Raw genomic sequence first — 144,179 nt, 5'->3', positions numbered from 1 at the left:
TCAGACGATAGGTAATAACAAACTTCTCTGAGCCAAAGGAGGATGGTCGAACCCATCGCAAAGGAGCTAAAAACCTTGAAAAAAGACTAGATAAATGGCTGACCAGAATAAACAGTGTAGAGAAGACCTTAAACGACCTGATGGGACTGAAAATCATGGCAAGAGAAATATGTTACGCATGCACAAGCTTCAGTAACCAATCAATCAAGTGGAAGAAAGGGTATCAGTGATTGAAGATCAAATGAATGAAATGAAGCAAGAAGAGAAGTTTAGAGAAAAAAGAGTAAAAAGAAATGAATAAAGTCTTCAAGAAATATGGGACTATGTGAAAAGACCAAATCTACATCTCATTGGTGTACCTGAAAGTGACGGAGAGAATGGAACCAAGTTGGAAAACACTCTTCAGGATATTAACCAGGAGAACTTCCCCAATCTAGCAAGGCAGGCCAACATTCAAATTCAGGAAATACAGAGAACGCCACAAAGATACTCCTCAAGAAGAACAACTCCAAGACACATGGTTGTCAGATTCACCAAAGTTGAAATGAAGGGGAAAATGTTAAGGGCAGCCAGAGAGAAAGGTCAGGTAAGCCACAACGGGAAGTCCATCAGACTAACAGTGGCTCTCTTGGCAGAAACTCTACAAGCCAGAACAGAGTGGGGGCCAATATTCAACATTCATAAAGAAAAGAATTCTCAACCCAGAATTTCAGATTCAGCCAAACTAAGCTTTATAAGTGAAGGAGAAATAAAAGCCTTTACAGACAAGCAAATGCTGAGAGATTTTGTCACCACCAGGCCTGCCTTACAAGAGCTCCCAAAGGAAGCATTCAACATGGAAAGGAACAACTGGTTCCAGCCACTGCAAAACCATGCCAAATTGTAAAGACCATCGAGGCTAGGAAGAAACTGCATCAACTAATGAGCAAAATAACCAGCTAACATCATAATGACAGGATCAAATTCACACATAACAATATCAACCTTAAATGTAAATGGGCTAAATGCGCCAATTAAAAGACACAGACTGGCAAATTGGATAAAGACTCAAGACCCATCAGTGTGCTGTGTTCAGGAGACCCAGCCCACATGCAGAGACACACATAGGCTCAAAATAAAGGGATGGAGGAAGATCTACCAAGCAAATGGAAAACAAAAAAAAAGCAGGGGTTGCAATCCTAGTCTCTGATAAAACAGACTTTAAACCAACAAAGATCAAAAGAGACAAAGAAGGCCATTACATAATAGTAAAGGGATCAATTCAACAAGAAGAGCTAACTATCCTAAATATATATGCACCCAATACAGGAGCACCCAGATTCATAAAGCCAGTCCTTAGACACCTACAAAGAGACTTAGACTCCCACACAGTAATCATGGGAGACTTTAACACCCCATTGTCAACATCAGGCAGATCAACAAGACAGAAAATTAACAAGGCTATCCAGGAATGGAACTCAGCTCTGCACCAAGCGGAGCTAAGAGACATCTACAGAACTCTCCACCCCAAATCAACAGAATTTACATTCTTCTCAGCACCACATTGCACTTATTCCAAAATTGACCACATATTTGGAAGTAAAGCACTCCTCAGCAAATGTAAAAGAACAGAAATTATAACAAACTGTCTCTCAGACCACAGTGCAATCAAACTAGAACTCAGGATTAAGAAACTCACTCAAAACTGCTCAACTACATGGAAACTGAACAACCTGCTCCAGAATGACTATTGGGTACATAACGAAATGAAGGCAGAAATAAAGATGTTCTTTGAAACCAATGAGAACAAAGACACAACATACCAGAATCCCTGGGACACATTTAAAGCATTGTGTAGAGGGAAAATTATAGCACTAAATGCCCACAAGAGAGAGCAGGAAAGATCTAAATGGACACCCTAACATCACAATTAAAAGAACTAGAGAAGCAAGAGCAAACACAAAAGCTAGCAGAAGGCAAGAAATAACTAAGATCAGAGGAGAACTGAAGAAGACAGAGACACAAAAAAACCCTTCAAAAAAATCAATGAATCCAGGAGCTGGTTTTTTGAAAAGATCTACAAAATTGATAGACCACTAGCAGACTAATAAAGAAGAAAAGAGAGAACAATCAAATAGATGCAATAAAAAATGATAAAGGGGATATCACCACCAATCCCATAGAAATACAAACTACCATCAGAGAATGTTATAAACACCTCTATGCAAATAAACTAGAAAATCTAGAAGAAATGGATAAATTCCTCGACACATACACCCTCCCAAGACTAAACCAGGAAGAAGTTGAATCCCTGAATAGATCAATAACAGGCTCTGAAATTGAAGCAATAATTAATAGCCTGCCAATCAAAAAAAGTCCAGGACCAGACGGATTCACAGCAGAGTTCCACCAGAGGTACAAGGAGGAGCTGGTACCATTCCTTCTGAAACTATTCCAATCAATAGAAAAAGAGGGAATCCTCCCTAATTCATTTTATGAGGCCAGCATCATCCTGATACCAAAGCCTGGCAGAGACACAACAAAAAAAGAGAATTTTAGACCAATATCCTTGATGAACATTGATGCAAAAATCCTCAATAAAATACTGGCAACCTGAATCCAGCAGCACATGAAAAAGCTTATCCACCATGATCAAGTAGGCTTCATCCCTGGGATGCAAGGCTGGTTCAACATATGCAAATCAATAAACGTAATTCATCATATGAACAGAACCAAAGACAAAAACCACATGATTATCTCAATAGATGCAGAAAAGGCCTTTGACACAGTTCAACAGCGCTTCACGCTAAAAACTCTCAATAAATTAGGTATTGATGGGACGTATCTCAAAATAATAAGAGCTATTTATGACAAACCCACAGCCAATATCATACTGAATGGGCAAAAACTGGAAGCATTCTCTTTGAAAACTGGCACAGGACAGGGATGCCCTCTCTCACCACTCCTATTCAACATAGTGTTGGAAGTTCTGGCCAGGGCAATCAGGCAAGAGAAAGAAATAAAGGATATTCAATTAGGAAAAGAGGAAGTCAAATTGTCCCTGTTTGCAGATGACATGATTGTATATTTAGAAAACCCCATCGTCTCAGCCCAAAATCTCCTTAAGCTGAGAAGCAACTTCAGCAAAGTCTCAGCATACAAAATCAATGTGCAAAAATCACAAGCATTCCTATACACCAATAACAAACAGAGAGTCAAATCATGAATGAACTCCCATTCACAGTTGCTTCAAAGAGAATAAAATACCTAGGAATCCAACTTACAAGAGATGTGAAGGACCTCTTCAAGGAGAACTACAAACCACTGCTTAACGAAATAAAGGAGGACATAAACAAATGGAAGAACATTCCATGCTCATGGATAGGAAGAATCAATATTGTGAAATGGCCATACTGCCCAAGGTAATTTATAGATACAATGCCATCCGCATTAAGCTACCAATGACTTTTTTCACAGAATTGGAAAAAACTACTTTAAAGTTTATATGGAACCAAAAAAAGCCTGCATTGCCAAGACAATCCTAAGCCAAAAGAACAAAGCTAGAGGCATCACTCCCTGATGTCAAACTATACCTCAAGGCTACAGTATCAAAACAGCATGGTACTGGTACCAAAACAGAGATATAGATCAATGGAACAGAACAGAGCCCTCAGAAATAACACCACACATCTACAACCATCTGATCTTTGACAAACCCAACAAAAATAAGAAATGGGGAAAGGATTCCCTATTTAATAAATGGTGCTGAGAAAACTGGCTAGCCATATGTAGAAAGCTGAAACTGGATCCCTTCCTTACACCTTATACAAAAATTAATTAAAGATGGATTAAAGACTTACAGTTAGACCTAAAACAATAAAAACCCTAGAAGAAAACCTAGGCATTACCATTCAGGACATAGGCATGGGAAAGGACTTCATGACTAAAACACCAAAAGCAATGGCAACAAAAGCCAAAATTGACAAATGGGATCTAATTAAACTCAAGAGCTTCTGCATGGCAAAAGAAACTACCATCAGAGTGAACAGGCAACCTACAGAATGGGAGAAAATTTTTGCAACCCACCCATCTGACAAAGGGCTAATATACAGAATCTATAAAGAACTTAGACAAATTTACAAGAAAAAATCAAACAACCCCATCAAAAAGTGGACAAAGGATATGAACAGACACTTCTCAAAAGAAGACATTTATCCAGCCAACAGACACATGAAAAAATGCTCATCATCACTGGCCATCAGAGAAATGCAAATCAAAACCACAATGAGATACCACCTCACACCAGTTAGAATGGCGATCATTAAAAAGTCAGGAAACAACAGGTGCTGGAGAGGACACGGAGAAACAGGAACACTTTCACACTGTTGGTGGGACTGTAAACTAGTTCAACCATTGTGGAAGACAGTGTGTTGATTCCTTAACAATCTAGAACTAGAAATACCATTTGACCCAGCCATCCCATTACTGGGTATATACCCAAAGGATTATAAATCATGCTGCTATAAAGACACATGCACACGTATGTTTATTGCGGCACTATTCACAATAGCAAAGACTTGGAACCAACCCAAATGTCCATCAATGATAGACTGGATTAAGAAAATGTGGCATGTATACACCATGGAATACTATGCAGCCATAAAAAATGATGAGTTCATGTCCTTTGTAGGGACATGGATGAAGCTGGAAACCATCATTCTGAGCAAACTATTGCAAGGACAGAAAACCAAACACTGCATGTTCTCACTCATAGGTGGGAATTGAACAATGAGAACAGTGGGACACAGGGCGGGAAACATCATACACCAGGGCTTGTCTTGGGGTGGGGGGAGGGGGGAGGGATAGCATTAGGAGATATACCTAATGTAAATGACGAGTTAACAGGTGCAGCACACCAACATGGCACATGTATACATATGTAACAAACCTGCACGCTGTGCACATGTACCCTAGAACTTAAAGTATAATTATAAAAAATAAATAATTAATTAATTTAAAAAATTTTTAAAAAGCACCTAAGAAAAACTTTTAAAAATGAACACAGCCTCAATGACCTGTAGTACAATATAAATGTTGAATATACATATAATTACCATCCCAGAAAAGGAAATGGAGGAAGTAGAAAAAATATTTGAAGAAATAATGGCCAAAACTATTTAACTTTGATAAAAACTACAAACCAACAAATTCAAGAAGCTCAATAAACTCCAAACAGTATAAACCAATGGAAACCATGCTAAAGTATGTCATAATCACATGCTTAAAATCAATGATAAAGAGGATATCTTAAAGGTAGAGAATTAGTGACACATTGCATATGAAAATAAAGACAACAGCAAGACTGAAGACAAAGGAGCAGTATCTTAAAGTACTAAAAGAAACATAATATGCTCTAATCCATGAACAATCGTTTTCCATTCCTGTGGCAGAGATAGCTAAATGTCACCAAATACGTGTGATTCCCATCAATGTAGATTCATTGCTGAGAAACAACTGTCCAGCCAGGTTCTTGTATGTTTCTCCTTTTTTCCCTGTCTCTTAATCTTTAAGTCAAACCCTGACACCTTGAAATATCCAGCAGAGGCAAATATAAAACTTAACTAATCAGTAAACCCAGACAAAAATGTATGCTGACAATTTTGAAGACTTTCTATTTTTATTTCACCAGTAATTTTAAAGCCAGCTTATTTATTAGAGATTACTGAATTCACATGAACTTTGTGAAAAGTATTTGGACTGAATTTATGAGTACTCATTTACTTATAAGCCAGTTTGGTAGCATGTTAGATACAACACATAACATAATACATGTACAGGCACAAACATATTTAAACATGTATACACACACAAACAAAAATCCAAGAGGCTTTACCTCAGAACTCTAGCTATGAGACAGCGTTACAAACTCATTGTTTTACAAAAGACAGCTGTGTCCAAATTATTTCTGATACAATTGGGACCTGCTCACATGGTTATACTTTGTTTGCACTGTTAGGTAATCCAATGAAATCTGTAGACCAAAATTTTGGGTAAAGCGGCTTCTATAGAAATTCTGTCTTAAAAAACATCCTTACCCTTCTTTCCCCTTCAGTTTCGTTTAGTTTTTAATGTTTACATTTTGGCAAGAACTGGCTGAACTGTATAAAAAAATAAAGTTTCCAAGTGGCCTTAAACTGGCAATACCATAAACTGTGAGTTTTAAGTAAATACCATGGCATAATAATAAGAGATTCAAAGCAGGTACAAAGGAAATAGAGAAATAGATGACAGTTTTAGAAGACTTTACATAACTCTATAGTTACAGGTCAACCATTTGAGCTCTAAGTTTTTCTTGTTATAATTTGTCCATCAATTTTAAAATGTGCACAGGAATGGGCCAAAATATGTAACCGTCTGGAGTCATAGAAAACCTGGGATGCTTTCGAACTTCTGCAGGAGTTTCTACCCTTTTTCTTGATCTAATTATTTATCAGTAGCTAGCCTTATTGCAACAACAGTGTGTTTGCTACCCTCATGGTACTCTAATATCTTAACTTCTTCCAATATGTGCTCAGTCCCTGCCAGGTTTTTCTGAGCATCCCTATAGTCATGTAGCGTTCCGCAAAGGCTGAGCAGTCAGGCAACTCCACCCTACGTGCATGTTGCCAACAACCCTGGGATTCCTCCCACAGATACCTCTTCCTGACTCCTTATTTGGTCTCTTGGATCCTGTTCATAATGCCAATTGTTACGAGAAAAGCTTGGGACTGTAACATCCCCCCACAAACTGGGAAAAAACTGAGAGACCAAAGAATCATTTGGGCAAATCCAGCATGATGAATAGATGCGTTTATTAGAACTTAACATATAGGACATTCCTGGTTGGTGGCAGGACAGCCCTAGAGACCTGTGCCACCTCCCTTCTCTAAACTGCTTCTAAGCTAGTTTTCTGGCTCTCTGCCTATGGTGTTTGAGTGATGAGACTGTTTTTCTTGGTAGATTTTCAGATACTCTCCAGGATGTTTGGGTTCTCAGGGACTTCTGCTCCTTGGCTGGGCACCATGGCCTTGGCTCACTGCCCAGGCTTCAAGATTTAGGCGGTGGAAATACGACCTTAAGTAACCTGGTGGAGGACCTATCACAGAACAATGTTTCTTTAAAGAAAGATATGGTTTGGACATATGTGAAAGCATAAGAAGGGAGATCATCTTTACTCTTTTATCCCATCTGTATACACTGCTGACACAACTAATATGATTAAGTACATAGTATGTAATTCTAAAACAGAACCGGACATGAAGGCATCATTTCTGAAGTCCATACATTACACATTGGAGAATAACTTAAGTTTATAAAAATCCAACATTCTATTTTTTTAATACTAAAACTCCTCCAAATGTTCAATTTATTTATTTTAAAGGTGTTGGCTTAATGTGGTGACACAACTCTACTGTCAGAGGTGATACAATGTCATTGCATTACAGAGTCAAGAGACAACTTCTGTATGCAGATGTGTGTATGCATGCATGTGCATGTGTGTGTAATATATATATGAGGAAGATAAGTAGCTCATGTGTTGCTTATTGTGATTAGAGGCTTATTGTGTTTACTCTAAGAAATCAATAAAGAGCTTCCAGATTTATAATGAATTGTGCAATTGTGGTACTGACGTGCATTTCAAGGAAAATTTGCTATGTGTTTCTGATTTGCTTAAACTTAATTCATGAAAACATTGTTTCATAAGAGCTATTTCAACTCTCAAGCTACTTTTAAGGTCTGTTTGGGGCTTTTCTCTCAAATATTAAATCATGTTTTTGTAAAAGCAAAGAAAATTCAGAGTATTCAAATTAAAGTATGAAATGTGGTAGCTGTGAAGCTCTTGGCAGTTCTTAATTTCAAACTAATTCCTTTACCTCCCCATGAAATATGAGTTTTTTAAGCATTCCATTTAATTGTAAAAGGCCTCTTTTTTCTTACTTAGGAGCTGTGTGCTTGGCTACCACAAGAGTTTGATTAGATAGTTGTGTTGCACTATTGATAAGAATACCGAGCACTCCACTATACCAAAAAAGAGAGGTATCAGATGGATAACCCAATTACTCAGATTTGATCATTAAGTATCCTGGGTTAGCTATGACTTGAAATTGACCTCTAATTCAAAAGAAAGCCCATTAAAGAAAGAAATTTCTGACTGAGATAAATATTTGCCTCAAGACCAATTTTCCTTGGTTAAAACCTCAAATCTGTTTTCTTTCTTCCCTTGCTTTGATTCTTTTGTTTCTGTGGTGCTCTTAGCTTCTGATTCTGAACTTTTGAACACTTATTTTCCTGGCTTTCAGTAACTCTGAATGTCCTTATGTTTCACTACTGGATCACTAGTTACATTGACTTTCAAATTCTGTGAGTCTGTGCACCAGGGACTTGAACAACCTTACCCCAGGAGGTCAGTTGCTCCTTGTCCATTTGCATGACACAATACTTCCTTCATCTACCGACACATAGGCCGATAGAAAGAAATGGCTTTGGCCATTCCATCCTCATAGGATAATCTAAATAAGTTAGAAGAAGTAAAGAGAATTTAAAAATGAGGTGTTTCACAGTTTTCATAACTCCCTCTCTGTCATGGGAAATTCAGCATGCTTGCTTACCTCTGTCAGGGAAGAAAAGAAGCTGACCTCTCAGTGCCCTGAATGAGAAAGGGTACATTGCCAGTGGAGTAATCACTATCAATTATTTTGCATGTTGCACATACTGGATTTTTGAAAGGAGAGACAGAATGGCCAAATGGCTAGAATGTGCCTACAGAGCTTGATCGTGAATGAACATCTTTTTGGCCTAAGGTAAGAAGGAGAGATTTGCTTTCTAGTTCTGCCCTGACTACTAAACAGTTAAAAGAAAAACACCTCATCAGTGGAAGGCATAAAAACAATGCAGCTATTATAAGGTTATTCCTGATATTATATTAAATAAAACATAAAGAGACTTTGTTGAGCTTTCTGACTAATGCCCATCTCTTAGAATTCTACATCTTTTATTCATTGTCCTTTAAAAATAACTGATGAATTTTATCACTGTTAGAGAAAAAGATGTCTCATCTTCTCTCTGGCCAGCGAATCTTGTTAAATATTGACAACTTCTGCATTATAAAAGTAAATTTTCTCATTGGTTTCTAACCTAGAGTATTCCCAGATTACCCAAGCTTGGCTACATTGCTAATTATGAACCAACACTGACTTGTCCTCTCAAAATGGTATTTAATGAATACAGAAATCAAGAATAGAAGGATGCCTAAGGAATGTAGAATATAAAATTTGATATTATAATTTAAATAGCATTTAAGTGCCATTTCCACATAGGATGTAAAGAACCACAAGATAATGTTGCTCCCACTCTAACAATGAGAAAAAGCTGAGTAATATTTTTCCATAGAGTCCATCAGAGAGCTGAGTCCACAAAGCAACTAGGTAAGCTAAAGTCGAAGGCATGAAAAGCCCTATGAAGAGAGAAGGTGACCCATATACAGTTTCACTTATGGTAGAGCAGGAAAGGATAAGGTGGTTGTTCTAAGAGACACCTTAAAGCAAGGAATAAGAAAGCAATTGAAATTTTTAAAAACTCTTAAAGGCTGAGTGTAGGCAAATGTGATCATTTACAGTTACTAGGAGCTCCAGAAGTAACCAGCTCACAAGTTCTTTTGCACAGGCCTCAAATGGATGATTATAGTAAATTGTGGGGGCAAAAGAGAAGGTGGAGGAGAGTACTTCTTGTTGATGTCCTGTGGGAAGTGCAGGAAACCCTCCCTTTTCCCCCATAACCCAGAGAAAGGTCTACTGATTCTGAAGGAAGCAAAAGCTTTTGCCCTGCAAGGGAGCAGGAAATCCCTGAGGCTCAGGACCTTGCAGTTACAAAGTGAAAACCTATTAATGCTGACAGAAATAGTGAGAAGAAGGAGGTTGTGAAACTCTGTACTGCTCACAACCTTTCACAGAAACATAGCAGAGTTGGGTACTGTAACAAGGAAGTGGTAGGAATACTGAGAAACCTCCACCCTCAAAGTTCAAGAGTACAGGGCTAGCTTATGACTGAGGCTGAATCAGGGCAACTGATAATTCATTCCCTTCACCATAATCCCACAAAAAACAGCAGCCAATTGCTGGAGGAGGGGCAAGTGCATGGATAAAGGTTATCTCTGTGTACTGGCAGGCAGGGACTGCAAGTCACACTCTCTGGGGTTCCTGGCTATGCCACTGTTGCTTGCATCAGGAGCTAGCAAAAGCCCAAGATACAGTGAAATCCTGGAAAAAATGGCACTCAGCAGGCAACCCTCACAAGAGAAATTGCATTAGCTGAGAAGTGCAGAAAAGATGAGCTCTCCAGGAACTCGCCATTTCCTCCTGCCCTCTATTGACAAAAATCTTAATGTTATAACATTTGGCAAAAATATGTATATTAATGGCCCAGATCTATTTTCATAAATAATGCAATAAAATATAAATTTAGAGTGGAGAGACAATAGCTTAATAAATGACAGTATAGTATGTCTTTTTTCATTTTAAAATATTTTTCTTGTCTTCTTATTTTTATTTAAGGCAGGTTTCTTACAGACAGCAAATAGTTGGGTTTTAATTTTTTGTGTATAATCTGACAATCTCTGCCTTTTAATTGGGATATTTAGGCCACTTACAGTTAATACAATATTGATAGGGTTAGATTTAACCCTACTATTTTTCTAGTTGTTTTCCAGCAAATTGTTTCTTATTAACTAGTTATTTTATTTTTTGTTCCTTTTTTTTTTTTTTTACTTTTTTTGGGTCGATTAAACATTTTATATGATTTAGTTGTGTCCATTTAGACATAAGAACTGGGTGACTGCTGAGGTATTCTGCACCAATTTAATCAATAAAATGGTTGCAATATTCTCACACTTAACTCTCCTAAGAGTGAAAAGTCATGGAGCTGGAGACATGTTTCTATCCTGCACTAAAAATCACCATTCCAAACAAATGATCAGACAAAGGTTTGGGGAGTTAATTATCTATCAGTTTGACCCATCTAGATATATTTCTTATGAACAAGATTTGGAGCTGACTAATAACCAGTGTTGGGAGAAACCTTGGTACTTTTCTCCAGAGAATGAAGATTGTATTTCTGGTGTTCTACAAGGCATGTGCCTTGTTCTACGAGGAAACTCTTTTCCCTTTATTAGGGAAGGACATGGTCCGCAGGAGCCTGGTCAGAGCTAGAATTCCAAGAGGGGTACCTTACATGATATGTGGCCATAGAAGCACACAGGCACTTCCAGAACTATGGAGAAACATGGAATGATAAATGTTCTGACCACTATGCCCCCACCCATGTGTCCTTTATTCTCCTGCTGGTACCTCCCATTGGCTGACACAAATTGGAAACCAGAGAGCAAGGGAGTCCAGGTGTTGCAGTCTGTAACAGTCTCCCATGGCACATAGAAGGGAAGAAAAAGGCAGGGAATAAATTGGGGAGTGCAAGGCTGACTCAATATTATTTCCAGGAAAGATCACTGATGATTATAAGAGCATAATAAGATGTACGAAGAAGTGTTATTTTTTAATTTTATTGAAGCATAATTAAAATGCACTTATGCAAAGTAAATAATTTTATAAGTTTTGGCATATGTATATATCCATAAACTATCACCACAATCAAGATAATGAACATATCTATCACTGAAAAAGTTTCCTAATGTCCCTTTTTAACTTCCCTCACATAATTTCCAACTCTCATCCCCAGAAAAGCACTGATCTACCTGTTTTCTATGACCAAAGGCTAGTTTACATTTTTTAGAATTTTATTTAAGTAGAATCAACAGTACAGTACATTTTCCTTTTTGTCTGCCTTCTTATACTCAGCATAATTATTCTGAGATTCATCCAGGTTCTTGTGTGTAGAGATAGTTCATTTTATTTTGTTGCTGAGAAATATTTCATTATAAGGAATGGAAGTTATTTATTCACTCACCTGATGATAAACAGTTGGGTTTTACCTGGTTTTGGCTATTGCAGATAAAGTTGCTATGAATATTTTTGTGAAAGTTTTTGTAGGAACGTAGGTATAGTGGGGTGAATGAATATTGTTCCCCAAAAAGATATATCTAAGTATTAGCCTCCAAACAAATGTGAATGTGACCTTATTTGGAAATTGGATTTTTGCAGATGTAATTAAGTTAGGGATCTTGAGAAGAGATCATCCTGGATTTAGGGTGGGCCAGAAATCCAAAGACTGATATTCTTACAAGAGAGAAGAGAGGAAGATTTGAAAGACACAGTCTGAGTGAGCAGAAGGCCATGTGAAGATAAGAGTCAGAGTTTGGAGTGAGGCATCTATAAGCCAAGAAATGCTGCAGCCACCAAAAGCTAGGAGAGATGCACAGAACAGTGCGTCACAGCCCTCAGAAGAAGCTCATCCTGTTGACACCTTTAACTTGATTTTCTAGTCTCTGAACTGTGAAAGAATAAATGTTTGTCGCTTTAAGCCACCAGGTTTGTGGTGATTTGATATGGAAGCTATAGGAGACTAATACAATATGCTTTCATTATTTTGGGGTAAATATCTAAGAGTAAAATGATTGAATAATATGCCAGATATATGTTTGACTATTTAAGAAACAGCCCAACTCTTTTTTACAAAGTTGTACCATTTTATATTCTCATCAGCACTCTGTAACAGTTCTAGTTATTCTACATCCTTGCCAACTCTTGGGATGTCAGACTTTTCAAATTTAGGCAGTAGATTAGGAACGTCGAGAGATAACTAACTCTGGTTTTACTTTGAATTTTCAAGCAATTAACAGTGTTGAGCATCTTTACATGTGCTTACTTTGCGTTCGATATACTTTCTCCATTGAAGTGTCCATTCACATCTTTTGTCCATGTTTAATTTTTTTGTTTTGTTGTTTTGTTATTGACTTCAGGGGGTTCTTTATACATTCTGAATACAAGTCCGTTTCAGCTATGTGATTTGCAATGTGTTCTTTCGATTGGTAGCTAGCCTTTTCTTTCTCTTAAAAGTTGATTTCGAAATTCAGATGTTTTTAATTTTGATTAAGGCCAATTTATCAACTTCTTTTTTTATGGTGTATTAGAAAAACTTTGCCTACATGAAGGACACAAAATTTTGCTGTTATGTTCTCTTCAAAAAATTTTGCATTTTTAGATTACATTTAGGTCTATGGTCAATTTTGAGTAATTTTTGTTAGTGCAAATAGATTAAAGCTATTTTTGTTATGTATAAATACCAAATTGTTTTAGCATAATTAGTTTTAAAAAATGACCTTTTTTCTACTTAAAACTTGCGCCTGGCACCTTGCAACTTGCACCTTTGTAAAAATCTATGGGTCTATTTCTGGACTCTTCTGTCCCATTGGTTGAATTGTCTATCTTCACAAGAATATCACACATTTTTATGTTCGCATTTTTAAAAACTAAGTCTTGAAATGAGGTGGTGTTAGTCCCCTACTTTGTTTTATCTTTTTGAAGTGTTTTTTTTTATTGGCTTTTCTAGAACTTTTGTATATTCACGTTAATGTTAGAATCAGCTTATCTATATATATGAAGAAGTGTGCTAGGATTTTTTTTTCAGATTGCATTGAATCTACATGTCAATTTCAGGAGAATTAATATATTGAGAAGGATTGGTATATCTAGCCATTTATTTAGGTCCCCTATAATTTCTTTCGGCAGTGCTTTATAATTATCAGTACAAGTTTTTTTATTGATACAAAATATTTTACATAGTTATGGGGTACATGTGATATTTTGTTGAATGCCTAAAATGTGTAATGATCCATTCAGGGTATTTGGGGTATCCATCACCTTAAGTATTTACCATTTCTATGTTGGGAACATTTCAAGTTCTCTCTTCAAGCTACTTTGAAATATAAAATACATTGTTGATAACTACAGTCACCCTACTTTGCTATTGAACATTAGAGCTTATACCTTCTATCTAACTACATATTTGTACCCACTGTTCAACCTCTCTTTATCCCTGCTCCCACCAACACACCCTTCACAGCCTTTGGTATTTGGTATTTATTGTTTTGCTCTCTAGCTCCGTAAGGTCAACTTTTTAAACTCCCATGTCTGAGTGAGAACATGTAATATTTGTCTTTCTGTGCCTGGCTTATTTCATTTAACAAAATGACTTTAAGTGCCATTTATGTTGCTGTAAATGACAAGATTTCATTCTTTTCATGGTTGAATAGCATTCCATTGTGTATCTATACCACATTTTATCTGTTCATTCATTGACGGGTACTTAGGGTGATTCCATACCATGGCTATTGTGAATAGTGCTGCAATAAACATGAAGGTTCAGGTATTCCTTTGATATACTGATTTATTTTCCTTTGAATAAATTCCCAGTAGTGGGATTACTCGATTGTATGGTAGTTCTACTTTTAGTTTTTTTAGACATCTCTGTACTGTTTTATATAGTGCCTGTATTAATTTATGTACCACTAACAGTGTATAAGAGTTCCCTTTTCTGTACATCCTGGCCAGTGTCTTTATTTTTTTTTTGTCTTTTTAATAATAGTCATTCTAACTTGGATAAGATGATATCTCATTGTGGTTTTGATTTGCATTTCCCTGATGATTAGTGAAATTTAGCATTTTTTCATAAACCTGTTGGATATTTGTATGTCTTCTTTTGAAAACTGTCTATCCATGTCCTTTGCCCACTTTTTAATGGGATTATTTGTTATTTTTAATGTTGAGTTGTTTGAGTTCCTTGTGTATTCTGGATATCCATCCTTTGGTGGATGAATAGTTTGCAAATATTTTCTCCAACTCAACAGGTTGTCTCTTCATTCTGTTGATTGATTCATTTGCAGAAACTTTTCAGTTTAATATAGTCGTATTTATCAATTTTTTTGTTGTTGCTTTTGAGGTTTTAGCCATAATATCTTTGCCAAGGCCAACATCCTGAAGTGTTTTCCCTATGTTTTCTGTCAGTAATTTTATAGTTTCAGGTCTTATGTTTAAGTCTTTAATCCATGATAAGTTTATTTTTATATATGGTGAGAATTAGGGGTCTAGGTTTATGCAGATATCCAATTTTCCCAGCACCTTTTATTGAAGAGGTTGACTTTTCCCCCTCAATGTATATTCTTAGTGCCTTTGTCAAAAATCAGTTGTCTATAAATATATGGGTTTATTTCTGGATTCTCTATTCTCTATCCATTGGTCAATGTGTCTGTTTTTATACCAATACCATGCTTTTTTGGTTTCTATAGCCTTGTAATATATTTTTAAGTCAGGTGGTGTGATGCTTCCAGCTTTGCCCTCCTTTTAATTTTTTTCTTTTTGAGACAGAGTCTTGTTCTGTCACCCAGGCTGGAGTGTAGTGGCGCCATCTCAGCTCACTGCAACCTCCGGCCTCTGGGTTTAAGCAATTCTGCCTCACCCTCCGGAGTAGCTGGGATTATGGGCACATGCTACGATGCCTGGCTAATTTTTGTGTTTCTACTAGAGACAGGGTTTCACCATGTTAGTCAGGCTGGTCTCAAACTGCTGACCTCGTGATCTGCCTGCCTCGGACTCCAAAAGTGCTGGGATTACAAGCGTGAGCCACCGCACCTGGCCCTGCCCTCTTTACTTAAGATTACTTAAATAAAGCTATTTGAGTTCTATTTTGGTTTTATACAATATTTAGGATAGTTTTTTTCTATTTTTGTGAAAAATGTCATTGGTATTTTGATAGGGATTGCACTGAATTTGTAGATTGCTTAAGGCAGTATGGTGATTTTAATGATATTAATTCTTGTAATCCATGCACGTAGAATGTATTTCCATTTGTTTGTGCCCTTTTAAATTTCATTCATCAGTGTCTTGTAGTTTTCTTTGCTGAAATCTTTCATCTTCTTGGTTAAATTTATTCCTAGGTATGTTTTTTTGTTTTGTGTTTTTTTGTTGTTGTTTTGTTTTTTTTTGGTTTTGGTAGCACTTGTAAATGGGATCGTTCTCTGGATTCCTTTTTCAGCTAGTTTGTTACTAGTATATACAAACATTACTGATATTCTTACATTGATTTTGTATCCTGCAACTATACTGAATTTATTTATTTATTTAATTTTTTGAGACACTGTTTTTACTCTTGTTGCCCAGGCTGGAGTGCAAAGGCGTGATCTCAGCTCACTCCAACCCCCACCTCCTGGGTTCAAGTGATTCTCCTGCCTCAGCCTCCTGAGTAGTTGGGATTACAGGAGCCTACCACCATGCCTGGCTAATTTTTTGTATTCTTAGTAGAAATGGGGTTCACCGTGTTAGCCAGCCTGGTCTTGAACTCCTGACTTTGTGATCTGCCCGCCCTGGGCAGATCCCAAAGTGCTGGGATTACAGGCTTGAGCCACCACGCCCGGCCTATACTGAATTTATTTATGAGATCAAAGTATTTTGGTTTAGTTTTTAGGTTTTTCTGGATATAATATGGTATCATCAACAAAGAGGGACAATTTGACTTTCTCTTTTCCAATTTGGATGCCTTTTATTTCTTTCTCTTGCCTGATTGGTCTGGCTAAGACATCCAGTACAATGTTAAATAAGAGCGGTAAAAGTGGACACCCTTGCCTTGTTATATGTCTTACAGGAAAGGCTTTCATCTTTTCCCCATTCAGTATAATATTGGCTGTGGGTTTGTCATATATGGCATTTATTACATTGAGATATATTCCTTCTATGCCTAGTCTGTTGAGGGTTTTTATTATGAATAGATGTTGAATTTTATACAACATCTGATGCTTTTTCAGCATCGGTGGAGATGATCATATGGTTTTTGTCCTTCATTCTGTTGATGTGATATATTATATTTATTAAATTGCATATGTTGAACCACCCTTCTATTCTTGGGATATATTGGATTCAATTTGCTACTATTTTGTTGAGGATTTTTGCATCTATGTTCATCAGGGATATTGGTCTGTGGGTTCCTTTTTTTTGTCTGGTTTTGGTATCAGAGTAATGCTGGCTTCATAGAATGACTTAGGGAGAAGTCACATTTCTTCAATTTTTGGAATAGAAAAGAACTGGTGTTAGCTCTTCTTTGGATGTTTGATAGAATTTGGCAGTAAAGCCATTCATTCATGGACTTTCATTTTTGGGAGAGTTTTTATTATTGATTCTATTTCATTACTCATTATTGATCTGTTCAGGTTTTCTAATTATTCCTGATTCAATCTTGGTAGGTTGTATGTGTCCAGGAATTTATCCCTTCTCCCTAAATTTTCATATATGTTAATGTATACTTGTTCATAATGATATTCAATAAAATTTTTTATTTTTGTGGGATCAATTTTAATGTCTCCCTTTTCACTTTAATTTTGTTTATTTGGATATTTTCTCTTTTTTCTTGGTTAATCTATCAAGTAGTTTATCAATTTTATTTCTCTTTTAAAACATCAACTTCTCATTTTGCTGATCTCTTCTATTATTTTTTAGTCTCTTTCATTTAATTCTTCTTCTCTTTATTATTTATTTTCTCCTACTAATTTTCGGTTTCATTTGTTCTTGCTTTTCTAGTTCCTTGAGGTGCATTGTTAGATTGTTTATTTGAAATATTTCTAGTTTTTTTATGTAGGTGTTTATTGCTATAGAGTTCCCTCTTAGCACTGCTTTTGCTGTATGCCACAGGTTTTAGTATGTTGTGTTTCCATTTTCATTCGTCTCATAAAATTTTTGCTTTTATTCTTAACTTCTTCCTTGACCCAGTGGTTATCCAGGAGTACGTTGTTTAATTTGTATGTATTTGTACAGTTTCCCTAGTTCCTCTTGTTATTGATTTCTAGTTTTATTTTACTGTGGTCTGAGAAGAAACAATATGATTTCAATTTTTTAAATTTATTGAGACTTGCTTTGTGTCCTAACATATGCTCTCTTCTGGAGAATGTTTCATGTGCTGATGAGAAGAATGTTTATTCTATAACTGTCAGATGAAATGTTCTGTAAATATCTGTTAGGTCCATTTGGTCCTATGTGCAGTTTAAATACAGTGTTCCTCTGTTAATATTCTAGATCAACTGTCTAATGCTTAGAGTATTGAATTTCCCACCAATTATTGTATTGGAATCTGTCTCTCCCATTAAATCTAATAATATTTGCTTTATACATCTGGGTGCTCTAGTGTTAGGTGCATATATGATTAGAATTATTATTTTCTCTTGCGGAATTAATTTCTTTATCATTATATAATGACCTTTGTCTGTTTTTACTGTTTTTAACTTAAAGCCTTTCTTTTATTCTGACATAAGTATAGCTACTCCTGCTCACTTTTGATTTCTATTTTCATGGAATGTCTTTTTTCATCCCTTTTCGTTCAGTCTATGTGTCTTTATAGGTGAGATTAGTTTATTCTATGTTGAGCCTTTTTTTCCTTATCCACTCACAGTCTATATCTTTTAAGTGGTAAATTTAATCCATTTATATTCAATGTTATTGTTGATATGTGAGGACTTATTCTTATCATTTTATTAATTGATTTCTGATTGTTTTGTATATCCTTTGCTCCTTTCTTTCTCTCTTACTCCTTATCATTGCAGTTTGGTGGTTTTCTGTAGTGGTAACATTTGAGTCTTTTCCTTATTTAAGTATTTGCTGAATCAGTGGTTTTTATATTCTTGTGTTTTCATGAGAGTAGATATCACTTTTTGGTTCCCAGCATAGGAATCCCTTAAACATTTCTTGTAAGACTGGTCTAGTGGTGATGAATTCTTTCAGTTTTTGCTTGTGTGGAAAATATTTTTTTCTTCTTTATTTATGAAACATAACTTTGCTAGATATAATATCCTTGGCTGACTTTTTTTTTTCCTTCAGCTCTCTGAATATATTATCCCATTCTTTCCTGGCCTGTGAGGTTTCTGCTGACAAAATCTCTGTTAGTCTGATTCGTGTTCGTTTATAAATGACTAGATACTTTTCTCTTGTTGGTTTTAGAATTCTTTCTTTGTCTTTGACTTTTCACAGTTGGACTATAATATGCCATGGAGAAGATCTTTTTTAAATTAAATCTATTTGGGGATCTCTGAAGTTCCTGTATCTGGATGTCTGAACCTGTTGCTGGACTTGGGAAGTTTTCATTTGTTATTTTGTTAAACAGGTTTTCCAACCCTTTGTCTCCTCTTCACCTTCTGGGAGGGACACTGAAAATTCAAAAACGTGGTCACTTTACGGTGTCCCATATGTCATATAGGCTTGCCCATTCTTTTCACTTTATTTTTGTCTCACTGGGTTATTTCAAAAGACCTTCAAGTTCGAAGATTCTTCCTTCAGCTGCATCTAGTCTATTGCTGAATATTTCAAATATATTTTGTATTTCATTCAGTAAATTCTTCAGTTCTAGTTCCAGAATTTCTATTTGGTTCTTTTTAATGGTTACTTTCTCATTCATATCCATAATTGTGTTTCTGATTTTTTTGGTATCTCTTTTCAGTATTCTCTTCTATCTCACTGGAGCTTCTTTAATATCAATATTTTGAGTCATTTTACCAGGATTTCAAAAATTTTTTTTGATTGGGATCTGTTGCTGAAGAATTAATGTGTTCCTTTGGAGGTGTCATATTTGCTTTTTTTCATGTTTCATAGTCCTTATGTTAATATCTATGCCTCTGGTGGTAACAGTTGCTTCTTCTATTTCTTTCTTTTTTTTTTTTTTTTTGAGATGGAGTCTCACTCTGTTGCCCAGGCTGGAGTACTGGGACTACAGGCACCCGCCACCACGCCCAGCTAATTTTTTTGTGTTTTTAGTAGAGACAGGGTTTCACTGTGTTAGCCAGGATGGTCTTGATCTCCTGACCTCGTGATCCGCCTGCCTGGGCCTCCCAAAGTGCTGGGATTATAGGCGTGAGCCACCATGCCCGGCCTGAATTTGCTTTTATAGGGGAGAATTTTTTCCTAAAAGTGTACCTATGGTATCAGATGGGTAGGGCACTTTGGCTTTTATATTCTTGGTGTGTGCAGTATTGCAATCTCTGCATGATTTCTTTGGCTATAAATAGTGTCAGTGGTGTCTGTGATTTCCTTGGTGGCTCAGGGTGGTGTTGTTAATGGAGGCTGTGGCAAAGTTTTGGGATGCCACGTAGTCTAGTCTTCAGGCACCAGTGGCAGCATCAGTGAGCTGAGTATGCCTGTCCTTCTGTCCCAGGTTGGCATACACTGACACTGGTTTTAGCAGATCTAGGCAGGTCAATTTCTGGGCCTCCAGATAGCCTGTGTGAGTTCCAGAAATGGCAGCAATGGGGTGGGCAGGTGGATAGATTCTTAAGCCCTCAGTAGTAGGCATGGTGTGAGTGATGGCAGTTGTGGTAGCGGAACAATGCTCTGGGATCCAAGCTGTCAGTGCTGGTGTTGTCAGTGGCTGCAATAGGCTGGGCAGGTCAATTCCCAGGCCTGCAGGTGACACACGTGGGTGGGTGCAAGCTGTGGTTGTAGTGGTAGTTTGGGTGGGCCTGACCTCAGACCCTGGAAAAATGTTCAGTTGCCAACAGTGTTGGACTGGGCTGAGCAATTCTCAGAGGCCTAAATGGCATGCCTTTGTACTGTGTGTAGGGGAGGGGCAGAGCTGGGCTGAGTGGGCCCATTCTTAGACCCCCTGGTGATGTGTGCATGCACTGGCTGTGGTAGGCAGAGAGGGTGTGATTCCCTGGCCTTCAGAAGAATGCTCTGGTGGGAGCAGCAATGGGTGTGCTGCAGCCTTGCTACTGAGGAGAGGTGCATTGTTTTCAGTGGGAGCAGCTATAGGCAGGCATACTCAGGGCACATGAAAATGCATGGCTGCCCTTTGGCTGGGGAGTCAGGATAACAGCCAGTCGCTCCCGCCTAAGCCCTGGTGGCAGCAGTTCCAGGAAGGGAATGTCACTGTGGCTCCAGGGATATGAAGATGCAGGGGTTTGGGGCCCTAGGTTAGAACATAGCTTGATGAGAGCTGGGCTCTCAAAAAGGCACCATGCTGCAGCTGCTCAGGACTCAGGGATTTGTGGGACTCAGCCTGGGCTCTCTCTTTGAATTGTCATTTGCAGCCTCCAGGAAGCTCCCTATGTTAATCTCAGGGCCTGCAAGGGTAGAGGGACTCTCCAGTGGCAAGGATTGTAGGAGTCTGTGAAAGGAATGTGGACCACTGAGGGCTCTCTCTTACCCTTTCCCCATTTTAGGGAGCTAGCCAGGATCCCAGCCAATCCCAGCTAAGCAGGCTACCTGGCTGACCTCTCCTTCCATGCTTTCAGTGCTTCCCAGCACTTCTCTGTAGAATGCCAGTGTTCTCTCTTAGATAATCTATTTGAGTTATGATTATCTATTTGCTATTTCGTTTCTCCTCCATAGAAGAGACAAGTACCAGATGTATCTATTCAGCCATCTTGAAGCCCCTCTACCAACACAAGTTTTTCCTATCTTTTCTCTAATACCAGTACATTCTAGTAGCTTTACTCACCTATACATTCTAGTAGCTTTTTAATAGATTCCTTTAGGTTTTCTATATAAGTGATTGTGCTTTTCTAAACAAAGAAAATTTTATTTCTTTCTCTTCATTCTGGGAGCCTTTTGTATGTTTTCCTTGCATTCTTATACTGAGTAAAACTACCAGTGCAATGTTTGAGTAGAAGTGGTGAGGAAAGACAATCGTTTTGTTCCTGACCTTTGGAAGACAGCAGTTAATCTTTTACCATTAATATGATAACAGCTGGGTTTTCATAGATGTCCTTTATCTAGTTAAGGGTATTTCCTCATATTCATAGTTTACTGAGGGTTTATATCAGGAAAAGATACTGGATTTTTAATGAATTTTTTTTTTTTTTTTTTTTGCGACAGGTTTTTTGCTCTTTCACCCAGGCTGGAGTACAGTGGCACAGCTCACTGCACCCGCAACTTTATGGACTCAAGCAATCCTCCTGCCTCAGCCTCTTGAGAAGCTGGGACTACAAGCATGCACCACCATGGCCAGCTAATTTTTTTTACTTTTTGTGGAGGCAGAATTTCACTAAGTTGCCTAGGGTGGTCTTGAACTCCTGGGATCAAGCAATCGTCCTGCCTCAGCTTCCCAAAGTGCTGGGATTAAAGGCATGAGCCACTGCTCCTGGCCCATACTGGATTTTTTTCAAATTCTTTTTATGTGTCATAAACAATGACTTTAATTTTTAATTTCTTAATGTGGTGTATTACATTGATTTATTTTTAAATTAAGCCAATCTTGCATTCTTGGGATATACCTCACTTGGTCATGGATATATTATTCTTTTTGTGTGTGTTAGATTCATTTTGCTAATATTTTGCTAAGCATTTATGTGTCTACTTTCATGAATAATATTGGTTTTTAATTTATTTATAATGTCTCTTTATGATCTTCACATCAGAGTAATACTGACCACCGAGGATGACTTAGAAATTCTTCCCTATTCTTAAGTTTTATGGAAGAGTTTCATAGAAGGAATACAATGTTTTCCTTTAAATATTAGTAGACTTCACCAGTGAAGTCTTCTATGCCTGCAGTTTTCTTTTGGGATGGTTTTAAACTACAAATTCTTTTTTAGAAATAGAGCTATTTAGGTTATTTGTTTCTTTTTGAATTTTTGTAGTGTATATCTTTCAAGGAATTTCGCCATTTCATCTAAGTTGTCCAATGTATTGGCATAAATTTGTTCATAACATTTAATGGTTTTCTTTAATATTTGTATAATCAGTAGTGATGTCAACACCCTTATTCCTGAGATTGGTCATTTGTACCCTCTCTCTTTTTTCCTAATCAGGCTGGCTAGAAGTCTATCAATTTAATTGATCTCAAAGAACCAGGTTTTTGGATTTTTTTTCTTGTTTTCTATTTCACTGGTTTCAACTTAGATTTTTGTCATTTTCTTTCTTCTGCTTCCTTTGGGTTTACTTGGCTCTTGTTTTTCTGTTCTCTAAAGGTTTCCCCAGGGGGAATTTATTTTAGAATTTTCTTCTTTTCGGAGATGAGTTCAATGCTAAATATTTCTTCTAAGTTTTACTTTAGTAGCATCTCATACATTTTTGATACCTATCCATTTTTGTATTGTTTCAAAACACTTTCAAACACTTTACACTTCCCTATAATCTATACATTATTTGAACTATGTTATGCAATTTATAAGTATCTGAGGATATTCCAGATATTTTTCCAATATAGTTGCATTGTGGTCAGGTACCATAATTTATATGTCTTGAATCCTTTTACATTTATTTAGACTTGTCTTATGGCTCAAAATAGGATCTATCTTGGAAATTGTTCCGTGAGCACGTGAAAAGAATATGCGTTCTGTTGTTGGGTGAAATGTTCTATAAACGTCAAAAGTAACATGTAGTATTATTTGCGTTGTTTTCTCTTCTATATCTTCACTAATTTTTTATCTATTTGTTCAATTAATTATTGTGAGAGGGATATTGAAACATCTGACTATAATTGTGGATTTGTCTTTTTCTCCTTGCAGTTCTACTATTTTTTTCCTGTATTTTTAAGTTTTTAGTTATCAAAGGGACAAATGTTTAAGATTGTTATCTTTTCTGAAAGACATGGTTTCTTTGTCATTATAAAATGACCTTTTTTATCTCTGATAATATTTTTTGCTTTGACATTTATTTTCTTTGATATTAAGATATCTATTCAGGCTTCCTTTGATATGTGTTAGAATGGCTCATTTTGTTTTATTCTTTTACTTTTAATTCATTTGTGACTTCATATTTAAAGGTTTCCCTTTTTTAATTTTTTTTTAATTTTTTTTTTTTTTTTTGAGATGGAGTTTCACTGTTGTCATCCAGGCTGGAGTGCAATGGCATAATCTCGGCTTACTGCAACCTCTGCCTCTCAGGTTCAAGTGATTCTCCTGCCTCAGCCTCCCAAGTAGCTGGGATTACAGGCATGCACCACCACGCCCAGCTAATGTTTGTATTATTAGTAGAGACAGGGTTTCGCCATGTTGGCCAGGCTGGTCTTGAACTCCTGACCTCAGGTGATCCATCCACCTCAGCCTCCCAAAGTGCAAAGTGCTGGGATTACAGGTGTGAGCCACTGTGCCTGGCTAGGTTCTCTTTTAGGTAGTTGATGTATTTTGGATATTCGTCCCCTTCAAATCTCATGTTGAAATGTGATTCCCCAATCTTTGAGGTGGGGCCTAGTGGGAGATGTTTGGGTCATAGGGACAGATCCCACATGAATGGCTTGTTGTTGTTTTCTCCATAATGAGTGAATTCACAAGATCTGATTGTTAAAAAGAGCCTGGCACCTCCTTCGCTCTCTGTTGCTCCCTCTCTCACCATGTGTCACATCTGCTTCCCCTTTGCCTTGTGCCATGAATAAAAGCTTCCTGAGGCCTCACCAGAAACTGAACAGATGCTGGTGCCATACTTGTACAGCCTGCAGAATCATGAGCCAAATAAAACTTTTTTCTTTATAAATTACCCAGTCTCAGGTATTCCTTTATAGCAATGCAAAATGAACGAATACAGCAGTATATACTTACATCTTGCCTTTTCATCCAGTCTGCAAAACTTTGCCTTTTAATTGTAGTGTTGACACGATTTAAATTTAGTGTAATTATTGATATGGATGGGTTTACATCTATCATTCTGCTCATTGTTTTCTTTGCTGCTCGTGTTCTTTGTTCTGAGTTTCCTCTTTTTTGTCTTCTTTTGGATTATTTTTATTATTCCATTTTGTTAACTTGACGGTTTAGAAAAATGAAGACCTCTCTAATAAGGTGATACTTGAACAGAGACCTGCAAGAAGTGAAGCAGCAAGCCCTTTGGTTGTCTCAAGGAAAAGCTTTATAGATAGAAGGAAGAGCAAGTGCAAGGTCCCGAAGCAGAAGTATATTTGACGTTATGGAATAATAACAGGTGACTGGTGTGCCCGGAATGGAGTAGAGAGGTAGGAATAAACATAGGGAGGAGACAGTAGAGAGGGATTGGGAGTTTGTGGGTGGGCTAGAAGCTCATTTCTGGGCACATAGAAGTCTTTGGAGGAACAGAGTTTTCTGAACTTCCACTGCTTCAAGCAAAGGTGCCTGCCACCATCCCCCTACTCCCACAAAGTAAAATGAAGCTTTTTTGGAATCACCACCACGATCTGCCTAATATAACCTCTGGACTAATCTGTTTATGCCTATTTGCCCATTTTATAATGGTCTGCACAAAAGTCCAGTACCCAGGTAGTCACTCACTCATCATTCTCTTTCCTTCCCCAAAACATGAGCTTTCCAATGTGCCCTTTGAAACTCATGATTCATTTTCACAAAAATCCCCTTTATCCTCATACTCTTTTTCTGAATGTTCCGGGTACAGAGTGGAAGCCGGCACTTCCCTGTGGACGCTAATTCTTTACTTCTCTCTCAAATGTTTTCTTTCCCATGAGCTTTATAACATTGTCCTGGAAGACAGATAGCACACTGGCCTTTCACTGTTACTTCCAGATCATTGTATTTCCCGCCTGTCCCAAATCCACACCTTTTGGTGACTGCGTTATCAGACTAGAAATGTATATTCGTATGTTTAGGTGTGATAGACGAGATCCAGCACACCTTCTAGTCTTCTTCCACTTTGCCAACGTCTGCCTTTAAATATTGACAGTTCTGTGGCAGAAAGTTTTCCCTATTTTTGTTCCCAACCTCAAGCCTGTGGTTTTAAAGGCTCTTATGCAAAGTATATCATTAGAGTCACACCCAAAATAGGCTGGGGGTGGTGGCTCATGCCTGTAATCCTAGCACTTTGGGAGGCCGAGGTGGGTGGATCACTTGAGGTCAGGAGTTCAAGACCAGCCTGGCCAATATGGTGAAATCCCATCTCTACTAAAAATACAAAAGTTAGCCAGGCATGGTGGCAGGCACCTGTAATCCCAGCTACTCGGGAGGCTGAGGCAGGAGAATTTCTTGAACCCAGGGGACAGAGGTTGTAGTGAGCCGAGATCATACCACTGCACTCCAGCCTGGGCAACAGAGTGAGACGCTGTCTCAAAATAATAATAATAATAATAATAATAATAATAATAATAATAATAATGGGTATATCTAAATATAGAGTGGGTTAGAAGATAACAATAATAGCAGCAACAACAAACACTGGGCAAATTACTGATCCTCCTTGCGGCTCAGTTTCTTTATCTTTACTTGATGACTAGATATCTTCTTCATTTACTCAAAGATGTTACTCCAATAATTATCTTCTGCCTCTCTTGAATGGTCAGATTTTTGCTACCTACTGATTGCTTTTCATCAACATGTAGTTATTTTTTTTTTAAACATCTTTACAAAACATTCTCTTGGCCTTACTTCCCTAGCTTGCTACTGTCTGTTTCTCAGCTCTTCTTTATAGCAAAACCCCACCAATTATGCTTTTTCTCCCACTTCTGCACTAGAACTGCCCTTACTTCCACTGCACTATTTTTCTTCAGGTCACTAAATCCAACGTCAGTTCTTAGTTCTTATCTTACTTGTCCTGTGATCTCAGAGGACCCCATGCTCCCTTGGTTTTCCTCTCATCTGGCCGAAACTCCTTTCTAGTTTCCTTCACCGGAACTCCTCCCCAGTCTCTTCATATTGGATAGTCAATGGCTCCATTCTGATTTCTATTTTTGTCTCATTCTACACTCGCCTCCTTATGATTTTATGCAGTCTCATGGCTCTAACAGCCATCTATATACTACTCATTCCCAAAGTTTTATTTCAGTAAAAATAAGAGAATTTTTAGCTTAGTTCTCTTTCTGAAACTTCTAGGTCCTTTATACAACAGCTTATTCAACATCTTACTTGAATATCTAATACAACGCTACTTTAAGTGTGGTTACTACTTTTAGTATAACCACACTTAAAGTAAATGCTACTTTAAGTGTGCTACTTAAGTGATAATAAATGCTACTTTAAGTGTGGCCACTTAAGTGTGGTTCATGAACTGATGCCCATCCACAAACTGTGAATAGTCTTCAATGAAATAAGCACAAAAATAAGAGTAAGAGGTTGGAAACTTTTTTTTTTTTTTTTTTTTTCTGAGATGGTCTCTCTCCTTGTCACCCAGGCTGGAGTGCAGTGCTGCAATCCCAGCTCGCTGCAACCTCCATCTCCCAGGCTCAAGCGATTCTCCTGCCCCAGCCTCCTGAGTACTTGGGATTATAGGAGTGTGCCACCATGCCTGGCTGATTTTTGTATTTTTAGTAGAGACAAGGTTTCACCATGTGGCCAGGCTGGTCTCGAACTCCTGACCTCAGGTGATCGGCACACTTCGGCATCCCAAGTGCTGGGATTATAGGTGTGAGCCACAGTGCCTGCCCGAGCTTTATATATATAAAGGGGAGTTTACCCGTCACAGAACTAATGGAATATACATATATATATATATTCCACATATATAATATATATTTATAAATACATATATTATAAAACATATATATATTCCATTAGTTCTGTCCCTCTAGAGAGTTCTGACTAATACACCCCATAAATTGGAAATTGAACTAGTTCTTACCTGAGATAGTTTGACAAGGACTGGTCGAGTAGACATCACAAATTCAATATAGTCACTAAAAAAGGTAATATTATTTAAATAACATTTTATTTACTTTAGATTGCCTAAGTATTAAAATAACATAAACTTTAAAAAGCTGTCATGGACAACCTTGAATGTATCTACTCTATTTATTTACACATTCATACATACATACAGGTAGTACATGAAAGAAAACTCACTGTAAACAATTAAACAATATGAAAGACCATAGGGGTAAAAGGTTTTATCCGTTCACCACTGCTACCTTCTCCTCACCGATTCTAATGATCTGTCTATAGGTCATGTTTCTTCGTAGTTTAATATGTATTTTTTATATAGAAATATAAGTGGATATACACATGATTTTAGTTTTTCCATTATTTAAATAAATGAGATTGTACTCATAATGTATTATTCTGTAATCCGATTATTTTCCCCACTAAATCATATACTTGGAGATCATTTCTGGTCAGTTCACATGAATTTGCCCCCAAAATAGTAATAGCTTCCAACATAATTTTAAAAATTATTCCCTTATTGTTGAACATTCTGATTCTATGTTTTTGCTATTATAACACTGCTACCATGAATATGCACTTACTTCTTCGCATGTGCCTTTTCCAATTGAGCAAAGTGTGTGTAGGATATATTCTTAGAAGAAAAGTGCTGGGTCTAGGGTATTTACATTTAACATGCTGATATTCTTGAGGTGCCCTACAGAAACTCTGTACCCATTCACAATTTAATCAGCAATGCATGCGTATGATCATTTCACACTCTCACTGTCCCTGAATTTTACCAAACCTCTCTTAAGTTTTGCTAATCTCATGAGTAAAAATACATTTTTTCTGTTTTATTCATTTATTTATATATTTATTTCTTTATTTATTTTGAGATGGAGTCTTGTTCTGTCGTCCCAGCTGGAGTGCAGTGGTGCGATCTCGGCTCACTACAACCTCCGCCTCCCAGATTCAAGCGATTCTCCTGACTCAGCCTCCCCAGTAGCTGAGACTACAGGCACGCACCACCACGCCTGGCTAATTTTTGTATTTTTAGTAGAGACAGGGTTTCACCATATTGGCCAGGCTGTTCTCGAACCCCTAACTTCGTGATCCGCCCACCTCGGCCTCCCAAAGTGCTGGGATTACAGGCGTGAGCCACTACACCCAGCTTTCTGTTGTTTTAATAAGCATTTTAGTGTTTTTATCAATTGGCTGTTGATATTCTTTCTATATTTTTCATTACTTGTTTCTCAATTTATTTGTAGAATAATATATACATATATGATCAGATATTATACATTTTCAATCATTTGATATATATTGCAATATCTTTTCTCATTCTGCTATTTGTTTTTGTTAATGGTGTTCCAGTTTATTCTTAAAAATTAAGTCACACCCTAACTTTAAGTTTTATGAGCAAGAAATGCCTCAGATATCTCTATATTGTTCTGGACATATCAAGAAGTCATGACCATTTGTCATAAAATACTGAGAACTTTTCCTTCTCTTGAAGAGATAGATGTTCTCCTAATATTTAAGTACAGTATAATAAAATGAACACGGTTTCATTTATTTCAGGAAAAATAAGAAGCCTTTCACAAATATATATATTTTTTAATTTATAAGGCCTTATTCTAACTCCAAGTTGCCTCTTGGATTCAAAAGCTGTTAGCAAGTATTCTTTCATTTTCTTCCACGGTTTGGACCTAAGGAAAATTAAATGGCCCTTTTACCACTTAAATTTCCGCTGCAAATTTTAAAGCAAAGTTTCAGATCCTGATAGAACCAGATATTATGTGTTAGGGCAAAGGCAGTTAACATTGTTTAAAGCAAGCTTGTCCAACCTGCAGCGCCATGGGTCGCATGCAGCCCAGGAAAGCTTTGAAAGTGGCCCCACACAAATGCATAAACTTTCTTTCTTTCTTTCTTTTTTTTCAGCTCATCAGTTATCGTTAGTGTTAGTATATTTTATGTGTGGCCAAAGACAATTCATCTTCCAATGTGGCCCAGGAAAGACAAAAGATTGGACACCCTAGTTTAGATTCCTAGTCGCTGCTGCTTTAATCTGAACTGTTACTCATCTTCCCTGTCTAAAGCGAAGATAATGACGTACAATGCAGTGGTAAGGATGGTGAACAGTGGCCTTGAATTCAAGCTGCTTGCCTTGAAATTCCTGCCATCCCACTTGCTACCTATGTAATTTTGAGCAAGTTTTCTGATCATTTTCATTCTCAATTTCCTTTTTTAAAAATAATTATAACATTAGTTGTGAAGAAGAAAAATGACAAAATATCTAAACCACCGGGTATATGATAAACACAAATTAGCTATTATTAATCTTATCATCAACTGGGATAAATACTTATCTGACATCCATATGTACTATTAACATCTTTCAAGTCGAATCTAGATAGAGCATATCACAACATTGGTATGCTTGCCAGAGGCTATTTTTTATTTTTTGGTAAAAATTATGACAATGAGAATAAAAACTTAACATCAGATACATTATCAGTTTGACTTATTATGGTACAACTATGACAAAACAATTCATGTTAAGAATTTAGTACCACAAACTAATGACCTCTGAAACATAACGCACTATCTTTGTTAGTCTTTGTTAGCAGGGCATCAGGTATTATAGTATTCCGATTTAAAAAATATTTTATAGCCACTAAGGTTTTGGGTTTGAATAGATACCGTTTAAAGCAAAAACAAATAAATAAACAAGCGCATAAAATTGTGTGTTTTCTGCGTGTGTCTAACATTAGTTGAGTGCTTACTATATTCCAGAAATAGGTTGCTGGGCATTACACAGTCTAGGGGTTTTTGTCCTTTGGTTTCCTTCCTGCTTAACAAACAAAACAAAAAACAAAACAAAAAAACTGCTTCGGAGATTGGGGATTAAATTGAAGAGGGTAAAGTAAGCAGTTTTCTGGGGTAAACGCTATAAGGTTTTAAAATCTCCAAATGTTCCCTGCATTTGCACTGTCTACATTTAGGCATCAACTTTTACTACCTCTAGGATTAGTTTTTCCTTTCCCAATCCATGTTGACAAAGTGGGTCATAAAGATACGTACATAGTTTGCCCAGATCTGCCCTCAATCTGCGAATCAGTTTCTTCGTTTTAGAAAATCTGAAATGTAAAAGGGAAAGGGGCTGGGATCGCGTGGGGAGGAGGAAAGAAATGGAATCCCGCGTGGGCAGGCGGCTGGCCAGGAGCACATTCCCCTAGCCTCCCTTTGCGCCAGCCCCGCGGGGCTGGGAAGCTCCTCCCTGGCCTTTCCTTCCTCCTTCTCCTCCTTCTAGGCGGCACTGGCGGGCGAAGCGTGAGCGCTGCGGTATTTTGTCCCGAACGGTGACCCCTCCTCCCAGGCAGGCTGCGGCGGCCTCGGTGGCAGCGGAGCACGGAGAAGAGGCCCGGGCGGCCCGGCGGCCTGGAGGCCGCGAAAGGTGGAGGCCGGGCCGCCCTTGTGCACCGCAGGATTGACCCGGGAAGGGGCAGAAGCTAGCGAGCCCCGCCCGGCCGCCGGGAAGGTGGGGGAAGCTCCGTGCACCCCTCGCCCTCCGGCCGCCGCCGCCCCGCTGGCCCTGCAGCCGTCGCCGCTGCCTCGGGCCACAGCCCCGGGCTCGGCGGTCCCGGCTGGGGAAGGAGGGCGGCGAGCGCGTCCGGAGCCGCCGGAGATGGCGGGAGGGCACTGCGGCAGCTTCCCCGCGGCGGCGGCCGGCAGCGGCGAGATCGTCCAACTGAACGTGGGGGGGACCAGGTGAGTCGGCGGGTAGCGGGCTTGCCCCGGGGATGCCCTGGCGGCCTCCTCCTCCTTCTGGTGTCGACGGGGACCGAGAGTCGCAGGAACGAGGGCGATCGTGGGAGCCAAGCCTGGAGGGGAACGTGGGGGCTTCCAGGCGGGAAGAACGTCGGGCGGATTTTGGAGCTGGTGAAGCATCTGCTCTGGGAAGGGAGAGGCAGAAGGGACGCTTGGAATTACCGAGGACCGGGCCCATGTGGCAGAGTAGCTGCTGTCCTGGAATGCCAACCTTTGCCCCTCCCAACAGGCAAGGAGAACCATTACACAGCCTTCCTTACCTCATCTCAGATTAGAGTGTATTTGAGGACTTTATTTAGTAGAAGCCTGGCTTTGTGGTTTGGATGTTGGAGATGAACCTGCCTTCCTTTCTCTTTGGTCAACGAGGTGTCGGTTTTCTTAGGGAAGAGTGCGGTGTTCTTTTCCGCGCCTAATTAGGGGATTTGTAATTTGAAAGATTTCTGTGATGGGACTGCAGTAGGTTTGCAGTACCTAGTTATTTATTTTCAGAATTTCTTGGTGCATGGGCTTGAAGGATCTGTTCAACTTTTAGGACAGTGTGTCCAGAAACTGCAGTTTGAACATTTGCTTTTAGGAAGCTCTGGATATTGGCACGGTGTGGCGCCCTTGGAGTAAACAGACTGAATGCTCCTCTCTGTCTGTTCCCTTTCTGGCCTTCCGCTCCCCCCGCCCCCCCTTCTGTGCCTGTTATTAAGTTTGTTGGGGGAAAAAATCATAGTTTTTGTGGATTTCCTATAACTTATGAGTCACTCCTCTCAGAAAAGGGAGTTTGCCAGCTGTTTGAAAGAAGGATTAGTTGAGTTTTAGGCTTGGTAGGAGATAAACAAGGAAATGCTCTGGAATACAGTTAATTTTTCTGTGCTTGAGAATATGATTTTCAACCAGCATTTTAAAAGTATTTTAATGTCTTAGAACCGTAGTGATAAAAAATGTCTACTGTAGTGCTTTAATCCTAAACATTTGATAGTTTTCTAGAATTTAACACAGAAAACCATGGTACTTCGTTCTTAGGGTTTTTCCTCTTCCCCCAAATCAAAACTTAGATAATTTACAACGTTATTGCAGTTGTGTAGAAACCAGTCTTACGGAGATTTATGTCTCCTAATGTAAGAAATGGAGTTTTTCCTAAAATCACGTTAAAATATTGGAAGTTTGGTCACTTGTGGAATAGCCCGAAAGAGGAGGCCTGCAATGTGTGTTGATTATACTGAAGAGTAGCAGTATAATCAATCATTTACAATCCTACACTGCTTTCTACTTGCTATTGATAGTTAATGTATTTCTTTTCTTTAATTTTCTGTTTTTTTTTTTTTTTTTTTTGAGACGGAGTCTTGCTCTGTCGCCTGGCTGGAGTGCAGTGGCGCGGTCTTGGCTCACTGCAGCCTCTGCCTCCCGATTTCAAGCGATTCTCCTGCCTCAGCATCCCGAGTAGCTGGGTTACAGGCGCGCGCCACCACGCCCGGGTAATTTTTGCATTTTTAGTAGAGACGAGGTTTAACTACCTTGGCCAGGATGGTCTCGATCTCCTGACGTCGTGATGCTCCCGCCTCGGCCTCCCAAAGTGCTGGAATTACAGGCGTGAGCCACCGCACCTGGCCGATAGTTAATATATTTCTATTCAGACATTCACAAGGGCATACAGTATTATTGTAAAAATTAAGCAGTATTGTTATTTACTGTGTGAATGGCTTAATACCGAGTGAACTCTTATTAGAGACTGCAGAATTCATTTAAAAGTTTTAACTCATAAGGCGGTTATCTTGGCACTGTAACTTTTTTTTTTTTTTTGAGGCAGAGTCTTGCTCTGTCATCCAGGCTGGAGTGCAGTGGTGCGATCTCGGCTCACTGCAAGCTCCGCCTCCCAGGTTCGCGCCATTCTCCTGTCTCAGCCTGGCACTGTAACATTTTATCTTGTGTTTACATTATTTATGGAACTTGAGCTTATCAGGTTCTAATTTTTTCTAAGTGATATTAGCAGAGATACAAAATAATACATTTATTACTGGTTTGAACAGTTTAGAAGACATGAAATTGTTAGTGGGAATGGAAACATTAAAAAAAACTTCAGAAAATTGTTAAGATAAAATGGCTTATAAAATAAGTAGTAATGGTATGGCCCGTAGGAAACAACATCCGACTCCATATTCTAAGAATATTTTCTAGATTTGCTTTGAATCATACACTCGTGCAGCATTTTACAGCTAGATGAGATCTAGAAGTCACTTGTATCTTGTACAAAACACAGTGTAACATAGTCACTTAAGCCACTGTAAGAGAAAAATCCTGATATGATTGCCACTGAAGTTCAGGAACTGCTGTGGCATAGAATTGAAGTTCTGAAGTGATAGAGTAAAACTCAAAAGGAGAGTTTGTTGGGAGCAGAGAAGCATATGCTATCGGTAAGGTCTTTTTTTTTTTTCTCAGGAGAATAGACATGAAAATGGATATACTCAAAGGAATTATAGAAATGACTAATTTTTATGGTTAAATACTTTGTGGGTGATTCAGAAAGTAGAGTAGATGAAGTTTCATTTATAATTGTTAGTATTCGTTATTTACAAAAAGTAATGAAGTGAATTCACTATGACTGAATTTATGATTAATTCTGTTATGGGTAAGTGTGATTTTGGGCCTCATGCAAGAGGGCTGGGACTAGCCATTGAAGACTCCCGGACAAAGAGCTTTTGAGTCAGGTATATGTTTTCAGTTCCCAGGCTTTATCTCTAACTAGCCTAGCAACCTTGGACAAATATTTTGATGCTTAGTCTGTTAAAACGTAAAGTGACAGACAGTAGTACCAACCTTATCAGATTGTTATAGGAATTTGAAGTAATAAATGTGAATTGCAAGGGTTAGTGGCATTATCAGTACTTACAGTGCAGAATAAATAACTAATTAGATTGCTTCTAAGTTAATTTAGTAGGAGGCAAGTTGCATGAAGTATAACTGTGGATATGCAAATTTCTTTAGTAATTCCTTTGCTGAAACCAGATTGTACATGACTCTATTCTTGGGACACTATGGGTATGGGATAAAAAACAAATCAAAACAGAAAAGGCTTTCAAATGATTATGCTCATCATGTGTAATTTTAAGTGTGTTAGTTTTCATGAAGTTATATTTGAGACTAGTTTTGGGGCCAGAAATTTAAAAAAAAATTGGTGGGGACGAGGGTCTAATTCCTTTGCCCAGAAATTCCAGATTACTAACCTTTCCCCAAAATGCTGATTAAAATTGAAACTGATAATATGATTTTAAGCAGACCTCTGTGATTTTCTAAGTAGCACATAATTTTAATTATTTGGAATACAATTGGTGAATAAGTGGCGAATATAAAAGATTCCAAGTTATAAGCTGTCCTCATTTGGAATGAATTTGACGGCCTCCAAAACAGTGAATCTGCGATGTATGAATCCTTGGATCCTTCAATTTACCATTGACTGGATTTGCTTTGATTTTGGACCAAGTCAGTTTTCTGTGACTGGGGTAATCTGTGTATTTTTTATTTTTTCTTAAGAGTCTACTAAGAAATGCATTTAGGAGTATTTGCAGTGTTTTCTTAGATAAAGTGACACATTTGTTAATCAGATAAATGGGCATAGGAACTGCTTATAAACACCTAGACTGTCCATAACCTATGAAATTAGTTAGTAGTCAACTTCTAGGTGTTCCCTAAAGTACCCCTTACTGTAGTTTACATTTAAATGTCTTTAATAAATGAATTGTTTTACTGTCTTTCCTTCAGTTAGCCAATGAAAGAATACTTTTCCTTACAAATTGTAAAGTTGTAAGTGGGAAGAAGTGGAGATAAACTTTTTTTTATTTCGAGACAGAGTCTCGCTTTGTTGCCCATGCTGGAGTGCAGTGGCGCAATCTCGGCTCACTGCCAGCTCCACCTCCTGAGTTCACGCCATTGTCCTGCCTCAGCCTCCTGAGTAAGCTGGGACTACAGGCGCCCGCCACCACGCCTGGCTAATTTTTCCTATTTTTAGTAGAGACGGGGTTTCTCCGTGTTAGCCAGGATGGTCTCAATCTCCTGATCTCGTGATCTGCCCGCCTCGGCCTCCCAAAGTGCTGGGATTACGGACGTGAGCCACGCGCCCAGCCGAGATAAACTTTTAATTGTGATTGGAAAGCATGTTTTGATAATGATAGAAAATTTATTTTGGAGACTAAGGCACTTTTTATGGAACAGTGCATACACGGCTTCTGCTGTTACTGACACTGAGACTGATACTACTAAATGGTTTAAGTGGGCAGTTTAGTGACATCTGTGTGTCAACACCAGTGTACTGTGAAAATACTCTGTTGTAACCATAAAATGCCTGCAGATCGTACAGAAGAATCAAGTCTCCGTTTTGTACAGAACATTTAACTGAGTTTTAGAGTGTGATTCTGTTTATCACACATAAGTTTCAATAAACATTTACTGAGTGTGTGCTAGGTGCTAAGAACAGTGCTTTTAGGTCGTCCTCTCTGGCTTTAAGAAAAAACAACATCTACTTTTTAAATACAAAATCCATTTCTGAAACTGAGTTTGAAAGGTGAATGTACAGATAATCCATTTATCAAGATATGTAAAATATTATGAGCCATTGTTGCCTCAGGTGCCTGGATGGACTTGCAAAGTTGAGAGATCCGTGAGACTTCTGACACTACCCTGTATAAGCCTTGGTAGTCACAGTCACCCTGGCCTGCAATCCAGTGCTATTTAATATCCCACTTAGAAGATGGGAATGGGAAGTAGGATGCATTTTGAGGTTTGTTATGCTGCAGTGAGCATAACAAAAAAAAGTAAGCAACTTCCACGTTTTTGATAATTCCAGGCTGCTAATTTAGGTAATGGCAGACAATAGATGGGTGATACAGTATATACATGCACAGCCTGGGAAACATCCCTTAGCCATTTTGGCTGGGGTTTGGCCTGTGTTTCCTGGTGATAGTGCATGGTAACTAGTGCCACTATTCAGTCACCTTGTTTAGTTTGTGTATGAAAGGTAAAAATAAATTTAGGGATTTCGTGTAATGCCAGAAAATAAATGTGGAGTGTAAGTAGAGGTTTGCTAGGCTGGGTGAGATAACATTGTAGTTCAAGGTGATATCTTAAAATGAAAATACTCAGAGAAGGGCTGGACTGAGCAAGTACTATATTGCTTTGTTTGCCATATCAGTTTACATAAATTATTGGTTTGTTGTCCCAGTCTACTATACTGTACTTTGGTAAAGATCCTCCCTTGGTAATATACAGGCTTGATCAAATGACAACCTCAGAACAGTGATGTATTTGGCTGAATGATTTTTGAATGAATGAAGTCAGCAGTTGCAAATAGCCCAAGACTGCATATAAAGAAGGGGTTAAATGAGTAATTTACAGTGAAATTACTATGAGCTTAAAAAGAGATAATACAGGATAGGATATTTAGAAAAGCTATTACAGGGAAGGTAAAACCTGAGTGGTATCAAGAAAGATGGATGGATCTTGAATTATTGGACATGAAGAGGGTGATCTAGCTGAATAAAGATACCAAAATGGTAGTAAGCATGAATTTTTTGATGAATTTTTTGGGGATATGAAGAAGTTTTGTCCTATTAGAGGGGAAAACCAGCATTTGTACTGGAGAGATGAGATGGAACCTGAAGGTAATTTTGAATGTTATACTGAGAAGTTGAGACTTGGTGTGATGGGCTAATTGTTGATTCTTCAGCAGAGATTAGCTTATTGGAAAGTAGTATTTTAAGATGCATTATATGGCAGATAACTAGTTGTTTATTGTTATTGAGAGCTACTTGTATAATCTTAACTCTGAATTGAAAGTAGCAACATTTAAAAATATTAACTGTAATAAATATATTGGTACAGCTATAACTATAAAACATCTTGTAAATCATTAGCCAGCATATTAAAACAACTAATACTGAAATTTCAAATCATGTTCTCACTTATAATACCAGATGATTTTTAATTGCAGATTTAGTACCTCAAGACAAACTCTTATGTGGATTCCAGATTCTTTTTTTTCCAGGTATGTCTTATAATTCTTTAGTATATATTTTAATACATTTATTTACCAAAATATAATAATGTTTGTCAGTTAAATTTTTTTTTAATAAAAAAGGTTAACTCTTAAAATATATATATTTTTTAACTTGGAAGATAGATAACTTACTTTTAGTGGTCTTTAACATTTGGTAAAGAATTAGCACATTTGTTTATACTCAGATTTTAAAAACTAACTTTAGATTATTAATGACTTCCAGTTTGCTGAGTGGGAGAATTTCAACACTTCGAGATGAAACTGGTGCTGTGAGTATAATAATAATTGATACATATTCCTAAATTAATGCTTATAGTGCTTGGTTCTAACGTATAGTTACTCTAAGAATATAGGAAAACTGATATTTTAATAATCACTGAATGAAAGTGGCATAATTTTATTTCTTCTCATATGTAGTTTTTTATAATCAGAGAAGATCCCTAAGTAGGGAATACTATATATGGCAATTTAAGTATTCATGATTAGAGAGATTGTAGGATATGAGCTTACATTGGCATTAGAAGAAATTTTTTTAGATCAGTAATTGAAACTTTAACAGTAAGTGGATAAATGTAAATATTCTAATATTTTTATATTAGAATATAAGGGGTTAAATTAGTAAAGTCCTACAGTTTTTTTATTTTATTTTGGAGAATAACCTTGCGAATTTGTTTGTACAGCATTCGTACAGTGAGGGAGGGAAAGAATTGTAAAGTTTCAGTGCAAAAAAATTGGTTTATCCATTTGGAGGCAACAAAGTGACCAATGGTATTTATTTGCTGTGGTGAGATTTGCAGATGAAATAAGGCAACAAAGGCAGATATGTCCATGTGAAATTATAAAAAGTTATCAGTAATAAGATCTCCACAAATCTGTGATGTTTCTTTAATTTTTGATCTGCTCTAATGAAAACAAAAGAAAATTTATAAAGCTTAGAACAATCTCATTGATTGTATATACATAGTTGATCATAGTAGAAAGAGTTTTATTACTGGCTACTATTTCCCTTTCTAATTGATTTACGTAAGCTTTAAAAGATGTTCAGTTTTTATGGCCAGATCTTTTGTAAATGATTCAGAATAGGTGTTGGTATAAATTTCCATAAAAAGTTATCAATTATGGGCTGGGTGTGGTGGCTTATGCCTGTAATCCCAGCACTTTAGGAGGTCGAGGCAAGTGGATTACTGAGGTCAGAAGTTCAAGACCAGCATGGCCAACATGGTGAAACCCCCTCTCTACTAAAAACAGAAAAATTAGCCAGGCGTAGTGGCAGGTGCCTCTAATCCCGGCTACTCAGGAGGCTGAGGCGGGAGAATTGCTTGAACTTAGGAGGTGGAGGTTGCAGTGAGCCCAGATCGTGCCACTGCACTCCAGCCTAGATGACAGAGCAGGACGCTGTCTCAAAACAAACAAACAAACAAACAAAAGTTACCAGTTATGTATTTTACATTTTTAAGCAATTTGTTTTCCTCTTATGTATTCTGTGGTGCTTTAGTTTAAAAAAAAAAATTGTCATTACCTTTCCCCAGCTCTGAAGGAAATTGAGATTAGTAAAAGTGTTATGAGAATAGTATTCTTTTCCACTTTTGACAGCAGTGTGCAGTATTTACTTTTCTCAATTACCCCTGTGTGCATTATTAAAGTACATTGTAGTTTTAATGATTGAACAGTATAAGAAAGTATTATTTATTCATGTTTTCAAAGTATTAATTGAATTCTAGACTGTTTCAGATAAAAATGTTTCCTCAGGTGTCACTTTTACCAAAGGTATCAATACAAGTGATTTTATTAGACAAGATTTTTTCTGTGTATTAAAATATCAGTTTAATAATAACTATTCAGAGGAAGAAAAAGACACCATCTCAAGAAAAAGTCACCATCTCATGAAATGCACACAGACTACATTCCAATTTTAGAAACATTAAAGTTTAAGAGTGGAAACAAGGAAATGTAGTGTTTAAATAATTCAGACTTCGTTCCCTGTTAGTGTTACAGATACTAAAGTTAAAAGATTAATTTGTAATTTGAAAATAAAACTGTTCTCTTTTTTACAGATATTTATTGATAGAGATCCAGCAGCATTTGCACCCATTTTAAATTTTCTTCGGACAAAAGAACTAGACTTAAGGTAAGAAATGCACTCTTTTTAAAGTAAATTCTTACTGATAAATATGTGTTTTTAGTATATTTTATGAAAGAAAAGGTTTTTTTTTTTTTTTCCCCTTGAGTTGGAGTCTTGCTCTGTCGCCCAGGCTGGAGTGCAGGAGTGCAGTGGCATGATCTCTGCTCACTGCAACCTCCGCCTCGCAGGTTCAAACAATTCTCCTGCCTCAGCCTCCCGAGTAGCTGGGACTATAGGCACTTGCCACCATGCCCGGCTGATTTTTTGTATTTCAGTAGAGAAGGGGTTTCACTGTGTTGCCCAGGCTGGTCTCAAATGCCTGAGCTCAGGCAATCTCCCCGCCTTAGCCTCCCAAAGTGCAGGGATTACAGGAATGAGCCACTATGCCCAGCCGGAAAAGGTTTGTTTTTTTTTTTTAACTAAGACTTTGATTAAAAGTTTCCTCACACTGAAACTGGATGTGGTGGTACATGCCTATAATCCCAGCTACTCTAGAGAAGAAGCTGAGGCAGAAGGATCCCTTGAGGCCAGGAGTTTGAGGCTGCAGTGAGTTATGATCATGCCTCTGGCCAGTACTGCTGTACTGTTAACACAAATAGTTTCGAAATAGAATAAGAAAGTTTTAAGCTTTTTTTTTTTTTGAGACTGAGTGTCACTCTGTCACCGAGACTCACTGCAATCTCCACCTCCCGGGTTCACACCATTCTCCTGCCTCAGCCTCCTGAGTAGCTGGGACTACAGGCACCTGCCACCACACCCGGCTAATTTTTTTGTATTTTTAGTAGGGATGGGGTTTCACCATTTTAGTCATGATGGTCTCCATCTCCTCACCTTGTAATCCACCCGCCTCGGCCTCCCAAAGTGCTGGGATTACAGGTGTGAGCCACTGCCCCCAGACACAAAGTTGTAAGCATTTTTAATGTTAAACTAGTCATAACCAGTTTCACAAATAAAAACAATGTAACATAGTAATTGTATATATTTATCAAGGCTGGGGAATATTTTTAAAATAAGGACAAATTACAACTGAAACCTAAAATGAATTATTAGTATTAGAAATTCTGAATCTTCCATTTTTTAAAAATTTTATTTCAAGTTACTTTACTACTATGAAGTAGCATCATTTCATCTGGATAACATAGCCCTTCCCAAGGCTAGTCTTTTTTTTTTTTTCTATTTTATTTGTTCAACAAATATTTATTACATAACTATTTTATACAAGCACTATGCTAGACACTGTGAGGTATACAAACATAGATCAGAAATAGATCATGCTCACAGGGAATTTATAGTGTAATTGGGGAGATTAAGATAGATATGTATAGAAATAATTGCGATAAAAAGTTAAAAGCAACTAATGCCATAAAAGAATGGTTTCCATTCTATCGTTTGCCTTCTAGAGAATTTATTTGTACTAGCCTGATAGAGCCCTAATCTCTCCTTTAGTGACCCAATTCATATATATGTATATATATGAATGGTTTTTAAGTAGATAACAGAATATTTTAGTTCACATGCAGTTTTTATTTAGACTTTTTAATGATTAAGGATAATAGAAATAAAGAGTATTAGGAGGAAAATAATTTTTAAAGCCTTATGACTATATACATGAAGAACCTAGAATTTTTTCCTTTCACCTCAGATGATAATACAGGTTTCCAGTGTTAGAGAATTTACATCATTTGTTTCTTTGTAGGGGAGTGAGTATTAATGTTCTCAGGCATGAAGCAGAATTTTACGGGATCACTCCATTAGGTATGTGCTCTTTTAATGTTTGGTGTTTATGATTTGACTCATGTATGAAAGTTGCCCTAAATGAAATGTGTTTATAACAGGTCCTAATTTTTGATGGACTTGTTCAGTGCTTAGTTTTTGTGGATTTTCATAGTAAAAAGATGTTGTCAACTCTGACTTAATTAAAATTTTCCTTTTCTTTCCTTATCCTCTTGAACTAGAGAAAATAAAAATGGAGTACTGTTTTTCTGTTTGCATGTACTCTTGACAAGTTTGCTTTGAAATGTTTTTAGTAAGAAGGCTTCTCTTATGTGAAGAATTGGAGCGTTCCTCTTGTGGCAGTGTCCTTTTTCATGGTTACTTGCCCCCACCAGGTATTTTCACTTTATTTAATCTTTTAAAAAATTCCTTGTATCATTAAGCAAGTACAAGCATATGAATAGGAAAAACTGTTCCTTGATTATTGAGTTTTTTGTCTATAAATCTATTAGAAATGGTAAGAACTTTTGATTTTTATAGAAATTAAGTCACATTATATATTGGAGCAGGGGTTTGGCAAACTTTTTCTGTAAAGAGCCAGATAGATTTTGTGAGCCAGAGGATCTCTGTGACAGCCACTTAACTCTGCTGTGTATACTGCATGAAGACTAGGTTTAACTGTAACCACTACAACTTTATTTGCATAAATAGCATTGATTGGGCTGGATTTTCCATGCCCATAGTTTGCTGACCCATATGTTAGAGCACTGGCTGTCAAACTGCTTTTTCGCAAAATTAAGGAATTCTGCAGAGATAAGTCAGTGTCACCTTAGCCCCACTTTAGTTAGAAGAGCCTGCTTTTACTTGTGTTATAATGGACTTCTGAGCAAGATTTCATTTTAAAAAATGCTCCCCTGTCAAATAAAAAAATGTTTGAAAGTATGGGGAAATTCAGTTCTAAAGCAGTTAAATTATTACATAGTACCTAACACGTAATACCTGTACCATAATTGTAAAGAGTGGCTGACAGACTGAATTAATTACCCATTAATTCAGTAACCTAAAGCTTATTTATTGTAAACAGTATGACAATACCAGAAATCTGTTGACAGAATTTTGTCTTTGTCTTTGTTTTTTTCATTTTCATTTTATTTTTACTTGTAATTTGCAATAATTTGCTATATTGGAAGATGTATTTCGGCTTTAATGAAATTCACATTTTTGTTTCTTTGTTACAATGTGATATTTTTAATTTTTGAAAGGTGAACTTAGGAATGTATTTGTTTTCTTCTTCTCTTTATAGGTATTCCTAGTCGTAAAATAAACAACACAGTCAGATCTGCTGATTCTAGGAATGGTCTAAATTCTACAGAAGTTGAAGCCCGGGGAAATGGTACGCAGCCTGTTCTCTCTGGAACGGGAGAAGAAACTGTTAGGCTAGGTAAGCAAAGATTACAGAAATAGAAAAAGAAAAATACCTATGTTTTTAGTTCTGGGTGATATTGAGTAATTACTTTTAAAGATTTTTGCCTCATCTCCTTTTTTATCCAGATTTATCATTTATATCTCAGAAAGGTCTCATTTAACACTTAATTTTTATTTAAAATGTTGTGTAATCTGTCTTCTCTGAATCTTTAGAACAGGGTTGACAAAATTTATCTGGTAAGAGCTGGAGATCAAATATTTTAGGCTTTGTGGGCCACATGTTCTCTGTCAGACCTACTCAACTTTGCCATTGTAGCGTGAACACATAATGGACAATATGTAAACAAGTAAGCATGGCTGGGTTCTAACAAAACTTTTTTTTTTTTTTTTTTGAGACGGGGTCTTGCTCTGTTGCTCAGGCTGGAGTGCAGTGGTGCCATCTTGGCTCACTGCAAGCTCCGCCTCCTGGGTTTATGCCATTCTCCTGCCTCAGCCTCCGGAGTAGCTGGGACTACAGGTGGCAGCCACCACGCCCGACTAATTTTTTGTATTTTTAGTAGAGACGAGGTTTCACCGTGTTAGCCAGGATGGTCTCGATCTCCTGACCTCGTGATCTGCCCTCCTCAGCCTCCCAAAGTGCTGGGATTACAGGCGTGAGCCACTGCGCCCGGCTCTTAACAAAACTATTAACCAAAACAGGCAGAAGGCTGAAATTGGCCTGGGGGCTATAATTTGCCAACCCCCGGTTTAGAATGTAAAATATTTCTTTTTCCAAAATCAACAGGATTTCCTGTGGATCCACGAAAGGTGCTAATAGTAGCTGGCCATCACAACTGGATTGTAGCTGCATATGCCCATTTTGCTGTGTGCTACAGGTAGTGTATAATTAATAATGCTTTGCTTTTACAGGTGGTAGTTTTAAAATTAATTGTGATTTTATATTTTTAGATTGAAAAGCTATTTTTTTTTAGTCATCAAATTTTTTCCCTGCATATTTTACCCATGTCTGTATCATCTGATTAAGATTTAGTGTACTTTTATTTTCGCAGCTAATTTGGTAAATATTTCTGATAGGCTTTATGTGTTGTAAACATTTCGCAGACAAGTGTGAATTGTCATGTAACTGAGATATCTTGAGGTATTATTTATTGCTTATACCTAGCTTCTGAGACTGTAGTATATAATGATGTTAGACAGGATTATTAATGTGAGCTCCCTGATGGTCTGTCTCTAATGATTCAGTGTTTTGTATTCTATAGCAAGGGAGAGTACATTGGTCATAAATACCACATTTTGGGAAGTGAGGTAGTAAAGCAGGGCAGTTGTTGCACAAGTGATATAGTTTAATATCTAATATGTGAAACTTACAAAGAAGTAGTTTGGTTTTACTAATGCTTACATTCTCAGAGCCTGAGAAGCAATGAAGAATAGTGTAGACCGGTGATTTTTTTTTTTTTAATTGGGAAAGTGATAGGACTTTTAGTTCAAAATCACTGTACTCATTGAGAAATGTTGATGACAGAGAATGGTGTAGAAGCACAAAAGTGGTTGGAATATACTAGCTTAGATTATTATTTCATTTAATTGCAGAAAAATCAAAGATATATAAACTATTTGTTTATCACTGTTGAGTTCGGTTAAGAAAAAATAGTCACCATAAGTTGAAAAATATCTAAAATGTCTTCTAAAGTTTACAGATATAGTTTAAAGAATCCCAGATGTATTTTTTTTTTTTAAATCTGAATTTATGAAAGGTTTGGCATGTCTGGTAAGTGCTGTTTATATCAGTAATCTCAGGTTTATGTTTTCCTTGTAGTAAGATTAAGTGCAGACTTTATGTTTTAAGAGTGTTTTGGCTGGGCGCGGTGGGTCACGCCTGTAATCCCAGCACTTTGGGAGGCCGAGATGGGTGGAGTTCAAGATCAGCCCGACCAACATGGTGAAACCCCATCTCTACTGAAAATACAAAAATTAGCCAGGTGTGGTGATGCATGCCTGTAATCCCAGCTACTCGGGAGGCTGAGGCAGGAGAATCACTTGAACCCGGGAGGTGGGGGTTGCAGTGAGCTGAGATCTCACCATTGTACTCCAACCTGTGCAACAGAGCAAGACTCTGTCTCAATAAATAAATAAATAAATAAATAAATAAATTTTTTAAAAAAGTGTTTTGTGGATTTGTAATTTTAATTATGAAATACCATGGAAATTATTTTTTGCATAATTTCTTTGGGGATGGTTTTGTATGAGGCAAGACTAATTTGGTAAAGGAATTTTTTTTTTAGGAAGCATTGTTTTGAATTTATCATATGTATTTGAATTGAAATGACTTGTAGACTCTTGTTTACATATTATGTACATATTTTTGTCAATAAGGAATTCCAGAAGAATTGTGAAATGATGAGTGATCGAAGTGTAACAGCGTAACTTTCTTTTTGTCACTGTACACAATACTAAAGATTGCTCTTTTCCAGAAACATGACATTATTACGCAAAATTTAACTCACTGGGTAATAATTGTAAGGAGGATGATGCTATTACATTTTCCAGTCTTTGCGTTTGCATTGATCACGATCTTTCTGTGCTTTCACCAAGTGTCTGACATTTCAGAGCAATATACTCATGTAAAGTGATGAAGGAAGACAATAGAGGACATATTTGGATTTCCTCACATATAGTTAAACCATTCAACACAATGGCAATAAAAAGATTTCAAAAGAAAGAAAAATATTTAAACTGTTTAAAAGTGTAATCTTTTTTACAGGTTGTTTTTCCTCAAGTTTTTGTATCAATAAGTTACAAAAACTTTAGAAAAAGAGTAGTACAGCGAAGACCTGTATGATGTTCTCCTAGCTTCACTAATTTTCTACATGGTTAGGTTTTATGTTTATGTCCCTTTTTCTTGCTGAGTTTATGACAGTGTTACTTCTATTAATGAAGAGTAGTTGTGTGAATTGCTGCCCCCTTGGGGCTTATATTCCACTTCAGATCTTTAATCCTTGTGGAGTTTACTTTTTTGTATGTGGTATGAGATTTAAGGATTTATTTTATTTTCTTCTCAGTGGGTAGGTAATTATGTTCTGACAATTTGTTACGTAAATCATTCTTTGTCAGTGAATCTGATAGCCCATTTTATCTTGCTTCGTGTGTGTATATACTTGGATCTCTTTTTCAGTTCTCTCATGTCCTTAAGACATATGTCTATTCTCATACAATTTAAGGTGAAGTATGTTCATAATAAGTTTCAGAATTTCACAGGGCACGTCCTCTCTACTGTATTTTATTGAGGTCTTCACGTAGGAAATAACTAGACGTAACTATATTCTTCGCATAGCTGTCTTAACCAGTGGGTTGGTTCACTAGGCAGCAGTAAGATGATGGAGAGGTGAAATAATAGAGCATATTCTTGTTTTATACTTTGTTTTATTTATTATTATATATTTTTTGTTTTGTTTTGTTTTTGAGATCTTGAGACAGAGTCTCGCACTGTCACCCAGGCTAGAGTGCAGTGGTGTGATCTTGGGTCACTGCAACACCTGCCTCCTGGGTTCAAGCAATTCTCCCACCTCAGCCTCCTGAGTAGCTGGGACTACAGGTGTGCACCACCACACCTGGCCAATTTTTGTGTTTTTAGTAGAGATGGGGTTTCACCATGTTGGCCAGACTGTTTTCAAACTCCTGGTCTCAGGTGATTCACCCGCCTCAGCCTTCCAAAGTGCTGGGATTCCAGGCGTGAGCCACTGTCCCTGGCATTGTTCTGCGTATTTTAAATGTATTACTTGTATGGAAAGTTATAGAGCAAATATGTACCTTCTTTGTAATTTTTTAAAAAACAGGTAAATTCACACATCTTATTAAGAGTTAAATTCTGTAGTTGTTATAGTCATTTTTAAATATGCTGTCCTGATTCTTTTACCCTTTTTTGACATCTCTTTATTGTGTAATACCCTAATTACTATAGAGAAATCTCATCTCTGTAAAAGATGAGATTATGTAGTTTTTTTTTTTAAGTGAATCCAAGTTTATTAAGAAAGTAAAGGAATAAAAGAATGGCTACTCCATAGGCAGAGCAGCCCTGAGGGCTGCTTGACTGAGTATACTTACAGTTATTTCTTGATTATATACTAAATAAGGGGTGGATTATTCATGAGTGTTTCAGAAAGGAGCAGGCAATTCCCAGAACTGAATGTTCCTCCCCTTTTTAGACCATATAGAGTAACTTCCAGACATTAGATGTCATTTGTAAACTATCATGGGGCTGGTGGGAGTGTCTTTTAGCATGATAATGCATTATAATTAGCGTATAATGAGCAGTGAGGACGACCAGAGGTCACTTTTGTTGCCATCTTGGTTTCAGTTTTGGCTGGCTTCTTTACTGCGTCCTGTTTTGTCAGTGGGATCTTTGTGACCTTTACCTTGTGCTGACCTCCCTTGTTATGCTGTGACTAAGAATGCCTAACCTCCTGGGAATGCAGCCCAGCAGGTCTCAGCCTTATTTTACTCAGTCCCCATTCAACTCTGGTTTGAACGCCTCTGACATATTTTCCCCTTCCCTTTTACAAGGGTACTCTTAATCCTAAGGGTTTCAGAGGGAGGAAGATTCATCTTCTGTAACTTCTGCAGTCTGAATAGGGATGATGATATTTCTGCCTATTAGGGTCTTCTGCATTCAGAGTAGAGGAGAGCTCAGTTAGAAACTGTCAGTATGGTGAGAACTCTGATTTCTGACAAAAAGTGATGACTGAAAAATTAATAAGCGTTCGATTTAAGAAAGCACTGAGTAAGCTTATCTTGCATTCCTACACAAAGAGAACAACAGCAGTATATTCTACAATAACAAGGCAAAATAAGTAAAATTATCCCAAGTAAACTAAATAAGAAGGCTTTTCATGAACTGGGAAATTGTTGTAACCAAGCTGATATGGAGTTGGAACCAAGCTGATATGCTAGCCAATTCCAATACATGCCCACAATTAGAATACTGATCCAGATTTCTGTGTTACCCATGCCTCTTGTTTCTTCTGAACAGCAGCCACAGATCACTGCTTGGTCCACAAGGATAAGCAGGGTGGGTCCAAATTGCAGAAAAAACTCAAAAACTACTGATGAGACAAATCTAATAAAAAGTATACCATAGTTTTTGAAACAATTTTCCTCTTTTCAGTCTTTCATTTTTACTAAAGACAAATCATGGTAGGACTGATTTGTTTGCAAAATAAGCTTTAGTCTTATTATACTTGGCCTGATTATTTGTATAAAGTGCAGCAAGAATAATTAGTTCCTATATAGGCTCTTTTTAAATTGACTTTGATGGAACTTTGATCCATAAAGAATCTCAAATTAGACTTCTTAAAGCCTCGAGCCTTGCCATGGGATTATCATTGCCTGCAAATACCTATATGAGTTGGGTAAGTTTCTTTCCTCTTGAGGTTTCATGATAACTTGGGGCTTCTGGGCCTGTCAGAAAGTGACTTTCTTTACTTACCCCAGACAGGTCAGGAACCTTGTACAGGGACCATGTAGACAAGATATGTGGCTAGTTTTCCCAAGGGGCTTTTATCAGCTCTATGAGTCAAATTTGATTCCTTAAACAAATCTGTATCTGAAAGCATGCTATTCTAGTCAAAGTCTTGGTAAAATAACCAGTTTCTCCCATTGTGTCCTGTTACAAAAGAAAACAGATTCTTATTGTAGTTACATATCGCCGTAAGTTAAGAATACTCACAAATAGTTTCCAAATTCTGGAGAAATCAGGTAGAGAGAAAGAAATATGTTCCAAATTTTGTTTATAAGAGTATACTTTACTCACTTGTTAAAAGCTGCAAAATCTCAAAAGAAAAGTGTTCTTGACTCCAAAGTCAGCTAATTGGTGCTGCAGTCTATTTCCTGTGGGTCGGGGGTCTCTCCACTATCTCATTTCATGGTTTCCCAGGAAGATATTACTGGAAAGGGGTCCTCATCCAGACCCCAAAAGAGTTCTTGGATCTCTCACAAGAAAGAATTCAGGGTGAGTCCTTAGAGTAAATTGAAAGCAAGTTCATTAAGAAAGTAAAAGAATAAGAGAATGTCAGAGAATTTTAGTGTTTATTAGGTAAGTATTTAAGTATTTTCATTTGTTTATCTTAACAAATGAATCCCATCTGGTGGCTGAAGAGGGTGGTTACAAATTACACAATGCTTAGGAAAAATTGATGCATTTTTCTCTATTGCTTTGAAGTTTAAGGAAATCATTAGTTCTTCAAATTAATATGCTCAATTGTATATTCTTATGAATTATAGTTGTATTACTTGGCATACATATTTAAGGGAAAATGAAGTTGATGTGTTTTTATTTAGGCCCTTAGGTGACCATCATTTATGAATACCTAAGTTTGCTTTTTGCAGTGAGTGTCAGGTAGTTTGCAAAAGAACACTTCTTTTCCTTCATCTTCTATATTCTCTTTAGGTAAGACAAAAGAGAAATTTTATAGTTATGTTTGCATTATTTGTTTAGTTTAAAAATAGATACTTCATAGTTCAACTCATTCATTATTATGATTACATAACTGCTAAAGCTCTAAATGTATGAAGGCTGCTATACATATAATCACATAGAAAACATTTCTTTAAAACCTAAATTCAGATAGGGCAGAAAGAATTATTAAAAACTGACAGGAATATTTATTAGAGAAATTAGGTATTAAAGAATACATTAGCTTTTACATATGGGTAATCAATAGTTCTATACAGTTTTGCATTTAGACCTTTAAAAACTAGTTTTCAGAGGATATCCTGCACCCTATCCTTTTTTATATAATAGTGCTAATGTATTGGAATGCATGTGATACACTCACTTAGTGTTTCTGGATAGACTGTCCATCTGAAGTACAAAAAGCAAGAGATTCAGTATGTGTCATTTCAGTTAATAAACCCTGAAAAGCTGATTAATAACTGAAAGGAATAATAATTCTGAAATTCTGATTTTTGCTGATTGTACTCACAGAAGATGACAGTATCATTTGTGTGTGTGTGCGTGTGTGTGTGTGTAGAGAAACATGAAAGATAAAACTATCTTTTTTTAAAGTTTTTGAAATTTTTTAAAATTTGGAGGACTTTACTAAATTATTCTTTGGGGAAATATAGAACTGTAGTCTCTTTCAAGTCATTATATGTCCTATGTATGCAAGTATACAATACCCCAAGGATAATATTGTGGCTTCACAGGCGATATAGATCAACAAAATTTTATTTGTAATAGGAAGGTGGATGGGTAACTGGTTAGTTTTTTTTTTTTGTTTTTTGTTGTTGTTTTTTGTTTTTGGTGCATTGATGTGTATTCCGTTTGCTTCATTGCTGCTGAGTCTACCTTATGTGCCTGTTCTTCCTTAACAGAATCAAAGAATCTTCAGGATGGCAGCAAGTGTTTACGAGCCCATATTTGGATTGGACCATCGAACGAGTAGCTTTAAATGCAAAGGTGGTTGGAGGGCCACATGGAGATAAAGACAAAATGGTTGCTGTTGCCTCAGAGAGTAGCATCATCTTGTGGAGTGTTCAGGATGGGGGAAGTGGAAGTGAAATTGGTAGGAAGAATCTTGTTTATGTTGCAATTCGATGATATTGATATTTTGAAGTTTATAAAAGAGATTGACACTGAATATGAAAATTAACCTGGACTGTCAGTTAGCTAGAGCTGTCACAGTATTTAATGTGGGAGGAATTATCTGATAATGAAGGAAAAATGATGTTTTAGAAAAGACATGGGGAACATCTTTTCACCACTTTAAGTGAAACCTGGCTTTTCCTGAATCCCGCTTAGTGGTGGCTGTTTTTGCTGTTTTCTCTCCACCCCTCTCAAACCACTGAACCTGAATGTGGGGTAAGTCACTTTCTTGCTCCTCATGGTTGTTGCTTCTAGACCAGACATTCCCAAACTTTTTGGTTTCAGAACCCCTTAATCCTCTTAAAAAGTTACTCGGGACCTGAAAGAGTGTAGGTTATTTTCTTTTTTTCCCTTTTTTTTTTTTTGAGACTGAGTCTCGCTCTGTCGCCCAGGCTGTAGTGCAATGGCACGATCTCAGCTCACTGCAACCTCTGCCTCTTGGGTTCAAGCAATTCTCCTGCCTCAGCCTCCCGAGTAGCTGGGACTACAGGCACGCGCCACCACGCCCAGCTAATTTTTTTGTGTTTTTAATAGAGATGGGGTTTCACCGTGTTAGCCAGGATGGTCTCGATCTCCTGATCTTGTGATCCGCCCACCTCGGCCTCCCAAAGTGCTGGAATTACAGGCGTGAGCCACTGTGCCCGGCCTTTCTGTAGGTTATTTTCTATCAGTATTTACTATATTAGAAATTAAAATGGAAATTTTTATAAATGTTAATATAGTTATAATAATCCATTGCATAACTTAAGTAACATTTTTAATGAGAAATAACCACATTTTCCAAAAATGTGTGAGAAGAATGGCATTGGTTTACAGTTTTGTAAATCTCTTTTTGAACTGTGATATCTATTTCTGCATTCAATCTGCTGTGATACGTTGTTTTGATCGAAGTATATGAAGAAAACTTGATCTTACACAGATATGTAGTTGGAAAAAACTTTTTTTAGTCTTTTCAGAAAATTGTGTCTAGTCATCTTTGATTCTTTATCAAAACTCTAAAATCATATCAGTGAACTTTTCATATTCTGTTAAATTAAAATCCATCAGACTATTTTGTACTTTGAGTGGATCTTTTACCATACATGCTTTTATAAGATGTTGGGCAATTGGAAATTGTTGGTTTGCTGAGTTACGTAGATCTACCAAATGTTGATACCTTTCATTGTATAATATGCAAAAAAATTGCATTCATTAGTATCCCTGCTGACTATGTGTTAGGGCTTTGTCACACTCACTGTGGCAGATAAAAGTTTTCCAAGCTGCAGATGTTCACTTGAAACGTTTAATTTTTATCATTGGCAACAAATAACATCAGTTGTTTTCCTTTAGATAACAGGCTTACTTTGTTTATTTTTTGAGGATAGTTCTGCTAAACACCCAATTCTGAATAACCATAGTCATCTCAAATTAAAATGGTACTTAATGAACAGAGCAGCTCCTGTAGCTCTTTGCTCCAGCATTTGTGAAGGTGCTTTTCCTTGACATAGCCATAGTACTTAGTCATACAGAATATTAAGATATATAGTTGAAATTAAGTTTTTGTCAATACAAATTTTTACTGCTTCTTCAAGGACATTCTTTAGTTACTAGTGACCATTACATTCTCTGCCACAGACTTTCGGGAACATAAAAAGCCAAATCTTTAATTTAATCTTTGAATCTTTGATTTGGCCTTTTATGTTCTTGAAAGTCTATGGCAGAGAAGAATGCAACGGTCACTAGTAAAGTTTAGTGCCACTGTCCTGGTTTGTGCTAAGTAAGGTACCTGCTGTTTTTACCAAACGTTGCTTTGCATCATCAGTGTAAATGTCAGCACAGATGTTCTAGAATAAGCCATGAAATTCATATAAGTTTTCAACACTTTGACTATTTCAGCACTTCCTGTGTTTGTAGCTGTGCATTCACATAAAGGATTTTTAATGATCAGTTGGAGCTAATACCAGACGGGTACAAGTAAAACGCCAGGTCTAGGTAATAACCAGCTGGATACAAGTAAAATACCAGGTCCAGCCACATCTATATATTCATCTGTTTGCAAGACAAAAATGCAATTCTACAGACAAGAGATTGACTCTCTGCCAGATCTTTAGATTGAAAAGTTACCATGTTATTTCTTCATGGACTTTTCATCTAGCAGGCATTCAGCATTGTCATCTGTTCAAGGCTTTATTAGTCTCTCAGCAATTGGGTGTACTTCTCTAGCCACTGTGATGTCATAACTTACCTTTGAGATCCTTCATTAGATTTTTCATTTCTAGTTTGAAGGTCTATACCAAACAATTTCTGGATTAAATGAGTTTTTTACATCTTTATTTAAAATACTTAATTTCTTTTTCTTCTTTCCTTTTTTTTTTTTTTTTTTTTTTTTTCTGAGATAAGGTCTTGCTGTGTCACACAGGCTGGAGTGCAGTGATGTGATCCTAGCTCACTGCATCCTCAACCTCCTGGGCTCAGGCACTCAAGCAGTCCCCCCACCTCAGCCTCCTTAGTAGCTAGAACTACAGGCAGGTACCACCACGCCTGGCTATTATTTTTTAATCACTGTATAGATAGGGTCTCACTATGTTGCCCAGGTCTTGAATTCCTAAGCTTTAGTGATCCTGCTACCTTGGCTTTCCAAAGTGCTGGGATTACAGGCATGAGTCGCTGTGCCTGGCCAATTTCTTTTTGTTTAAACTCTTGGGTATTCAGTCTCAGTGAACCTACAACCGATAGATACTATTCAAAAATGTTTTGCTACATAAAGCACAATAAGGCTAAGTTATTAAGATCTGTAAAGTTGAGGGAAGATTCCAGATTCCCAGAAGGAAAGAAAGTGTTCAACATAAACTGCATTGTTTATGCAGTTTAGGCTTTTTGTCACCATAGATTAGATTTCCTTTATCTAGAATTTCATGAGTAGAATTATATAGTATTTATTCTTTTGTGCCTGGCTTTTTATTAAGCATAATGCTTTTGAAATTCATCCATGTTGTTGCATGTATCAGTTGTCTGTTCCTTTTTATTGCTGAGTAGTATTCCATTGAAATAATACGGCAGAATTTGTTTATCCACTCACCCATTGATAGACATTTGGCTAATTTCCAATTTGGAGATATTATGAATAAAGCTGCAGTTAACATTCAAGTAGAAGTCTTTCTGTGGACATTTACTTCCTTAAGGTAAATATATAGGAGTGGAATTTCTTAGTCATATGGAAACTGTATGTTTAAGGTTAAGAAAAACTGCCAAACTGTTTTCCAAAAGTACCTTTTTACATTTTTACTTGCAGTGTGTGAGAGTCCCCGGTGCTCCCCATCCTAATCAACACTTTGTATTGTCAGTCTTTTTAATTTGAGCCATTATTGTGGATTTTAATGGTTCAGTGATTTTAATTGTGGCTTTAACTGCATTTTTCTGATGATTAATAATATTGAGCATCTTTTCCTGTACTTAATGACCATTTGTATATTTTCTTTTGAGAAGTGTCTCTGTAAATCATTTGCCCTTTTAAATGAGGTTGTCATCTTGTTACTTATTTGTAAATGTTTTTTACATATTCTGGATTTATGTTTCACAACCAAGGAAATCTTATCCACCAAAGGATATTTGGAAATGTCTAGAGACATTTTTGGTAGACACAGTTGAGGGAGGCCTGTACCTGTCTCCCTTCCTCTTTTCTCCATCTCTCTCTTGCTCCCTCCCTCTTCCTCCTTTTGAGCTTTCTAGATCACTTTATATTAACCTGGGGTTGTGGGAGCCCTGATTTTTTATTTCATTTTTTTCTCCATTCTTCAGGTTTAGATATCTTTTATTGATCTACCTTTAATGTCTTTTATACTTCTACAGTATTCAATCTGCAGTTAAGTTCATCTAGTGAATTTTCATTTGAAATGTTGGACTTTTTAGCTCTAGTATTATCTTTTGATTCCATTTTCTAGTTTGTTTCTTCTGCTAAGATTTCTTGTCTTTTTGTTCATTATGTTCAGCTGTTTAATTTTTAAAGTATTTGTCTGCTAATATCAATATCTGGTTATCATGTTTTTATTTTGGGTCACATTTTCCTGTTTCACATGTCTAGAGAGTTTTGATTATGTGCTGTACATGTGTGTGATACATTTTGTAGGGTTATGAATTATGTTGCCTTTCTTTAAAAGTTATGAGCTTTGTTCTGGCAGGCAATTAAATTACTAAAGGATCTTGAACCTGTTAGGCTTGTTTCAGTACTTTGTTAGGGGTAGGTAGCCTCTTCTAGCTTTATTTTTAATTTTAGGGCAGGGCTCCTTTTCAGGGGTGTAGTCCTTATTTTTAAGATGTTGCTTTTCTGGAATCTTATTTAACTGAATGCCAGAGGGGCTCAGCAAGAACTCTCCACTTTTATTGAGTTGGAACTACTCCATCTACCCACATATGACCTCTGATACCTGATATCTCCAATCACCTTAGTCCTAAAGCAGCTATCTCCAGTTACCTCTTAGTCCTAAAGCAGCCTTTCTTTCTTTCTTTTCTTTCTTTCTCTCCTTCCTTCCTTCCTTCTCTCTCTCTTTATTCTCTTTCTTCTCTTTCTTTCTTAGACGGAATCTCACTCTGTCTCCAGGCTGGAGTGCAGTGGCGTGATCACGGCTGACTGCAACCTCCGCCTCCCAGGTTCAAGGGATTCTCCTGCCTCAGCCTCTCGAGTAGCTGGGACTACAGGCACATGCCACCACGCCCATCTAATTTCTGTATTTTTAGTAGAGACAGGTTTCACCATCTTGACCAGGATAATCTCCATCTCTTGACCTCGTAATCCACCCGCCTCAGCCTCCCAAAGTGCTGGGATTACCGGCATGAGCCACCACACCCGGCCAGCAGCCTTTCTTTCCTTGGAGATTCTTGCCCTGCCCAGGTGCAGTTAGGCCTTAGCCAAGGTCTTAGGGAAACGCTTATGCAACTTTTATGCCACGCCTCTGGCACAGTTCCCTTCCTTCTTGTACCGTACCTACTAACTCTAGCCTCAAGTTCTTCGCCTCCTCGGTTCAGGGAAATCATCTCTCTTTATTTGGTATATTAGTCTCTTTTCACACTGCTGATAAAGACATACCCAAAACTGGGAAATTCACAAAAGAAAGAGGTTTAATTGGACTTACAGTTCCACATGGCTGGGGAGGCCTCACAATCATGGCAGAAGACAAGGAGGAGCAAGTCACATGTTATGTGGATGGCAGCAGGCAAAGAGAGCTTGTGCAGAGAAACTCCTGTTTTTAAAACCAGATCTTGTAAGACAATCCATTCCCTATCACGAGAACGACAAAGGAAAGACCCGTTCCCATGATTCAGTCATTTCCCATGGGGTTCCTCTAACAACACCTGGGAACTACAGGCACTACAAGGTGAGATTTGGGTGGGGCACAGAACCAAACCATATCACTTAGGTCTCACCTTTCTATGCTGTGATAGAAAGTACTCTTATGCAGAAAGCCAGGGGGAATGTGGGGCTTGTCAGTGTGTTTCTGTCTCTCAGGTCCCTCTGCTGCCTGTTGTCCAATACCTAAAAACAGTTGTTTCATATATTTTGTCCATTTTTTTTGTTGTTGTTACTGCTGTTTTAAAGTGGAGAATAATCAGGTGCCATTTATTCTATCATGATCGACAGCTTAAGTCCTCCCAAACAACTTTAAGAAAAAAAAATTTAACATAAAAATTTTCAAATTATAATACACTGGTAATTAAACAGAAGGTAAACCAGTTGTGATTTCTTTTTCCTTTTTCAAGTAGCTATTTGTAACATACCAATAAGTGAAAGAAATTTTATTACTTGCTTGGCGTTCATAGGTAGCTATGTTATGAGCTGGTACAATACTAATTTGTTCATGCCCTGTAAAAGAAGCCATTTGTTGTTAACAAATATTCTTCAGAACATGACAACACTATCCAAAGAAAATTGTTAGGGCTGGTTATCCATGATGAAGCTCTCCCAGAGGCTGAACTCCCTTCATTATAACTTGGATAAGACAGAGTTACTGGGTTGCTGCTATAAGCAATATTTTACCAAGAGGGCTCCTTAAGACAGGAACTGGTCATTACTTCTACTGTTGTCTTCCCTGTCGCTGGTGCTCAGGATTGTTGAGCCTAAGCAGGAGTGACACTTTAAATTTCGTGAGACCATTCAGAGTGTCTTTCTTGATTTCCTAGAACCTCATCCTTCTCTGGAGTAATCGAAGTTAGTTGGTTTTCCTGTTTTCATTTCTGCCTTTCACGTAGCCCATAATACTGAATATAGTTGGCTTCACATGTTCTAAAAAGACATGTTCACATTGTTTGTTATCATCATTAAAGTACTATTATGTAGAATCCCTAAAATTGTATACAATGTAAAATAATGACTTTATGCTTTGAAGTGGCAGGTTCATTTCTTAACCAATTCTAGGCAAAGGACTTAGCTTTGTGTGTGTGTGTTGTACTTTATTTTGTTCTAGCTTTTTGGGCTGAGATAATGTGTTTCATGTGCATGCTTGTATAAATATGGATTTTATACATATAATTAAAATGTTTATATAGGAGATACTTCTAGCAGTACTTAGCAGGTTTTTTGTTTTGGTTTCTTTTTTTCATGTATCATCTTCTTGCTAGATGCCTTGCTTTTACAAGACTGATTAAAAGTTTTCAAGGTGTTGTTTGTCACTGGTCTTGTGTATAGTACGGTTCTGAACAAAAAGAGAATACCTAGCACCAGTATAAGATTCAAAAGAAATCAGTAATCTTTCTGGCTTATGCTTTTAAAGCATGTTATAATTGCATTTAGTTGCTTTGTTTTTCCCATGAGTTCTTCAGGGTTTCATGCATTTTTTTCTCAGCTAAATGCTGGCGAAGTTGTCTGTATTGGCACAGGTACTTTTTAAGAATAAACTGATACTTGAAGCAGCCAAAGATCTATATAAAACAGTATTTTAGAGGTGAGACTTATTTCCCAGCATTATTAGATAAAAATATATTTCCCATAAAGTGTTTTTCAAATGATTACGATAATGCTATATAAGTGCTAGAATTGGAATCCAACATTTTTTTTTTTTTTTTTGAGACAGTGTCTTGCTCTGTCACCCAGGCTGGAGTGCAGTGGTGTGGTCTCAGCTCGTTGTAACCTCCGTCTCTGGGTGCAAGCAATTCTCCTGCCACAGCTTCCCCAGTAGCTGGGATTACAGGCGTGTGCTACCATACCCAGCTAATTTTTGTATTTTTAGTAGAGATGGGGTTTCAGTGTGTTGCCCAGGCTGGTCTTGAACTCCTGACCTCAAGTGATCCACCCACCCTGGCCTCCCAAAGTGCTGGGATTGCAGGCGTGAGCCATCGTGCCCGGCCGATTATAACATTTTTAAGCTCAAGTGATCATTGAAACATTTAGCTTAGACCCTATTTTGTAGTTGAGATAAGAACCAAAAGAGTGGCAAACAAAGGTACTCTGAGAGCCAGGATCCCAACCCTGGTTCTCCTGACTCCTAGAACAGTACTCTGCTAAAGAGAGACAAGTGTATAAGGCCAATATGCCGCACCAAGGTGAGCCTAGAATTCTCTGCTTAGGCATTGCTGGGTCTTTTGCTGTTGATGTGTGATAGGTGCTTCTTACAACCTCTCTCACCTACACTTACTCTTCTGTTTGCTCTGATTCCCTGAGCTTGCCCATATTCAATCTACCAATTTGATGGACTCCTATTAACCTTTAAAAACTCCAACTCAGATGGCTTCTTTTCTAAGATATATTTTCAAACCCCTTTACATACCCTATTTACCCCATAGATACTATTATACCCTGTGCATCCTTCTGTTATTGTTGTATCAAATTATAATTGGTTGCAGTTTTTTCTCTACTAAAGTGTTAAGTTCTTAGTAACATCTTGTCTTCTCGTGTTTTTTTAATCCTAAAGCCTGATGTAGTGTCTTTTGAATTAATTAAATTGAGATTGCAGTGCTGGAAAACATGGGGTTTAAAAATAAGCTCTGAGTAAAAGGCCCGAATGTTTGTTTTTAGTATCATGTGACTTCTTGCTGCTTTTTTCTCCTTTTTGCTTATTTCCAGAATTTAGACACATTCTAGATAGTTAAGGCTGCCAAGTCTGTGTGTTCAGATCACTAGTTCTTAAATATCGGGTCCATGAGCAAGCTGCATCTAACTCACCTATGGATTTTGTAACAATACAGTGGGTTTTCTGATTTAGTGAGTCTGGCATGGATCCCAGGATCCTTTTTGTTTTGTTTTGTTTTGTTTATTTTAAATCTATCAATCAGGTTATTTTGATGATCAGCTGAGGTTAGGAACCAAGCTTCAGGATGAGGTGTTACAGCAGTATGAGATGGCTTGGAGCAGACTCTTCCTTGCTTTAGTAGTTCTCTAAGCTGCTTAAGAGCTTGCGAGTTTCTTATTTCTGGTCCCCAACACGTATAGCACATAGTTTGTAGTAATGAGAATATAAATTAGTCACCTTTAAGATGTTTTTAATCCAGGTTTTGATTAATTCTAAAAATGGTGACTGATTAACCTTTTTATTTTTTATTGTCATTTAAGGAGTGTTCAGCCTGGGTGTTCCTGTAGATGCTCTCTTCTTTATTGGTAACCAGTTGGTGGCCACGAGTCATACAGGGAAAGTGGGAGTGTGGAATGCTGTCACTCAGCACTGGCAGGTTAGTTTTAACTAAAGCATATTACAGAAGTGAAAATATTTCTGAAACGTATGCTGATTATGTATTTTTTTTTCCTTGTAGAATTCGTACTGTTTCTGGTTTTGGTTATACAAATATTGAATAAATGTAGTGGTAAATTTTTTTGCTAGATGCATATTTGAGCATATTTTCAAGAGTTTAAGTTACTTTGGAAAATAAGTGAGTTTTTTAAACTGTGGTTTTGCATTTCTCCATTTATTTTAAATGTTCGAAGTTCTATGCCTTGAGCATGGTAGTCCAGGCAAATTTTATTTCCAGAATAGGAGCACAGATCTGTGTGAAAACCTGTAATCTGTTCAGAGATGATAGCATGCTAAATACTCTCAAGTACTTGAGAGGAATAAGAAAGAGATAAGACTTTTAAAAGGTTAATACCTGATTCTTAAAGGAAAGAGGAAAAATCAAGGACTTTAAGCAGGGAGTGACATAATGAGATCCATGTTTTAGAAAGATAACAGTGGTTGCTAAAATGAAAGTGGACTGGAGGTCAGGAGGGAATCTACTACAGCAATCCAGCAATCAAGAAGCAGAGCACCTCAACTAATGGCAGTGGTGGTCGAGGTGGCAAAGATGAGTACATTTGAAGAATATTTCATAGACCTTCCTAAAATGACAGGTCTGCTGTCCGATTGATGTGAGAAATTAAAGGAAGAGAAATGTATTTCTAATTTTGGGTTTCTAGTTTGACAATCCAGTAGCTAGTAGTATTTTGAATTGATAGGAAACATAGGAAGAGAAGCAGATAGGCTGGTGGGTAGGGTGAAGAATTATTAGATTGATTAATATGTTTACTTTGAGATTCCTATGGTTGTTCAAGTGTAGATGTTAAGTATATAGTTGGAAGTACTCCTTTGGAATTTGGGAAAGAAGAAAGGGTGAGAAATATTTGGAGTTCATAATATTTATGTGATAAAAAATTGATAACATTTTCCATTGAGTGGGTATATAGAAAGAAAGAAAAGTCAAAATTAGAACTCTGGGGGAACATTAGCATTTAAGGGGACAGGATAGACAACCAAGAGCCAAAGGGACACATTATATGATGGAGAAATGACATTAATTTTGGCAGTAGATATCATTTGCAAATATATATTAGTTAGGTGTGTTGGTGGAAGAAAGCTAGGTTGTAGGAAATGAGGAAGTAAAAGATCAGAGAAAAGAGACAGCAAATTCAAATACCTTTCAAGAAGTTTGGTGGTGAAGGAAAGCAGAGAATCCAAGTGATAGCTTAAGGATCAAGGCTGATTTGAAAAAAAAGATAATTGGTGCTTTATTTTTCCTCTAGGTTAGGACAGGCTTGAGCACACTTGTAGCTAGAGAGGAGAGTTGCCAGAAGAACCTGAAGACTGAAAGAATGGAGATTATTTCCGGTCCCATAAAAGTCAAGAGTGTATATGGGATCTACAGCACAGCTAGAAAGGTTTGACCCAACAGGGAGTAGAGACATTTCTTTCTCTGTGACAGAAGGGTAAGGAAGGAGTAAAGAGAAAGACATTGAAGAATATTATCAAGTACTACAGAGATGAATCGTACATTTGCAGTAGACCTGGGATCCCATGTAGTTCTTTAGTTACGTAATCAAGGTAGATTTTAAGTATTTGAGTCAAATGAACCAGGTTTGTATGTAATCTTAAAAGTTTTTTGCAAAATCATCAGGACAGTTTCAATAAAATATTAATGAAAATGTTATAAAAGCGTTGACTCTGATTTGGGTAAGAAAAGTAACGAAAAAAAAATTAAAGAAATGTTTCAGTTTCTTGTTTCCTTTTTTTGTTTAATTCCACCCCCTCGCCCACACACACAGAATCATGTTACGAAAGAAGATTAATAAGGAATTAATTGGTATTGTCAGATAGGTAGCCTAGGCTGTTACATAGCCTAATAGCAATTTTTAGGCACTGTTTCCCAAGTTGATATTTTAAATTTAGATTTATATTGGAAACATAGATTATACATGTTTCATTCTCGTATCAAAGTAGACAGCTTTGGAAGTTAGCTCTAAAAAGGTATTATGTACTTTACTTCCTGAAGAATCAGATAACTCTGTGTGTATTCTGAGAAATAGAGATCTTCAGCCATAGTACCCATCTGAGTGATAGCCTAGCCTCTAAGTACACAGTGCAGGCTGAGTTTGGGGAGGAAATACTGGTTCTGGGAACAAGAATTCAAAGTGAATTTCTGTGGTCTGATGGGCTAGACTGGACAAGAATTTGGGAGACTTGTTTGATTTAGCTTCTCTCTTTCCTGTTGTGAGGCACTTGTAGCACTGATGTTAGAAGCAAGATTTTTTTGTGTGTGTGATAGGTTTACAGACCTCTGCATATTAGGAATAGGAATAAGACAGGCATCCTAGGAATCCTAGGCCCACATTTTGTTGGGGAGAGAGGGGATTGACTTTTCAGTATTATGTCTTCACTGCTGTCTTAACTATGGTCTGTTTGCTTACTTACAGAATTTATAGTAAGAAATATGAGATTCTTGCTTAGATTTAGACATTCTAAATTTATATATAGAAATACTAGATACAAATATTGAAACAATGTATATTGTTTATACTAAGTATTAAGTTAAGTTAATTGACTAATTTGTTTATACACACTTGCATACCACATACCAAAGTAAAGGCTCTGGGATCTGGGATTTTAGCAAAAGCAAGAGGCATGATTTCATGGGACAGCAGAAATTGAGCCTCCTACAAAAATCTGAAGTTTTAAGTTTCTCAATCCCTGAGAAGACTGGGAAGAGTTTGCCCAATAATCTTGGAAGAAGAAAGTTTGATGTGTGTTTGGTGTCTTGGAATGGGAAAAGGAGATGCGAGAGGAAACCATTAGAAATTGAAACCAACATATTCAAATTAGGAGTGAATTGAAGCACAAAGACTTGCCTTTGTTCTATGAGAACTCCAATTTGAGAAACTGATCTAGGACCATTTACATTTCTAGATACAGATATGACACCAGTTAGAACACTTTCTCAGAAGAGAGCACACAAGAATCCTGTAGGAGTAATTTCTACTAAAATAACCTCCCAAAACTTATAAACTTCACATGGAAACAAATAACAAAAAGTCATCAAACATAAAAAGCTTCGCAATCCCCAAATTGGAAATAATGGAACAATTAGAAAGCCGCTGTATTGAAGGAATAGGACAAATCAGAAAATGGAGGGAAATAAAATACTGAAAACTAAAAGGTCATTGAAAAAAAATTTTTTAAATTTATTTAATGGTTAAATAGAAGCGCAGCTAAAAGAAAATTAGTAAATTGACAGACACGTCTGAGAAAATCATTTCCAGTTGAGCCAAGAGAGTGAGATAGAAAATATGAAAAAGAAGGAAAAAGTGAGAAAGCATTTCAGATAGGAACAGACTAGAGGAGCCATATTGGAAAAGAAAACAACTGCTAACATTTTGGAGAAATGAAAAAGGACATGAATTTATTGATTAAAGAAATGTACCAAGTCTTGGCAGCCTAAATGTTTAAATGTGCTATAATAAAAGATAAATTACGATAAAAAGTATTCACAGAATAGTGACAGTTTGCCTGTAATTAGACTTTGATCAGATTTCTCATCACCAGTAGTAGACACCAGAAGACGACAACGGGCATTCTCCAAATGGCAGAGAAAGTAACTTTCAGCCTAGGTTTTCATACACAGCAAAAACTTCAAACCTGAATGAGAAGAGTTTTTTTTCAGGAGAATTTTTGAAAGGACTACTAAAGAAAAATGCCTTGTGAGAAGAACGTTATATTTGAAGGGGAAGAAATGGAATGCATTAAGCAGTGATTAGGAAAGATGTTGGTGAATACGATGGTAAATTTAGATAAGTGATTATTTAAAAAGTAATGGATGAAGGTTAAAACATCCTGTAAAAAATAATGATAAGTTTACAGGTATAGAGATTGTAGTTAAAAGATTCTAGAGGCCTTATATGGGAAGATAGACTGGTATTTTAAAACTGTAAATTTAAATTTACATGTAGAAATTAGTGGTAATCACTGTGTGCTACCTTATAAGAGAAAAATCCACTTCCATTTTATATTCGTGACCACATGACTGAACCATGCATACTAATCAGTATGGTTTCTTGGATTCTTGCCATGACGTTGTTAGGATGAAGAAGAGGAGGCCACACAGTGGCTGCTTCCTTGCTTGTGCTGGGAGAGAAGAACTCAGCAGTTGTAACTCACTGTAATTCTGCTTATCCTCTGTTTTCTCTGTTTTCCTTGTATTGAGGGGTAGACATGGAAAGAAAAGCAGATCATGATTAAAGGTTACAGAAAAAGAAGTAGCAAGGCTTTAATACTGGAGCCCATCCTCCCAGAGAATAAATGGTAAAAATGTTTGCCTTTGTGCCTTGGGAAGCGCTAGTCTCCTGCTGCTCTTTCATTGAGAAAAAAAAAATGTATCCAAAGGGAGAAGAATCTCATGGCCTTATCTGTCCCCATTTTCCTGCCATGAAGAATCTGGGGTAGGAGTTGAAGCCCTTTCCTTTAGTGCTAGAGCTAAAATGATTTAGCTAACTTGAGTAAGAAAATTGGTTAGTGGTGTGTAAAGCAGTCTCCCCTCCATCCTTTAGACATCTTTACTGATATCACTGAAAAGTACTCAATGTTTTCCTGGTATAAAATGTTTTGGCATTGGCTTTAATTAAAAGCCTGACCTCAGGATAGGGCATGACGATTGAGATGTTTGAGATATTTCTTGTGTGACTCATAACTGCATGACATTGAGAGGGTACAGAAATTAGGGTTATATACAGGTAGAGCTTAGAGGAATGATTATTTCCAAGTTTTAGTTATTTCTGTTTTTAATTAGAATGAACCTAGATTCTGTGCTTTTTTACTTGCTCTTCAGATATTCTCTTTCCCCTTGCCCTACCTAACTCATAGTTGACTTCAGTCTTCAAGCTTCACTTCTTCTGTGAACGTTCCTTGATCTTTGCTCTTCACCCACCAGCATTGAGATGGCAATTCTTCCCCTCTCTCCTGTGATTGTATTGTAGTCTATTCTAGTGCCTGTCACACTATAATTGTCTGTTATTTTTCTTTCTCACAAGTTTACCAGCTCCTAGAGAGCAAGGAGATACCTCACATCCCTTATCTCCAGTTCGGTGTTTGTTTTCTTGGATAATATGTAGTACATAAAAAGTACTTAAATGTTAAGCAGATAATGTTTAGATTTTAACTTTTCAAATGAAAGCCAGATATAGTATATGAAAAGTAAAAGTCCCTTAACATTTTTAACTTTTAAATTATTGGAAATCTTTTAGACTTGTATGCAAAACTTGGTGTCTTAATAATTCATTTAAATGTCATCTGTGAAGAAGCTTAACAGGCATGTCTGGCCTGGCTGTAAACAGGGAAGATTCATTTTGATGAATAGTAGAATATCACTCTACTAAAACAGTATTGCAACTATCCTAGCAAACACTTTTTTTCTTTTTTTTTTTTTTGGAGACCGAGTCTCACTCTGTTGCCCAGGCTGGAGTGCAGTGGCACAATCCCCGCTCACTGCAACCTCTGCCTCCCAGGTTTGAGCAATTCTCCTGCCTCAGCCTCCTGAGCAGCTGGGATTACCGGCATGCACCACTACGCCCAGCTAATTTTGTATATTTAGTAGAGACAGGGTTTCACCATGTTAGCTAGGCTGATTTCAAACTCCTGACCTCTGGTGATCCGCCTGCCTCGGCCTCCCAAAGTGCTGGGATTACAGGCATGAGCCACCGCGCCCACACTTTTTATGGTTTTTGTTTGTTTGCTTTTTGTTTTGTTTTGTGGTAAAACTCAAGCCCTTTGCTGTTTGTTTTAGCACAAATATGGGAAGGTATTTGTAAACTAGATTGATTTTCCTGGAAAAACTAATTTTTTTATTCCTATACTTAAAAAAAATAAATACAAATGAGACTTTGTTTGCCTTGCCATTTCCTGGAAAACAAGTAACCTTAGCAAGGAGAATGAAAAATAGAGAATACCACCTTTTCAGAGAAATAATAAATTATCAAGGGAGCAAGTACTTTCTGGAAATCTGTTGCTTTGTTTACTAGTTCTGATTCTATCACTTGCTTACTGTGTAACTTTGGACAGGTCATTTAGTCTTTTGTATGAGAAAGGGAAAAGAGAGGGACCTGGTCAGACTTGGCCTTCCAGTTCCAGTGGGCTGCAATCTAGTGATCACATGCAAAAAAAGAGGAGACAACCCATCAAAATTGAGAAAGGAAAGTACTGCTGTGGGAAATACAATTAAAAAAATATTTTGAAGGAAGTATATTGATGGTTCTCCTCTATAGCATGTTTGTGTATATGTGTGTGCATGTGTGCACCTAAAGAAAGTTTATTTCCTAAGCCCTACTAAAATTGGATGTTGGTTGCCTCTTTACCAGAAGAATCAAAGTTTTGAGGAAATTGACCAGAAAATAGAAATTAGAATTACTATCTAATATCTGATAATACTCTTACTACATCAGGTTCAAGATGTTGTTCCTATAACTAGTTATGACACTGCTGGATCATTCCTTCTGCTGGGATGTAACAATGGATCAATATATTACATAGGTAAGTGTACAGTCACTTAAAATGCTCCTGCTTAATGTCATTTTTTAAATGAGAACAAGAAAACATTACCTTTCAGTTTCAAATAGATATGCTGTTTATTTTAATGCTGTTTAAAATTTTTATGTTTTAGATATGCAGAAGTTCCCCTTGCGAATGAAAGATAATGATCTTCTTGTAACTGAACTGTATCATGATCCTTCAAATGATGCTATTACTGCTCTGAGTGTTTACCTCACACCCAAAACAAGTTAGTACATGGCCAGTTATATACATTCTTGACTTTTTATCTTTTTACTCATTAGTTTATTATGTGACTAGGTCAAATTAAACTGGTTTCTTTCTTTTTGAGAACTGCAGTGCTAAGGATTTCATCTCTACTAAGTCTAAAATTTGTATTCAGTTTTACACCGAAGTCAAACATGACCAGTAAACAAACATAATTTGAGGTGGAAAATTGGAACTTCCCTTCCGCTGAATTGCATTTGTTGAGCCATATTATTATAATATTAGCTGAAATTTCAAAAAAAAAATTCTGCACATTTGTCTTCCTATTAAAATAACTAATTTTTCACTTCAAAATTAGGAGCTTTTTAAAAAATAAAAAGTTCTTAGACTAGTACTGGAAACTAAGCCTATTTTCTTGGGAATTTAAAAATTTAAGCTGTAGAAAAAAGTTATTTTATAACTTTCAGTGCATTTTAGAGGCCATTGCAATAAAAGTAACAGACTAGTTCTGTAAAGTAGTAAGAATTTTTGTATTCTAGAGTAAAAGATAAGCACAAATGGGAAATTTAAAATTTATCTGTAATGAAAGGAGTTCTAAGAAACAATATGTATTCAGTAATACTAATAGGTTTGGATGTGCTACTTATATAAGTCATCATTTTATTTAAGTTATTAAAAGAAACCGTAATTTTTAGTATGAAAGAAATATTCAAGAGTATACCTATGAATTTGATTTAAACCATAGTAGGACTTAAATTGTATTGCTCTAGAAATAGGGTTCAGTAAATCATGGATTTCTAGCCAAGCTGGCTCTTTTTGATACCAGCTGTCTTTGGCTATTTTTATGCCACAGTGACAGAACTGAGAGTTTGTGACAGAGACAGTGTGGCATGCAGAGTTTAAAATGTTTACTACTTGGCCCCTTACAGAAAGTGTACCAACCCCTGCTCTAGAATGAGCTGTGGATTTTTTTTTCTAATCTAGTTAAAAGGCAGGCATAAAACTGGGAAAGTTTTACAAATCAAAGCACTTCTTTTGTAGTGGCAGGGGGATTTTAAGGCATGAAAAATGGGGTCATCTTTCTGGTTCTAGGAAGTGTTTTTCATGCTTTTTTTCCTTTGATTCAAGTATTTTCAGATGAATCAGTTAGTAAAACTAGAACAGCCAGTAAAGCTAAGACATTCTCTATCCGTGAAGCTTTTAAGAGTATAGGTCACTGAATTTTTTTCCTATCTAAATTTGCAATGGGGTCTGGGCACTTTTTCAAAAAAAGAAAACAAAAGACACAGCTGAACCTTAGATGATCAGAAGAAACAACTTATTGTAAGTGTGATGTAAGCAATGTAATGGGTATGTTTGTTCCCTAGCACAGTGTTTTGAAACTTAAATAGTATATTTAATGCTTGATTATTTGAGAATGATTTAGTATTGTAGTTTAAGTAAAGCAGATGGTAATTCTAGGCTAGACATAACAAGGAATATTGCTTTTGGAATACTATGCTGTTTCAGTAGTGTTCTTGGCATGGCAGATTTATGAATTCTTTAAACTATGTTGAGTACCTACGGTGTCTCAGGCATTCTGTAAGGTGACAGATAAAAAGATGATTATGATTCAGTCTTTGTCAATAAGGAATAGAAGTAGCTAGACACAGAAATAAGTACAGAATTAGTATGTTATAATTACTGTGATAGAACCTAATAGTGCAAGGCAGTAGGTGAATAGTTACGTCTTGGAGTGAAGTTAGGAAAAGATTTATCAAGGAAATAATGATTTTAAGATGACTGGAGAAGTGTTAAGATTTTTTTTTTACTGAACTGGATTTGGGGCTGATATAAACAGTGAATCCAGCTCTGCCTATTTCTTATCATAGGGAAGCTTTGCAAGGGTAGCTTTTTTATTATCATTCCATAGTATATCACCTGTCAACTCTTGACTTTATATAGGTGTCAGTGGTAACTGGATTGAGATCGCCTATGGTACGAGCTCTGGAGCAGTACGAGTGATTGTACAACACCCAGAGACAGTTGGGTCAGGTCCTCAGCTTTTTCAGACTTTCACAGTTCACCGAAGTCCCGTAACAAAAATCATGCTATCAGAGAAGCATCTTGTATCAGGTAAAATGATTTCATTAGTACTGGTAAGGAACTTGGCTCTGTGTGTTATTTTCATTAAAAGAATGAAAACGCAGTGTTTATGTGAGAAAAATATACTAAAAGAAGTACTAGAAAAGTTTAATAACTGAAGAAATTATGATTGTCTTTTAAAGATTTCTTTGAGCTGGTCGTGGTGGCTCATGCCTATAAATCCTAGCAGTTTAGGAGGCCAAGGCAGGTGGATTGGTTTAGCCCAGGAGTTGAAGACTAGCCTGGGCAACATGGTGAAACCTCATCTCTACCGAAAAAGAGGAAAACAAAAAAAAAGATGTTTTGTTATTTTACCTGGTTTTAATATACATAAATTTAGGAGATGTGATTTTTTTTTTTTTTTTTTGCTCTCTTGGCATATCTTATTGCAAAATATTTATTATGACCCTGCTAAGAGGAATTTTTATTAAATTTTTCAAGTTTTACTTTTAATATAAATTGGGTTGATTATATTATGGTTTAATGCTAAAACTGTAGATTTAAATGTGTATTTTGATATTTTGTCGTCTCAAAAATAATAAAAATTACAGTTGTAAAGATTATTTGAAGAAAATAACCTTTTCGTGGGTTTGTAGTTCTTCATAATCATATAAAATTTTTAATTAAATACTAATTGGATACATAAAAAATTAAATACTAATTTTCAAGTTTAACGAATAGTACTTTCTGATTACAAAGTAAAATTCTATTGAAGAAATTCATTGTGTATGGAAGATGATTTCTAAAAGGCTTTGTGAAAATTGCATTGTGAGTTGGGTATGTCAGTAAAGCTTGCTTTCTAGAGGGGTCTTAACATTAACTCCTTTTGTAGAGCAGTTCTTGCCCAACTTAAAATTTTTACAAACGTGGTTTTCATGTGTCGGATTTGTTTTTGTGAAGGCTGGCTAGAAGATGATGCATCTTTTGTGAAAGATGTAGTGAAAGTTTTTCAATCTAATTAAACACCATGTGGAGCTGAAATTCAGTCCATAGCTGAATGATTATGCTGTTATTGAATGTGTAATTGTGGTATAAGTATGCCTTGCTAAAACAGTCTCTGTTAGGTTTTCATGCAACATTACTCCCCTGCCTCACTGAGGAGTTTCTAACTCTTGCTGGTTCCTCCTCTTTTGCCCAATTGCTGAGTGTTGGATTGCCCTTCAGCTCTTTCCTGGACTCTCTATTCTTTATCTGCACTTCCCCGGTTATTTGAATAGTAATTATATGTCAGTGGCTCCCAAACTTTCCTCTACCTGTGACCATCCAAAGAGTTCCAAACCTGTATATCCAGTGTCTGGATCTCTGGTTGTATGTTTAATAGGCATCTCAAATTTAAGTTGGACAAAATAGAACTTAATGATTTCTCCCTCAAACGCCATCTTAGTATACAGTGTCACCATCTACTTATCTACTCAAGCTGAAAATCTAGGAATCACCCTTGATTTCTCCCTTTCTTTCACCTCCCACATAGTACAATTCATCAGTAAGTGCTGTTGGTTTTGCTGCCACATTATATCACAAATCCAGTCACTTTTCATTGCTGTCAGTCTAGTGTCTCACGTCGTCATCCTTTCTCCCCTAGATGACTGTAGTAACTTCTCAACTTTTCCCTCTCTATGGTACATGTTCCACACAGCAGCCAGAAGCATCTTTTAGAAATGCAAACCAAGTTTGATTCCTGATGGCTTCTAATTGTATTTAGAATAAATTTAAATTTCTACCATAGCCTATGTGGCTTTTCTTGTTCTAGATTCTACTTACCTTTAAAATTTCTTCCCAACTCCCGTGTCACTTTTCTCATTGCTGATAACACTCTAACCTGTTGGCTTTTCTTTTTCTTAAAAATGCCTTCGAACTTTTGCGCTTGTTCTTTTTATTTGAAATGGTTTGCCCATAGGTATTTGTTTGGCTGCATTCTTGTCATTCTGATGCCGTTTCAAAGCCCTTCTCAATGGGGACTCCTTGGCCACCTGCTTTAAATTAAATTGGCCAAACCTCTGTCCAACAATAACTTTCTCTAACGGTACCTTGCTTTGTTTTCTTCATAGCTTTATCACTTAATCATTTATTTGCTTGTTTATTATCTCTATCTCTTCTAGAAAATTCTCCAATAGCAGAAACTTTGTTGTGTTCTCAGTACTTAGCATAATTCTGACACATAAAAGATGCTGAATAAATGTTATGAAATAAGGCAACTCAATTCTCTGAGAAAATAGGCCGTTTTGAAGGGTTATTGTGATGTTTAGATGATAATGTATAGAGATACTCTGTAATAATTGCTATTATTTTGGTGGTTATAATGTTACTGTGGGATGTGATACCAAGGAACTACTTTGTAAAACTTGTATTTTAACATCAGATATTTCATGTAGGTTTGAAACTTTTGTAAGTTTGTCAAGAGAAATATCCTTTTTAACAAAAAATCTGGAGTATTTTGTGTATACTCAGTTATGTTATTCTGCCACCTGGTGGATATTAACACATATGTGATGACATTGTTTTCCCTATAGTGCATTTTAATCCCTTAAAGAAAAACTTTAGATAATGACTAATATTAGCAAAATTGATGTAATTGTCCAATTGAATCAACTGAAAATATTTAAATTATTTTTCTGAATCCTAGTAAGCTTAGTAGTGAAATCAGGAAATGATTTCCCATGAAACTAAATAGCCTAGAAAAAAATGTCCTCTTTTCACCGGAAAACTGACAGTCTAATAATTGAGAATTTTGTTATATAAGAATAGAAAGTACACAGATGTTACTTATTGCTGTTTGCCAAAATTAAATTTCTTTCTAAAGTTTTGTTTAAAATATGTGTAACTGTAGAATATGTAACACATTTTTACCCAGTAGTAAATATTATGTATGTGTGTATATAAGAAATTTTAGATACTTTCCTAATATTTACTGATGAGTTCATAGTTCATTGCTAATAATAACAGATTTTCTAAAATCGTAAATGGCAAAATTAGTATATTTTTTATTAAAGCATGCCAAAAACAGTAGTTTTTGCATTAGTGATACATTTTATGGTGTATATTTTCAAATAGAGTATCTACTCAGACAAAAAAAAGTAGAGCTAGATGAGGAGACATTTCAGTATATGCTCAAGTTAATATTCAATGCACAAAATAAATAAAACTAATTGGAGTATGTTTTTTAAATACAGACTTTATATAAAAATAATGCTCAGCTTTAGTACAGAATCTTAATTTTCCTTAATGTAACTATGAGTGGGCAATAAATAGCTGATTGCTCAAGATGTTTGACAAATGTCATTTGTGCCAATAATTTTTCGGTAAGTTCTGATCTAGGTTAATAGTTGAGTAGCATAAGTAGAAACAGTTTCTATAGTTAGGAAAAATAAACTAGGAAACTGTTTACTATGTAGTTTAGCCACAGAACAGGATAATATTCCGCATCTTTTTTCTTACACACACATTATTTTTAACCTTTACTACATTTATAACCTGCAAGCTGTTTTTATGAGGATCTGTAGGTATACTTGACGTACCTTATATTTTGCAGCAAGGTAAAACATATTCAGTTTTCTCACTTTTGTTAAGTAGTTACAAATCAAGTATAGTTTTAAGATAAATATGTCATTTGCCACTTATACTCTGATCTGTTTAATGTAGATGATAGTGAAAAAAGTTAAAATGAGTTTTTAAAAGTAATTTTGTATTCTTTTGTGTTCTCTTTCTCTGCTAGTCTGTGCAGATAATAATCATGTCCGGACGTGGACAGTAACACGATTCAGAGGAATGATCTCTACTCAGCCAGGTTCTACTCCTTTAGCGTCATTCAAGATACTATCCCTGGAGGAGACAGAAAGTCATGGTAGCTATTCCTCTGGAAATGACATAGGTGGGTTAGGTTATTTTAGGACATTTTTAGATACTATATTAGCTGTTCAGAAGAAGCATATCAACTAGTAAAACCACAAAAATGAGTTTTAAATACACATTTTCCATTTTAATTTTGAAATTCTAAACAGAATTTTACTGTATTTTTCTGATTAAATTCTATAAATTCAGAAAATTATTGCAGCATTTTTCATTAAAATGTTAGGAGAGCAAATTTTTCCACTTATTAATGTTTCATCATTTAAAGAATGTCATCTTCACATGTTAACTACTTTTATTTATTATTAAAACTATGATAGCTGTGTACATTTGACATTTGAAATTTTTTTTGTTAATCTACTGAAAATAAAATTCGAAGCTAGAAAAACGTTGGTTCCTATAAATGAGAGTCATTTTGATGACATCGTAATATTCATTAGGAAACAATGTAGCATGTCTCCATTGATATTCTCTGATTTCAGCAAAAGGTGTATAAGTTTAGTTTAGGTTTTCTCTCTATACACCATACATACATGTGCACATGGGCACTCACACATCCACACATGTGTGCATACACATATACAGTCTTCATAGAGATAGATCATTCTACCCCCAGCCACATTGGAAAGAATCTCACTGTCCTTATAAGCTACTTAAGAGAATTAATTCTACTACCACAGCCTTATTATTTTTAGAAAGAGAAATATGCAGTGTTACCAGTTTTAACAGTTGTTATATAATCCCAGTTCTCTGCATGGTTCTAGGCACTAGAAGTTTATATTGTTATTTATTCAACAAATACTTATCGAGTACTTGTGTTCTAGATATTAGAAATTTTAAAAAGTGCGGTGAACATCAACTTACAATGTAGTGAGCAGTGGGAATTAAAATAAAACAGTTGTATTTTGCAACTCTGCTTAAAGACATAGGTCAAAAAGAACCCAGAGGAGATAGTGCCAGGATCTATGTTAGAGGTTGTAATATATGCTCTCATTTAATCTTGACAGTTTAGGAGGTAGATACCCCACTTAATGTTGACAGAAGCTGACATTCAGACAGAGAACACACAGAGGTTTTAATGTTTGAACTGATATATGAAGGATGGACATTTGTTGGGTGTGGAAGGTTCTAAGGTTGGAACATTCCTGGCAGAGAAAACAGCAAGTTAAAAGGGTAGAGGCCAAGGGAACTTGACAAGTTTAGAAAATGTCAAGAAGGTCATTAATTGTTGGATTATAGGATATGTGGGTAAGAATAGTAGGACATACTGAGTGAATAGGCCAGTGCCAGATCGTGGAAGGCATCTATACATCAAACTAAGAAATCTAGATTTTATCTTGTAAGTAATGGGGACCTTTTGAAGAATTTTGAGAATGATACTAGATTTGTGATATATATATAATTCATCATTCAAGAGCATGCAAGAAGACTTGACAGTGAAGACCTGAGAGAGTGAAGCAAGGAAACCAGAAAGGAGGAATTTATTAACCAAAGTGCATGTTGGTCATTGACTAGATGTGGCAGGCATGAGAGAGGAAGGAGTCTAAAGTGACCCTAAAGATTCTTGAGAAATGGAGTAGCTGAGTATTATTTACTAAATAAAGAAACATAGAAAGAAGAACTTATTTTGAAAACAAAGATGAATCAGACTTGTATATTTTGAGTGATGATGCATATGGATACTATTCTGTGGTATGAAGGTATACCTGGTTTCTGGAGAAAGAACTTAACTAGAAGTTATGTTTATGAGTATTCAGCATATAAGAAGCACCTGAAAGCCCCAGGAGTAGATGTATTGTTCAGGGAGAGCATGTGTATTGTGAATAAAAAGATATTTATAAACAGCCCTGTAAATTAGTTATAAAACCCAGTAAGATAAAGGGCCAGGGAGGTTTTTCATTCCTCTTTATAGTGGTATTAAAATATATATCTCTTCAGAGACAAATGGACATATAGATTAGTGGAACAGAGTAGAGTCCAGATTCAGTAGAGTGGTAAAGGTGGAATCTACATTGTAATGGGTAATGGGGTAATAGATATTGGAGGTGACCATGAAATAAAGAAGTAATAGAGCTAGTTGGAAGGCAGGGAAGTTCAAAGGTCATATTTTTACACATGATCTTAGCCAAAAGGCCAAGAAGCGATCAAAGGTCATTTTTTTTATTCCTCCAACTTTCTCCCTCATTAAAGTTAAGAAAGATCTAGGAATATTTTGTATTCCAAGGAAAGGAGCCAGTTTGGGAAGGGAAACTATAAATGGGAGGTGGGGGAAGAGAGGGCAAAGAATTAAGGTATGAAGAATAGGTTATGGGTCAGTCTCATGTCAATATGAAGTTCAGGGGGAGAGAAGATACAGTTCTATAGTCTTCTCATTCCTAGTTATTTTATTCTGAGTTATTCATTGTCACTATTTTGACTTTGTTTATGAGTTATTGAATGAGGACTGTCATTTCATTTTAATAAAATTAGAGATCAGAAAGTTCCAGTAATTGAGCAACTGCATAGTATACTGAAGAGCCAGACAGCTTCGGTTTGTTTGAATTCCACTTCCATCATATAGGACCTATGAGATCTTTGGTTAACTAATCTGTTGGTGCCTTATTTTTCTCATCTGTAAAATGGAGATGGTAAATAATAGTACCTCCCTTATGTGGTTATTATGGTGATTAAAATGAGTATATATTTGGAAAGCATTTACGGTGGCACATAGTAAGTACAGTATAAGTATTAGCTAATAATAAAGATGACATTGGTTCATTTAATAAGTACATGTATGATTCATGTAACATAACTCGGGATATATTGTCTTTAAAATTTTTATTGTAAATCTTTTTACAGTACTTTTTATGAATTGTAAGTTGATATTATTTTAGCTACTAAGTATAATGGGAAAAGAGAATTATTAAAATTTTATGTTTAAGTTTTAAACAAAAACTTTTTTTCTTTACATTGTTGTTCAGGATCTTTCTAAAATATAATGGGCTATTTATCTGTCTTGCCAAATACAATAAAGTGAAAATAATTGAATCTTTTAGATTGAAAAGCTTCAGGGTGCAACTCAGTAGTACATTTTATACTGTACTTTAATCTTCATACTGTGTTTTTCTCTTTTGGTTTACCAATTACCTTATATAAAATTGTGTGTGTGTTTTTTTTTAATTTGCATCTTTAAAAAGAAGAAATATGGTTAACAGAAGCTTCAACTAATTACATTCCATCTGATGAAGTTTCACTTTATATTTTGAGATTTTGTGTGTTGTCTTCTAAAAAGTAAAATCAGTGCATGAGATGACTTAATGTATACGTCTCTTTTAAGTTATAAGAATCTAAGCACATCCCCAAAGATAGTAAATATCTTAACAGGTCTCCTGCTAGTACTGTTAATGTAGCACCTTAGGAAATTTTTTCTTTTAGCTTTTACAGCCTTAGTTATATATAAAATATAATTTAGAAATAATTGTGTATTTCTTTAAAAATTTTTTAATGCCAATTGAAGTACCGTATACATTTATTGCATGTCTGATGTTGAGCTGAAATGTGATACCATATTGGTACGTATAAGAAATTCTTGTATTAATATTAATGTTCCTTTTGTAAAATGAAAGAAAAATAAAATTTTAATTAATTTTTTGACATTTTTGTTTTCTGATCAAGGACCTTTTGGAGAGCGAGACGATCAACAGGTGTTTATCCAGAAAGTTGTTCCCATCACCAACAAACTATTTGTAAGACTCTCATCTACTGGAAAAAGGTAACACTTTATTGTAAAAATATTTGTATTCAGAAGCCACCTTTTGTCTTACAAAACATATGGCATAATTTGACATATTGACCAAAGAGTGCTACTAGAAACAAATTGTTGGGACAGAAGTCTATTATCTCATAATCATAACTCAAAATTAAGACAGTATACTTTATGCTTACTTTCTGGGATTTAAGAGTTTCACTGATGCTGTGGACAGTTAGGAGGGACTAGTGATAGAATAAGAACACAGTGAACTTTTTTTCATGGCCAAACATAAATACTTATTAATTTTGTTATTATAAACAGTTTCTATCTTTAAAAAACCTAGAACTTAAATATTTTCCATCCCATATAAATCTGTATACATTATTGATGTTTCTCAAATAAAACATTACAGATTTCCTGATTCAGTATCCCCTTTTAAAATAAAAATGATATTAATAACACTAATTTGCATAATCTTGGCACAGCTTGCAACATAGCACCCATTTTTTTTTCTGTTTTAGACCTATTTCCATCTACTTTAACATGGAGAGAAATTGTCTGTCTCCGTGAGAGCAGGATTCCTGTCTTTATGCAGTCTCCTCAGTATTTGTATGTGAATGCTGCCCTTACGCTTCCATTATATGGCACTGGCAGTATTCCTCTGCTTTTGTCTTCAGAAATGATTTCTATTCAAACTTAAAGAACATAGTGAATTTGCTGGCAGACGGCTGAACTAATTCTGGCACTTCCTGTTACTAGCTATGTAAATACAACTCAAGTTATTTTATTTCCCTTATCCCAGTTTCTTTATAAAATAAGGTTCAACGACTTTGGCAGGATATCATAGGATAAAATAAATTTCAAAAATGAAATATCTCGCATAGTACCTAACCATAATAGATGTACAGTAGAAGTTAATTTCCTCTTCCTTTTCTATTGACTGAAATTTTACTACTTTTAAAATTATTATTTATAACCTCAGATTTTGCTTCAGCATTCCTCTGCTTTAAACAAATTTTTTTGACGATGAGAACACATGGACACATGGGAGGGAACAACACACAACAAGGAGCCTGTTGGGGGTGGGGGGGGCTAGGGAGAGGGAGAGCATCAGGAAGAATAGCTAATGGATGCTGGGTTTAATACCTAGGTGATGGGTTGATCTGTGCAGCAAACCACTATGGCACATGTTTACCTGTGTAACAGACCTGCACATCCTGCACATGTACCCCAGAACTTAAAAGTTACAGGGAAGAAGTTTTTTGCATGTCAAACAAATGAAAAAAGTAACATTCCTGTTAATAGTCCATTAGGAAGGTTATTGTTTTCATTTTATGTATTTATGAATGAGACGGAGTCTTACTCTGTTGCCAGGCTAGAGTGCTGTGGCATGATCTCGGCTCACTGCAACCTCCCGACGTGTCTGTTCGTGTCGTTTGCCCACTTTCTAATGGAGTCATGTTTTACTTGCTGATTTGAGTTACTTATAGATGCTGGATATTAGACCTTTGTCAGATGCTTAGTTTGCAGATATTTTCTCCTATCCTGTAGGTTGTCTGTTTACTCTGTTGATAGTTTCTTTTGTGGCGCAAGTGTTCTCTACTTTAATAAGGTCCCACTTGTCAATTTTTGTTTTTGTTGCAGTTGGCTTTTGGAGTCTTTGTCATGAAATCTTTGCTAGGGCTGATGTCCAGGTTGATATTTCCTAGGTTTCCTTCTAGGGTTTTTACAGTTTTAGGTTTTACATTTAAGTCTTTAATCCATCTTCTGTTGATTTTTGTATGTAGTAAGAGGAAGGGGTTGAGTTTGAATCTTCTGCAAATGGCTAGCCAGTAATCCCAGCACCATTTATTGAATAGGGAGTCTTTTCCCCATTGTTTATTATCAGCTTTGTTGAAGATCAGGTGGTTTTAAGTGTATGGCTTTGTCTTCTGGGTTCTCCATCCTGTTGCTTTGGTCTATGTGTTTGTTTTTGTACTGGTACCATGCTGTTTTGGTTATTGTAGCCTTGTAGAATAGTTTAAAGTTGGGTAGTGTGACATCTCTGGCTTTGTTCATTTGCTTAGGATTGCTTTGGCTATTTTATTTGGGCTCTTTTTTGGTTTCGTATGAATTTTAGGTATTTTTTTTTTTTTTTTTTTTAAGAGACGGAGTCTCACTCTATTGCCCAGGCTGGAGTGCAGTGGTGCAATCTCGGCTTATTGCAAGCTCCGCCTCCCAGGTTCACACTATTCTTCTGCCTGAGCTTCCTGAGTAGCTGGGATTACAGATGCATGCCACCACGCCCGGCTAATTGTTTGCATCTTTAGTAGAGATGGGGTTTCACTGTGTTAGCCAGGATGGTCTCCATCTCCTGACCTCATGATCCGCCCATCTCCGCCTCCCAAAGTGCTGGGATTACAAGTGTGAGCCACTGCGTCCGGCCTAGAAATAGTTTTTTCTAATTCTGTGAAAAATGTCGTTGGTAGTTTGATAAGAATGGCATTGATGTAATTACTTTGTGTAGCATGGCCATTTTAACAATATTAATTCTTTCTATCCGTGGTCATGGAATATTGTTCCACTTGTTTGTGTTGTCTGCTTTCTTTGAGCAGTGTTTTTGTAATTCTTGTCGTAAAGATCTTTCACCTCTCTGGTTTGCTGTATTTCTAGGTATTTTATTCTTTTTGTGGCTTTTGTGAATGGGATTGCATTCTTGATTTGGCTCTCAGTTTTAATGTTAATTGGTGTATAGAAATGCTACTGATTTTTGTACATTGATTTTGTATTTTAAAACTTTGCTGAAGTTATTAGCAGAGACTGTGGGGTTTTCTACATATAGAATCATTTTATTTTCATTTTAATGTTACTAATCCTGTTGATTTTAAAATTTTATGGCTGCATTTTCAACATATCTGTTAATACTTTGATGAATAAATTCTTTGAGAGATGAATTTTTTACATCAAAGTTCATTTATCTCAAATTGCATAAATTACTGTGATGTAGTGTTCTCTGCATATTTAGTGAAGAAATTGCCAAATGTTATTAAAACTGGTATCATAACATTCTCTAACAATGTAGTATATCATATTTACTTATTCAATTCTAATGTCCCCTCTTCTGTTATTTCTAATATCTCCCTTTCTGTTATTTCTAACAGTAACACTGCAATTTCTGCATGATAAAACAAATTTTATAATTTTTAAGTTCATGATTCCAAAGGAAAAGCTGTAGTTACAAAAATAACATGCAGAAATTACTCTGTAGAATTGAATAGAAAATTAGCCCTTTATAAAGCTATAGTGAACCAAAGATTTTGTTTAAGGACAGTTCAGGCTCTTAATAGTGAGAAGTGAACTGAAAGGGTGTTATTTAAAAGAAGCAAGAAAAAACCTTGTAGAAAATTTTAAATAAAGGAGTAGTTTTAAGAAATCTATCCCGCCGGGCACGGTGGCTCACGGCTGTAATCCCAGCACTTTGGGAGGCCGAGGCGGGCAGATCACAAGGTCAGGAGATTGAGACCATCCTGGCTAACACGGTGAAACCCTGTCTCTACTAAAAATACCAAAAATTAGCCAGGCGTGGTGGCGGGTGCCTGTAGTCCCAGCTACTTGGGAAGCTGAGGCAGGAGAATGGCGTGAACCCGGGAGATGGAGCTTGCAGTGAGCTGAGATCGCGCCACTGCACTCCAGCCTGGGCGACAGAGCGGGCCTGCGTCTCAAGAAAAAAAAAAAAAGAAAAAGAAATCTACATAGGGGGAAAAAATCAAAATTATGTTTGTTTTGTGGAAGCAGAAGGGTCACAGCAGATACCCCTACAACAAAAGATAGGCTAGCAAGAGAAAACATTACAAATTGATTTTATTATACTTTTATATGACACGAGAGCCTTCAGAATGAAGACCCAAAGACACAAGGAAAAGCGTCCATTTTTATGCTTAGGTTAGAAGAAGCAGGGACAGCCATGTAGAACTGTGACTGGACAAAAAGTTGTAAGTTAACAGAAATAGACTGAGTAGGGAACTCCAGCAGAGATTGTCTCTGTGTGGCATTCCTTTCTCCCAGGGATGGGGCAGAACCCCTCTGTAGTGAGGGCCTTAATTTCTTTATGGCTAGCTGTTCACAGAAAGATAAGGAAATGTTAGGGTAGTATTTTTATGCTTCATGGCTAGCTTTGGGGAAAGAGGGTTCTGGTTTCTGTGAGCCACCTTGGGGAAAAAGAAGATTGTCTGTATGGCTTGCCTTGCAGGTCAGAGAGAAACTTTGCTTCTGAGGGTATTTTCTGAAACCCAAGTTTTCATATGCATACAAATGTTGATTTGTTTTATTTGAAACATAAACAGGACTCTGAGGAGGGAGTTGTTGAACATTTTAAATCAATTTACAGACATTATTTAAAAATAAATGTGATTCACTAAATTATGATCATCTTGATAAATACAGGAATAAAATCTGATAGTTCGTCACCTATTTATGATTTTAAAAAACCCTAGCAACTAAAAAAAAGGGGAAATTTTAAAATCTGATAATGCCAATGAAAATAATTCTTTCAAACTTTATATTTGCGAAATATTAAAAACTTCCAGGCTGGGTGCGGTGGCTCACGCCTGTAATCCCAGCGCTTTGGGAGGCTGAGGTGGGCAGATCACCAGAGGTCGGGAGTTCAAGATCAGCCTGACCAACATGGAGAAACCCCATCTCTACTAAAAATACAAAATTAGCCAGGTGTGGTGGCACACGCCTGTAATCCCAGCTACTCAGGAGGCTGAGGCAGGAGAATCACTTGAACCCAGGAGGCAGAGGTTGCAGTGAGCCGAGATCACGCCATTGCACTCCAGCCTGGGCAACAAGAGCAAAACTCCATCTAAAACTAATAATAATAATTTCCTTTGTGTGATATTGTGAAATATATATTTGGTCTTTGTCTCTGTTTCCTGGTATATTCCTTCAAAAATTCTGAAAGTCTTCCAAATGATAAGTGTCTTTTTGTATGCCAATGAGTTGACTGATGGCAGGTCACCAGAAAGACCAAGATGGGAGTAGGTTGGCGCTTTCAGCCCCACCCCGCAACCTTTGAGAAGGGGAGAGGAGCTGAAGGCTAAGTTGATCATCAATGGCCAATGATTTAATCAATCATGCCTATGTAATGGAGCCTCCATTAAAATAATAATAATAACTGAGTTCAGAGCGCTTCCAGATAGCCGAAAACCTGGAGGTTCTGAAGGGTGGCATGCCCAGGGAGGGCATGGAAGCTCTATGCTCCTTCCCACACATCTTACCCTGGGAATCTATTGTTCATCTGTATCCTTTGTAATTAACCAGTAAATGTGAGCTTTTCTCTGAATTCTGTGAGCCACTCTAGCAAATTAGTTGAACCTAAGGAGGAGGCTGTGGGAACCCTGATTTACAGTCAGTCAGTTAGAAGCACAGGCAAAATAACCTGAGGCTTGTGATCAGCCTCTGAAGTAGGGCTCAGCTTTGTGAGACCGAGTCTTCTACCCATGTGATATGACAGATAGTGTCAGAATTAAATTGACACTAAGTGTCTAACACTAAGTGTTAGAGGACACTTAGCTGGTGTCTGCTGCAGAATCGATTGCTTGCTTGGTGTTTAGTGAACCCCTCCACCCCATTTGGTCACAGAACCCTTTTTGTTGCCAAGGAGTGAAGGACATTCTGCCCCAAAATATGTCAAATTGGCATATTGATTATTTTGAGGTGAAAACATTGGAGAAATTGTCATTTCAGAAGGGGATAGCTGACCTCTCTATTCCTACATGCAGCAAGCCAAAAGATTTTCTGGGATTTTTATCCTCCCTGTACCAGGACAAGAGAGTGGGAACTGGGGGCTGCAGTGGACCTGAGTGAATATGCTTACCTTCCACTAGTTTTACATTGTCCCACTCTCTCTCTCTCTCTCTCTATATATAGAATGTATATATATAATACATATTTAATATATATTAAATATATATTACATATATTTAGTATATATGTAATATATATTAAATATATATAATATAGATGTATATCTTCTAGTGATTCAGAAATTTACTGCCTCTAGTCAGATTTTCTTTATCCTGTCATTTGTTCTACAGTTTATCATTCTTTGTCTAAATTGTATAAAAGCATCTTGCTTTGGCCACTTCTTTGGACCTCACTCTCTTGTGAAGATTCCCATGTACATGTAAAACTAATAAAATGTATATGCTTCTCTCTTGTCAGTCTGTGTGGTGTCAGTTTGGTTTCTAGATCCAGCCAAGAGCCCACATAACTAAAAGGGCATTTGGAGGTAAACTTTCACTTTCCTCAGAGTTGATTGTTGCATGAGAGTACAGGAAAAATACTTTGGTTTGTTTATTCCTGTATTCACAAACCTTGAGATCAAGAATGAGACTAGGATAGTCTTTATCACTATATGTGGGCATGTAGGAATTATCTTTTTCCCTCCTTTTTGTCCGGCCTACTAGGAAGCTCATCTAAGCTTCGTATTCTATTCCTGTATGCTTCTCAAATTCATGTGGATTGTATTTTTTCTTTGTCTATTTTTTTGACCTTGCGTTTGCCTATACTGATTTTTCTTTTTTAATAAACTCCCTCAACTCTTTTGAAGTAGGCTGGGATAACTAATTCAGTCAAGTACAATTCAGTTAGCCCTTACATGACTTTGGAAAAATCATTTGCTAATGTTATCCCTTGGTTTCCTCATTCGTCAATGTGGATAATAATTGTTCTCTCTCAGGTTCTTTTATCTTTTATGAAAATCAACTAAAAAGTCAAAAATCTTTTTTTAAAGTTGAGAGTATTATTCTAATGATGGATACAATATGGGCCATCTCCATAGAGCTGTATATTTCTTCTGGTTTCAGATTTTAAAGATTTACACATAAATTTTAAATGATTTTTTAAAAGTCTTTTCTAGTATAACATGTTTGCTTTCTTTCTTTCTTTCTTTCTTTCTGTCTTTTTAGTTTCATAGCTTCTTTTTAAATAATTGCTCATTCCCATCAGGGCTCTTTCTGCTTTTCTTTTGCAGAATATGTGAGATCCAGGCTGTTGACTGTACTACAATATCCTCATTTACAGTGAGGGAATGTGAGGGATCCAGTAGGATGGGCTCAAGACCAAGGCGCTACTTGTTCACAGGCCATACAAATGGCAGTATTCAAATGTGGGATCTGACCACTGCTATGGATATGGTTAACAAAAGTGAAGATAAGGGTAGGTTCTCATACAGAAAGATGTTTGTCACAAGGTTAAGCTTTTCACTTAAGTGATTTTAATGACTATTTGTTCTCCTAAGATGTAGGTGGTCCAACCGAAGAAGAGCTACTCAAATTACTGGATCAATGTGATTTGAGCACATCTCGCTGTGCTACTCCTAACATCAGTCCGGCAACTTCCGTAGTTCAACATAGCCACTTACGAGAATCAAATTCTAGGTAGGTTAAAGAGTTGGGTATTATAAACAAAATTTATTTCTTTTGGGGAAATTGACTGAAATATTGTAATCACATAGTTGTTCTAGAAGGCCATACTTTTCAAGGTACATTTTAAATTCAGACATTATGTTAACTTTTTAACAGTTTTACCAAATTTCTTGATAGGCATATCTGGTTCTTTTCATAGAAAAACATTTTTGCCTTTTAACTTATTTTGTGAATTGCTGCCAAATTGGAAGCCTATTATGTGATCAAGAATTTATTCAAAGGAAATTAGGAACATCACGTGTCACCTTGGTCAGTATGTGAAGCTTTAATTATTGTCCTGTCTCAGGGACAATATTTATCTGTGATTCTATTATATTGTCTAGTCTTACATTTAAGCATTATGTAATTTTAATACAAAGTTCCATAATGTCTTTTTAGTTATCATATTGATAAATTCCAAAGTCTGAAGAACCAAGGGCTAAATACTGAATTATGTTGGTTTCATATTGGTTTCAAGGATTTTTCCTCCCATCTTTTTTTTAGCTGTTCAAAAATTCAGCATGTCTGTGAATATATGATGGTATTATTTGCATTGGTAATTTTATATACCATCTATATAATAAAGAGTACTTCATAAGTATATTTTTACAAAGAGAAATATGGATATAATACACTTTATATATTTATATAGTGTGTTTTATTGGTTGTTTAATTAATATGTTCCTGAGAAATCACAGAGTGAAATCTGAACTGTCATTTTTAAAAACTGTATTTCAGCCTTCAGCTTCAGCACCATGATACCACCCATGAAGCAGCTACTTACGGTGCCATGAGGCCTTACAGAGAAAGTCCTTTATTAGCAAGGGCAAGAAGGACTGAGAGCTTTCACAGTTATAGAGACTTCCAGACTATTAATTTGAACAGAAATGTAGAAAGAGCTGTCCCTGAGAATGGTAACTTGGGTCCAATACAAGCTGAAGTGAAAGGGGCAACAGGGGAATGTAATATATCTGAGAGAAAGTCTCCTGGAGTAGAAATAAAAAGTTTGAGAGAATTGGATAGTGGATTGGAAGTGCATAAAATAGCTGAAGGCTTTTCAGAATCCAAGAAAAGGTCATCAGAAGATGAAAATGAAAATAAAATAGAGTTTAGGAAAAAAGGAGGATTTGAAGGGGGAGGATTCCTTGGAAGAAAGAAAGTTCCCTATCTGGCATCATCACCAAGTACTTCCGACGGAGGAACTGACTCACCTGGTACTGCGTCCCCATCTCCTACAAAGACTACTCCATCTCCTCGGCATAAAAAAAGTGATTCTTCAGGTCAGGAGTACAGCTTGTGAAAACTCACCAAAATGAGTAGTTGTTTCGTTACATTTAGATGAAAGTTAAACTTTACTGAATTTCAATACATTAGTTTTTACACTAAAACTTTACAAGATAAAATTGGACTTCGTTTAGTATCTTTTTAACAGAATTGGTTGGAATAATGAGATACAATAATCATATCTCTTTTGACATTTTGGAAATTTTTTTAATTTTACAAGTACATTTAACAGATCATTTATAAAGCAGGAGTCCATTTTAACACTTACCGACTTTTTTTGGTTGGGAAACATGTTACCACGTCTTAATAGGATGGTGCCCATATAGGTGAGCATCCCTTTAGATCATGGGAACCAGCGGACTGCATTCCTAATCTTCATTATGCCTGAGACTTGTCTTGCAATGTTACCTTTAAGTGAATCACATAATTGTCTTTGGAACTTGGTCTCCCAACCCTTATTGTGATTGCAAAGTGTTTACCAGATATTTGATGAGGTGCTATGTTTGTGAAAAACATATCATGTAATTCAAAAACACTATTGATATTGAATACCAGATACCACTATGTAGTAAGTCTTTTAGGATGATTTTAATTTAGTCGTGCGTCATTTTCTGATTCTCATCATTGGGAGTTCTTAAATCTTAGCAAGCATTAGCAATATTAAATGCCAAAATTCCATTGAAAGTTTCAAGTTGGAGCAATTGTCTGTGTTTGAAAAGATGAAATAAAAATAATAATCAAGGGCAAAGCTTTGAGTGCCCAGAAGGGAAAGCCGTACCATTTGCTAACCTGTCTTGTTTTAGGAGCCACCATGTTTTTTTTTTCAGTGTTAACAATCATGATAATTAAATTAAAACACTATTTTGTTACTTGTAGGACTGCAGTTCTGAATTTTGGGTTAAAGGTTTTGGCTGCTGTAAGAATGTGAATTTGAGTGTATTTTGAATTGTAAGAGCAAAAGAACGTTTTTGTACAATTTTTTTTTTCATTTAATTGGAATGATCTTCAGGTTTCTACAAATAGGGTAATTGTAAATTTAAAGCATTAGCATTTATTGGCGAATAGTGTATATATCCCCATTCCAAGAAATATAAGTGAGTGAAGTCGAAATAAAATCTTTAAAATTTACTATATTGCCAGTGGTTTCACAACAGTTCTCTTGTATTTATTTATCAATTAAATCAAATTAAAATGATTATGTCAATGCGTTTTCAGTTATTTAAGTAACAGTTCTGTTTAAAGTGTGCTATATATGTTTATTTCTTTGCTTCTTCCCATAATTTTAAAAAAAATGGGAGGAGGGAGAACTTAATATATGTGGAAAATAGGTTATATTATCAATGAAAGAAAATATTAGGCAAAGCATAATTTCAGAATTACTAAGACTGTAATTATCTTACACCCTTCTTCCTCTTTATGACAGTTATGTGAAAGTTGTGTGGGCAAGTAAGAAAATGAAAGAAAAAACTAGACTAGTGACCAGGAATAAAAGGCCATTAAAAAGAAGGTAGTAACTATTATGTAATAGAATCGCATAAAAAGGAAACCAACTATACTAGATTGCATTACAGTACAAGTCAAATCTTGTTTCTTTCTTTTGCTTACAAGAGATTGAACCTTGATGTTAGAGCAGTGGTTTATGTCTACTCTGACACTAATTTCTCAGATTGCCCCCATTATGCCTTAATTTTTTCATTGTACCTACCTCATTAGGGTTGCTGTGGTGGGAAGAAAAAAAATTGAAATGAGTCTATATACTTTGTGTGATTGATGAAAAATGAAAACAATCGTAATTTTCATGGAAAGAAGTATTTTCATACCAATAGGATAAGTGTTGTTATCCTCATTTCACAGTTGGGATCACTGAGACCCACAGGGGATAAATAACTTAGTGACAAGGCTTATTACCTACTGAGCCAACTTTTGAACACAAGTCTTCCTATTTCAAGAGTCTGTGGTCCTGTTCCTGGCTCTTATCCAGGCTTATGTATCAGAAATGGCTGAGGTTAGACACATATGGTTGCCCAGGCCTCACTCCACTCCAATCCTGCTGAATTCGAATCTCTGCTGGTTGAGACATAATAGTATTTTGGAAAAAATAACAGTTCATTCTAATGTATATTGTTGGTTGAGAAATTACCCAGAACATCCTACTTTCTTAAATAGGTATAGCTTTATCATCATTTATGTGTAACTCAGAGCTGTTAAGAGTATTTTTTAATAAATAGATTAAGCCAGAATCAGTTCACATTTAAATATTTATTAAGCAAACCATCTTTAGATTAGTTTAGATGATATTTGTGCATTGGAAATCAACTATTCATTTGTGATATAATTAAGTTCCTTATTAATGAATTCTTCCACTTGGACTATGTTTTATTTACTGGTGTGTTAATGGATGCCAGCATGATTTTTACGTCAGTATATGGTACCATAACAGATTAATATTTGGGTTCCATTTCGTGGAAATTACAGTAGATTATCTATAAACACATTTCCTAGAGTTTATAAAAACAACTGTACTCTTACCAAACAGTTAAGAATAACAAAACATGGTAGTTCATAAGCTGAGAATGTGGCATCTACAATTGATAAAACGTGAGTCAGGAGATATTTAAATTTAAAGAGGTTCATCAAGAACTGCTCATTGTTTATAAGGGAGAAGGGGTGAGCCCAAGGAGCATAGTCCCTGTGCATAGCATGTTATTCCTGTACATGATTTCTTCCAGATTGTGGAACATCAGTGGGTCTCAACATTAGAACACCTGGAAGCTTTAAAAAGTACTAATGTGTCAGCTGCACACCCCAGATCAACCAAATCAGAATCTCTAGGGGCGAGTCTGCATGGTTTGTATAATAGAGGCTTGGCACGCAATACCACTTAAAGTAGCAAAGCAACATCTTAGGGTTCTTCTCTGAAATAAATACAAGTAAACTTAGACATGTAGCAGGGGACAGAGTTCTGGGCAGAAGCCATACAGGCTTCTGTCTGCCTTAAGCTGTGGAGTCAAAATGTAAATGATTTAGCTGAGTTCATGTCTAATTAGATGATTAAATGGATAATGATCCAAGATAAAATCCCCTGTAGTTCTGTATTTTTTTTTTTTTTGCGTTCTGTTAAAATTTTATACTGTGCTTGTAAAACTACACAGTGATAAAGGTGCCTGGTTAATTTTTCAAAAATCAGGATAAACTCAATCTTCTGAACCTAGCAAAGCATATTTGTAGACTATTCTTTGTGACTAGCAAACTGTATTCTTAGAAGAGTCCACCAAGGATTAGGATGCAAGTTTGTGACCACTCCTTTCCTATATACCTTAAGTAGCTCACAGGAGGTGGACACAGCCTTGGTTAATGCTTATTTGTGCCAGCTTTAAACAACTTTATTGTCCCAGAATCGGCATATGGGAATAAAAACCAGTAAACTAGTCAATCCTATGTTTTCATTTCAGAAAGTATAAAAACTTTTGGCGAGAAATATATATTTCATATTTTCTACAGTCACTGCCAGATGTGCACAGTTATTTCAGATGCTTTTGTTTATGGCAGTTCTAATAAGGTGGTAGAACTTATGCTTAATACTGGCCTGTGCTTTTGACACTTATGGTTGGCAAACTTTGTCTAGGAGTTGGTCAGTCTGAGGAGCTTTCTCACAGAGCTAGATGAAATCTCAATACCCCAAAAGTCCACAATCTTTTACTGCTGGGCCCTGGGGTAATACATTGTTTTCAGGCAGAATAAGTAAGACTATCCCTTACTTTAAAGTTTTTGACTGCCTCTGGGTGTAGATTCACAAAGTATTGTGACTATCGTGTGTTAGACAGAGTCATAATATTTTCCTGGGGTCACAAAGACCTTTAAGGATGAAGGAAGACAAGAGGTTTTCTTATTCTCTTTTCCATGAAGAACAAATTTAAATATCTGATTTTATGTGGATGATTTGCAAGAAAATTTTTCTTGCCATAGGACTTTCACCAATGACTTCGTAATCCAACTAGAGCAGGTGACAGACATTTTTGAACCATGGTAATTGGTACTGTTGCATATCATCTGTTCTTACTGATTCTATGGCTAAAATAATGGGTAGTCCTCCAAAAACAAGGGATATAGTGCAGAGTAATATATACATGATATACGTATGTATACACATAGGTATAGTCTTATCTTTGCATGTATATATGTTAATGCTAGAAGGAACAGATACATTTTTCCTTTTAAAATTTCACGCAGCCTAATATTGCAAATAGAACAGTAGTTTCCATTTGAAATGTGCTAGGTTGAAGATGTCAGTGTTCTCTGATATTCAGTGAATTGACAGAATTTTATGAGAAACTGTAGTTTCAAAACTAAAATATGTGAAATAAAAACTGGTTCAAGTAGAGGTGTTCCTAGTGAGACACTTTGTTTTCTCCTCAAAATGTATAAATAAGCTGTTTACTCCTTAGATTTTTGGAAAATTCATAAATGCAAGAACAGAGACATTTATGTGTAAGTTATGTGTTGCCTTGTCAAAAAGTTTGGTGAGTAACCCTATGTATTGTAAATAAATAGAACCTTCAGCCTTGTCAAAAAGTTTGGTAAGTAACCCTATGTATTTTAAATAAATAGAACCTTCAGAAAAGTTTGTCGACCTGGTGCAAAGTTTGGGATTCATTTAGCAGCTGTGATCATTAGAATAACTATTCTTGCAGGATTGTGTCAACCCTGACAGAAATGGCAGATAGAAGTGAACAGCAGTGACATCCTTTCAATAGAATCATTTAGTTTTTGAGCCAGTAACTAACTTACTACTTCTAACAACTGTGAGCCATCTTGAAATTGCCACTGATTATTCAGTTAACCAGGAGCATCATTGCCAAACAGAACCGAGTGACAATTACATACTTCTTTGTCTTCCACAAAATAAGAGCAAACCAAGTATTTTCATATGAATAGTCTCTCTCATTTCAGACAAGAAAAATATCATTTCTTAGACCTCTATTAGGAAGGAACGCTTTCAAAAACAGTCATCATTTCTTTAAAGAATTATAGGATAATAAACAATGGCTTTTCAGCATTTATGATGTGTCAGTGATAACCCAGCAGGAAAGGGGTGCAGACCTTGCATTCCAGGGTTATGTCTTCCGGGTTTCCATCCTTTACAGGTGGGTGTCCGTGAATGTGGTGCGTTCCTTAGTCACTGAGCTGAAACCCTTGATGGCGTTCATCAGGTCCTCTTCATCCACACACTGAAAAATAAGCCAATCATCATTGGCTACATACTTGCTATCAACAGTATTTGCTATCAATTTATAGTTATATCAATTAAATGTAAAAAGTAATAAGTATTAAAGGCTTAACATTTTATTCTCAACACCACGGTGAAGTCTAAAACAGTCCTTGCTTTAAATTTCTGTTATTGAAAGGATCACATCACATGCACGCATGAACTATAGACTAATTCAAAATGTATATGTGATTTGAGGGTTATATTGTGTCATATTTTAACCTTTCTAAGCCTCAGAAGCCTCAGTCTACTCATCTGTAGAGTGGGGTGTGTGTGTGTATGTATATATATATATATTTGATAAAAATACAAAAATTAGCTGGGGGTATATATATGTATTTTTAGTGTATATATATATACACATTACATATATTTATATATACTATATATATTTTTAGTGTGTGTATATATACTATATATATATGTATGTATGTATGTATATAACATTTTTAGTAGAGACGGGGTTTCACCATGTTGGCCAGTCTGGTCTTGAACTCCTGACCTCAGGTGATCTGTATATATACATATATATACACACATATATATGGATTTAGTTCAAATAGTAAATGGAAGAGGCAGAATGCTAGCTATTTGTGCTCCATTTCTTCCCGCTCTTGTGCTGTATTTTGTATTTATCAAATAGGGTTAGTAATGTTGGTTATAATGTTATAATAAACAGATAACTTGCCAAGTACTGGCACCTTCAAAAGCTTGTATTGAGTCCCTTTGCACATTGCCCGTTATTAGTACCGTAAAAAGCAAGCAAAAATGACAATACAGTATAATAGTTACAAATAGGAGCTCTGTAGTCAGATGATGTTTTTAAGAACCCAAACCCATTAAAATAATTGCTAGCTGTATAATCTCTCATTAAATCACTCATCTCTCTAAACCTCAGTTCTTTTTGTAAAAAATGAGGATGATAATAGAACCTACTTCCTACAGTTTGTGAAGATTAGGTGTGATAATTCATCTGAACTTTCAATGTATTATGTTGAATGTATAGCAATTGCTGTTTTGCATGTCAAAAATGATCAATTAGCAATTCGTTGTTTCAACCAAATATAATTATCCCTGCCTTTTAAACTTTAGATCTGAAATGGAGTCATGTAGTTGAGGTTACAACAACATCAAACAGCCTGTGATTTTAAAATGCATATATATATATATATATGTACATATTATACAATCATTCTGAACAGGCCAGAAGGACTGTACATTTTTTTATATAGTGTTAGGGAACCTGGATCCAGGGAACTCCCTTTATTATTTGCTATTAGTCAAGAAAGGCTTCATGGAAGTCATCAACTTTTCAGTGAAGGAAAAGTGAGAACTTGGAGGAGAAAGATGAGAGCAAATCCAAAAACAGAAGCAGATGGATTGAAAGAAATGGAGGTGAATAATTTTACCCCAGAGGAGTAAATACAGGAGCTAACTTCCTAGCTGGTTATCTGTTTCTTTTCTTTTCTTTCTCTCCCTCCCTTCCTTCCCTTCTTCCTTCCTTTTCTTTTTTTTTTTTCAGAGTCTTGCTTTGTCACCCAGGCTGGAGTGCAGTGGTGCAATCTCAGCTCACTGCAACTTCCGCCTCCCAGGTTCAAGCAATTCTCCTGCCTCAGCCTCCTGAGTAGCTGGGATTACAGGTGTGCACCACCACACCCAGCTAATTTTTGTATTTTTGGTAGAGAAGAGGTTTCACCACGTTGGTCAGGCTGGTCTCCATCTAACTCCTGACCTCGTGATCCGCCCACCTCGGCCTCCCAAAATGCTGGGATTACAGGCGTGAGCCACTGTGCCCGGCCTATCTGTTTATTTTCTAACAGGCCCAGTGGAATGGTAGGTACTGCAGCGGGCATCTAGGAAGTTAGCACAATGAAATTTGATGGTTGGCAAAAATTCTAGGATTTTTGTTATCGCAGCCACTCAGAGACTGATAATAAATATTATATCACGAAGAGGTTACCTTTCAAAGAGCCAATGATTTGTACCCACTGGACTGAAATTATGAAAGATGAAGCTTATAAATAGTAACACCCTCATTTGTCATCATTTCCTAAGGTTTTGGAAAGCAACCATGTTCACCTGTTGATACAAAATATTCTTTTTGCGTCTACCCATACACCAATAGGAAAAGGCAAAACAAAAAAAGTACCTTTTTGTATTAGTAAAACAAGTGCTTGTATTTTATGCCTTGTTTTAAGTCCATTCCAATGTTTCCTGTCATCTTCTGCTCCAAGTGTATGAAGTATAACCTGTTTGCTGCTTATTTATTTATTTATTTATTTTGAGATGGAGTCTCTGTCACCCAGGCTGGAGTGCAGTGGCACGGTCTCAGCTCACTGCAACCTCCACCTCCCGGGTTCAAGCAATTCTCTTGCCTCAGCCTCCCTAGTAGCTGGGATTACAGGTGCCCACCACCACACCTGGCTAATTTTTGTATTTTTAGTAGAGACAGGGTTTCACCATGTTAGCCAGACTGGTCTCGAACTCCTGTCCTCAGGTGATCCGCCCACCTCGGCCTCCCCAAGTGCTGGGATTACAGGCATGATCCACCACTCCTGGCCAATAAGCATTTATTTTTAAGCATCTATTGCATACTAGAAGAACAAGACAAAGTTTCCACCCTGCTTATCAAACAACTGAAGTAACATTAGTAAACCAGTTGTTACTACCTCACTGGGTAAGTGCTCAGAGGCGAGTGACATGGGGCGGCATTCGGTGAAGTACAGGCAGCTCTGTACCAATATTTTTTCTGGGATATTTAGCAAAGGCCCTGTATGAGGAAACCAACTCACCAGTCCACTGTTGTGGCCCATGATGGCTTCCCACAGCGAGTCGTCCATCAAGACTTTCTTGTCTTGAACGTCCATGAGCTGGCTGACGCTGCGGTGAAGAGAACCCTGGGAGTAGGTTAGGCTGGTTTGGCTTTGACTCGGGATGCGCAGGACACATGCACTCCGGTTGCTGCGGATACTCACAGGTGTCCCAGACCGGGGAATTTTGGTATCGGCTAACCCCTGAGAAGGAAGTTGCTGTGAGTGATTCACATATAAAGAATATGGGTTTGAAATATGACAGAGAATTGTGTCTCACACGTTGTCAGTGAAAGGAATGACTGTCTCCTGACAATTGTCACATTGTCAATGAAGGGAACAACTGTCACCTACAGAATTTAGCAGCTATGAGCACCCACAACACGGTGACCCTGGGTTTCTTGACAAGAACGATGAGATGATGAGCTAATAAGTTAGGTGGCCAGTGTTTTTGGCACCTAGAGAGCTCATGCACTGGTGCTCTGGCTATTGTTCCCTGTGGGGCAAGGTTGCTTGCTGCATTGCAAAGTGGTGGGGCAAGGCAGACGGATGGTGGGTGAACAAGGTATCTTCTTCATACATGTCAGCACAGAGCCTCCCTCTTGAGAACACCCCTCCCCCAAAACAGCCAAAGATAACAACATTTTTTCATGGTGGTCCACTATGTGAGCTTCGTTTGTCTTTCACTTTAAAAGTCCTGGATTTGTGTAGGGAAATTGACTCCTCCCTCCCTCATTTCTCATTCCATCTTCCTCCTTTTCTTATAGGATTCCAGCCTCCAAATTACATCAGGTCTGATATTAACATTAACATCAGAGAGAAAAAGTCACTACATAATTTAGACCTAGAATGCGCCGTAAGATAAAATCTAGTTGCTCTAAATATCTGAGGGCTCTGATTTAGCTGGTCCAATCAATGAAATGTTTCTGCTTTTTCTTTTCTTTTCTTTTTTTTTTTTTTTTTTGAGACGGAGTTTTGCTCTTTCGCCCAGGCTGGAGTGCAGTGGCGCAATCTCGGCTCACTGCAAGCTCCGCCTCCCAGGTTCACGCCATTCTCCTGCCTCAGCCTCCCGCGTAGCTGGGACTACAGGTGCCCGCCACCACACCCGGCTAATTTTTGGTATTTTTAGTAGAGACGGGGTTTCACCATGTTAGCCAGGATGGTCTCGATCTCCTGACCTTGTGATCCTCCTGCCTCGGCCTCCCAATTCTTTTCTTTTTTTAATAGAGTTTTCACTCATGTTGTTCAGCTTTCCAAGGAATGGATATATGGAAGTCATCGATGATCTGTTACTGCTTTTCACTGTGCAGTCAACACACCATGCAAAAGATCATGCATTCATGCAGCACACAGAGGTACCTCAAAGTGCATGGTGTAACTTTTTAGGGTGACATTGCTTGACACATCAGATATATCAGCCACGGAGTCAAACTGAGAACAAATGGCAGCATCAGTCCATGTTTGGAACAGTTTTAAACACATTCCTTGCATTTCTCCAATGACAGCACTATCATACCCATATTTAATACTGCTCTGATGTATATATATATCCTATGATACATAACTGCATATGTATATATGTGTGTGTATATATGTGTGTGTATATATGTGTGTGTATATATACACATATATGTGAATATATATGTGTGTATGTGTATGTGTGTGTGTATATATATATATATATGTAGAGAGAGAGAAAGTTGGGTTTTGCAACTAAAACTTTGTAGTGAGGCCGGGTGTGGTGGCTCATGCCTGCAATCCCAGCAATTTGGGAGGCCGAGGCGGGTGGATCATTTGAGGTCAGGAGTTAGAGACCAACCTGGCCAACATGGTGAAACCCCATCTCTACTAAAAATACAAAAATTAGCCAGGCATGGTGGCGGGCCCCTGTAGTCCCAGCTACTCAGGAGGCTGAGGCAGGAGAATTGCTTGAACCCAGGAGGTGGAGGTTGCAGTGAGCCGAGATCATGCCACTGCACTCCAGCCTGGATGACAGAAGAAGACACTATCTCAAAAACAAACAAACAAATTTAAAAAAAACCCTTGGTGAGTGGAAATTAATTGATTAGTGTCTAAGGTAAGTACCACTGCCAGTATTTGTTTAGTATTGCAGGGAATGAAAGGATCTTCAAATCAGTAATTAAATAACAAGCAAAACTTGAACTTAAACTTAGCTGTACTGTATACTGTGTGGCCTTGAAAAATGTTGATGAAATACAAAAGACACTCTCATTCCCTGGCACCTCTGCCTATTTCTCTCTGTTCAGAGTATAGCCTAAAATCCTTTTGCCAGTTTGGGTCTGATGTTCAAATGGAATCTTACCTGTTCACAAGACAGGGGTGCTTGGAAGAGGGTCACAGCAGCACTGAAACCAGAGCTTGTCAAATGAGGGGGAGAAGTGTTTGTGTGTGTGTGTGTGTGTGTGTGTGTGTGTGTGTGTGTGTGTGTGGGTGGGTGGGTGGGTGTTGCAGCGGCATAGCTCATTGACCTACTCAATTGAAAAGACAGTCAATCCGGAAAACTGAGCAGGTGAATCTGGCTTGCTCCTATTCAGATTCTTCCTTTTGAGTGGATTCTTTCCCACCTGAGTAGATGAGGAGCCCACAGTCACCGGCAAGGACTTGATTTTGCTCTACTAATACAAATTGTACTCTCTTTAGTTTGGCTAATTTTTGACAATGTCTCTCATGGTCTCCAACTTTGTGAGAGCAGTTTGGTTTAAAAATATTTGTAAAAAGCAACAGAAGACTTGCAAGTACACACTGTCAACTGGATAGGATTAAATTATGATTCAACAGGCTCAGGGGAATTCCACCCGGTGCCCTGGTGTATCCCAGATTTCACTTCTGCTGAGACCTGCCTGCAATGAATGGCTTCCCTGCTGAGGATGAGCCAGTTCCCTGGGCCCAGAGCCCCTGGTAGCCAGCCAGTCCCTCTATGCCTTCCCATCCTCACATCTGACTCAGTCTTGGCCACTCAGTGAAAGAATCAGTTGGGTGCCACTGTGCATTTCCCTGATGGTAAAGGGTGTGCAGGAACAAGGTGTTTACATTCTTTTGTCCGCTTTTCCCAGCTGAAGCCTGTCTGTCCCCAGAGGCGGCTTAGCCTGTGTGGTGTCAGGACTGCAAGGTCTAACCAGCAGTTTCTACTGGTTATCAAACCACCTGATATTTGGTGGAGGTTATCAAACCTCCCACCACCTGTTTCTACTGGTTATCAAACAGTACACACTGCATACAGGATTTGTATTATATTATTATTTCATTTTCAGCTGTTCTCAAATTTTGTTGGCAGAGTTGTTTTTTTTTTTTTTTTTGAGACGGAGTCTCGCTCTGTTGTCCAGGCTGGAGTGCAGTGGCGTGATCTCGGTTCACTGCAAGCTCTGCCTCCTGGGTTCACGCCATTCTACTGCCTCAGCCTCCTGAGTAGCTGGGACTACAGACGCCCGCCACGACGCCTGGCTAATTTTTTTTTGTATTTTTAGTAGAGATGGGGTTTCACTATGTTAGCCAGGATGGTTGCAATCTCCTGACCTCGTGATCTGCCCGCCTCAGCCTCCCAAAGTGCTGGGATTACAGGCATGAGCCACCGCGCCCGGCCCAGACTTCTTGAGGTTCTGGTTAAAATGGCAGATTATTGAGTTTCTCCCTCAGAACTTCAGGTCCTGCTCCTCCTATGTGATACTGATGCAGATAGTTCATGGTCCTCACTATGACAAAACGAAGCTTAACAAGACTCATTAAAACCCTGAGCAATGGGGTTATATCCAGAGTAACATAACATCTCCACAAGAATTATGGGAGTGTTTTCTGGTCACTAAGTTAACCAAGTAAGGAAGACAGTGTTCCTCCTCATGGAGGATTCTGACACAGAGGTGCCTGCCTGTAGGGACTGGGTCAAAGGACAGGAGAATGTATCACTGAAATGAGTTCTGGACACTGCTGGTATGTGGGTATGCTTTCCCACATTATATAGTAGATGTGCCCAGCAGTGCTTGGGAACTTCCCTTTCACTACTCCATGCACTCCATAGACCCTAGTTTCAATTTAGCTCATCTCCCAGGCTAAACAGTTCTCTCCTGCCGTCTTCTCTCTTCTACTGCCTTCCTCCAGCAGCAGTGCTCCTTCTAGGAACATGGGCTTCTTAAAGAAAGTTATTCTTCAACAAGGAAAAATTTTGAAGTATCTGCTCTTCAGTGAGAATCTCCTAATGACTATTCACTGAACAGCAGCAAACAGCCCATGGTTCGAAGTGGTCACTCGACATTCATTCATTCAACAAACATTCGTGGAGTGCCTATGATATGCCAGGCACCGTTCTGGGTGCCGGGGCACATACAACAGGAAGAGGCCCACAAGATCGTTGATCCTGGGAGCTTACATTCTGTTTCAGGAGTCAGACAAACATATCTGATTTAGTGTTATGTGATAAATGCTATAGAAAAGAAAAGAAGTGGGTTAAGGGGCTAGGAAATTTTACATAGAATGGGAGGTGACATTTGTGCAGAGACGTGAATGAAGCAAGAGTGTGAGCCACCCAAGGAGCAGCAGCAGCAATGGCCCTGTGGTTAGAGCTTGTCTGATGGGCTCAGGGAGGAAGGAGGCTCCGAGGAGGATGAGTGAAAAGAGGAGTGGGACAGATGTGACTAGAGAGCCAAGGCCCCGATGGTGTTGGGCAGTGCCTTCTTTGCTTCTCCACCACCACATCATTGTCCCATTGCTACTTCCCACAAAAAACACAAACCATGGACCTCAGAGGGCCCACTGCCCTTTTGCGCTCCCAACACTCCTGCTACTTAGGTCTGATCCAGCTATGTTGGGGCTTAGCCAGTGGTCATTCATCGCTAAGTTCTGGAAAAGTGAAGAGATCTGGAAGGCAGACAGTGCTGCTGTGTTCACTCACTGCTATTTTTTTAAATGTTGAAGTGTAAGCAGCTTGACCAGGCTTCTGTGCTTAATTTTAGTACTGCCAAGGGTAGCCACTAGCTAATGTAGAACCTTAGTGCAAACTGGAAAAAAGGCACCTCCTCAGGGATATGTAGCCCTGTGGGCGCACAGCTTTGGCGAACAGCTGGGTACCTGGTGAGGATTAGAAAACGCAGCCTTTCCTCCTCCAGGCAGACATAGCCCCACACCAGACTGCACCATGGAATTAAATCACCTTTTACCCTTCAATGAGTGCTCTGGGCAATGACTGTCCTGCAATACCAAGTGATGGGGCCCTCTCCCACTAGACCTTTACTGGACCTCCTATTTTGGGAGTGAGTGGTCTATACCTAAGAGGAGCCATCCATCCTCTGTGGCACAGGGTGTCAGGACCAGAGGACAGACCGAGCACCACTAGCACTGTAGCCCCTTCCTCCCATCTCCCCCTTTTAATGTTCATTCCCCGCCACCAAATTACACAGTAATACAACCTATAATTTCCCCAGGTAATCTCAACATACAACTCTTCTCCACCAGGCCCTGGCTTACAATTACAGGGCAGAAATACTCATCGCTAGTTACACATTAAAATCAGTTTTGGAGTGAAAAAAAGAATACCAATCTTCAGGCCCTACTCAAGACCAAGGAAATGAGAATTTCTCGGATGAAGTCCAGGCAGGATGAAGTCCAGGATATTTTTTAAAGCTTTCCAGGTGGTTCTAATGTGCAGCCGAAGTTGAGAAAGCTGTTCTAGGCTTAGCCTCTCTTGGTCCCCACACTCAGTGAAACATAACTTAAATCTAGTTCCTTGTTACCATGGCTATGACATATTTTTCTCAGAAGGAAAACAAGTATTCTAGTCCAGTGATAGGGAAATGGGGCCACACCTCTACAGACATACCATATGGTTTTCCCCCGGTGGGTAAACATTCAATGGAGACATCCTCTTCTGAAGAGGTACCAAGGGAGGTCTTTCTCTGATATATGGCTCTTTGTGGATTTTTCTTTGTAGTATCAGGGACAGAAAAATGGCCAACAAGATCAAGCCCAGCATCGCCATTAACACTATGAACCACAGCTCACTGTAGAACTCTGTGCTTTTGCTCCGCGATCCCTTCTTTTCTCCAGGCGTTGTTAGGACCAAGCCTGAAAAACCCACAGAAAGAAAGGGGAAATGTTATTTCAGAAAGCAATTTTGTCATCTCTGGCCCTGCTATTTGATAGTAAATTAGAGAGGAGTTGAAAGCAGTTTGTCTCTTAGTGCTTCTTTGCACTTGTGTGCAGCCTGGGGTAATGGTTCAGTGGGTTGCTGGGTTATAACAAGATGCTTACAGCCCTTGAGAGGCTTTGCTGACACTTCTGGTGCTGCTGCTCAGGTTGGAAATCACCACCATCTTGGCAAATCCCTGGGAAAGATGGGAGTGTGGGGAGCAATTTTTAAAAGGGGTTATCAAAGTAAGCTTGAGGGTCATCTGTTTCATAGTTGTGTGCCTTGGGAGCAAAGTCTTTGCTTGGGTTCTCATGAGGGACTGGGACCCTTACTATTATTGCTGCACAGTCACAAACAAAATCACTGCTTGGAGATCTGAGGTGTCCTTGCTTCACAACAGTCCAATTCCTGATATTTTGTGCACACTGGATTTTGAAGCATCATATTCCATTTACCATTATGCTATTAACAGCCTGTGTTTGCTACCATATTGTCTTTACATGGCCTCTCTGTTAAAGAGCAAAAGCTCTGCAAACCATCACCTAAATGCACTGGGAAAGCTTCCTATGGAAAGAAATCTTTTAGCACTGGAGCCACTTACCTTTGCTTGGCGTTCACACATTGAGAGTTCAGTTGATGTGAGTCCCTGCACATGAGGTTAGTTTTAATAAAAGTAGCTCACGCTTAACAAGAATGTACCTGGTGCCAGGCCCTATGCTTAGAACTTTACAGGGATGAAGCATGGGCAGGATTATTATTATTATTGTTGTTAATTAATTAATTTATTAATTAATTAATTTATTTATTTTTTGAGATGGAGTCTTGCTCTATCACCCAGGTTGGAGCGCAGTGGTGTGATCTCGGCTCACTGCAACCTCTGCCTCTTGGGTTCAAGTGATTCTCCTGCCTCAGCCTCCCAAGTAGTTGGGATTACAGGTGTGCGCCATTACGCCTGGCTAATTTTTGTATTTTTAGTAGAGATGGGGTTTCACCATGTTGACTAGGATGGTCTCAATCTCATGACCTCGTGATCCACCTGCCTCAGACTTCCAACATGCTGGGATTACAGGCATGAGCCACCGCACCCAGCCAGGCACGTTTATTAAGTCTTGTGGGGAAGATAGGAGATAGATTGACAAGAATCATGCAGGACAGGTGAAGGCAGTGAAATTATGTTGTCAGCTTGGTAAGCTAAGCAGGGGTGCGGCAGGGGTGGGGGTGGGGTGGCCAGAGATCTGCTCCCATCCAGCCACTGCTGGGGCCAGCACAGAAACTTGTGGATCTGATGCAGTGGCCACACAGGCTGGTGTGGAGCTGTGAGCCAGAGAGCTGCTCATCTAAATCTAATACCTACAGCCAGGTCAGAAGAACAAACAGACACAACTACAAAGCCTACTCACTCACTGGACAAATCTCCCCCTTTTCAGCACCTCTAGAACTTCATGGGCCTGCCTGGTACTTCACACTCACACTCTCAAGGAAAGACTTAAAGGAAAAAAGTTCAGAACTGGGGTGAAACTATTAAAGGCAGGAACAGACGGTGACTAAAACTAAACTTTGAACTCCATAAGAGGAGGGATATTACTTTGCCTACCCTAACTCTGCTGCCGATCAGCTCTGTGATTAAATGTTGGACTCTGACCTTTGCCTCTCATCTCTAAAATAAAGGGTTGAGTCAACACTCCAATCAAGCTGCAGCAGGTTGAAATTCCCCTAATTAGGAACCAATGTGTGTTGTTTGATTAAAAACAAACCATCCTAGGTGGCACACTAAAAGAGTTGTTTCCTCTGTGTGTAGCACAGAGAGAAAATAACTTGTTGGCTGTAACTCCAGAAACTGATCTGATGGGCCCCGTGGGCCCCTTGCTCCACAGCACGCAGGGGAAGGGAGGGCAGCCTGCCCGAGGGAAGCCTCAAAAGGGAAATAGCCCTTAGAACAGTCAGAGGAAAATGAGGTCTCTGCCACTCTCCTGCTTGGAGGCTGCCTTCAGGCAAGGGAACAGGAGTGTTTTTAAAAGTTACATCACAAAAATTAGAACTGACAATGGATATTAGTTGGGCAGCACATCTTGGAATCTGCCAGAGCACTGCACAATCCTCAGAGTTCCTTCCCTCTGCTCTGCCCAGAGCCCAGCCTCCAGACACAATGGAAACCTCAATTCGTATTCATGAGCCAATGGAGGATTTCTCCTTTTTATGAAGACCTCGAGATCAGGATGGTGTCCCTTCATCCCTTCCCTTCTGTCTTTTCAAAGTACCCCTTCACCTTAAGGGACTCTACCTGTGCATCACATGGGAGGTTCACTGCCAGGGGTTGAAACTCTGGTGGCTGGGCCTCAGATGCAAAGAAAAACCGAAACCACAGCCAGTGTCAGAGTAAATCCCTCTCTGTTGATGGCCTGCCTCCAGGAACAACACACTTCCCATTCACCAAGGAAACTAGACTGGCAGGGCTTAGAAGGAGAGCAACCTTGGTTTTCCGGCATCACTCAACACGTGGTCCTGAGCCCTGTGTCAGAATCACTGGACAGGACTTATTTAAAGAGCAGATTCTGAGCCTCCTTGAGTCTGAATCTCTGCCAGAGGCCCGGGAAACTATAATAAACAAGCACACTGAGGTGATTCTTATGCGTACTTAACTTGGCAAACCATTGCAAAGAAAAAGTCCCAGGCCAGAAGTCAATAGAAAATCTGTGTTGGTGTTCTCATCCCAGTAACAAGCTAGCAGAGCATTCCTGGATAAATTCCTGTGTCTCTTATACCTCCACTTGTCCACTTGGGGAAATAATGGAGTTGCTAACAGAATACTGAATGAGATCTGTTCTATCCTACCACTGCTATTAAATGAAACAAGCCATATAAGAGGAATTAAGTGTTGTAGGAAATTTTATATGACATCCAGACATGTAAAGTTTGGAAACATAGAATAATACGTTATTTTTACAAATTGAAACTATCCTTGACAATAATATACATGTTTCATTGTGTATGAGACTCTGTCTCAAAAAAATTAAAAAAAAATTTTTTTAAATTGTGTTCCAGAAATTGTGGACACGTTTATTTTTCAAAAAAAACTCTATACATGCAAATTTGATATATCATTAATTACTGGAATTTAAAATAGGATATCAATCCCAAATCTGTTTTAATGGAAAAGATTTGGCATTTCTCTAATTTGCTTTAATAAAGTATTACAAATGTTAGATTCAGAGACTATGAGTAAAACTCCATTTAAAAGATGCTCCTTAAAAATTAAAATTGTACCCCTTGAGCTAAATTACTTGATATCAACAGTCAATCATAATCTTTTATGGAGAATAAAAGACACTTTCGAAATTTATCATTCTAGGCTTTGAATCCAGAATATTAACATTATGATCAACATGAATTGGCTGAATATTTTCTTTCTTCTTCTGATCTTTCCTCTAACTTCCTCTGTAAATCACCTTTATGCACACAAAGTCATACAATTCTTTACTGACAGGGTTTGTGGTTAGGAGAAAAATCTAGTTTGAGCTCTCTGGTCTTTTCCATATTTACAATTCAATATTTGGCATTTTAAGAGTATATTCTGGCCAGGTGCGGTGGCTTACGCCTGTAATTCCAACACTTTGGGAGGCCAAGGCAGGCGGATCACGAGGTCAGGAGATCCAGACCAGCCTGGCTAACAAGGTGAAACCCTGTCTCTACTAAAAATACAAAAAATTAGCTGGGTGTGGTGGCCCATGCCTGTAATCCCAGCTACTCAGGTGGCTGAGGGAGGAGAATCGCTTGAACCCAGTAGGTGGAGGTTTCAGTGAGCCAAGATCGCACCACTGCACTCCAGCCTGGGTGACAGAGCAAGATTCCGTCTCAAAAAAGAAACCCTGACAACACTTGGCACAATTTCTTCTGTATGGTCTATGCTAATACATTAGGACCCCAAGTATGAATAAACAAACATATGTGTGTTTGTTGAGGAAAATGAATAGGTGCCACACCAAGTATAATATGAGTTGTTTACCAAGTCCAGTAGAAGTATCATATTGGATCAACGGCGTCTTAACACTTCCTTCATCAGTCGTGCAGACGACCTGGAAAAAGAAGGCTAGACAAAAGGAAGAACTGGTAAATGACTTGTTCATTCAACACCTACAAATAGGGCACATGCTTTTAAAAGAGCAATGTATCATAGCATGAAAAATAGGATCCCAGAGCAAGTTATGACATTTTATATAATATTCAAAATTATTTCTAATTTTAAAATGTTTAAGAAAAAAAGCTATCATTAGTGTAATAATAGCTTATCCATAAGTAATAGAGCTAAGGAAAATTAGAGCTTATACAGCAAAGGAAAAGAACATCAGATGAGTAAATGATAATACACAAAGCGCATCTTGTTCTGCACATGGTTTAAACCCTTCCTTTAAAATTTGCAGGTGTACTTTCCACTAAATGACCTGGAGTTTCTTACTGAACAGGAGAGCTCGAAAGAGATCCTAGAAATCACATGGTCTAAATTGCTCTTTCAATGGCCAGGAACCTGAGGGAAGTGACCCTTGCAAGGTCACACAGATGGTTAGAGGCCTGGCCAGGTAGAACCTGTGTCTCCCGACCATCAGGCCACCTTCCCTTCCCAACGAGCTGCCCAGGTGACCGTGAACTGTAACAATGAACATGCGTAGCTAAATCTTTGTAAAAATTTTATTAAGTTTCTATTACTATACATGCAATGCTGGAGCTCACTGTTTACCTCTACCTTACAGCCAAAATAAAATACTCATTAATCAATTCATTATATAGTGAGCATTGGTCCTGTGAGCATGCTGATCACTATAAAATACTTAGCGCCTTGTAAAGCATTTTCTCATTTCAATTTAAAAACAAGGCAAGGAGAAAAGGGACGTGTAAGTAAACAGGAAGAAGGAACTCCATCTTACAAGGACAAGATTGTTCTTTCAGGGGCTGATATCAAGGAAGGTTAAGGAAACCCCTTATTCAGGTCCTTATGAGTTGGAGATAGTTATTTCCTGATAGGGCTCTGTTTGGAGACTGGAGATACAGAAAGAAAATCTATGAAGTCGCTAGAAGTGTATTATTTTAGGGTAGTCATTGACTATGTATGGGTGCTATTTCTTTTGTGACCCCAACTTGCCCTTGGGTCTTATCCCTTCCTGGGGACCCTCCAGTCCTGTGGAGGCAGCACTGTCCCCTTGAACTGCATTATAACTGCAGTGCTGTCAAGCTGCAGATGGGAAGGAAAGAAAACCTTATTTATCCTGAGCAGTAACTTTTCCACAAGAAGTGGGCACTTAAACCAAGACATTTTAATGGTGAGCATCTGCTGGTCAGCTTTCGGATTTAGCATCCCGTAAAGCTGGGGAACAGAGCGCCTTCCACACTGAGAAACAAGAGTCAGAAACTAACTTTTGTCCGCCGTTCTCGGTATGTAGAGGGTGGTGTCGAAGCCGCTGTACACGCGTCGCCCTCCATCCGTTAACACGTACTCCTTCAGTTGGCCGTTCAGGAGGAAGGTGTTACTCCAGTTCACACACACCACAGACAAATTGCTGTCCACTGAAAATGGGGCTCGGTACTGAGGCACTGTGGGGAGAAAGTTGTAGGTTCTAAAAAGGGTAAGAAGGGGTGCAGGTGTGTGCTTTAAAAAAAAAATGAGCAAAATCAAACCAAACCAATCCAAAAAAAAAAAAAAAGTTAACCAACATTGCTAGAATCCTTCACTTTTTCCTCAGTATTAACGAAACAACCAGTATCGGGGGTGAAAAGAAAACCAGTGGGAACATGTGTGAAATGCTGTCTCAGCAACTTTATGCCTGCTTTAAAAAAAATCGATACAGAGTGGTGTTTTATAAATAAAACTATTAACATACAATGGATCTGCTCACCAACATAACCCTGGAGCTCATATTTTGTTGCATTTTCCCTCTTTTTAACAGGTAAAGTATCCTTAACACTATTAACTACAGTAGATAGCTATTTTTCATATCAAATCAATATTTATTGCCACAAAGCCCCAAGGACTAGATGAAGTTAATATTTTTTTTTCTCCAAACCAAACTGCTTAGATGGTGAATTATGTCCTTTTGGCACCCATTTATTGTTAAAGCTTTTTCTCAAACCGTTAGTTTGTTTTCTGAGATAGTTAAAAAGCCTTGCAAACAGCAATTCAAGTATGATAATTCATTGCCCTGACTAATCAATCAATAGCATAGTACATTAGTATATAATCAAGCTCAGGTCTCCTAAGTATTATATCACATATAGAAGCAACTTTGTGTGCATTTCACAGGCACATTCTCTTTTCATTTTTCACCTCCTTACTAAAACAAAAAGAAAATCCTTAACTGGGGCTCATCTTTTAAATGAATAATTTTTGTGGAAACAAATAAACGGATACCATATCATCTTGTCAAGTCAGAATAGATTTATTTCATGAGATCTTATTTTCTACAAAATAATCAATATATTTATAAAAACATTAAGATTCACCTACATACCAAATTGGCTTTTAAGAAAAGAAAGGAGTGAGTAGTGAGACTAAATTGAATCTGATTCCTTTTCTTTAAAAAACAATCCATCTATTTCTGATGTTAGGAAATATAACAAAATAAGGAATAATTATGCTTTTGTAATTGTAACATTCAACCATAAAGACATAGTTGATTGTTATCTTTCAAAATAAGATATTTTCATAAAGCCATAAGAAAAATTTTCTGCAAACACCAAGAGTTATCAAGCCCTCTTTAAATCTCAATGCTTTTCCAACATTAATTCTGCCTAATATCACAAGTAACGCTCTACTGTTATTCGTCTATGACTTCTCTCCATCACCTTAGTTCAATAGATTTTCACTTTTTCCGTATATCATAACAGCACAAATAAAGAAACGGCTTGTAACTAGCAAGAAAATAGAAAGATAGGAGTCTTATTTGTCCTGTAGGGTTTGGAGAGCTTCCTGAGGAAAAAGAGTAAGCAATTAAAATAATCGAGAAAAATGAGTTTACAAATCCTCCCCAAGGAAGACTGAAAAAGCTGTTAAGAACCACTACGCTCCTAGCTTTTGACATACTTTATCTCATTTAATCCTCAAAATAATCCTGTAAAGATTGATTCCTAATTTTTGAGGTGAGAAAACTCAGGTTCAGAGAGGTCAAATATCTTGCTCTATGTCAGTGGCTGGTAGGAGACCAAGGAGCTGAACCTAGGCTTGCTTAAGTAAGGCCCATGCTACTTTGTTATAATCGGCACACATTCGTTGAAAGGAACAGAATTTACTAGTTCACCCTATGGGTGCTCTCCAGTGGTGTGCTGAAGCTGGCTCAACCCAACTGTTAAATATTCAGGAATTTTGTGAGTCATTGTTAAATCCGGCCACTACTAAAAATTAAATTATATAAACTTAAATAAATTACATTAAAACAAAGCTTATAAATACTCCAAATTCATAACTTTTTATGTGTTTCACTACATTTTACTACCGTCTGTGTGCTCGAGGTCATTTACATCCACTCTATCTGGCTGGTGGAAATATTATATAATGATACGCTACAACTCATCCCTTCCCGACTCTGTTCAGTGCTGTCATGTTGGTCACTTGAAAGCAGTAATGGGGGTATTCACACCATGGAAACTGATAAGCACTTCAAATCAGGCCATTTTGCCCTCAAGCAGGCCAGCTGTTAAACATTTACACCTCACCTCTCTCTCCACTGAAGGGGGATTCAAGCAGAGGGAACTAAATGTGTTGTTAGGCTTCTTCTCCAGACCCTTTGCTGAGTGTACATGTGATCACATCTATATAAAACTGCATATTCTATTTTTAAATTATTATGGTTACTATTTTGAGTTGGACTCTTACTCTGTCGCCGAGGCTAGAGTGCAGTGGTGCTATCTCGGTTCACTGCAACCTCTGCCTCCCAGGTTCAAGTGATTCTCACTACTCGGCCTCCCAAGTAGCTGGGATTACAGGTGTGTGCCACCACACTCGGCTAATTTTTTTGGATTTTTAGTAGAGACAGGGTTTTACCATGTTGGCCAGGCTCGTCTCAAACTCCTGACGTCAAGTGATCTGCCCACCTCTGCTTCCCAAAGTGCTGAGATTACAGGCGTGAGACACCACACCAGGCCCCAAATTATTTTCTGGTTTGTATTCTCTGGTGCATGTTTTCATGCTCCCAGTGTTTATAATGAGTTAAAAGTAGCATAAGTGGTATTTTAGAACCTGTATCATAGTCATTTCTTGTATTTTTCCATAACTATTGACCCAGTAGTGGATTAAGGGAACCTCTTCTCCTATGGTGCTAGTCCAGCTTTAAGCTGCTTCTCCAATATGAAAAAACACAAATAAATAAAATCTTTTTTTTTTTTTTCTTAAAGACAAATTCTTGCTCTGTTGCTGAGGTTGGAGTGCAGTGACATGATCATAGCTCACTGCAGCCTTGACTTCCAGGACTCAAGCAATCCTCCTGCTTCAGTCTTCTGAGTAGCTGGGACCACAGGTGCATGTCACCATACCCGGCTATTTAAAAAAAAATTTTTGTAGAGATGGGTGTCTTGATATGTTGCCCAGGCTGGTCTTGAACTCTTAGCCTCAAGCAATCCTCCCCCATTGGCCTCCCAAGCGCTGGGATTACAAGCGTGAGCCAGCATGGCTGGCAACAGGAAGAAAATCTTAAATCAGTTCACTTTGTTCTTCCAAGCATAAGAAAAAAAATCTGGCAAAAGCTAAGCTTCATGACTCAAAAGGGAATTGGTTATAAATTACAAAGCTCACCTAGCTGCTCTCTGGCTTTCTGGCCACATCAACCAAAAAACGGCAACATTTAGCAAAATTGGCTTCTGGATATAGTGCGAAGGAGATTACAAAATCAGACAGCACACATTAAGAATCATTACAGTTTGCTTTGAATATAGTATGTGTGACAAAAAATGCTGATTGAGCAGTGTCAACAATAAACATGCAGTGTTAGGTGCACTCACTCATTCATTAAACAACATTTATTGGAATCTAAGATACTGTGCCCAGTGCTGGAGATGAAAATGGAGAAAGTGAGGACTAAAGGAAGCATAGCTTGAAGAGGAAAGTTGTAAGCTCTGTCTGGGGCCTGTCCAATGTAAGCTGGTTATGAGAAATTCAGAGGGAGATGTCTGTGAGGAAGCTGGGTGGAGGGGTATAAACTTCAAAACAGAGCACTTGGGTAGGAGGTGACCACTGGAGTTTGGCTTTTGGAACCAAAGCCTTGGAGCAGATGAACTCACCTGATGAGGGAGGAGGAAAGGAGGGAGGAGAGAAAGGGCAAGGGGACAAAGTTAAAATGTTTAGGATTAAGATTTGGGCAGTGGAAGAAGATCAAACAACAAAGTTGACTAAAAATGAAAATCCAGAGAAGTAGAAGAGAAACCAGGAGAGGGCTGTCATGAAAATGAGGGTAAACTACTTTTTAAAAAAGGATTGAACATTGAAAGTTCAGTTGCACTGAATGCTACTGGAAAGTCAGTGACGGTGACTCCTGGAGATACATGCCATCTGGATATATCAGTATGGAGGCCAACGGCAAACTTAGGAAGGGATTTTCATCCAGTGCTGAGGAAGTTAAAGAGTAAGTGGAAGACAGGAGATGGGCAAAGCATCTGCAGACTGTTCCTCAGGAAAGTTTTGCTGTCAGAGAGAGGAGAGTCCACATCACTGCAGGGGAAGGGGAGCTTGTTTGCTTTAACGTTAGAAGGATAGTAGGAACTTTGAATCAAAGTGAGATACACAGAAAGATTAAGGAGAGAGAAGGGATGGTGAGTAATGAAGTGGATGAAATTCACTGCATGGGAGGCAGGTTTATTTCAGATGGAAGAAGGACCACTCTTTCCCTGTCACTGACAGCAATGGGGTATATGCAGGTAGCTTTGTCTGCAGTGGGAAGAGGAGCAAATTACTGACTGATGACACCCCTTTTCCTGGAAAATTACAAGACAAGGAGTTCTGCAGGGAATAAAGGGAGAAATGGGTGAGCCGGGTTGTGGGCGTGCAGGGAGAAAGGGTGAACTGCAGAGGGAGGTTTGGCGAAGGTGGAGATGGTTTGAAGGATTACAGAGAGCAGGAAATTAATTGATCAGGGAAAGAGTAGTACTGAGACAGCAGCCGAGCTCAGTGACCATGAGTTCAGAGTAATTACTACACTTACTAGATGTGGAAACTGGCCAGGTTACTTAAGCTCTGGCCTTAGTTTGGGGCCACTTCATTGTCTAACTCCAAGAGCCTCAGTTCAGATCATAGTCTATATGAATGGCATCCTGGAATTGCAGTACACAGTTTATAGTCCTGCCTCAGTTTTCTCATCTGTGAATTTGGATAATAATAGTACTATTTCATAGGTCTGTTGTAAGAATTATTTCTAAAATGCTAAAATACTGCCAGGAACAAACAAGTCCTCTGTAAACGTGATCTGTTACTAACATCCTGCCATATTGTTGCTCAGACACATTAAGGTCCTTGTGTGAGATGTTGGTCTTTTATGAATGCGTAATTCTTGCTTTTAAAATTGGCATAATATTCAATGCCAGATAGAGTATTTTAGGTAAGATTATAATCTGACATAATCTTTCCTGAAAGCAAACATGAAACCAGTATCCAAAGCCTTAAAATATTAAAATACTTGATGTATTAATAGTAAATTCTATTTGTCAAAATTTAATTTAAGAAGATAACCAGATATTCAAAGATCTGTTCACAAAGATTTTTTCATCATATTTATTAATGGGAAATTAAAAATAAACAAAATGTCCCAATTAATTTATATATGGAATATTGCATAGCCATTAAAATTGGTGGCTAAAGAGTTTTTTTAATGCCATGGGAAATGCAAATACAATAACATCAAGTATAAAAAGCTGACTATGAAATTTTAGTTGTAGTATCTCAGCCATATAGTAAAAATTACCTATAGAAAGGAGATTAAAGGAATTGATTATGCCAAAATATTAGTAGTGGTTGCCTCTGGGTTGGGGTATGATAAGCAGGACCAGCTTCCTTGGCATGCGACCTGTGGTATTGCACAGGCCTGTGAGATAGAAGAGTCTTGGACTTAGCCTGTTGCTCTACTGTTGCTGTCTTGGAATTCTTAATGATTTTTCAGCAAAGGATTCCATATTTTCATTTTCCGCTGGACTCCATAAATTATGCAGTTGGTTCTGATAAGCACTTATTTTATTCTTAATACTTTTTGTGTTTGCCATTATTAAACAATGAAAGCATATACCTTATAAAATCTAAGTTATAGTCAGATATCTCATAATGACATTTTGAGCAAGACTGCAGAAATGATGGTGGTTCCATAAGATTATAATGGAGCTGCCCTGTACCATCTCTTACATTTTTTGTCTTTTTTTGAGAAGAAGTCTTGCTCTGTTGCCCAGGCTGGAGTACAGTGGCATGATCTCGGCTCACTACAACCTCTCCCTCCTGGGTTAAAGTGATTCTCCTGCCTAAGCCTCCTGAGTAGCTGGGATTACAGGTGTGTGTCACCATGCCTGGCTAATTTTTGTATTTTTAGTAGAGATGGGGTTTCACCATGTTGGTCAGGCTGGTCTCAAACTCCTGACCTCAGGTGATTCACCCGCCTTGGCCTCCCAAAGTGCTGGGATTACAGGCATGAGCCACCGTACCTCGCCCTCTTATCTTTTATATCAGATTTTTTCTGTACCTTTTCTATGTTTAGATACACAAATAACCATTGTGTTACAATTGCCTGCAGTATTCAGCACAGTCACATGCCTATAGAGGTTTTAGCCTAGGGGCGGAGTAGGTTATAACATGTGGGTCTGTGCAAGTACACTCTATGATGTTTTCACGATACTCACCTAACGACGCATTTCTCAGAACATATTTCCATCGTTAAGCGATGCGTGACTGTATTATATAAAAATGTAAGGAAGCCCCCAATTAATTGATTGCTCTTTTCTTCACTCACTTGCCCTTTTGCTTTTCCTAATAGTGCTATGTCTCAATGCTCTCTGGACATACTAGAGATTATGCCATGTAATTTACAAAGAAAAGGAGTAGCAAAACTTTTTATAAAAATGGTCTACCAGTGTTTGTTCATTTTCTTTCTTTCCATTGATCATTTAACTTCCTCTAAATTTGTTTTTACCCTATCCCCACATGAAAATCTTTTCTAAATTTGCCCTTGACTTCCATATTATTAAATCCAGTAGGCATTTTTCCTCAGTAGTCATCCTCATCAATGCTTCAGTAACACTCAGTGTTATTGAGCCCACGCAATCTGTTTTAAAAGTGGCTACCCCGAGTTTCAGGGCAAACTTCTCCTGAGCACCTTCCAATCTCTCTGGCTTATGGTAGCAGCCGCTTATACTCACATTCTTTTTGGGTGGTGAAACTGATCCACTCGGAAGCCGTGCTGCCCACCTCGTTGTGTGCCACCGCTCTCAGCTTGTATGTGGTGTAGGGCTGGAGACCCCCAAGGCTGGCTTTCTGCCCCAGCCCTGTGTACTTTGTCTCTATTTGGCTGGGAGTACAGGGGACGGCTGAGTCAGGAGGGCAAGCCACGTGGAGTTGGAGTTCATAGCTAAAATGAGAATGGATACGTAGAGTGAAGACGGGTAATGCAATTAGTTTAACTCTCTCTTTTAAAACTGGTTCTATTTGGTGAGGAGACATTTTGTTTTCATAGAGCTACAGGCTTTTTAAAATTTCCATCTGCAGGAAACTGCTCTCAGAAACACTTTATGTAATGCTATTGGAAACGAGCAGCAGATGTAACCAGAGAAATGATAAGAGAAGTCACCATCTAAACACACATTGCTGTTTACCCAGCAACTAGTGATCCTTGTTGGTAGAGATAAGACATTTCCCTCTTTTAAGAAGAGAGACATAACTGGTTCTTCTTTTTTTAGAATAAAGAAATTTTTTTTCTAAATGATTTTGAGTCAAGTGTCTTCTTTTTTCTTTTAAACAGTGGTTTATGAAAATATTTTAAATTGGATCAGGGCAATTCCGATTTAACTGTGGAGGTGTCTTATGTTCCAATGAAGTCTTGTAGAAGGAATGCTTCCAGATAACCATTAGGAGGAGCATATTGAATACAAACACATTGCATTGTCTTTTTAATGTAAAGCTTATTTTGTTGTTCTCCTTTCTATCATTAGTTGCTTTTATGATTTAAATACATCGCAGGTAACATTCCCACTCAAATCAATTTATTTGTCTACTTTGCAATATATATCTGTTCAATAAGCAAGTCCTCCCTGGGGAGTGCCAGGTAGCTATACAGGTTTGTAGCCTAGGTGCAGAGTAGGCTATACCGTGAGTTCATATGTCTGTACACATGCCTTGTTAGTTTATTCATCCTTCCGCCTGACCCATTACCTGTGAATGACACCATTGGGGAACACGGGGGGACTCCACTGGAAAGAGGCCGTCCTTGAGGCCAGCATCTCTATTTGTGGAGAGGACAGTCCTGAGGGTGGAGCAGGATGGGTTCTCAGTTCAGCTGTCGGTCCTTTGCTGCAACAGTTGAAGCAGGTGCAGGCCTCTACTCCAATAGAGTAGTTAGTGAAGGCTTGAAGGCCATGGAGAGTCTGCTGGGTGGCCATGCCTTCGGATAGCTGTGGGAGGAAGGAAGGCTAGATAAGGCAGTGTCAAACATTAAAGGTGTTTGATGAATGTTATCCAGGATCCCACCTCCTACAAATGGAGTACCATGCCAGGCACTCTGGGAGACGCAACATGGCATTTAGCATGACATTTATCCTCAAAAAATTACCAACCCAGTTAGAGAGGTATGACAAATAGGTGAAAAATCTGATAACGTAACCGTTAAATAGAAGTTTGAGGTAGCAGGATGGAAATCACAAGGCATAATATTATCGATTATCTATTACCTTAGAAAGGTATTAGAAAATGGCACGGAACACATAGTGTTGATCAAAGTCTATGACCCTCAGAGTGATGTCTTTTCAAAAAGCAAGATCTGTCTTTCAATTATATGTCTAGTCAGCATTCACCAAGGTCCATATTCTGCCATGGTTACTTGCATGCAATTTCTCAGTCGAAAAATCTTTTCAGATCTACATTAAAATCAGGTATAAGTATTGTAGAACTTGAAAGTCTATCTCTTCCTCTGAGGGTGTTTGTTTTTACAAAATATCATAGTCTTCTCAATCATCTTTGTAGGATTATAAACTTTTTGGTTTATTTTGAGCAAATTTTCAACCTCATTGTCGTTTTAATAAGTACTCTTTGGAACAAGAGTTCAGAAACTGAAATTAATTTTCATGTTGACATAAAGAATGTATGATTAAGAAGAGCTGTTAAAAAATGCATATGGTGTACTCCAAATATAAATTATTTTAGTTTATTATCATTTTATAAGCATGGATAATCAAGGGTTGATTGTATTTACATCATCTATATTTACTGAGTACAAAGCCCTATAGAAAATATGCTAACATTCCTTTAACATTCAATCCAAGCCTCCCTGTATGTAAGTTATCTGTTGAAATTGTGTTTCAATACCTGACACTCTGGTCTCAGAGGAATTCTCCACACTTGCCCAAATTGTTCCCTAAATTGGTCTAAATAATTCATAGTGTAATACCAGGATCTGCACAATCTCTATACAATGTTTGTGTGAACAAAGTATCATAATCTCCACTTACTCGTGAGAAACTTGAGAGTGACACAAGCTATACCACAGAGACAAGAGTCTTCATCCTGCTGGCTGCTGGTCTCTTCATTTAAATAATACAGGAACTGGTCTAGTTGATTATTAACATTGCTTCCAGGAAGTGGCTTGGCTAATGCACAATGTGAAAGATGATTTCCCTGAGCAATCTCTCCTGTCTCCCAATGTGCCTCAAACATGTTAAAGAACAAACAGTGGAGCTAGGGCTATGCTGATGGAGCTGCTCTGCTCTCTCTTCTAAAGGGTTAGAACTTTCTTGAATTCACCAGAGGAATGAGAGTTTTCCATGTGTTATTAGAGATTTGTGCATGTCAAAATAGAGATTCCAAGGATATTCTTTGCTATATTTTGTTTTCATACTAACATTTACACCACCAATATTACTATTTGCTGACTTCTTACTATGTGCCGCCACTCTGTTAAGTGGTTGATCCGTTTTCTAATTAAATTAAATTAGTATGATTGTCTTTAAAGTCTTAGTTTCTTACGTTTGTGGAGTCTTTAATACCACCTTTAGCATCTCTCTCCCTAAGAGTTTACATACTTTCTGTATGTTTCCTCAGGGTTCACTTTTTCTTCTCTGAGGGATCTTTGTGCTACTAAGTTCTCTATAGAGCAATTGAGAATAGAAGGATAAGAAAGATGAAGAGAAAAACAAAGGCTCCATAGTAATGATTTTTAAAAGTCAATCAGTCCTGGATTTTTAGCTGTGCTGCTCACCACTGTCTCAGCCCCATGGGCACTGCTGGAGAACAGCCTGTAGAGACTGACGATCCCGTTGGGCTTCCTGGGGGCACTGATGTTGACCACTGCTTGGGTAGAAGAGATCGCATGGAACGTGGGGGCTCTGAGACCTTCTGGTGGGGCCGGCCCAGTTCTGCACCATGTCCAGCTACTGGGGGCTTTTCCTGCAGAATTCACTGCCCAGACCTCCAAAGAGAAATCAACAAGACTGTCAAAAGCAAGATACCCTCAGGCTGGAAAAAAAAAAAAAAAGAAAAGAAAAAAAACAAGAAATTGGTAACCAAAAGCAACTAAACACAACAGGAAGAGATAAACTTTGATCTTGCAACTTTGTAATCACACAGGAGAGCAGGCTTTTCCTTTTTTATTTTTATTTTTTGCCTTTTGCCTTTGACCATGTGAACACAAAGGGGGCCGTTTAGGATTTCAGAATGCAGCGGGTTGATTTAAGCCTAATGATAAAACTGCTCATCTCTGTGTGGGAAGTGGAGTGATTTTGTCAGCTTCTGCAAACTGGATGGATCTGCAGACTACATAAAACTCAGCAATTCTTAAACATTGTCCCCACCAAATCTGCATGAAAATTAAATTTCCTTTCATCAAGGAGGGAATAAACATATGGAACGATGTATAATCTTATTTATCAAGAACCATTTGTATAATTAAACACGAATATCCTAAAAGGTTGCCTTAGGTCGTCATTTGCATGAGTAAGTAATTTGTAGAATGTCAGGTACAATAGACAGAGTAGATGGATGTGTGAGTGTATAGGGTTAAATTAGGCCCAATAATAGCCAACTACACAGTGATCAATCAGAATGATAGATCTAAATGGCAATACAAGAAGACTGTCTGCGTGTTTAGGAGTAGTAGTATTCCTTAGTAAGCTTTCATGTGAAAGCCTAACTTCAGGAAATTTTTTTCTCATTGCGTTTCTTCTACACTATATATTTTCTAAAAATTTGCCCCTGAGCTTTTAAAGACAAATCTGAAAAACTTGTTTGATTCTACAGTACAAGCATTCCAGGCATGCAGGATTAAAAAAAAAAAAAAAAAAGCAAGCAGAATGTTCAAAATAGGAGATATTTGTGGGGGGAAAAAAGAAAAAACCTATCAGAATATTTTGCAGTGAGAGTTTAGTTTCATTTTTGTTTACTTTGCTTTTGCATCAATAATATCTTCAAGAGAAGAAACATTAGAGAGATTTTTAGTAGTTAGATCAACTCCTATCAGTGGTTTTCCTACTTTTCTTTTTTTCCGGATTCCTTTGTGAAAGTAAATTTTCTGATGTTGAATTGTTTTCAGTTTGCTGTCAAATGCAAATCTCCAGCCCCTTGCTGATAGGATTGCCAGGAGCCTCATTTTTTAAAAGAGACAACTAACCTACTTACATAGACACACCTGCTCTTTTTAGAGCTCGGATACATCCTCTCATCGTTTGCATAATAGTCACTCACATTTGTATAAACTCTACATTTCACAAAGCACTTTAACTTATGCCAGCTTATTTAGTCCTTACAATGGCAACCTTGTAAGGTGAGTGGAGAATGTATTACTAGTCCCCTTTTAAAGGTGAGGAAATTGAGGCTCAGAAAATTTCACTATCTTGTTCAAGGTGACAAAAGTTACAAGTGCTGAAACAAGAATTCTGCTCTCCAGTGCCTGTTTCAATGAGCAGGGTTTTTGATTCTGTTTGCCATCTGTATGCATAAATGAAATACTCAGAATCATGAAAATTAAACGACTTGTCCATAGATGAATACCTGCAATTCTAGATTAGGTTAAGGTGTCTTAGCTTGCAGGGATGGATAGACATATACAAGCTGTCTTAGGTGAGGGCGGTTTATTTTGGTAAGTATAGGGAAGTAAGGAGCTAGCAATGGGAGAGCCAGATTTCATGGAAGTTAGAGTCTATCCATCAGAATACAACTGCAGCTGCTCTCAGAGTCTCCTCAGAAATAGGCGAGGTCAGACTTACACTAGGGAGGGGACGTGGAGGTTATTCATGAAGAAGTCAGACTTCAGGGCTGATGAGGAGGGTTCCTGTCTCCTCACTCTGCCCCAGAACAACCTCTTTTACTGCAAATATCTTTCTGGGAAGTGGTGGAGGGGTGGACATCTATTATTGCACAATGAATGACAAGATTTTAAAAAATATTCTTGAAAAAGGAATGCAAAGTAAGGTGCAAATATTGATATGACATTTTTTGCCAAGAGCAGAACTTTGGTTGGTGATTTAAGGGCAGGCAGAATTTAAATTCAGGCTACAATGGATGGGGAAGAAAATGAGGAAGAAAGTGCAACTAGGTATAATAAAAGAAAAATTCAACAACTTGTCAATTAATTACTGTTCACCAATAGGAGATGGAAGTAGTGCAGGCATAGGGTGTTGAAAGAAAATGAAATGAAATAAGCATAATTCATAGCAAGTGCTCAGCACAGTTCTGGCTCTGGCTTATGAACATTAACTTTTCTTTCATTTTCAATGTAGATATAGAATCATAAATACTATTAAGGCTTTTTAATGGTAGTGATGTAGATTGTACTAAATCTCAGCCTTCCTGTGTTACGTGAACTTCTACTAGGTGGAGTTCTAGTTCCAAAATGTGATTTAATCCCTGGATTTTAAAAACACCTGGGCCTCAGTATTATAGTGTTTTGCTATATTTCCTTGGAAATATTCTCTTTGAAAACTAGGCAATTCAAAATTCCCCATCACTAATAGGGAATGTATTTAGGCTATTTTGTCTTTGGCAGGAGTCCTTCATAATACATTACTCTTTTTCCTAGACTTTCTTTTTAGTATTCAATCAATTTGAGATCAAAATAGCATTCATATAAATCAACATGCTTATGCAAAGCAGGATCAATCTATTTACATGAGCTACTGTGAAAATGAAAACAGTTAGAATGAAGAGAAAGCTGACTGAGATAATGAAGCATTATGAATTTCACAAAACTTGTACCACGAGGCAGTGTCTCTGTTATATCAAACCACTAGGAGAAAAGGAAAAAAGAACCTGTGAATAATATTATTTTCTCTGTCTCCTTCTGTCTCTCTGTCTTTGTCTCTGTCTCTGCTGAGGTAAAAACGTTCTTTGTCTAAAATATCACTGTGGATTTTTGTCTATGCCCGGCTAAGCAAGAGATAAAAGTATTGAAGTGTAGTTCAGGATTCAGGGTAAAAATACTAACAGGTTATGCTTATGATTCCCACTGAGAAACAATGCCCCAAGATTTGATTCTGTCTTTATAGGGTAGAGAAAGAAGCAGCAGAGATCCCGCATAGAAAATTTTTTAGCAATATGTCCTGATCTTTTAGTTGCAATGAACCCATATAAAAATCAATAAATAAAATATCTTGTGAACAAACAGTTGTGTATTCTCTCTTTCTTTAGTGTGTGGGCTTCTCCTAGAAAAATGAAAGAGTTATTATTGGGGAAGAAAAGCTAGTAAGGCTTATAAATTCTATGGCCAAGAGAAAAAAAAGCCAAGATGTTCTGCATCTTTGATTTATTCAGGATATTTTTGTTCCTACAGTGTTTAGACTGAACATATATATATTTTTTTATTATTGTACTTTAAGTTCTAGTGTACATGTGAACAACGTGCAGGTTTGTTACATAGGTATACATGTGCCATGTTGGTTTGCTGCACCCATCAACTCATCATTTACATTAGGTATGTCTCCTAATGCTATCCCTCCCCCAACCCCCACCCCTTTATAGGCCCTGGTGTGTGATGTTCCCCTCCCTGTGTCTGATGTTCCCCTCCCTGTGTCCATGTGTTCTCACAGACTGAACATATTTATTCTTTTATAATAAAAGATTAAAGATGATTAAAGTTGCTGCTGAAATACATTATTATTTGGGTTTGGTGAACACTTTCACATGTGAATGAGTGGGTGCACACACAGTTATGATTGTAGAGTCAGAAACTTCCCTAGTCGTTAATAATGAAAAGTTAGGACTGACTGACTTGTTGGTTTATTTCTCTAAGGTTTCTGTTGTAACCATGAAAAAAGTTACAATGTAAAATGTCATAGAAAACATAGATTAACTACTTTTAATAAGCATAAAAATTAAAATTGTTTAGCCACAAATTCTGTAATTAACTAGCAAAATGATAGATTAATATGTCAGTTTTCAATGGAATTTCTGTTTTCAATGTAGTATATTTTTAAATCTAACTAGAGACTATTACCATATTTATGCTTGCTGTTCATTAAAAAAATGAAATTGTTCTTTTATTTACTGTTTCCTACCCCAAAGGACTAATTATTGTATTTTGCCTTAAAAAATTTTAATTACATGGAGTGTCAACATCTGCCACTAAGCTGCCATAATCACATTGCTGTGAAAACAATGAATTTAATCATTTGTTCTCTCTTGAAAACTGCCTCTTAGAAATCTTCTTCGAGAGAAGTCTTTGTCACAATACATTCCTTAGCCATGGTCATCAGAATGATTTTGGGTACCTGTATCAGAATTTCTGGTGAGAAGACCTTGGACTCTGCCCTTTCAACATATTTCCAAGCACTTTTTACACCCAATATTATTTGAAAAACACAAAGGCCTATTCTTTATAGAGCCAGGTACAGAACATAGGCACTGTACATTTTCAATTTCTATTTATGTTATGTCTCTTTAGAGTTATACTTTGCATTACCTTTAGTCATTCAAATAAACACAATAAATGTATCTTGGAATATGTCACAATTCAATAATCATCATAGAGTTAATTACTGTGTTTTTTTCACAGTTCCAAACAGAACTAGAGTTTACTGACTTTGTAGAACCACTTCTTGCCTCCTAATTTTCACTTAAGGAGTAATTTCTTGAAACCTTGATATTTCTAGAAATTGCTGAGTCTATTTTTCTCTTAGTGCAGAGGAACATTATTCTAAATGCTCCCAATTTCTCTCAACCCAACATTTATCCTCCTAATTTTATTCTAGGAGAAAAGCAAACATTTGTGCACAGAAGCATTGTAGTAATTTTTGTGAATGGGAAAGAGAAGGGTCCACCAGTCTGCAGAGGATGGGAGAAGGAGAAATGTATCCGAAATCTCCCAGAGTGGTGACCCTTTTGATGCTTCTGTTACTGTGCTAGTTATTCTTTTTTTTGTTTGTTTTGAGACAGAGTCTCACTCTGTCACCAAGGCTGGAGTGGGGTGGCACGATCTTGACTCACTGCGATCTCCACCTCCTGGGTTCAAGTTATTCCCCTGCCTCAGCCTCCTGAGTAGCTGGGACTGCAGGGGCCTGCTACCACACCTGGCTAATTTTTTGTAATTTAGTAGAGATGGGGTTTCACCATATTGTCCAGGCTGGTCTCGAACTCCTGACCTAGTGATCTGCCCACCGCCGCCTCACAAAGTGCTGGGATTATAGGAGTAAACCACTGCGCCCAGCCTGTGCTAGTTATTTTTTAGCACAATTTCCACACTTAACTTGTTAAGATTGTTATCACATTCCCATAAGGGGGACAAATAGATATTAAAAAGGTCTTTCTAATGCCTGTATTGTCTAAACAAAGTAGTTTTCACCTTAATGCTTTGTCTCGCTCACTGTCTCATATCTTTCTGAAATAACCTTCCTTAGGACTGATGTTTTCCAAGTATTGTCTTAGAGCAAAGCTGAGTTATTAATGTACATTTCAAGGGGGTTCCTGATGCATTTTTCCTTTATGGTATCATAACAAAAACCCCTAAATTGTGAAAATATTTTATGATTCTTTTGGCCAAGGAAATGCTACAAGTCTTGTTCAAATCAAGGGAACATACTTCATAATATATGGTTCATGGATGGTTTGTATACGGGTCAGCACCAAGCTGATGTTTATTTGGTCTTACATTTGCTATTATTCTCCTCATAAAAATGTAATACAGGAGTAACCAAATTCAGCCGACTAATCTTTTACAAAAGATCTCTAATCTGTTAACTCCTAATGTAAGTGATGATGACTGTCTTTAAGCTTGGAGCAATTTGAGATTTTTGTTCTTTATCCAGGCTGCTTATTACATGAGTTGTATTAGTAAAAGTGTTAACTCTCAGAGATTAAGAGAGTGAAGAATATCTGAGCTCTTTGCAAGTTCTGTGAAACTCTGTAACATACTTCCTTGTGGGATAATGACAATGTTTGATTAAAAAAAGCTTTTCGACAATTCTGAGGACAAATTTATATCAAGAAGCTCTAAGGAGACATAACTGTTTATAAAAACTAAGGAATGTGAACATAATTTTGTAACAATACACATCAGAAATAAACAAAAAATCTAGCATGAACAGCTATGCCAGTAATTAATAAGTAAACAGGTTGTATGGTTAACGGGCAAACAATTAAATTATTTGTTTCCTAGGGGCATGTAATGAGATTGTTATCACATTCCCATGAAGGGGACAAATAGATATTAAAAAGGTCTTTCCAATACCTGTATTGGCTAAGGCCAACAGCTAATTCAATAGATTCGATCAAAATCACTACTTCTTTCACTGCTGCTGATTTATGACTTTGGTTGTTGTTAGTCATCACTCATTGTGGTTTGCTTTCCAGTGCTCATAAATTATGCCTCATAAATAAAAAGATACAATCAAGGGAATCATATCAATTCATCTACAACCTTGGAGTACATTTTCCCATGGCACTCACGCTAATGCCTTCTTAAAGGGTAGCTTGTCATAGGTTTTGAATATGTTTGAATAGCAATATGCTGAAATCTTCTTTGCCGGAATCATGGTTAAAGAATGTTGGCGAAAAAGACAATGCAATGAATTTGAAATTACATGATTACAAGATTGTTTTATTTCATGAGTAGCCCTGCAGGCTCCAGTTATGAAGGAATAATGTGCTGAAAAGCTCTAGGTAGCTATTTATTTAACTGTCTACCTATCTGATTTTCTTTCACCATCAAATGGATGTTTTCCAGCATCTCTATCTGCATAGAACCTTGCTGGATACAATACAGTCACACTTTTACAGACACAGTCCTGTTTTCCAAGTTCCCTTCATCTAAAACACTTTGGATTAGGCAAGATAGAACCTGATTTTAATTGATTTCTGGGACCCAGGGAAAGAGGGTACGGCAGGACATTGTCTTGCTTTCCATGAGCACTTTTGAAGTTCAGAGACGTGAAGCTACTGGAAAAATAACAAGACATTTCCCATGCTAGAAATGGGTGTCTTGTCGCTACTGCTTCTCATACCGCCTTGCTCTTTGGAGCCATTTAATACTTGTGAATATGGTTCTCCTCTAATATCTGAAGAAGGGAAAACTGACCTAACACTGTGAAATACTGAAATTTGCCCTGATTTTTTTTTTTTTTTTTTTTGAGACAGAGTCTCTCTCTGTTGCCCAAGCTGGAGCGCAGTGGTGCGATCTCGGCTCACTGCAAGCTCCACCTCCCAGGTTCACGCCTTTCTCCTGCCTCAGCTTCCTGAGTAGCTGGGACTACAGGCACCTGCCACCCCACCCGGCTAATTTTTTGTATTTTTAGCAGAGACAGTGTTTCACCATCTTAGCCAGGATGGTCTCGATCTCCTGACCTCGTGATCCACCTGCCTCGGCCTCCCAACCCTGATTCACTTTTAACAATAGAACTAAATAATCCAAGTTTGGAGTTATCACATGCTTTTTTTTTTTTTTTTTGCTTATATCTGCTCTCCCTAAGAGGAAACAGGAACCCAGCCCCATCCGGCTCTCATGGAGGATACGTGAAAGTAGTTTTGGGGTTTATTGAGCACTTACACTTTTGTAAGTGTATTCTATGTACTAATTTTGCATTTTTCCTCCCGACAATCCTATATGGTTGGTATTATTATCCCCACTTTACACATGAGAAAACTGAGGAACACAGAAATTTATGCAACTTGGTAAGTGGTAAGGCTGGCCTTTCAATACAGATACGTGACATAAAAGCCCAAACTCTTTACACCTTCCTATATAAGGCCATTAAAAGAAGGCCTGTACACATCTTCCACATGGGTGGGTTGCTGCCCTGGGCTTTTCATAGAGTCCTGCATGGACTGGCTTTTTCTGTGGAGGGTAGCCTAAAAGTGAGACAGGGGAAACTATCACAAACAATGTGACATCCGTCTCTGGTGCCACTTATCATGCTTTGAGCAATATTGCATATTACACAGAAGCAAGTACTACTCATATATTTCATCTTGTTCAAACATGTGTAAATGCATTGAAATTCCATTATGTTCTCTGCAATAATGACTATACCCTAATGTATATAGCATTAAAATATATACTTTATCCACAATAAGTTGCTAGAGGAAGCTAAGATCACAATCACCAATTGTGATTGACATCTCCATGAAGGATAGTAAATTAGGTAAGACCATTTATCATCCATGAATTCAACACATATTGATTGAGCCATTTCTATATGCCAGATGCTGTTCTATGAGCTGGGGATACAACAGTGAACGAGGCTGGCATTAACATCCTGGTGAGGAGAGGCAATCAATAAAAACACAAATAAAATAAACAGGTTAGGATATATGCTAGAAAGGAAATGATGATATTGTAGGGTGATATACACAAGGTGATATAGCAGAAAATGTTGGCTTATCCAGGAGGTTCTCTCAACAGATGACCATCAAGCTGGGAAACAATTGGCAGAAGGTACCAGATGAAGATCTGAGGGAAGAGCATTCTGTGGAAAAGAAAAGCATGTGCAAAGGCCTTAGGGCTAGATCCTCAAGAAGGCCATTGTGGCTGACCTTAGTGAGTAAGGGCCAGAAAGCAATGGGATGAGGACAGAATTGGACAAAAGTGAGACCATGAAAGTCCTCATGGAAGTAGAGAGGAGTTTGCATCTTATGGAATGGGGGAAGTAGGGTTTGCAGTAGGAGAGTGACTTTATTTGGTTTTCATTTTACAAGAATGCTGGATACTGAACACCTTCTATGTATTTATATATTAAATCTTACTTTTTTTTTTTTATAAGTGACAATACTCTAGCCTTAAAGTCAACTTATTTAAAGTTCACAGCAACTTTCCTGGGGTAAGTTTTTTGTTGTTGTTGTTGTTGTTTGTTTTTTTAATCTCAATTTTACAGATAAGAAAACTGAGGTTTAGTGAGTTTAAATTACTAGCTGAAGATCCAAAATTGATAATTCATGGAGCCCAGATTGCAACCCTAATCAGTCTGTCTTCACAGCGTCAGGAATTTGTGCTCCTGATGGGGGTGACTTGAAGAAGCTGAAGTTCAGCAGAGCCACCATTGAACTTGGGGTCAGAAAGTCAGGACTTGAGTTCTGACTCTGTTGCTTTCTGACTAGGTAATTTGATAAGTCATTCAGGTTCTTGATTATGCTAAGAAATAATAACACCTACCCCATAGGACTATTTTAAGATTTACATGCAATATTGTTTCTAGAAATTTCTGAGGAATGGGGTAGGGGATGAATACATTTATAAATATTTCATCGATTTTTGAAAGTCCCAAAGCTGCATACAAATGCAATTTGGAGGTAACTGTTGGGGTAGAATTTAAGAAACCAGTCTTTGAACCTGAAACTTAAGGTTCAAATTTGAGTCCTTCAACTTATCAACTCTATATGCTTGGGCATGGTATCTAATTTTTCAATGCCTCATGTTTCTCACCTGTAAAACAGTATCAGTAATAACACCTATCTCAAATGGTTGTATAAGATTAAATTAGTTAATATACATGCAGTTCTTAACACAGCCCTTAGCACACAGCAAACCCTAAATAAATAATAGTGATTACTATCACATTATTTGTGTGAAAAGACAGGAGAGAGTGAGTTAACAGTTTGGGGGATCTAGTGGGGCTAGATAGCAATTCTGCAACTCACTTCTGGATTCGAGTTAGTTGTTATGCATTAATAAGATTGGAAAACCCTCCACAGCATTTGGAATTTAGCCCACACCTCCCTCTGTATCTTTCTTCCAGGTACTTCTGTACTCTAGAGCTTTGAGGGTTAGAGTAAATAAAAGCCTGGCTTTTCAAAAATATTGCTCTACATTGAAATTTGTTAATTGGGTGGCTTCTCTACTTTGTCTTATTATTAGTTAAAATTTCTCAAAAAGTCCTCAAACATGAACAAAAGAAAAAATTAGAGCAATTCAATGGATTCTTTAGAGAAAAGAATTTTATTACTGGTTTCCATTAGAAATATGCCTATAGGAATCAAAGAGAGAACTGTAGTTTTCTAGATGCTTATAGGCATCTTAGTAATGATCAGATCCATCAACAGATAGATAAATCAATTAACAAGAAGAAGTCTCAACTATGATCTTACAAATTACCATTTAAGGCATCCGACTTATTTGAATGTGTTAACATTTTTGTTTCTACCTGCAGATTAGATGGCTTCATATATCCTGAGATGTTTATTTACAATTTAATGGTAATATGCTATTGGTTCAAGTACTTAAATACAATCCTTCTTAAGTCTTCAAATTTACTTAGTGGTTCATCAATAATCATAGAGTGACAAGCCAAAGCTGGCCAGGTGATCCTCTAGCCCAGAAAGGATTCTACTGGTAAAGGCACTGTTATATATTGGTTGAGAAGCAGCATCATTCTGAGTGTGGAGGACGAGCTGGTTTTTCCCCAGATCCATTCTCTGCCTTTCTCTGGCTTGGTCTGTACCCCGGAAGGCTGACTTTATCAGACTGCCTCACCTGGAATCTTTTCTCCTCTGTCTCCTTTCCATTAGGGTTTGATCAAAGGGAAGAGAGAGTTCAGGTTCTTTGTTTCTCCTGCTCCTCTCTTTGGCACTGCATGTTGACAAGGCTGAATTTCCTCTCAATGACCCACTTTCTTCCACTGTCCCTGCAGGCCTAGAAGGTAACAGCTTCTGGCTCTTCCTACTCCCTGGGTACTTCAACATCCCTTATTGATTCTCTTAATTCTGCCCACATCTCCATAAATAGCCTCTTCATTAAATTTTCTTCAAATACCCTTTGAATGTGACATATGTTTCCTGCTGAGATCCCGATTGATACAGTGGAGAACATTTTGAACCATTACACGGGTACCAATAACAGTAGGTGGGCTAAGAGAGGCTTCTAAACATAAGGATGGAGATTTAGAAAGGGATTTCTTTTTGTAAGACTGAAGGAACAGAGAAATGGTGCCTCTTCGTGTCTCTGTGGAATGATTTTAGTCAAGTACCTCTTTAATATCAAGGTGCCACCTGTCCTGCACAAAACCATCTGGCTGGAGAGTAGAATAAGAGTGGCCTTTAGAGTTTGGTGTGGAAATCGTGTTGTCCCTGAAGATAAAGAAGCTGCTTCTTCCTCCCTGGGTTTGTTTTGCCATCACTCAGATCTTGCAAATATCAACGTTCCTAGCCATATTTTTATGGATACATTATTCATAGGCATCTTTATTTGTCTTATCAACTATACTTTAAGTCCCTGAAGGGGAGAGTGTATGGATTTTAGCCTCCTGCCTCAACCCTAGTAACTAGGTATACACTTTGAACATTGTAGGTGCTTAATAAGGACAGGTTATTAAATACTCAATTTATAGGATAAAGGAAAATAAGTAAAACACATCTTATCCTTTCCTAGATGTTTTTACAGGACCTAACTTTCAGGTGATTTTGGGAGCCTTTGTTTTCATGGCCATCTGAAGAGCCACGAGGGCAGGCTGGAATTACACATTATCTACATTCAGTTGAAAGGCATTCTGTTGTGTTTAGCATTTTGTTTCCAGCAAACAAGCTTCCAACACAGAGACAGGAAGATCAATATCATCTTAAGTGAAATATAAATCTGAGTTGCATCTGTATGAGGGTGAGAACCAACCCATCTTCACATGGATAACTTGTCTCAAAGGCACCATAAAGATTGCCAACAATAGAAGCTTTAGAATAAAGTCCTAAGGGTTGCCATGAGAGATGGAACAAGAACAAAAAGAATTAGAGCATGCTCCTGAATGTGCTCACACCCACAGGTAGAAATGATCTCCCACGGGAACAAAAGGCTTGATGTGAAAAATGATCAGGCCCCAGGCCTAGTGGCAGTCTTCAGTTTTCTATATGTGGAAATGTCCCAATGGCCTTCAGTTTAAGCTGTGCACTCAGGCCCTAAAGTTTTAGAATAAATACACTGCCTGAGTCAGACAATATCAATAAATCATTTAAAACCTTGAGCCATGGGAGTTGGGGTGGGCGTGGGGAGCTTAGTTCTCGTGGGAGAAATTAACCAGACAAAAACCTCCATGCTGGTCGGAAATACGTTAGTGAGATTAATACCTAATTAAACGCAAGTCCAAAACTAAACAGAAAACATGCTCAATATGTTTTCTCTAAATGTGATATAGAAAAGGGATGGGGTAAGGGTGACAGCAATAGAAAACAGGCAATGCAAAGCAAGTAGCTAATTGCAGAAAAGCAGAGTCAGACTATCAGAGTTTGGAATTTTAGTCATGGGTATGTGGGTAAATTACTCTTTTTCTGAGAAGACAAATGGCAAGGACGAGGAGGGCTGAACTTCCTAGTGGAAGGAGTATCACACCTTTAGAGTATAGCTATATACTTTTTAAAATATATTAGTGAATAAATATGTTAGGTTTCAATGAGAGATACAACTAATGATATTTCCATATGTCCATCTTGGTGATGAATAACCATAGATCCGTTTATTATCTGAAGCTGATTTCATACATCACTTGCATCAACACAACTTAAAGCTAAATACCATTAGAAAATTCTGTTGCTTTGGGTCAGAATTAATTTTGTCAGGTTTTACAAACTGTAGATTACAAAAAACCAATCAAGAGAAGATAAAGTTTGATTAGAATTTCTAAAAATTATATGCCTGTAGCTTACTAGTACTCTGCCCATAGAATACAGAGCTGGAGTGTGCTTCCTTTTATAGATGAGTGCTATGAACTGACTGTTTTTGTCCCCTTCAAATACATATGTTGAAGGCTAATCTTGAATATGATGGTATGGAAGCCTTTGGGAGGTTATTAGGTTGCATAGGGTGGAGCCCTCATGAACAGGACTAGTGTTCTTCTACCTGCTATATGTGGATATAAGGAGAAGACCATTATCTGCAAGCCAGAAGGTGGCCCTCACCAGACACTGCATCTGCAGGTGCCTTGACCTTGTACTTCCCCGCCTCTAGAACTGTGGGAAATAAATGTTTGTTATTTAAAGCCACCCAGTCTATGATATTCCATCATAGCAGGCCTAATTTATATTATAAGGAAAGGCCCAAAGAGGTTAATGTGCTCAAAGATCCAGAAGTAGTGAGAGAAGGAGTAGAAGATGTTGGTCTTTCTCCCTCCCACTTCTAACTCATCGCCGACCATTTGGTAGCCTATGGTGGGGGCTGGTGCAGGGAAGGCCTCCATAGTACCTCTGGCAGTCTTTAGGCAGCTGCCACTGGCAGCAACTGTGAGGATCCCCTTCTGTGTCTCCTCCACAGCCCTTCTTTCCATTCTCTTGTTTGGGGACAGTGTTGGTCTGTTAGAAAGCAGCAGACTGCCATTCTGCATGGGCTCCTGCAGCACTAGCCCTAAGTTCAGACCCCATGCCATGAGTCAGAGTTTCCTCTAAGGCTGACCTACTGCTTCTCAGTCACCCAGTCACGAGGCGCCAGAAGCCTTCAGAGACCCTGAGTGTGCGTGGGCGCTTACCGCAAAAATCTGTCAAAGTGAGGAAGTTTCAGGAAAACTAATTAAGTCACTGACAGCGTGATTCAGTGAAACGGGGGGTGGTGGCGGGCCCTATCAAATCTGTGGTGAGTCATTGCCTTAAGCAAGAGTATGAATATGAATGCACAATTACTGAGAGCTATTCATTATCCTCGGCTCACTCCCCAAGGGTAAAAACCAAAATGTCTTAATGGAGTAGACTCACACCCAGGTCCCTCTCAAAGCCTGTGGGAAAAATATTGTCTTAATTTGCTGCTAAACAGTTAAGAACTCCTCCACATATAATTTGGAGGTTCACACTGCATGTATTAGAATAGCCCAATTTTGAAAGGGTTGAAGATAGAAATGACTACTGTCTTTAAAAAAATCTTCTTGGATTTGTAAATATTCTGTAGCACAAGCAAGACTGTGATCTCTGTTTAAGGAAGAGGTCTGTGCAATGGAAGAATTTTATTTAGTACAGATGCATCTCATTTATGCATGGAACATACATTCACAGAGTTGTCTGAGAATTAGATTTTGGTAAACTAAGTTGCATTAGAAATTCACAGAGAATGTTTGTTTTCTAATGGGACCCTGCAGTGCACTCTGTAAAGCCACCAACTCATTCTTGCGGAAAACAAGAAAAAGTAATATTCCTAATTTTTTGATTCATATTTTAGATCTCACTGGCTTTATTAAAGCTAATCCTCCAGAGTGTTATCCTTCAGAATCCCAGAATTCTGGAAGCTATCCTGAAATGACTCAAACTAGAAAAATCCCCTGTTTTAAATGATGGTGAACTTTACTCTTACCACCAAAGACCGGACCTCCCAAGTAAGAAACAAAAGAAAATAAAACAACAATAACAAAATCCAAATAAAATCCATGAGGCAGATTAAAATAAATTATATGAGTAGCTGAGACATGGACTTCGTAAATAATATATTCTGTTCTCCTTTCTAGTTTCACATCAAAACAATAGGACCCTTCTTTAGGAAAGCCAGGATAGACCAACGTCAATAGGCTATCATCAATGATCATCATGTAAATTAGGCACTTGTGGGGAGCTGGCTTCACTTATTTGGGCTGTTTATGACAGTTTAGGCTAGTGATTCTCAACCCTGGCTGCACAGGAGAATCACCTGGGAATCTTTTGAATCGCACGTATTCACAAACCCATCCCAGAATCAGAACTACAGGGGAATGGGGACTGGGTATCGGCACCCAGAATGTTGTGAAATTTCCCCAGGTGATTCTAATGCGCAAAGCTGAGAACCACTGATTCAGAAAATCACCGCTTGAAAATCAGACTTAAGTAGCATAGCAGCAATGTCTCACCCTCTGAGGCAGTATTTCCAAAAAAAGTGGGTTGTGGACCATCCAGGCTGCTTGTTAAAAGTACAGGTTGCTAGGCTGGGAGCGGTGGCTCATGCCTATAATCCCAGCACTTTGGGAGGCTGAGATGGGTGGATCATGAGGTCAGGAGATCGAGACCATCTTGGCCAACATGGTGAAACCCCGTCTCTACTAAAAATACAAAAAACTAGCTGGGCATGGTGGTGTGTGCCAGTAATCCCAGCTACTTGGGAGGGTGAGACAGGAGAATTGCGTGAACCAGGGAGTCGGAGGTTGCAGTGAGCCGAGATCACACCATTGCACTCCAGCGTGGCCACAGAGCGAGACGCCATCTCAAAAAAAAAAAAAAAAAATACTGGTTGCTGGGGTCCCTTCCCATACCACCCAGGAATCTGCCCTTTGAACAAGCTCTTAGGTCCTCCACTTGTACTGTAAACAGTGGGGATGCTACCTTTAGGGCATTCCATATTGAAGTATTGGTGAACACTTAGAAGGTGCTTGTGATATCACATGGATCTTGCTCACCTTCAAAGGAGCTAGTAACCAAGCTGGTTATATGAATTGTGGTGAGGTGAGTGACATTTGCTGCTCATTTAATTTCCCTCTTTGGTTTTCTGCAGTGAGTAGCTCCTCCCTCTCTATAAATATCCATTTCTCCAGATATTTCCTGACCCTCCTGCCCATCAGAACTCATCCATCACTTTAGGAGGCCGAGGTGGGTGGATCATGAAGTTAGGAGTTCAAGACTAGCCTGGCCAAGATGATGAAACCCCATCTCTACTAAAAATACAAAAAAAATTAGCCACTCATGGTGGTGGGCACCTGTAATCCCAGCTACCAGGAGGCTGAGGCAGAGAATTGCTTACACCCGGGAAGCGGAGGTTGCAGTGAGCCAAGATCGTGCCATTGCACTCCAGCCTGGGTGACAGAGTGAGACTGTGTCTCAGAGAAAGAAGAAGAAGGAAAAAAAAAAAAAAGAAGAAGAAGGAAAAACAAAAGAACTTATCCATGCAATACCCTCTTCTATCACTGGCCAACTGATAGAATGAGTTGATTTAGACTAGTGAAAACTGTCTTGTTCTTTTCACATAACTAAATTTTAACAACTGCCTTCAATGATTTAACTCAAAACCAGAAATGAGTACAATGATGTAATGTAGTGTAGGAAGGTGGTGGGGAGCCCCATCTGACACTTGCAAGGCACACCATGTGGGTGGCAACCTCCCCAACTATACATCCTCATGATCTTCTGATTAATCCTTCCACACTGCTAGGAAGTTTCTCAGGTCTTTGTTTTTATTCCCTACAATCTACAGTTACCTCAAAAACACACCCCTCTGCAGAAGGGTCAAATCACTGTCAGTTGTTGGGTGAGCAGATTTATATAGGACAATGAAGGTGTTTTCAAAGGCAGCTTGCAGATGAAGTAACCCTCAAGAGGTTTTGAGAGCAATGCAAATTCATCACAAATACAAAAATGCTCTTTTGTTAAAGAAAAATAAATTGTTTCAGTATATAACTTCCTAAATGACTTCTGTAGGATTACTTAGGGTCCACATAGACTCAATGTTTACACAGGCTAAATGAAACTAATATTTTCTGATCATTTATTTCAGCATTTAATCTATGCTTTTCAAAATATTATTTTCCATAAGAACTGGGCCTTTGGGCTAAGCCAGATTTTGATTTTCTTTGTTTTCTATCCTTATGTTGTAACTACACGGGATTAGCTAATAAATAAAAATTGGAGATCAAAAACCAAATTAAATACTTTCATTTGAGTGAGATGAGTATGGAGGAGGAGTGTAACACCGAGCCGATAGTAACAGTTACAAAAGAAACCACACAGCCTAAGGTTCTTAACTTGTCTCTCCTCTGAAATGTGGGTCCCTTGGTTCTTAGTCATCCTTAGTGCCTGATGAAAAATCTGACTAGAGACAAGACACATGCTTGGAGCTTTCCATTCCATAGAAAACTGGGATGGGGCCTGGCACAGTGGCTCATGCCTGTAATCCCAGCAGTTTGGGAGGTCAAGGCAGGCTGATCACTTGAGGTCAGGGGTTCAACATCAGCCTGGCCAATATGGCAAAACCCCGTCTCTACTAAAAATACAAAAAAAATTAGCCTGGTGTGGTGGTGCACGCCTGTAATCTCAGCTACACTGGAGGCTGAGGCAGGAGAATTGTTTGAACCTGGCAGGCAGAGGTTGCAGTGAGTTGAGATCTCGAGATCTCGCCACTGCACTCCAGCCTGGCTGACAGAGCGAGACTCTGTCTCGAACAAACAAACAAACAAAAACTGGAATGAGACTTCTACAGATCATGTGACCAGAATTTAACCCAGTGACACAACACAATACCAGAGAAAGTTTGTGTTTCTTATATATGGGTCATTAAGTTGCGTTTAATTAGCGACTGAAGATTTTATGCTGATTTCATCCAGCTCTCTCACGAAGGTACTATTTTTATTTGTAAGGGAGACTAGATAATTGATAGTTTGATAACGTGACACTTCTCAATAAAGGTAATGAGAAAAGAACAAAAGGGCAGGCACATAGGTTCTGGCTGTTTCTAACAGTGTTACGTTTCCGATGGTGGCATCAGTAAGTATTTTGTTCCTTTATGACATAAACCACAGTTCTTATCCTAAACCCTTGGGGGCCTGATGTGTTTTAAAATAATTTTGTTTTTAGATTTTGAAATAGGATAAAATGTATATACTGTATATTTTGTAATATCCATACCATGATCTGATTAGCCATCTTATAATAAAGCAATATTTTTGTAGCAAAACATATAAATATTCATATTAAATGGGATAAATAAATACTGTAAATAGTCTCAAGTCTGTTTAGATTGGGTTTTGTTGCCAAATGACTTGTGGCAAAGCAAGAAAATACTTTTAAGAGATTTTTAGACTTGGAATTGCAAACAAGGGATTACGGATTTATATCTGTGTATTTTTCCAAACCATTCGAGAATTTATTTGTATTTTCAAATCTTATTAATTCGGTAATTTGTCCCATACATTATTGTCCTAAAATATTCTTTTCATGCTTAAAATGTTCCCTGTATTCACTGTACTCATTGATTTGGTCACTATCTTTTTGGTGACTTATTTTTATTATTTCATGTTATAATAAGCTTTTTAAGGCTCAGTTTCCTCTTTTAGAAAATTTCTGTTGGCATTGTTCCCGGCACTTAAGTGCTTACATCAGTCAGTAAGCTTTCTTTGACTGCAAGCAAGAGGCACTGATTCTGACTTAAGCAAATGAGAATTTACTGTGAGTATATGGAATTAAAAGAACGGTTGAAGAACCATGCTTGGAAATAGCAGGGAAAAGAAAAACTTTTAGATTGAGGTTAGGGATATTTTATCAGGACTTCTCACCTCCACCTTTTAAAATTCGGAGTCACTCTGCTGAAGATCAAGCCCCAGGCAAATCTGAGGGGCTGAGGGGCTCATGTGCCCACCCCTTGGCTAGGAGACAGCCTGACATATTGATTGACACTCCCACCACGCCTGAGCAAAGGGTGGGGGAAGCACATTCTCCCACAGGAAATGAGGTTGTTATCACAAGAAGAATGCAAATGGACTCTGATGGCGAAACAAAACAAACCTAACAGAAGTCCTCCATAGAATTCACCATACTTTCTGAATATTATTCTTAATTCTTGGCTTTTTAAGAATGCACAGTCTTATTTTTTTAGGCCATCCTCAAAGAAAACTTAAGTCATCGCCATGGGCAGGTTAGTTGCATTCCTCTAGATTTTTTTCAACATTCTGTATCTTTCTTGAGCACCGAGGCTAGAGATGTTTGCTATTTGATTTTATTTTGGTACAAGTAATGAGTTATTTTCAAAGTGATGTTTTAATAAGGAGTATCTCCTACCAAGGCAACACTGACAGAGGGAATCTTAATGGCAGAAACCACTTTACTAATAAGAAATGCAAATTCACCTGGAATCTACTTAAGAAAAACAACGTATATAACATGGCTTAAAAACCAAGAAAACGAAAAAGGCAATGAACGTGGTTTTTCCTCATTTACCACTTAAAAATTTTTAAGGAATATTATTATTCTCCTTAAGTCCCACATTTCTTTATGTGCCTTTTCAAATTGCGCACCATTTTTACAGGCAGGTGCTGATGGGTGCAAACAATCAGCTCGAATTGTTTATAATACATATTTCTTACCTGATACTCATACTCTGTGAAAGGCAATAGTTCGGAATCTATAAAAGAGGTTGAGCTTCCATTATAGATTAGGACTGGATTGGATTTTCCAGGCTGAGTTGCTATTTGTCTTCTGTATAATTCGTAATACAAAACTTTTCCATTTGGCTGCAGCGGTCCTGTCCACAAAAGGGAAACAGTTGGCTGGAATCCTCCTGGAGCCATTTGTACCTCCAGATGTGGAGGGGGTTGCATCAGAGGTGCAATCTCAGGGGTCTGTATGAATGTCCAGTCACTTGATGCACATCCCAGGGTGGTGCACGCTTGAATTCGTATTTCATACCTTCAGGACATAAGGCAGAAATTAGTGATTTTCAGCAAAATAGATTTTCATGGGAAGAATCTTTAAAACACCAGGCCTTAAAAAAAAAAAAAGACAAGCTTACATGTATTCTTATTCACAGCTAACTCTTAAGAATAACAAAGTTGAGAATGGCTTGAACCCGGGAGGCAGAGCTTGCAGTGAGCCGAGATTGCGCCACTGCACTCCAGCCTGGGTGACAGAGCAAGACTCTGTCTCAAAAAAAAAAAAAAAAATTATATTTCCATGGAAATTTTTGAACAATCAAAATCCCCCTGGCTTTCTAAACTAAAGTTCCTGATCTGCTTGAAAGGGGTGAGTACAATTCTTCCCCTAAACAAAGATGTATGGAATAAATAACTCTCAAGATTCTTTCCGGCATGAAAATTCTGGTACTCTTCAGAATTACTTAACATAGCAATGAAGAATGCAGACCTTAGAAAGTATGAAGCAGTTCTCAGCAGTCCTGGACTCCTCCTACCTTTGCAGCTAGAGCTAAATGATCCCCCAGGAATGTTTCCAGGTCATGAAGGAACATCATGGAATTAAGGTCTCAGTGGTAATAAATCCTCTCACCTGATACCTAACATCTTAAAACAGGCTCCCTTACATGACACAAAGACCTTGCGGGGCCAAAGTTAACCCAACTACACACCAGATTATCAATCATGAAGACACCTTATCACCATCCAGTTAAATTCAACTAATCAATTATGTTTTGCCTCATAGCTGGTCTCTGCTGCTTGAAAAGGTCTATTTACATAGCAGGGACTTCTCCTTTCCAACAAAATGCATTTTTGTGAGTATTTAGTGTCTATGGCTGTAAATGAGCACTTTTTTCTCTATTCCCAACCACCATTGATTTTAGGACACCTTCAATTTTCCCTCAGGCACCCAGCTATCTTCTTTCTACCTTTATTCCTTTTAGTTCTAGCCTTTTCCTCTTCTATTTTCTACCTCCCCTCTTTGCTCTTTGAATCACTGCTTTCTGTTCTTTTACTTGCTCTTTCTCTTTCACCTTTTTGCTTTCTTAATTACACCTTTTTCGCTTTGTGACTTATTTTATTCCCACTTTCTTCTCCTCCCCTGGTTCTCGTCTCATGCCCATCTCCACCCATGACAGGGCTACCAGTTTATTGGTGATCAAATCCATAGCTGTGTATGGTAGATCTGACTTCTAAGCAATTCTGTGAAGTCAATTTTGATTTCCCACATAAAGATTATTCATTTTTCTGGGTTATCTGTGGTAGTTTCTAAATTTTGGGCTAAATTCCTTCTGCTACTTAGGACATTCCCAGGCTATTTCTTCTTACTGACCAGCTGGGGGTGCTGAAAGGAGGACACACACATTTGCAATATTCAGTGAACATTAATCCACTAAAAACAAAAACAAAAAGCCACTCATGAACTCCAACTTCATATAGAAGTGATACCCTGTTTTATGTCAATGTCACTTACAGATTCAGTTAGAGTGGATAATGAAGAGATTTCTCTCACATTCTTAAATAACCTTGCAATTTATCAGATGAATTAAACTTTTTTTTCCAGCCTGGAAAAAGCATTCCTTTCATGCCTGGACAAATTGTTTCACCTCTAGAAGACTTTTTGAATAAGAGTTTCAAAAGGGAGCAAATTGATACGATTTTTGAAAGTTGGAGGTACAGTCAGGTAAAGAGGAAGCCAGTCTAGAATATACAGCTCTGCAGCTACAGTGGGCCTTTTTCATGCCCTGAATCAGTGTAAGGTAATATAAAAGCCAACTCACATAGCATGTGGATTAGCTGCAGAGGATACCTGAGGAAGTTTTAATTACTGTTTAATATTTAATAGACCCTAAATAATTGTCATGAGTAGATGCATAAGACCATGAATGTTTCATTTAAACAGCACTATATATCAGAGGTAATTATAGGAGGATCTAATCTGCACATCACTAGATCACAATAATAGCTGAATTTTACCTATGGTAGTTGGAAATCAACACTCTTTCAGCCTTTAATTTTTTTGAGTGATTCTGTTCATTTTACTAAATTTTAAGCATAAAATGTCTTTTATTACCCTTCTCTCTGGGGATGTAAGTTACTTAAAATGTGATGGGGAAAACTGCCAAACAATTATTTAAGCAATGGGCAAGATTCTTTTGTGTGGAGAACAACGCACTTCCATGCATGTCACAGAGCCCAGATGGGACCGCTAAGAAAACATGAGCTAGTAAAGTGGCACTGTCCTGAGAAACCATAAGAAAGTAGAGTCAGAGAAGCCTTATTATTCCCGGAAGAAGTGCTGGATTTGATAAGAAGGCTCTTCACAAAACAAATTTTGTTTTAGTCTAACTCTGGCTGGTAATTGCGCTCATTGATTGGCACTTTTTAACCTTAAAATAATACATCATTTTCTTCACAGTCTGGCCAAATGACCCTATCAGGGCTGTCAGAACTGTCCAGGGGCCTGCGTATTTCCAGGGGGACTAGCCTCATCTCTGTCCTACTTATTTCAGATACCAGGATGCATTGCAAACCTTTCTGAAACACTGACTCTCAAAACATCACCTGCAAGAATTCTGCTCTCTGGAGGTTATGTAAGCAGGCTTTGCTTGGATAAGGATGTGCTTTGTCTACTATGCATGTTTAGGTGGATGGAGGTTGGGGACACCATGCATCCTATTTTTAGAGTCTTCATTAGAACTGACCAAGGGCTCAGGCAATAGAAATGTCAGTGGCTCACTCTCAGAAAACCGAGACACGGCTACCTACCTGTGAAATGGCTTCAGCTGGTTTACTACATATAACTGCGTACCAAAAGAATTGTGAGTTGTGTTTATGTGTATGATTTTAGTTTCTCTTTCAAATAGTTCACGGATGAAGAGGGTATAGTTGATGATATCACCATTTGTTCTCACTGGAGAGTCCCAATTCACTAAGATCTCCTGAGGACCCCTGGCCTGCAATTTTGGAGGTTCCATCCCTGAGGGTGCTGAGGGGCTGGTTCGATCTTTGACAAGAGGACTCAAAACACCCCCTTGGCTGTTGTTGGCAGTTACTGTGTAGCCATACTCCACACCTGGGGTGAGAGTGAAATCATGATAGTGTGTTTCCAAGCCTGTATATACAACGGTTCCATTCCTCCTAAGTTCATAACTTCTGATCTGGCCATTTGGGTTTCTTGGAGGTTTCCAGGTGATTTCTATTGATTCTGAGCCTGTGACTTGCAATGTTGGCGAGTCCATGTTCTCTGGCAGAGCCTCCATTGTCCAGGCAGATTTTGACACACTAGCTGTGCAACCTCCATTCGTGCAGGCTACAAGGGAGAAGTTATACTGAGTGTAAGGCTGCAGGTGGGAAACCAGCAGGCAAAGGCCCTGGCCAGCAAGGGACTCCTTATTATCATATCTAACTAAATATTTAGTGATCTTTCCATTTTGCACTGTGGGCGGTGACCAACATACATTCATTTGAGTGGCACTGATGGCCCAAAGATCTGGAGGGCTGACTCCTGATGGAGCAGCCTCTAGAGTTGTGATGCTGGTGGGTTTGCTGGTGGAGCATCCTCCACTCGTGCAGGCTTGGAGTGCATAGCTATAGGTGGAAAAAGGAAGAAGCTCTTCATCAGTGTAATTGAAAGTCACAGGATCAAAGCTAAAAGCATAGAGCATTTCATTCCTTTGAAGCCTATAGGACTGGATAATACCATTAGACTGTTCTGGTGGAATCCAGGAAATCAGCAGTTTCTGGGGATTCATAGAAACATAGGATATCACAGGTGGAGAGAGACCTTCTGGAGGCGCTTGCAACGTCCTCACCACATTCCAGGAGCTACAGGTATGCCCAGCTGAATTCCAAGTGTAGATTTTATATTCACACTGCGTCCACGGTTGCAAACCTGTGTCATTATACATAAATGTATTCCTTTCAGTGTTATATTCTGTGAAAACAATTTTCTCATTGGCCTGGATTGTCTGATTTCCCCAAGCTTTTCCCTCGAAGCATCTGCGAATCACTTCATAGCGAATTATTTTTCCATTTGGGTTAACAGGCTCAGACCAGCTCAGCTCAACACTGGTGGACTTCACAGAGTGGACAGTAGGAGCCAGCTGAGAGTCTGGAGGGGCTTCATCTGTCCACAGAGGCTGGGGCGCCGAGTGTGCACAGCCTGCTCCGGTGCAGGCCTCCAGGGTCAGTGTGTAGAGAGTGAAAGGATCCAGACGGCGGAAGAGAAACTGACGATTCAAACCAGAGTATTCCAGGAGCCCGTCACTGAAGATGTTGTATGTCTACAGAAGGACAGAAGCAAAAGGGATAACTTGCAGCATGCAATCTCTTTGTGTAGTTATTTAGCCGCTTTTTAACCTTCACCCCCTTGTTCCTTATTTTGATGACCCTAACTTAGAAAAAGTATTTTGATATTAATTGGGGATATGTGATTTTTTTCAGTTAACATAAGGCCCACAGAGAGACAAACAATGTTTTTCTTTGCCTTTTTCTTTTCTTTTTTTTCAGTTTGGGAAATACATAAGCATTTATCTCAAAACTAAGGGCTATTGAACCTGATTCTTTGACTTAAATGGTATTCACAAGGTTTCTCCTATTTGTATTTTTTTTAAAGTAGAGAATAGTATTAAAATCTCCTGTTTTATAGATATGAACTGCTTCTGATCTCATACTGACTAAAGTAGGGTCTACCTTCGACGGCATTTGCTGGGAAATAGAATTACAATGCTTAATCATGTGCTGTTACAGAGTGCCAGGGCTGAAAGAGTTAGCGTGTGTGTGTGTGTGTGTGTTTAGGCACACAGACACCTATATTTTATACATAAGTACAAATATCCATACATATATATGCATGTACATATACACATGTATATAAATCTTTATGACTAGGAGATGGAAAAAACACCCTGTTTTCTCTCGCAGGCTATGGAAGAATTGATTGCTCCTTTGGGGGCAAAGTAGTCTTTTGTTCTGGAAAAAAACATCTGAGTGCTTATTATACTGTACAAATGTAGAGCAAGTTTTCATCCTTGTATTATTCATTCTTTTTGAAAGATGGGAAGTAAGTTAATCTGAATGCAGGTGTTTTTGAACAGTGATTTTCCAACCTTTCCCTGCTCCAACAAACCTGAGAGAGATGACACACTCCTATCGATGACTCCCTATCATGGTGACTCTCAAGAGGGGACAGGACATATTTTACAGCCCTTGGAAGGCACACCCTTGAAACATTCCCAGGAGTGGTTCTTGGGCAAGCTTAATTTAGACTAAATTGTTAATATACTCCATTTTTCCCCTAAGATCACATAGCCTAGAAGTTTGGAAATCTCTTTATGTTGGAATGTTGTATGTTGGTGTGATTTTCTTGTTGAGGACCCAGGCAAGACCACCCCCATGTGGGAAGGGGACTGCCATATCTTCTGAAGGGAGCGTAGGTTCCATAGCTAGCTTGCAGCCTCTGTGACAGCCCCGAGCACCCCTTGCTGCCCCTGATATTCACCCGGCAAATCTCTAATTAGTGTAAAATTTAGCTTTCCCTCTATACTCAAGCTCTGAAATGGGTTTGTAGAAAAACACCCAAACATTTTTATTGGTCTCACTTTAAACTTCTAACCATACATTTTAAATAGGCAATTACCAATTTGTAATCCTATTTTATTCCCTCATGCTTTTGCTCTGTCATTTTCCCAGGTGATTATTTCATATTTCCTCCTTTCCCCTAACCACCAACACCCTCTTCCCTCCCTCACCATTGATTGATTGTTGACATAACCATATAGTTCATTGAAAATAGAAGCAGTTAGAGAAGAATGCTTCCATGTTATATATTGACCGCTCTATCCATGTGAATCTAGACTTACATGATTTGCCTTTCCTCCTTTTGCTATGAATGAAATATCTCTGTCCCTACTGAAGGCCACCTAAGCGCTGTATCCCATCCCTTCCTCCTTCCCCAAGGTCTCACTACTGCCGTTATTCTCATTATCTCCTACATCACCAGTTTATCTCCCTCTACTGGTTATTTCTAATCATGTTTAAATGTACTCTAGTATTTTTCAATGATTTTAAATAAAACTTCCCCATCCCACAGTCTCCACCTATTGCTCCATTTCTCTGCTTTTCTTTTCATCTAAATGGCTTTAATGAGTTGCTGTCCTAATTTCCTTCCTTGCCATTCTCTCCTCAAACAGCCATGCCAACCAGGGTTCCCATTCTACCACATACTCTCCTTGTCAAGATCACAGTGACCTCCTCATTCCTATACTCGGGGTGGCTTCTCTGCCCTCATTTTCCTTCTGCTCCCAGCAGCATTTTGGCATATTTTCTCTTCTCTTTTTGGACACTCCACTCATGTACTCTTCCTTCTAGCCTAGTTCCCTCTTATCAGTCTTTGCTGGCTCTCTTTCCTCCTCTTGACCCCCACATTTATGCCTCAGGGCTTGATCCCAGACTCTCAACAGGTTGAGTTACATTCTCTCCATAGCTGATCTCCTCTGGCACCGTAGGTTTATATAACATCCACCTGCTAATGGATTCTGAACATTTATCCCAGCAAAGAACTCTCTCAGGAGTTTTAGACTTGTACCTCACACTATCTACTTGCTCCTTCTAACTTGTTCATCTTCCAGTCTCCCCTTCCTCATCAATAGCCCAAAGCCTAAACCCAAAAGTCATCCCAAAGCGCTTCCTTTCCTTCATGTCTCTCATTCAGCTCATTAACACATTTTGTTATCTCTATCTTCTGAATGTATCTTCAATTCACCTATAGTGCATGATTTCACAACTGCTACTCTAATTTGACCCACCTTCAATTCTACCTTGAAATCTTCAATAGTTCTCAAACTCCATTGGTCCTTATAGAGCCCATTTTCCACAGGGTAGCCAGAGTGATTTTTAGAAACATAAATTTGATCATGATATTCCTTTGCTTAAAGCCTTCAGTAATTTTTCATTGCACTTGGAACAAATTCTAAACTCTTTACCGCGGCCTACAAGGTTGGGCACAATCTGTCTCCTACCAGTCCCTCCAACCTCTTCTAGTGCCATCTTTCTTTCCCCCAAATACTTCATACACACTAGCTTTTTTCTCTTTCCTTGAATACACCAAGTTCATTCCTGGCTTCAGGCCTTGCATTTGCTATTCATTTTGTCTGGAACATTTTGCCCCCATACCCTCACATGACTAACTCTGTCTTGTCATTCAGGACTCAGCTCAAATGTCAACTTGATTCAAATGATATTCCATTCTAAAATAGCCTGAGCAGGCATAATTACATTATTCTATTTAATTTTCTTTATAGCATTCATCGCTGTCTGTAATTCCCTTGCTTATTTATTTACTAGCTTATTGTTTGCTTTTCTGTACCCCCACCATTCATATACTCTGCCACATTTATTCACACGGACACACACACACACACACGTGCACTCACACATGGTCTGTAACATCAGGGAACTTGACTGTCTTGTTCACTCTTGAATAAGTATATGGCACTTAGTAGAAGTATTTCACCAAATATTTGCTTAGTATTTGGTGAAATGTAAATAAAGGTCCAAGGAGTCAATATTCTTATTGTCAATCATGCCAGGAAGAAGCAGATGCTCTCATGGCTCCAAATACCCACAAGGAGAAGTGCTTTGAGGGAAAAGTAGCTTTCTTTTCCGATGGGTGCCTTAGGGCCGTGATTTGGATTTTAAGGTCATGAATCCTAAGGCTCAAGCCTCTTGCCCCAGGGGGGAGAAGTCTGGCTTCTGTCCACATGAAGGCAGGCTGGTGGGAAGCAGCTTGCTACTGCTACTTGCAGCAGGCCTTGAAGCTAGGCAGAGAGGCAGCCCACAGAGAGGCCCACAGGATGGACCTGGGCCTGTGAGCTCTAGTTACAGTTCTTAGTTATTGCTGCACGTAATTTCCTGCTGTCATCCCTTTCTTAGGGTTTTCAGGGAGGCTTTATTAAAAGTAACAGCTTAGTCTCAACCCTGTGATGTGGAATTGATGTGGGAGTCTGCCTCTTGGAGAAGGAGTGCCAAAGGAAAGGGTAGTGTGTCTACAGCAGCTGCAGGCTGGGGGACTCTGCAGTCCCAGCCCACAGAAGGTAGTTGATGAGGGCCTAAGAGATGGACCATGGCCAGGAGAGACTGGAGGTAAAGGCAGTAGCATGAACTAACAGGTATGTCTGCCACCATCCTTGGGGAGAAACATCAGAGAGGTAGACGAGGGCTGGCTTTTGTGTGGCTGAAGGTTCAAAACATCAAAATGCAGGCTATTCATGAAAATACAATCTCCCCTGTACTCATGGGCTGGCGGAGCTTGAGATACGTATATGACATTTATAACATTGTTTCTCACAGCTACATACAGAAGTTGGGAAGCTAGCAGACACCTGTGGCTTGCTTAATGAGCTCTGTTTGAAGCATAAATTAGGCAAGTCTTAAGCAAATAACTGGGTAGGGTAATTCAGGAGGCAGTAAGAACACAGTCATTTAGAGTTCAGTTCTGATGTGAGTTCCTGGCTTCAAATCCCAACTCAATTACTTACAATGTAGGCTTGGGCAGTTACTTAGCCTGCATATGCCTCATGAGGTTTAGTGGTACCCAACTAGTAGGGTTGATGTGAGGATTAAATGAGATAATCCATGGAGAGCATTTAGCTCAGTGTTGGGTTCATAGGAAGCATCACACATCTAAGCTAGTTTTCTCTGATCTATGATTAAGTGCCTGGAGGAGCTATCAAGGAGAATTAAACAGGCTGCAAAGGGAGTTTTCCCACAGTGACTTGATGGCATGTCAGGGCTCATCTATTTGTCTGGAGAACACCAAACATAATTTCTTACGCAGGGTAGACATTACCTTAATCACACCATTGGTTCTCATAGGCTCTGACCACTGTAGTAGCAATGCCCGACCATTCTCTTTCTGTTCTACTGTAAAGTTTCTCAGTCCACTTGGGGAAGATTCTAAGGTTTGAATCAGAGTCCAGGGGCTTAAAATTTCTCCTGCATGGTTTGCAGCCACGACACCAATGCGATAGGTTGTGAATGATTCTAACCCAAACAGGTGGGCTTGATGGCTTGTTCCCTGTAAGAAAGTTAACAGTTTAAGTTGTTTTTTTTTTTGAAACTGACAATATTGCTGGAAAGTCATTCTCTGAACCTCATGGCCAAAGCACGTAGGCAACAGCAGCGCAAACACTACAGCAGAGATTTGAATTATCATTAAGAGAACAATGCATTTCTTCTTAATCTTGTTCACACCTTGAATATATTACCCAATGTTGTATGATTTCAGACACTCAGAAAGTGGACCAGACAGGATCCTTGACTTTTCAGTGCTTGCAGCCCAAAGTGTGTGATATATAAACATTAAAAAAAAAAAAACATGATGCTTCAGATCAGTGCTGCATCCAGCTCAAAATGGAAATCAGTGGTATCAAGCTGCATGTCAGAAACTGGGATAATTGCCTGCCAGGTTAATATTAAGGGTTTGGAGAGTTAAAGTGAACACCCCTAATTTCCAAATACCCAACACTATCTGTTTGTACACAAGACTCTCCATCTTCCCAGTCTCCCTCTCTCATTCTCTTGGCATGTATATATATCTTACGAATTCAATAAAACAAATAAACACAAGAAAACAGTAACAAGCCAATTCAACTGTACATGTACAAACACCCTTAGAGAAGTCTATTATTAATATAGATATAAAAATATTTTCATTTGTTAAAAGCACCATAAGTAAAACTATGAAACCTACCAAAAGTAATTGTTAGCTAGGCTTGGAGAATTTGGTCTTTGTTGCTTTAAAAGAAAAGAAAAAAGGGATAGCCAAATTAGGATTTTTAAAAATTTGTTTGTTAGTTTTTCTGCTTGGAGAGCAGCATTAATATATTTGGCATAACTAAACTGGAGCTAAGAATCCTAATGTTTCTAAAGGCCCTGGGGTGCTCTTTCCACATCTGGACTGAAAGGATATGTCTTTTTAAAGTAGGAATTATGTCTGCAAGTGGGGTAGTAATGTGTTCATAGGTAAACACACACACGCACACACAAACACACACACACACACTAGCATTTTCTGTTGTGTACCATCCCCATTGGATATAAGAAATCATGAGAAAGTTTTGACTGGGTTAGTAGGATATTTACGTTCAATGATCTGCTTTGGTTTATTAGATGTTTGAATGTGGTACATGGTCTTCAATTGTCTTCTTTCCTTGATGAGCAAGGGAGGAAGAATATAAAGTGGAGTAGTGAAAGTTATTTCTGCAAGTAGGTACCCAAGAACATCAGAAAAAATTATGTGTGGGGACATCCAAATAACATTTTGGATAAAATCTAAAACAAGATGACAAAATCAAACATTTTTTTCCAAACACACTGGTTAGACAAAAATAAAGCAATGTAGAAATAGGTTTTGGTGCTGTTTTCTGACATTATTGGCTGTATATTTTAACTGTGTTATTTCTTGTTATGTGTTAAACATAGGCAGAGAAAATACAATTTCCTTCACATATCAAAAACTTGTAAAGTCAATTTTCCTATTTCAATAAGTCCCATTATGATATTACATGCTAACCTTTTGAAATCTTTTAATATTTAAACATTTGCTGAGCAACCAGACTCTGAAACAAATTTTACAGAAATACTAATTTCTCTTTTTTAAAATATTAAAAGTTAGATCATAAATATTTAAAAACTTATTTCTCCACAACATTGGATTGGCCTTTTAGATACATATAGCACAGAACTAGAATGACCATAATGAATATTAAATCTGAAGATGCTACAAGTCCCGATTACAAACATTCTTTTCTGATAAATGATTCCTTTTCTGTGGAAATAGGGCAAACATGGGCAAGATTAATAATGCAAAAAAGAATAATTC

At 37.9% G+C, this 144,179-nt stretch overlaps 2 protein-coding genes and 1 non-coding gene across 4 annotated transcripts in view; 1 reads left to right on the top strand and 2 right to left on the bottom strand.

Annotated features, from left to right (window-relative positions):
* Window positions 1–30,765: 30,765 nt before the first annotated feature.
* KCTD3 (potassium channel tetramerization domain containing 3) lies at window positions 30,766–85,327 on the top strand. 2 transcript variants are annotated; one of them, XM_002809451.6, is made up of 18 exons: window positions 30,766–31,255; window positions 37,284–37,337; window positions 37,573–37,618; window positions 39,404–39,477; window positions 41,168–41,226; window positions 41,499–41,579; window positions 42,488–42,625; window positions 43,394–43,484; window positions 49,978–50,168; window positions 58,767–58,882; window positions 65,388–65,475; window positions 65,606–65,722; window positions 67,645–67,815; window positions 71,537–71,692; window positions 75,325–75,421; window positions 82,416–82,600; window positions 82,683–82,821; window positions 83,587–85,327. In XM_002809451.6, the coding sequence occupies exons 1-18, from the start codon at window positions 31,173–31,175 to the stop codon at window positions 84,146–84,148; spliced, it is 2,448 nt and encodes an 815-aa protein (XP_002809497.1). In that variant the 5' UTR covers window positions 30,766–31,172; the 3' UTR covers window positions 84,149–85,327. The 2 variants fall into 2 exon arrangements, with proteins under 2 accessions (XP_002809497.1, XP_054376388.1); XM_054520413.2 differs by having other exon boundaries at window positions 30,781–31,255; window positions 82,689–82,821.
* Window positions 85,328–89,092: 3,765 nt separating this feature from the next.
* The window catches only part of USH2A (usherin), an 827,758-nt gene continuing 772,671 nt past the window's right edge, over window positions 89,093–144,179 (bottom strand). Inside the window, exons 63-73 of the mRNA XM_024239307.3 lie at window positions 142,146–142,373; window positions 136,064–137,580; window positions 132,971–133,292; window positions 113,758–113,967; window positions 111,720–111,958; window positions 110,711–110,919; window positions 103,751–103,927; window positions 102,348–102,431; window positions 98,036–98,280; window positions 92,191–92,412; window positions 89,093–89,360 (exon numbers count right to left, since the gene is read on the bottom strand). Coding sequence (XP_024095075.2) covers window positions 89,271–89,360; window positions 92,191–92,412; window positions 98,036–98,280; window positions 102,348–102,431; window positions 103,751–103,927; window positions 110,711–110,919; window positions 111,720–111,958; window positions 113,758–113,967; window positions 132,971–133,292; window positions 136,064–137,580; window positions 142,146–142,373 — 3,543 coding nt within the window. The 3' untranslated portion in view covers window positions 89,093–89,270. The remainder of the gene's footprint in view (window positions 89,361–92,190; window positions 92,413–98,035; window positions 98,281–102,347; window positions 102,432–103,750; window positions 103,928–110,710; window positions 110,920–111,719; window positions 111,959–113,757; window positions 113,968–132,970; window positions 133,293–136,063; window positions 137,581–142,145; window positions 142,374–144,179) is intronic.
* On the bottom strand, window positions 93,405–93,496 carry LOC112131307 (small nucleolar RNA SNORD116). Its single transcript, XR_002913402.1, has one exon. It is a non-coding gene; the product is annotated as a small nucleolar RNA SNORD116 (small nucleolar RNA).

This window comes from Pongo abelii, chromosome 1 (assembly GCF_028885655.2).
Source record: "Pongo abelii isolate AG06213 chromosome 1, NHGRI_mPonAbe1-v2.0_pri, whole genome shotgun sequence".
NCBI classification, from domain to species: domain Eukaryota; kingdom Metazoa; phylum Chordata; class Mammalia; order Primates; family Hominidae; genus Pongo; species Pongo abelii.
Note: the sequence above shows the minus strand (reverse complement) of the source record. Positions and strands in the feature narration are given on the sequence as shown.

Bases quoted from the DNA above. Each gene is read 5' to 3' on its own strand.
- KCTD3 (XM_002809451.6), top strand. From the start codon at position 31,173: ATGGCGGGAGGGCACTGCGGCAGCTTCCCCGCGGCGGCGGCCGGCAGC. The intron at 31,256-37,283 runs GTGAGTCGGCGG...TTTTAATTGCAG, and splicing joins CTGAACGTGGGGGGGACCAG to ATTTAGTACCTCAAGACAAA. The intron at 37,619-39,403 runs GTGAGTATAATA...TCTTTTTTACAG, and splicing joins TTCGAGATGAAACTGGTGCT to ATATTTATTGATAGAGATCC.